Here is a 144,179-nt window from a genome sequence, read left to right on the forward strand (position 1 = left end):
CCTGAACCCCAGGCCTAGGCCCGGCACCTAGGTGAGATATCCCCCACTTCCTGGGCTTTTCTGTGGCTGGGCCCTCACTCCCCACTCCTTTCAAGACCCCAAGGGGGAAAGCCATTTGTTCCACACCCTCTTGTGAACCAATAGCAAAGCTGGGGCCTTGAACCTGGGGTGTTATCTCAGTCATAATTCTTGCAGGAGCCCCAGTGGAGGGGGGCGGGCAGCCTGCATTTTTGGAGACTGAGTAGGGCCCACAGCTGTTCTGCCTCAAGGAGGAGCTAAGGTTAACAAAAGGCAAAGGCTTGGGAGAAAGAGGAAATGTTTTCTGGATGCCTGGGGTGTGTGTGTGTGTGTGTGTGTGTGTGTGTGTGTGTGTGTGTGTGTGTGTGTCTGGATGCCTGGGGGAGGGGTGTGTGTGTGTGTGTGTGTGTGTGTGTGTGTGTGTGTGTGCCTGCATGCTTTAGGGAGGCCTCTGATGTGTCTAAGGAAAGGTTGAGGTACATGAGAAAGACTTGGATGGAGCAAATCTAAGATGGAGCCAGGCATGCCATCATACAGCTGCCCAGGATAGAGGGGACACTGTGGGACCAGTCAGTTGTGTGGAAAGAAGGCCCCCCCAGGCTGAGGACCTGGATCTGGAGCCCCTGGGAAAGGGCCTGGGATGTGTGAAGCATCTGGAACCAGCTGAGGGAAGCCAGGCCAAATCTGGCATCAGAGCTGTAACAGCCAGGAGCTTGGCTCTGAGTAACAGGAAGCAATTCTGGTTTATTTAAGCCGAAAAGACTATTATCAGAAGGATCTTGGGGAGTTCATGAAATAACCAGGCAGGCTGGGGAATTGGGTTCGGAAAGCAGGCCAAACAAAGGAAGCGGCAGGGCTATCAGGAAGATGGCCCGAGTCAGGCCCATGCAGTGAGAATCTCACTGCCAAGTTCAGGGTGCCCTGGCGGCCATAGCCTCTGCTACTGCTGCTGCTGCTGTTGCTGCTGCTGCTGCTGCTGCTGCTGCTGCTGCTGCTGCTGCTGCTTCTTTTTGGTAAATAAGATACTTTATATAATCACTGTGGTTTACAAAGTTGCTCATAACACAGTTCTTGCGGGCTTTCAATGTTTGAACACCAATCCCACCACCAAAGTAACCTTTCTTCCACTACTGTCCCCATTTATCAAACCACCCTCCAAGCCTGCCCCCTTAGCAGGCACACAAGAATTTATCTTATATTGCTTGTTGTAACTAAATGGCTAAAGGAATTACCAAAAATACTTCAGTAAAAGAAACTAAGTGAAAATTGTTATTATCTCACCATGGGGATATACTAAGCTGTTTGTTGCTACTTGAGCCTTCTGTGTTATTGTTTTTGTCTGTTGCATTTCTTTGGCGTCTATGTTACCTTCCCATGTAATTTGGTGTGTTCCTACTAGAATTTCAGTATTGTGGAAATTCAGTATTGCAGTATTGTAGCTGCATATGCGGTCGCATGGTCCAGACATTTTAGGATCTATCGTCTGGGCCAATGAGTTGAAAAGACCCCAAGGTTCTCAGCTTGGACACCGGGAGTACCTGAATATTTTCATGATTTGGTGTCTCTGCAGAGAGTGTTAACGAAATGGTGAACTTGAGCCATTGGTGTGGCTGTAATGATGGGTGTGAGTGTGGCTTCCAGGGTTTCTGCAGTTCCGAGGATGCTCCGGAGTTCTCAGCTGGGGGACCTGTGAACAAGTTTGTAAACCACAGTGTTTAAATTCCATGAATTTTAGCTGCTTGTCTTGCATCTCCCAGGAAATTTAGTCATAAATTGGTAGAGTAGGGCCAGGTGTTCTCCTATCATTCCTGGAATGCTATGTCAATGCCATGGGGATGGTCATCCTGGACCCCAAGGGATCTGTGTGTTCCCTGGCTCTCAGCTTCCCCACCTCTGGACACTGGGTCCTGGATGAGGTGTTGGTTGAACCAGAGTTGAATCCCTGCCAAACACAGTGGCTGCTGGGAGAGTGTCTAAGGGTGTTTGTTGTTGTTGTTGTTGTTGTTGTTGGTTTCTTTTTCTTTGCTTCACTGGCAAGAGACAAGTAGAAAGAGAGAGAATTTCTCAAACATGATGGTGGAGGTTGGGCCTGGGTCATTGGTCCACCTACCTAACCTAGAAAAATGCAGGGCAGCTGTTCTCAGGGAGTGCTAGAGACTTGGAGACCTCCAGAGAAAACCTGACCCTATCTTCCTTTCACCAGGATGATGGTATGATGATGGTGTGTGTGTGTGTGTGTGTGTGTGTGTGTGTGTGTGTGTGTACAGACACAAGTTATAGATGTGACATTAGAAACTCTGGGTTCAACTCCAAGTCCCCTCTGCCTGTTCTTTCTTTCTTTCTTTCTTTCTTTTTTTTTTTGCTTTTTGGTTCACACCCAGTGATGCTCAGGGGTTACTCCTAGCTCAGCACTCAGGAATTACTCCTCGTGGTGCTTGGGGGACCATATGGGATGCTGGGGATTGAACCCAGGTCGGCCGTGTGCAAGGCAAATGCCCTACAAGCTGTGTCCAACCCCTGTTCTCTATTTTGGAGCCTCAGAACCTTCTGCCCAACCTTTCAACATAAAGAGCCGTCATCCATGGTAGTTTCTGTGTAGTCTGGGCTGTCTGTCCAAAAGAGTCCCCAAGACTGCCAAAGCCCCAAATGCGATTGGCCTATGGTTCCATGTAATGGATAAGAGAGCAGGTTTGGGAGTTAGAGGTCAGGGTTGACCAGCACACATGTTGAAAGAAAATAAGGAATTGAGAGAAATTAAGGAACGTATGTGCAAGGTCAACTTCGGCCAGTTAGTGGGTTGACCTTGTATACATGTTCCTTAATTTCTCTCAGATTTAGTTTCCTTATGTGTGAGACAGAGCTGTGTAGCAGCAGGCGCCCATCCAAGGCCTATTGTACCTCTATGTTCCCAGATACCTTTGCAGCTCGGGCAGAGAAATGAATTTCATCAGTGAGATGCACTTGTGTGAGGTAGCAGTGAGGAACAGACTATGTGTCTGACACTCTGGCTGTAGCTGCTGAAGACATGCGGGCGTATGGGTGTGAGGGACAGAGACAGAGAGATGAAGAGACACACAGAGGGAACATTTTAGTGCCTGATTGGTCACTAGCTTTGGTGGCATTGAGAGGGACTGTGGTAGCAGTGGACAGCAGCTATACTATTGGACTTATGAAATCAACATTTCTCCCCTTCCGGGAATTCCTGTTGGTGGCAGAAATGGCAGCAATCTTGGCAGGCCAGCCTGGCAGCGATATAAGACTGTAAAGCCTGCTCCTCCTGGCCTTCCAATGATTCTGTAAGCACCTCATTTCCTGTGTTCAATCTGCACCCCTTTCCCCTCTCTTTTGTTGCTGTGGCTGAGTGATGACTGAAAGTTGTTTATGATGCTTCCCTGGGGTTCCATGCTTCAGTTGACGGTACTCACATATGCCTCTCACATTCCATGTCAGGGCCGGGGTTCCAGAGGGTAGAGCTGCCAGGATGGCGCTAGGCCCCCATGTTGTCACTGGGGCTTGAACTCATGGCTTCAGGCTTGCAAGATAGGCGGAGTCAGCCCCTGGGGCCCTGCGCTCAATCTCTTCTTGCTGAATCCAGACGGAGAGGATTTTATTTTTTTTTCTACAACCAAACTCTCACTGGTATAGAGGGAACATCTGTTGCTCTCACAGTCAGAATGGGAAGAAACAGTGTATAATCTCATCAACCCCTTTATGTAGAGTGGATGTCTTGTAAGAGGAGCACTATTGTTAGGGAGTACTGACATGAGAGGTGGAGCAGAGGAGGTAGCTCAGCCTTAGAGCACTTTTTGTTTTGCTTTTGGGCCATACCCAGTGATTCTTAGGGGTCATTCCTAGCTCTGCACTCAGGAATGACTCCTGGCAGTGCCCGGGAGGCCATATAGGATGCCAGGTTTCGATCCTGGGCTGGCCATGTGCAAGGCAAATGGCGTGTCTGCTGTCCTATTGCTCTGGGCCCTAGAACACTTTTTGGTGTGAGGCCGTGAGTTGATCTCCGGCACCACCAAAAGCCGAAAACAAAAGATCTTAAACGTTATACCAACCCTTGTAACTTGCCCCCTTCAATGTTGATATCTTCCTAGTCAGTTCTTGTTCAAGGAACTGCCAGGCAGAAAATCAGCCCCAAAGAAGTCAGGCGGCTTGGGAAGATTTCAGGTTGTAGGTATTAGGGTAGACTGGAGCGATAGCACAGTGGGTAGTGTGTTTGCCTTGCATGTGGCTGACCTGGGTTCGATTCCTTCCGTCCCTCTCGGAGAACCTGGCAAGCTACCGAGAGTATCCCGCTCACACGGCAGAGCCTGGCAAGCTCCCCGTGGCGTATTTGATATGCCAAAAACAGTAACGACAAGTCTCACCATGGAGGCGTTACTGGTGCCCGCTCGAGCTAATCAATGAACAACGGGACGACAGTGCTACAGTGCTACAGGTCTTAGGGTGGAATGGAGCTGCAGAACAAGGAATAACACTGCTCTAGGTGGCTACCACAGCATTCTCCCCTCCCTGTGAGAGTTCCCGCCACCAGCAGCCCCTAGTTCATGAAACCCCCATTCCCCCCAACCCCTCCCAGTTCACCCTTATCACAAAGTCCGTATCTCCCTTCCCACTGTCTACTGTCTCAGCGCTGCCTTTGTGTGGTGAATAACATTCTCCAAGCTCTGGCCTTGGCCTGAATCCTGCCAAAGAGCTGAGAAGACGCAAGTGCTTCGAATTATTTGGGAAGCTCAAAACACACGGAACTGGCAACTCGAAGGCACTGGGCGCAGGAGAACATGGAATGAAAGGGTCTGCAGGGGCGATCTTGGAGGTGCGGGCGGGGGTGGGGACTCTGATTGTTTTTCTTTTTTCAGTTTGATTTTGGGCAACTCTCCACGGTGCTCGGGGATTACTCCTGGCTCTGCACTCAGGAATCACTGGGGGGGCAGGGGGGCCCCCATGGGGTGCCAGAGATCAAACCCATCTGCTATATGCAAGGTAAGTACCTTACCCACTGTCCTATCATCTCTCTGATCCCCCAATTGCTTTTCTACCTTCCTTGATTCAATCCCCCCTCACCGAGTGCTCCCTCCCATCTTCTTTCCCGCTACAAAGCGGGGACTCTCTGTAGTCTGAGGGCCCAGGCAGGTGGCCCTTGGGGTGATGACTGGACTTGAGCTTGGGCTGGGGCTTGGCTGCCTGAACAATCCAGGCTGTCCTCCAGCCCATCAGGGGGCTGGAGGCTGAGTGGGCAAGATAAAGTGTTTCAGTGGTTTGCAGGAGCCCTAATCAATTGTAAGGCAGGGCGAAGCCCTCGGGGACAGATAAAGGCAGCCGGCTCTCCGAGCCTAGTTGGAGCCAACGTCTGTGTGGTTTGAACTTTTGTGTGGTTTCGACAAGTTGGCCCAGCTTTGCCTGGGCGGTTTACAATTTCCAAACTGCGATACTGAGGCGAACGGCCGTGCACTTGGACCCCGCAAGGCACCCCTGAAGTAAAATAGGTGGCCTGTCCCCTCAGCCCATGCCGTCCTCCAGGCTAAGGGAAGAGACGTGGCAAATCCAGGCCATCCCTGGTTCTCTCTGCTAGAGACTCTAATTTTTTTTTTTTTTTTGTCTAGGCATATTGAAAAGTATTTTTGTGTTTTTGTAAGACAGTGGAGACGGTTTGGCCAATTGCTCCCTCGCCTCCAAGACAGGGGGTACCAAGACAGGAGGTACCTTTGGTCAGGGAGTGCAAGCAGGCTCGGTTCTCTGCTCTGGGTTGCCAAGTCGAAAGCCAAATGCCCACTTTCAGATTCCCTAAGCAGTCAGGGAAGTCACTGGGCCAGGCAGTCACCGGGCACAAAGGCAGCCCGGGACACTGGGGACACCGCCTGGAGCTTGGCTGCATTGCGCCGGGAGTGTTTTTTTCCCCCCTCCCCCACCCTCTTCCAGCTCTGAGGTTTCTGGTTTAACCTCTGAAGCGCTGGAGGATTTGGAATGCTTGCCACCACCAAAGCTTTGGGTTGACTTCAGGCGAGACTGAGCCCCCCATCTGTGCACCACCTGTGGGCACAGCGTGTGTCAAGGTCTGTTGCACTTGAGCACAGGAGAACAAGACTGTCAGACAAGGTGAAGGGATGCAGGGCCGGCAGGACCCAGCTGACAATGCTCAGTCCTCTGGAAGCCAGTGCCAGCCTGCAGGGGTGGGTGTGGGGTAGCCAGACCCAACCGGAAACACGTTCCTCTCCGGAGGGGTAACTTGGCTGCCTGGTATCTCTCAGCTATGCCTGCACCCTCCAGGGACCTGTCTGCCTCCACAGAAGGTGGGGACAGAGGGAGAGGCGAGTGTGGAGCGAGAGAAAGGGAAGTGGGAAGAAATTGGTCACGGAAGAGGCTATTTTTATTCTTCGCTACAGCTGCGTGCATTTCTCTGACCAACTAGGCAGCGAAAATTAAGCTGGCGACCGCTGAAAACAGGCCTGAAACTTGTGGTGTGGGGGGTGCCGGGGGTGGGGGCGTGGGAGGTTCATAGGAAAGGGGTAGAGGGGGGAAATCCCTGGGGATTGGGCCAACCTCGGCTTCTAGAAGCCTTCAATATGCAGAACCACCCCTACTGCCACCCAGAAGCTGCCATCTAGGCTTTCAGAAAGGGGCCTTTCCTTTCTGTCTGACATTTGGGGGCACTTTCCAGCTAAATCAGGGGACTTTCATCAATTGTCTTCATGGTCAGGCCTCAGAGGAGAGCCTTATCTTTCCCATCAGGAGACAGGTCCTTCTAGGTGGTGTCAGTGTCCATGGCCACTTCAGCACCTGGAGAAACTGGCAGATGTCCCAAACAGGAAACTGAGATTGGGGGCGCTGGAGCCCAAGAGTGAGAATTCTTGAAGGTTGTGATGTTCTGGATTCACAGTTTCCAAAGTGTGGTCTGGGGATCCCTGCCTATCTTCAGACTGTTCATTTCTTTCTTTTGTGGTGCCAGGGATGGAACCCAGAGCTTCACACATGGGAGGTGGGCCATGTGTTCTACCACTGAGCCCCAGCTCAGGCCCCAGATTGTCTTTTCTAACTGCAAAGCACTATGAGACTGGATTTCCATATACTTCAACCAAAACAACCTATCACAACAGATTGGCTGCTGAAACAGCAATAAGAAAGCAACTGTCTTCCTTTACGCCTGATAGTTGGGAGGTCTGCAAAACTGTAAAATGATGCCACTTTCTTTCCTAAATTTCTTCTTCTTTTTTCCTTCATAATATCATGCTGTTGATGTTCGTATGGGTACTCATTATCAATTGCCATAGAACCAACAACCCCAAACTTTCATGGCGGAGAACCATAAACATTGATTGTCTTTCCATCTCTGTGGCTTGGGAGTCTGGGAGCAGCTAACTTGGCTGCGTGGTACTGGCTCAGTGATGCTCATGAGGTTGGGATCCAAGCATAGTCCAGGGCTGTAGTCAATTCAAAGTCCAAGGTGGAAGGAAGGACCCACCTCTGGGCTTCCTCACGTGGCTGATGGCAGGCCTCAGATTTTTGCTTCCCGGGCTTTTCTACTAGGTTTACTCCACACAGAGAGAAAGGCAGCACCTACAGTAGAAGCCTTCTGAAAATCTTATTTTGGAAGTGACTTCCCATTACTTCTGTTCTGTCTACATGAGGTGAGTCAGTAAGTCCAGGTCACATTCAGTAGGAGGGGATTACTCAAGAGTGGATGAGGTCAGGCAGTGATAACTGGGTATCATCTTACAAGCTCCCTGCCATGCCTATAATGAGTTTATTAATGTTGATTTTATATCAAGTAGTAAAGATATACTTTAAAATTTTCTCGATTTTCATTTTAATAAAAATGTTGTTAGATATGGCCAATATTAACAAAAGCTTTTAGGAGTCCTTGGTAATAAATTACTAAGTAAAGGGACCCCAATATCTAAAGGTTTGAGGTCCTCTAGGTGTTGTGGTATCTATGGAAGAAGCACCTTGGGAAACACATGGAAGTCAGTCCACCTAGTTATCCATCCATCCACCCACCCATTCATCCACCCATCCATCCATCCATCCATCCATCCATCCATCCATCCATCCATCTATCCTTCCACCATCCATACTCATCTGCCCATCTATGCCTCCATCCACCCACCCATTTCCACACATCCATCCACCCATCTCTCCTGTCCATTTACTCATCTATCCTTCCACCTATCAAAGCTTTGGGCAACTTTGCCCCTTCTCTTTTGCTGTAAAAACTTAGGACCTTGCTAGGATTAGGAAAACTTGAAATGGACTGACTTGAGGCTTGTGGTTTGGAGGGTGTGACTATGTCTCTGTAGGAGAAGCTTTCCTGTTAGATTCTATTATTTCTGATTGGCTCTGGTTGGGCCAAAGCCCAATGTTAAGCACTTTTTTTGCACTGAAAGAACCCCAGGTTCCTGGCCGGACAGTTGGCCAGTGCAGTCTGAACAATAGAATTCATTCCAGTCTTTAGCATACTTGGTCTTCATTACCTTACTAAAGCACACACACACACACACACACACACACACACACACACACACACACACACACACCCATGACATTTCTCTGCTATTTTCTGTATATGTGATGTATATTATTTGTATGTTCCTCATACAAACATGCTTGCTGTTCTCCCTATGACTATGTGAAATTTCCTGAAAACAAACAAACAAACAAACAAACAAACAAACAAACAAACAAACTACTAGAATATATGTGAACGGTTAGATCACTTTACCTCTGCTGGGCATAAAACCAGATCCCAGGGGCTGGAGCGATAACACAGCAGGTCGGGTGTTTGCCTAGCACATGGCCGAGCCGGGTTCGATTCCCAGCATCCCATATGGTCCCCTGAGCACCACCAGGAGTAATTCCTGAGTGCAGAGCCAGGAATAACCCCTGTGCATCGCCAGATGTGACCCAAAAATGCAAAAAACCAAACCAAACCAAAACAAAAAACAAACCCAGATCCCTTAGTTCTTCTATTTGAAGTTATTTTCCAGCTGTGTTAGTGGCCATCCTTCACAATAGAAGTGGTTTCATTGCCAGTAAAGTTCCTTTTATATTATTGCCCTTATGTTTTTTTTATTAGTTTATTTGTTTTGTTTTGGTTTTGGGTCACACCCAGTGATGCTCAGAGGTTACTCCTGACTCTTCACTCAGGAATCAGTCCTGGCAGTGCTTGGGGAACCATGTGGGATGCCTGGGGTAGAACCCAGGTTCGCTGCATGCAAGGCAAGTGCTCTACCTGCTGTACTATCTCTCTAGCCCTGTTCCTGTGCTTTTTCTAGAATGACAAACCTGTCCATATTCATCCACCCACCCATACCTCCATTCGCTCACCTGCTATCTATCCATCCATCCATCTACCTATCCACCCACCCGTCCATCTTGCCTCTACCCACCTCACCACTGATCCAATCAAAATCTTTCAACCACAGGCCGAGGATTGGTGCTTTAAGAATGAGTGAGACTGCTTCTGACTACCTTATGGCACTTAAAAGAATTAACAGATGTTTTAGTTAAGTTTAAGTGTTAAGTTTGACACTTAGCAAGTAAATATGATGAATTTTAAAATAATAATTTAAGTTTGTGATGATTTGGGATTCCAATGCCTGAAGCACCCAAAAGTCAGACTCTCCAATGGGCCCCATTTTGGGGGGCAAAACACTATAGTCAGCCCAGACTGGGGGTGGGTTTCAGGGCCTAGGAGCAGGGATTGTGTTTTGACTGTGCTCAGATGGCATGGAGTCTTGGTAGGCCAGAATTATTTAGAGTAATGTGTCTCAACTGGGGACTGATGGCCACCCTGTAGACCCCCAGAACAACCCAATGGGAGCCACAGGTGAAAATTGGACAATGACGGGAGGACTGGCATGAGACTAAGGAGCTGACTGCTAGGATAGGAGGCACGGACAGAAACAAATTTCAAACGGGGCTGGTGGGGGAAAGGTTGAGAACCATTGCTTTAGTGTATCTCGGGTTGTTTGAACTGATTGAAGGTAATGCCTTGCATCAAACTCCAGGCTTCCTACATGCAAAGCCTCCGTTCTACCCCCGAGCTACATCCCTGGGCCATCTTTCATTAAAAAAAAATTCTTGTTGGTGTTTGGGCCATACCCAGGGATGCTTAGGGCTTATTCCTGGCTCCATGCTCAGGAATCACTCCTGGCAAGCTTGGGGAACCATATGGGGTACTGGGCATTTAACTTGGGTCAGCTATATGCAAGGCAAGAACATTATCCCCTGTACTATTTCTCTGGTTCTCCTCATTCAATTTTGGTCCTTCTCTCCCCAAGTTTTTCGTTAAAGCACAGCCTCCTTTTGGAGTTTAGGGCCATTGTGAGGGAGAAGTCATTCAGCCTTGGCCTGAAGACCAGGGACTTGAGTGCTGCAGGACTTGGGATCTGAAAGGCTTTTGCAGCCAAGTTCTGATTTCTCAGTTCAGTTGCCCTATTCTTAGAGCCGGGACTCCAGGAGCTGAACTGCCATGCTCTGACTTTTATCTCAATACTGGAGGAGCCTCCTGTGCGACTGGCAGTGTCCCTGTGGGTCCTGGTGCCAGGCATCCTTAGGAAAGGCTGGTTCGGGGGCAGAAAGAAGGTTCCCAGGGCTGAAGCACAAGCTTGGCATGCAGGAACTCTGGTTCTATTCCCAACACCACATGATTGTCCAACACTGTGGGGAGATTGTCCAACACCCCCTCCTCTAGTTCCCAAACTATTCAGAGAGCACTTCCAAATATGTGCCAATCTCCTTCCTTCCTTCCTTCCTTCCTTCCTTCCTTCCTTCCTTCCTTCCTTCCTTCCTTCCTTCCTTCCTTCCTTCCTTCCTTCCTTCCTTCCTTCCTTCTTTCCTTCCTTCCTGTTTGTTTTTGGGCGATGCTCAGGGTTGACTCCTGGCTCTATGCTCAGGAATCACTTCTGCTGGGGCTCAGGGGACCATATGGGGTGCCGGGGATCAAACCCCAGGTGGCCACTACAAGGGCCTACTCACTGTATCATCACTCCGGTCCCTGACTGGGTTCTTTGAGCAGCTTGTCAAACACCTTAAGTTTGAGCTGTAGAGGAAGATGAGGACAGAGAGAGGTGGCTTATGAGGATGCAGGAGGCTGGCTTGGGGATGGAAGGAGTACCGAGTCCTCTTACTTCTGGCCAGTTAAGAGAGGAGCCCCCGAGCTCCTCTTCCAGCTCCTGAAAGTCATAGAGAAGTGGGGTTTCTTCTGGCGCTGTAAACCAGGCCGACTTGCAGCAGCTCCCAGTCCTCCTAAGCCAGACCTCTCTGGGATAAGATGAGGCAGAGACAATTTATTTTTAGTTTAGGGTCACATCCGGCGGTGGTCAGGACTTTTTCTTGGGCTCTGGGCTCATCACTGCTAGTATGTGGTGCCAGGAATCCAACCTGGGTCAGTGTGTTCAAGGCAAACAGCTGGAGCCCTGTGCTAGCTCTCTGGCAAGGGGGTGCTTTTTCAGGGGAGAAGTGTTGCTTCAAATGGCACAATTCCCACGCTCCACTGTGTTCCGAGCTTGGCTCTAGGTCCTAGGTGTGACTGTGGATGGGATCTTAGCCCCATGCTGGGACAGCTTCAACCCCTCGTTTGGCTCTTCCGGGGGAGAACCAGTACTTCTTTGTTTGGGCTTCAGACATCATGGTGGAAGAAATCTGTGAACTAGCACTAACCAGCTTATTTGCCTGTGACCTCTGAAAGCGTCGTCCTGACCTGTAGCGTCAGACTCACCAAGGAAGTCATCAGAAATGTGATTTCAAAAAAACTTTTGTGGTTTGGCGGCCACTCCCTGTGGCACGGTTCAGGAGCTATTCCTGGTTCTGTGCCCAGGGGTCACTCCTGGCATCACTGGGGGGGGGACTATATGTAGTACCAAAAATCGAACACACTGTTCTGTCCTGCTCACCCCTACACCTTTTTGACTGGAGAGATAGTTCAATGGGCTGAGCATAGACTTTGTCTAAAGGTGGCCCAGTTCTGTTCCTGGCATCTCATGGTCTTCTGAGTATCTCTGGGAGTGACACCCTCTATCCCTTGCAAACATAGAGCCAGGAGTACTGCTGGGTGTGCACCTTCCCCCAAAAAAGCAAATTTTCTGGAGCTACCACAAAGGTATCAAGTCTAACTCTTTGAGGTAAAGTTGCAAGAGGGGGTGGGGCCTGAGAATCTGTATTTATTCATTGAGTTAGTGGTTTTGGGGCCATACCTGGTGATGCTCAGGGGTTCGTCCTGGCTCTTTGCTCAGGAATCAGTCCTGGTGATGCTCAGGGGACTATACGGGATGCCAGGGATTGAACCAGGGTCAGCCGTGTGCAAGGCAAGTGCCCTACCTGCTGTATTATCACTCCAGCCCCACTGTTTCTTATATTTTAAAATTCCAATTTAAGAGGGGATACGAAGGGCTAGGGAGATAGTGTGTGCCTTGTGTATACAAGAACCTGACTTCTATCCCCAAGGCTGCATAGTTCCCTGCACATTATAGGGTATAGCCTTAGAGCCTCCCAACATTGAACCTCCTGGCCTGATTTGCTAAGAAACTCTGGGAGGGGACCCTGGGCCATTTGAGCACTGCTTTGAAGTCCTCTTAATAAAAAGCAAAGAAACAAAAGGAAAAATGAACTTTAGAAGGGCTAAGGAACTCTACTAGGATTGTAAAACCAGTGAGGGCCCAGAACTCGAGTATTTGATCAGAGGAATCATGTTTTCTCTTGTCTCTCCTCCCTCCACCCCAATCCTTACTCTTCCATCCTTCAGTCTAGCTTCCGTCTCAGAAGCTAGCAGATTTAGCCACAGAGGGATATTAGCTGTGGAGTCTGCAAAGAGAGTATTGCTGTTTGGACTCCACTTTCCTGAGGAAACAGAACCTCAGGAGGTATGACTCCCACATCTGTATTTTTTCTTTATTTAAACCCCATGGTTTACACAGTGGTTCACGATGATTTGTTACAGGCATTCAATATTCCAACACCAATCCCACCACCACTATAACTGTTCTGCCACCATTGTCTCCATTTTTCCTAACCACCTCTTCAAGCCTGTCCCCATAGCGGGCCCACAATAATTTATTTTATGTTGCTTGTTATCATTAAATGCCTAATGGAATGATCCAAAAATACTTCATTGAGAGAAAATTTGCGAAAGTTGTTGGGTCTTACCATGAGGACATTAAGTCCTTGTCTGAGGGTTTGCTAGTCCAGTCTCACTCTCTCTCTCTCTCTTTTTTTTTTTTTTGCTTTTGGGTCACATCTGGCGATGCACATGGGTCACTCCTGGCTCTGCATTCAGGAATTACCCCTGGCAGTGCTCAGGGGACCAAATGGGATGCTGGGAATTGAGCTTGGGTTGGCCGAGTGCAAGGCAAACGCCCTACCCACTGTGCTATCGCTCCAGTTCAAGTTGAGTCTTTTTTGTTAATGTTTTTGTTAGTTGACCTTAGTTGACTTCTATGTTACATTTCTATCCAATCTGGTGTGCTTCTACTGGGATATTAGTATTGTAAAGTTTGGAGACGTTGCTCCAGAAAATTCAGGATATTTAATTGGGCAGTGAACGTACATGGCAGTGGCTATGGGATGTGGGTGCAGCTGCCAGGGGTTCCGAAAATACAGGGAGGTGTGAGGAGGTTGCTCCACCCTGACTCTGAGAGGGCCCAGAGTAGCACTGTAGCACCATCGTCCCATTGTCCATAGATTTTGCTCAAGTGGGCACCAATAACGTCTCCATTGTGAGACTTGTTGTTACTATTTTGGCATATCAAATACGCCACGGGTAGCAGGCTCTGCTGTGCGGGCGGGATACTCTTGGTAGCTCGCTGGGCTCTCCGAGAGGGACAGAGGAATCAAACCCGGGTCGGTCGTGTGCAAGGCAAACGCCCTATGTGCTGTGCTATCGTTCCAGTCCAGAGTAATCAGCAAAAAAAACCCTGTATACCTGAAATTTTCAGCATTTTGGCATGTCTGTGGGGCTCAGTTGTGAGGTAGTGGAGTTTGGCTGTAGGCATGGTGGCAGTTGTTGCCGTGTGAGTATGGCCGCTGGTGGCTTTGGTAAGGCAGGGAAGTTGCCCTTTTCCCCTCCCAAGATCACCTCGGAGGTCTCAGTTGGGATTGGTGTATCTGCGAAATCTTCTGCATCTGTACTTTCTAGTATTCTACTATTCAAAATGTTTCTGCCCAATGCATTTGCATGAAGGTGTTAGTAATGGGACGTGTTACCTTTCTCAGGCTCTTTGCATTTGCAGAAAGAACCAAGGGCATAAAGCAGTGAATTGCAGGAGATTCTAGCAAGTGGGAGCCCAGCTTTTGATCTCCTTTCTCCCACCTGCAGCAGATTTATGGCTCTCACACATCCTGCTAGGAATCTACCCAGCAGTCTGGCTGGTGTTTCTGAATGGGCTATGTCTGTTTAAAGGGATTAAGGGGCAAATGTGTGTGTGTGTGTGGGGGGGGTGGTTGTGTGTTTGTGTGTGCGTGTGCCTGCGTGCCTCTGTGTGTGAAGGCCTAGAAGAACCTGAGTGAATCATTTTTTCATGCTTTTAAGCCATCAATCTTGCCCACAGATGGCTAACTTTCTGAAACCAGTAATCACCATAAAGTTCCATTTTAATAAGCTAGAAAAACCCAAATTCTTCAAAGAAATTTTTTTTAAAAATTTTAAGCATTCAAGAATAAGGGGGCAGGGCTGGAGTATTAGTACAGTGAGTAGGACGTTTGCCTTGCATGTGGCTGACTCGGGTTCGAGCCCCAGTACCCATATGGTCCTCCAAGCACCACCAGGAGTAATTCCTAAGCATCACTGGGTGTGGTCCCCAAACAAAAAAACAGCCAAATAAAAAAGAATAAGGACCCGGGGCTGTGGCTCAACAATAAAGCACATGCCTTGCATGGTTGAGACTTGTGTTTTGTCTCCAGCACAGCCAAAAAAGGAAAAAAAAAAAAAAGGCAAAGGCTCTCCTCTATCCTCAACCCTTTCCCATCCATGTCATATGCAGCCACAAAAATTAAGGTGGGGAGGCTGGAGCGATAGCACAGTGGGTAGGGCCGTTTGCCTTGCAGGCAGCTGACCCGGGTTTGATTCCCAGCATCCCATATGTTTCCCTAAGCACCACCAGGAGTAATTCCTGAGTCCAGAGCCAGGAGTAACCCCTGAGCATTGCCAGGTGTGACCCCCTCAAAAAAAATTAAGGTGAGCCAAGGAGAGAGCTCAAAGGGCTAGTGGGCACATGTTGCATGCTAGAGGCCTGGGGTCCATCCCCAGGCACCTCATGGTTCTCAGAGCTCAGCCATAAGTTACAGATATAAAACATTTCCCGGGAAATCATTTCCCAGGAGCCGGAGAGTTAGTACAGCAGGAAAGGCACTTACTGTGTCACTGGCCAACCCAGGTTTGATCCCCGGCACCCCCTAGAGTCCCCCGAGTAACACCAGGAGTGTGATCCCTGAGCACAGATGTAAGCCCTGAGCACTTCCGGGTGTGGCCTCCTCCACAAAAGAGAAAAAAAAATCGTAATTGAAATAGTCTGTGAGAACCCACAACATCTAGGACGTGAAAAGATTTAGATGGTGACCTAGGGGACAGCTGCTTCCCCCCATTGTGACAATTGACTCTTTCTTTATTTTTTGGTCCCAGGGCTGCATCCATGCCAAGCACACACTCTCCAACAGAGTGACACCCGGCCCTTAGTGGAGAAAAACACAAGGTCTCCCTATAATGCTGTTTTATAAATGACAGGTGTGCCTGTCCCTTGCTTCCTGTCCCTGCTGAGGGCCACAGTGTGTCTCAACCCTTTAGGAAGTGGCATACTTATGGGCAGTGGGCTTCCAGGAACAAAGGTGACCCTGACACATTCCACAGATCCTCTATTTACACCCCAAACCCAGTATAATTGGACCTGGACACTTTTGAAGTTCCTAGAGCCAAGTGGCAGTAGTTTGAAAAGTCCTCGATTTGCATGATGAGGACCTGGTTGGAGGTGACCTTTTTCCTTCCCCTGGGTCCTTAGTTTGAAAAGACAAATTCTTTTCAGTGCCATCCCCAGCCAGGAAGACCAACTCACAAAGTCAGAAAAGCAGAAAAGGCCCATGAAGTCCCAGAATGATTGGATTCATCTGTCAGGCACCCTTCGGCCCAGGAGTTTTGTTCTGCAAAGGCCAAATAGGTGGCTCTTCTTTCCTCTCAAGCTTTCCCCCAGGTTCCTGACCTGGGGCATGTCAAAGAGCCAGGAGGCTTGGCTAGGAGCTTAGGAAGGCCAGGAGACAGCCAGCGGACTCGAAGCCAGAAAATGAGCTGAGCTGCGCTGTGGGCCTGTGCGCGGGGCAGGGAGGCTGTGTTGATTGCCGCTCGTCTATCTTTCTTCCCAGCTGAGCCGCAGCAGCTCTGCAGAAATCATGCACATTCCCAGAAATAAGTAGACCTGTGTGCACGGCGGATCTAAAGCTTGATGATTTCCTGCAGCCTGCAGAGGGGCCCCAGGCCTGTGGCCTGTGCGCGTGGATTTGTCCAGCCCACAAGGAGCCGGCTTGGCGGTCAGCTTGGCTCTGGGCAGTAGTCTTGTTCCTCCCCGATGCACCGCCATTGCCCGGCCCATCCCCACCCCCACCCTGCTTTGCAGTTACCTGCCTTCCGTCCTTCAACAACTCACCTGCTTCTGTGAGCTTCCTCAGGCTTAGCCATCCTCGAAAGCAAAGCACCCGCTTTCCTTGAGAGCAACACCACCCGAGAACTTTCTGGAAGGAAATGTTCTGTGTTGTCCCATGAGTACTTCCAAGGTGGTTAGGGCAACCGAGGAAGTGTATTTCCGGCTTTACTTAATTATTTTTCATTGCAATAACCACGTGTAACTAGAGGCTGCCACATTGGGCAGCTGAGGGGCAGACGATTCAAATCAAGTGCAAGAGCTTGGGAAGGCCAGCAGCCACCCAGCAGCTGGTTAAGTCAAGTGCAGAGACCCTGGTTTGGAAGGTGTCTTTCATTGATCATAAACACCCCCAAAATGCTGATCAGAAAAACCTTTTGCCCAAGCAAAACTAAATCAATGGATTAGACCCTTGAGAGAATGTCAGTAGTATCCCAAGAGGGCACTTTTAAGTCTGGAATGGGTGATTTTGTTTGTTTGGGGGCCACAATCAGCCATGCTCAGGGCTAAGGGATCAACCCTGGTGTTGCTCAGGAGACCATATGGGGTGACAGGAATTGCACCTGAGTTGGCCATGAGCAAGGCAAGCACTCTCCCCACTGGACTATTGCTCCAGCCCCTGCACTGGATAATTTTGAAATGGGGTCCTTCAGGCATGAAACTAGGATAGGGAAGAGTTCATGATCAAATACTTATGGATTGTGACCACGAAGAGGCGAAGGTCTTCTAGGAAATATTGATGAACTTTCTGTGGGTCCTGCCAGCAAGCTATTTTAGTTGGTTCACTCTTTAGTTTAGTTGTTCCAGGAGCAAGTATTTTTTAACGGCAAATAGCTTATTTTTGCTTGCCCTCAGTATTATTTTAACATGGGGACAGCAATAGTATGCCTGGTTGCAATATTGTTTAGGGATAAGGAGTAACAAATGACTCACAAAACTGAGTCTTACGACCACAGACATTTATGATCACACAGCTTCTGAGGGGCAGGAGTTTGGGAAGAACCATGCTGGGTGGTCCTGGCTGGGGAGCCTCTCATGAGACTGTAGCTCTGACACGTTGAGGGGGTTTCTAACATTCATCTTGGAGCTTTACCTGGGAGGGGGCACCTGCTTTCAAGAGGGCTCGCTGACATGGCTGGTGACATGACAGTGACTGTTGGCACAAGGGTTCAGCTCCTTACCTAGTGGGCTCCTCCAATGGGGTTGCTTGAGCATTTGTCTGGGCACGACAGTCAATGTCCACCAGAAGCAAGTGTTTGTGACTCACAGTGTCTGTGACTTAAGTCTTGGAAGTCTCACTTTACCATTCCCAGGATATCCTATAGGTTCCATAGCTCCACGTGATTTAGGGTTGGCGATGACTATCTGGAGGGAGCTGATGTCCGAGAGCAAGAGTGGGTGGGGACCAGAGCAATAGCACAGTGGGTAGGGCGTTTGCCTTGCACGCAGCTGACCCAGGCTCGATCTCCGACATCCCATATGGTTCCCTGAGCACCTCCAGGAGTAATTCCTGAATGCAGAGCCAGGAGTAAACCCTGAGCATTGCAGAGTGTGGCCCCAAAAAGCCAACAAATAAAACAAAGGAAAGAAAGAAAGAAAAAGACTCCATTGAAGAGACTCACTTGTAGAGTGCTCTGGTGAAGAGACCCTTGGGGCTGAGTCAACTGCTGCTTCTGTGTCTGATGCCTGCGTTGGAAGAACTCCAGAACTTGGTGGGCTGGAGAGTCTCTGCATAGACCTTGCACCTCCCTATAGCATGGTGACCTCAGCATAGTAGGTCCTCACCATGGCTTGGGGGTTCAAGTCTGATTTTTTCCAAAAGAGATGGAAGCAATATGGACTTGGATGACCCATCTGGGGGAGTCAGCCAGCATCGATTCTACTCTGTATTTATCTTGGAGGGAGCAAGATTTGGGGTCCTACCTGGCAGTGCTCAGGGGTCATTCCTGGGAGTCCTCAGGGGACTTACTTTACCTGCTGTACTATTTCCACTCCACTCTATGAATCAAAGTGTCCCCAGCCTACCCGACTGGCTCAGATCCGGTCTTTAAATAGGGAACATCAATGTCACATTATAACAGAGCCATGGGCTGGAGGATAGTGTTAAGGCCCATTTTTAAAAAATTGAATCACCATGAGCTACACTAACAAAGCTTTCATGTTCGAGTTTCAGTCATGCAATGATCGAACTCTTGTCCCTCTACCGGTGTACATTTTTTACCACCAATGTCCCCAGTATCCCTCCTGCCATCCCCACCTCACCCTTCCCCCTGCCTCTACGGCAGACAGTTACCCTCTTACTCTCTCTTTACTTATGGGCATTATGGTTTGCAATACAGATAATGAGAGACCATCATGTTTGGTCCTTTATCTACTTTCAGCACACATCTCCCATTCCAGCAATCCCTCCAACCCATCATTGACTAAGTGATCCCTTCTCTATCCCAGCTGGTTAAGGTCATTTTTGGAGAAAAATACAGCCTTGCTTCACACCTGTTTCCCTTGGCTTTGGTCTTTGGTGGGTGGAAGTCAGTGGGGTCAGGGAAATTTGGGCCCCGGGCACACCAAGTCTTCACATTGTTGGACAGTTCCAGTTGAACTTATTAGCTAGTTTCTGTTGGCTTGTTTTTGCCCTATCATAGGTCACTGGCTCAAGTACAAGTTGATTGAGACTCATAAGGAAGATGAGGTGAAGGGGCTCCCAGTATCTCAGAGATGGGCTCAGAAGCCTTACTTCCTGTGTGACATTGGGCAAACCCTGTCACAGTGGGCCCTGGGAAATGGGAGTCATTGTAGTAGCGATCATTGCCTTCCCTGCTTCTTGTCCAACTTGACTTCAGGCATCGATGCCACTGTCTTCCTTATACCCAGTAATGAATTTCCCCCCAGCTAAGTGGCCTAGAGTGACAAGTCTCTTTCTTTTTCCTTTCTTTCCCTTTTCCTGGTTTCTCTGGCTCAGAAAGTTTGAGCTTGAGCTGGGAAGTTGCGGCTCAGGCCCTTCAAGAAGTAGCCACCAGGTACGGGCTGGTGGAGCTGGAGCGATTGTACAGAGGGTAAAGAAGGCGCTTGCCTTGCACACGGTTGACCCAGATTCGATCCCTGGCATCTCCTAGGGTCCCCTGAGCGTCACCAGGAGTGATTCCTGTCTGCCAAGCTAGGAGTAACCCCTGAGCATTGCCTAGTGTGGCCCCCAAACCCAAACCCAACCAAACCACAACAAAAATTAGTGATGGACCCTGAGGCTACACTTACAGGAAATGCTGGGGGTCGGGGGAGGCCTAGCTCTGAGTGTCTTCCCAGCACGGTGGCTGGCAGCACCTATGGCAGGTTGATGGAAGGGAGAATCCGGGTCTGCCCTGGGCCTGGCTCGCTGGCTAAAGCCTCGTGTGTGGCGCAGAGCTATCTCGGAGGGGTTCAAAGACTGCCGCTTTGGTGCTTCTGCCCTCGCTCCTTTGCATTTCTCTGCAAGGTCTTTTGATGTCTGTGTCTATGTCAACATCAGGCTCAGGGTTTCAAAGAGGACCCCAAGGTTGTGGGAAGGAGAAAAATAAAGAGAAAAATCAGAGAGAGAGAGAGAGAGAGAGAGAGAGAGAGAGAGAGAGAGCCAGCTGCCCAGGCTCGGGGCCCAGCTGCCCCTCCTGACTGGAAATGCTGCTTCTAAAGCTTGACCTTGAGTTTCTGGTGCCTTCTGGGAGGGTGGTAGTGGGAGGTGACATTCAGGGAAACCCAGACAACTGTCCTCCAAGGCAGAGGGCAGGAACCAAATGCTGGGAGTCGGTCACATTCCATGGAGAGAAGCCAAGGGGCCCAGGACTCAGACTGAGCTGAAAAGACCAGATCAAAGTTGGTGTTCTCGATTAGGGAGCAAACGGCAGAGGCTTGAAGGTGGAGAGGTGGGAAAGTGGGGAACACCCCCCCAAGAAGACAGGGAGAAACAGAGGCAGCTGGGAGAAGGAGGAGTGGGCCTGGGGTGGGGAAGATAAAACTGGAGGCCTGGCAGGTGCCTGGCAAAAAGTCATGAGGGATGGTGGCGCTGGGCAGGGCTTTCAGGCTAGGGTGGATTTTCCTGACTCTGTGTTGGAAAGAATCTGAGACCAGACTCTGAGATCGGATCACACAGCCAGATTCCGTGAGAGGGGAGGAGGCAGATGAGCGCCTTTCCTCTGGCTCAGGGATGCAGCAGAGCTGTAAGGAGGATTAAAGCATTTGCTCTGTGTCCTGGGGCCAGAGAAAGGGGCAGAAAGCCTCGGAGGGGGTGTCTTCAAATGCAGCCTATCTGGGGATGGAGAGGGGACCCCACCGCCTGCAGCTTCCGGTAGTCTGCTCTGCAGAAAATTATGCAGCGGTGCGTGTTTGTGGGCCTTTGCACAGAGACCAGCACCCAGGCTCCAGGTTCAGGGAAATGTAGCAGCAGCTTTTCTATGAGATCCTGTCGATGGCAACATCAGGCCCGGGACCTCGTGCTCCAAAGTGCCCATCAGACTCCTGTCTCCATCCCACTTCCCTGCTCCACCCTCTTAATAAGCTGCTTCCATGCAGGCAAGTTCTTCCGGTTTTGTGGGGTTGTCCAGGGCCTCTGGGAGGAGGCTGGGAGTAGTAGCAAGTTTGGGTAGGTCTGTGAGCAGCTGGTTTTTCGGAAGGTGGGGTAGGCGGGTCCTCAGAATGTTCAAAGTGGCAGGGGCTGGAGCGATAGCACAGTGGGTAGGGCATTTGCCTTGCATGCGGCCGACCCGGGTTCAATTCCCAGCATCCCATATGGTCCCCTGAGTATCGCCAGGGATGATTCCTGAGTGAAGATCCAGGAGTGACCCCTGTGCATCTCTGGGTGTGACCCAAAAAGAAAAAAAAAGTGTTCAAGGCGGGGGTATATGGGGAGGTGGGCAAGAGACAGGGAGATCAGAGGTTTGGATCAGGGCACTGGAGAGATAATAGTTTTATAGGGTCCTTGCCTTGCATGCTGCTCACCCTTGTTTGATCCCTGGCACCACCTGGAGTCCCCCAAGCCCTACCAGGAGTGACCCCTGAATACAGAGCAAGGAATAAGTCTTGAGTAAGGTGGTGGGTCCTCCCTCTTCTCCCCACACTCAGAGCTTTCTATCTGAAAAGGGTTCACTGAGCACCAGAGTGATCACTCAACCTCATACTTTGCATGTGAGTGCCCTGGGATTGATCCTTAGCACCACATGGTCCCCCAAGTAAGGCCGGGAGAAAAGTCGTTAACCCTGTTAGGTATGGCCCCCAAACGAAAGGAAACAAAGCCAAGGGTCTGTGGGGCACAGAGATGGCACAAAGGGCTGGATCACAGGCTTTCCAGTCAGATCCCTGGGGTCCATCCCTTGCACCATACAGTCCCTGCAAACAGAAAGCATCCCTGAAGACACGCTGAGGAGGACGATGATGCTCCTTGGCAAAGGCCCCTCCACACAGGTGCCAAGTCAGGGGAGATTTGCCAGTAGGCCTCGGCTCTCTCCCTGTCCTGCTGCCAGGTGTTGAGGAGCTCGGCCCCCCTTCCCTAGGTTTGTCTTATTCACTGACACCCCCCTCTCGCCCCCCATCCATCAGCCCCCGGAGTGCCCCACCCGCGCCCAATGTCTTTGCTGCCTCCCTCTTCCTGCAGAGGGGGAGCAGCCCCCAGAAGGGAATCACGCCATTGGAGGCCCCTGAATTCCTTCCTCAGCGGCTCCCCCCCAACCCCCACCCTGCCACAGCCGCAGCCGGAACACCAAAATGCTTTCTGCGACAAGCTCTCTAAATGATTGGAACTTTCTCCCAAATCAGCACTTTTTCATGCTACATTAGCATTTATGGGTTTGATATTTACATTGGGCAAAGGAGCACCCAGTCCCCGGGTCCCTGCAAGCACGCACTGTCAACTGAAACCCCAGTCGCTGCTCACCATCCCCCTTCCCGCCCGCCACCTGCCCGTACTCCCCCAGCCCCCAGCCCTTGAGGAATGGTTCATGTGGTGGGGCTATCGTCACAGATCTATGGGTCTGCTGATAAACGGGGTCCTTCCCCAGCGGGGAGAGGGGCTCCCCAGACAAAGCCTGGCAGGGATACTCTGAGTCGGCGCTACAGTCTACTGCCTGCATAGCTTCGCCTTGGGACCGGAAACTCAAGAGCACTGGTTAGTGGTTTCAGTGTCTCCTTGTTCTCTCAACCCCTCCAGGCCCAGAGGCTCGAGAAAGAGGTGTCCACTCTGGAGCTCAGCACCCCATTTCCCATCCACCCCCGCCCCAGCTGCAGTAGGAAGTGTGGCTTGTAGTGGCCTAATCAGAAATACAAGTGTGTGTGTGTGTGTGTGTGTGTGTGTGTGATAGTACAGTGGGTAGGGCTTGCACATGGCCAACCCAGATTTGATGCCCGGCATCCTATATGGTCCCCTGAGCACCGCCAGGAGTAATTCCTGAATGCAGAGTCAAGAGTAACCCCTGAGCATCACTGGGTGTGACCCTCCTCTCCAAAAAAAGAAATATAATGGGGAACACTCTCTCGTTCCCATTCATTTGGGGTGGGGGTTGGAGCGGGTATCATATCTGGCAGTACCTGGGGCTACTCCCTGCTTGGTACTTGGGTATCCTTGGGATGCCTGCGATCAAACCTTGGTCTTTAGTTCTATGAGCTAGCTCTCTGGCCTCCATAGAAATGGTCTTCTCAAAAATGTTTTTGGGAGGGGCTGGAGTGATAGCACAGTGGGTAGGGCATTTGCCTTGCACGCAGCTGACCCGGGTTCGATTCCCAGCATCCCATATGGTCCCCTGAGTACCGCCAGGGGTAATTCCTGAGTGCAGAGCCAGGAGTAACCCCTGTGCATTGCCGGGTGGCACCCAAAAAACAAAAAAAAATGTTTTTGGGAGATTGGAGAGATAGTACAGCAGGCAGGGTGTTAGTCCTTCATGAGGTTGACCTGGGTTCAATCCTTGGCATCTCCAATGGTCCCCTGAGTCTGCCAGGAGTGATTCCTGAGTGGAGATCCACGAGTAACCCCCCAAGCCCCGTTGGGTGTGGCCCCAAAACAAAAAGCATGTTTTGGAGGGACCAGAGTGATAATACAGTGGATATATAGCCAACTTGGGTTTGATCTCCAGCACCATAGATGGTTTCCCAAGCACTATCAGGAGTGATCCCTGTGCACAAAGTCAGGAGTAAGCCCTGAGCACTGTGGGATGTGGTCCCAAATCAACAACAGTTATTTTTTTAAAATCCCCAGTGCTTAGTACATGTGGGACCATGTGATGCTAGGGACTCTCGGTGAGCAGGGTGGGGGGACTCGGGGACTCTTGCATAAAAAACCTGCACTTCAGCCTTTTGAACCCTCAAACAGGCTTCTGTGATGATTGAGTATTCTTTTTTTTTTTTTGGGGGGGGTGAGCTTTCCAATCCTGACAATCCTCAGCCAAACAGGCTGGCAGTTCAATGATCTGGCCCAGGGATGCAGTGTCCCTCCAGCCATTCTGATGTACTGGGGCAAGTGTTGGGGTGGGGTTATTGGGCTTCACCTGGTGATGTTCAGAAGACCATGTGGGGCTGGGACCAAACCCAGGTGGAGTGCATGCACCCTCACCTCTATACTGTTCCTGATCCCCAGATAGACATTGTTTGTTTGTTTTGGGGGCCACACCTAAGGGTGCTCAGGGCTTACTCCTGGTAGGGCTCAGGGACCATCACATGGTACCAGGAATTAAACCCTGTGGACTGCAAACACCCTACCTACTGTACTATCTATCACTCTGGCCCCCTAAATAGATTTTCTCACTATGAATGATGGTTTTCATTTCTGAATTATTTACTTATTTATAGAGGTCTTACTCCTGGCGGGGTTTGGGGGAACCCCATGGAGTGTCTGGGATTAAATTTGAGTCTGCCTCATGCAAAGCAAGCACCTTACCCGCTGTACCATCTCTGGCCCCAAGCTTTCCTTGGTTAAGAATTTTCTTTCTTTTTTTCTTTTGGTTTTTGGGTCACACCCGGGTATGTTCAGGGGTTACTTTTGGCACTCAGAAATTACTCCTGTCAGTGCTCTGCGGACCATATGAGATGCTGGGAATCGAACCTAGGTCGGCCGCATGCAAGGCAAACACCCTACCCACCACTGTACTATCACCTGGCCCCTGGTTAAGAATTTTCTTTTTTTTTTGACACAAAATTTTAATTTTTATTATACTTATCACCAAATTTTCTTTCTTTTTATTTATTTATTTATTTTATTATTTAAATTTATTTATTTTTGAATTAGTGAGTCACAGTGAGGGTACAATTACAGATTCACACATTTTCGTGCTTGTTTTTCCCTCATGCAATGTTTGAGAGCCCATCCCTCCACCAGTGTCCATTCTCCACCACCAATGAACCCAGTATCCCTCCCACCCCCCAAACCCGTCCCCCCCACCCCACCCCGCCTCTGTGGCAGAGCATTCCAATTTGATAACTCTCTTTCCTTTTGGGTGTTGTGGTTTGCAATAGGGGTATTGAGTGGTCATCCTGTTCAGTCTCTAGTCTACTTTCAGCGCGCATCTCCCTTCCCGTGCAGGATCTCCAATCACATATTACTTGGTGTTCCCCTCTCTATCTGGGATGACTTTCCCCCAGCGTGTGAGGCTAGCTTCCAAGCTATGGAGCCAACCTCCTGGTATTATATACTACTATTATTGGGTATTAGTCTCCTATTCTGTTGTTTTATATTCCGTAGATGAGTGCAATCTTTCTATGTCTGTCCCTCTCTTTCTGGCTCATTTCACTTAGCATGATACTTTCCATGTTGATCCACTTATATGCAAAGTTCATGACTTCATCCTTTCTAACAGCTGCATAGTATTCCATTGTATAGATGTACCAAAGTTTCTTTACCTGGTTAAGAATTTTCAAGGGGGCCAAGGAGATAGTTCAAAGGTCCTGAGTACAGGCTTTGTATGTGGCAAGTCTAGGATTTGATCCCCAGCATCTTGATCATCACCAGGAGTACCCCCCGACCCCATAGAACCTCCCCAAACTTTCAAGTAGAATTTTCTTTTTTTTTTTAAATTTTTTTTTTTTTTTGCTTTTTGGGTCACACCTGGCGATGCACAGGGGTTACTCCTGGCTCTGCACTCAGGAATTACCCCTGGCCATGCTCAGGGGACCAATTGGGATGCTGGGATTTGAACCCGGGTCGGCCGCGTGCAAGGCAAATGCCCTACCCGCTGTGCTATCTCTCCAGCCCCATCAAGTAGAATTTTCTAAAGAATTCCAATTTCTTTTTTTTGTTTGTTTGTTGGGGGCCACACCCAGAAATACTCAGAGGTTACTCCTGACTCTTCACTCAGGAATCACTCTTGGCATTGCTTGGGGGACCATATGGGGTGCCGGGGATTGAACCCAGGTCGGCCATGTGTAAGGCAAGCACCCTGTGTGCTGTACTATCTCTCCGGCCCTAGAATTCCAATGCTTGACTTTCACACAGCCCTCTCATGACCACATGGCCAGAATTTGATCGAACTCATTCACTCATGAGGGTACCTCTAAGAGGCGGGAACCTGGTGCCAATGCAAACGTTACGAGTGGCGGTATTTGCGGGCAACTGAATGGAAGAATGTTAGGAGGGGATGGCTAGGTTAGAAATGATTTGCATCTCTACCAGACAAAAATCTGAAAGTTAACCAACCTCTGCTCCTCCGGGATTGTAAAAGAGCCCCGTCAATAGGAAATCAATCAGAGGTGCAAGCCCAGGACAGCCCCGAAAGAACACCCAATAAGCCTTTGTGCCTATTTCCAATTTGGGATAATTTTTTCTGACACTACCCTCAGTTAGTCCTTGAGAATCCGGAAATAGCTGTTGCCTGAGAATTACGCTCCGGATGGAATGTGGGTTTTGGAAGGGAAGGAGAAGAATCAGATGAACAAGCCCGGCTTCCACCCGTTAGGGCGTGGGGCTCGCCTGCTCTGCTCCCCCTCTTTCCATCCAAGAGCTCGCCCAGGGCGTGACTTGGCATGGCGTAGGAGGAAAGGACGCTTTGCAGGAGGGAGCTGTGGCCGACTCCTGACTCCTATTTGCTTTAACCTTGGCCACTGCGCAGAGGGAGATGATGTATCTGCAAACATACGCCGCCTTGTCCAAAATATTTCCCCCTCCTGTCGAGCGCTTGCCAATATTGTTAATCTGTCCGTTGACTTCAGACCAAAATAAATCTCCCAGCCCCAGCCACCAGCTAGCTAATTTTACTTTGTAACCAGGGAATAGAAAGTGTGGGCCCTCCACAGACCATTTTGTTTATTTTGTTTTCTCTCTGCTGTGGCTTAGGGGGGCGGGGGGAATCACATTTGGAAAAGGAGACCCTCTGTGCCAAAAAAAAAACAAAAAAACGAACCAGTATAGGGAGAACCACAATAGACCCGAGTGATTGCAAAAGGCCAGCTCTGTGCCCACCCTCCCCCAGGGCAGCCCTGCTTTCTTGCCTTGGCCCATGTGTCTAGAGTTGTAAAATGGGCCGAAAAGAGGCAGCAGTCATAGCCCTGGGGAGCATTTCCTTCGGGACTTGAAGAAATTTCCCTTGAAATGTCAGTAGATGGATGGGCTGCCACTCTTTGGCTCTGAGGGCCACTCCTGTCCCGAGCCAAGCAACGTTTCAAAGCCGTTAACCCTTGCTCCGCCTCCACCTAGCTGAGAGGCGGCGAGTGGGTAGAGCTCTAATGTGGGAACGCTGACAAGTCAGTGAGAGGCCATCTTATCCGGCCCAGCCCAGAGGAAGGTGGGACCACCTTGGTGGTGAAGCCAGAGAGCTGCCCACTTTGAACCTGACCTTCCCCTTGCCTAGCCGGCTGACATCCTCCTCGTGAATTTACTTCAGCCTCAGTTTCCTTCTCTGCAAAATGGGGATAATGCTCATTGCATGTCCACCCTCCAGATTCTACGCCGAGATGGAATAAATAAACATAGATGTAATGATGTGTGAATGGACCAATTTTGGGTTTTTTTTGGGGGGAGGGGCACATCTGGCAGTGCTGGGGGCTACTGTGGGTCCATCCTGGTGGTGCCCTTAAGCCATGTGAGGATCGAACTGGGACCAGCATTTTACCTCTGTACTATCTCTCCTCCTCCTCCTGGGTGAACAGCTAGAGACAGAGTGGGAGGCCCAGTACCAAGCACACAGCCAGGACTCCATTTGGTCAGGGAATGAGTCTCAGAGATGCAGAGAAGCAACTTCAAGGTCACCCAGAGAGTTGCCAAGCGAAAGTGGAGAGGTTACTGCCTCTTGGAAATTCTGACTAACGGCTGTTTTCGTTGCCTGTGTTACTTAACGCACATTCAAGTCTTAGAGAGAGCCCTAGCGGGGAAGACAGGACCATGCATTCAACTTCTGGTGTGCCTAGAGTTGATGGTGGGTCCCTTGGTCAACTCTCAGGGGTTCCTCCTGGCACTGACACCTTATTAAAGAAACTGAGCAGTCACTGGACTCTGCTTGAATCAAGTCTCCTGCAGTACTCTTTTAAAAAATGGTTTGGAGGGGCTGGAGCGATAGCACAGTGGGTAGGGCGTTTGCCTTGCACGAGGCCGACCCGGGTTCTAATCCCAGCATCCCATATGGTCCCCTGAGCAACGCCAGGGGTAATTCCTGAGTGAAGAGCCAGGAGTAACCCCTGTGCACTGCCGGGTGTGACCCAAAAACCAAAAAAAAAAAAAAATGGTTTGGAGTGGCTGGAGAGATAGCACAGTGGGTAGGGCGTTTGCTTTGCACGCGGCTGACCCGGGTTCGATTCTCAGCATCCCATATGGTCCCCTGAGCACCACCAGGAGTAATTCCTGAGTGCAGAGCCAGGAGTAACCCCTGTGCATCACCAGGTGTGACCCAAAAAGGAAAAAAAATGGTTTGGAGGCCACACCGGGCAGTGCTCGGGGTTTTCTTCTGACTCTGCTCTCAGGGATCACTCCTGGCAGTGCTGGCAGTTAAATCCGGGTCAGCCACATGCAAGGCCAGCGCCTCACCCACTGTACTGTTGTTCCACCTCCCTAGGCCCAAGGTTCTCTCTGAAATTTTGCCCAACCGTATGCTGTGGGCATCGTGCACCAGCTTCCCTTGGAGGCTCTCAGCTGTCTCTCCCCCTTTCCTCCTGAGCCCTGCAAGGCCCAGCATTAGTTTCAACAGCCCCACTCGGTCAATCTTCTAGACATCTGTTTTATTTTCTTTTTGGGTCACACCTGGCGATACTTCTGATTCTGCATTCAGGAATTCCTCCTGGCGGTGTTAGGGGGACCATGAGTGATGCTGGGGATCGAACCCGGGCCTGCTGCGTGCAAGGCAAACACCCTACCTGCTGTATTGTCGCTCTGGCCCATTTTCTAGACATCTTGAAAATTACCAGGTGCCATGGAAGTAAGCATTTAAAGACCTACCAACTTGCCCTTGGCACAGTGGCTTATACGTTATAATTTGTTGACTGACTCCAAAGTGAGTCGAGGTATTGGTATATGTGCTGCTGAAGCGAGCACATGAGTTGAGGTATTGGATGACAGGGTCCATTATCCAGGCTTCTTCTCGTGCATTCAATACAGCTGTCATAGATGCCCTTTGTTTGCAAGGAAACTATTACCAAACTTCAAAAGGGTATTTGAGAACAATTAAAATGTCAAACTTGAAAATTTCAGGCCAGCCTTCAATTTCAGGCCAAACTTCAGACAATGCAAGTAGATGTTAGCTACTTGCATTGTCATATTCTTTTCTCCTTATTTCTACCCTACACGCCCCTTCTTCCAAACAGAGAGAGCCTAATCTAATGTTAGATTGCCCCCTATTGGTGAAATGAAACATTTCAGCTCAGCTCTACAAGACCTAGTCAATGCCTGGAGGGAAGTGAGTACAAATTGAAATGTTTGGACAGGAGAATGCAAAAACCAGAGAACTATTGGGCTGGAGCGATAGCACAGCGGGTAGGGCGTTTGCCTTGCATGCGGCTGACCCGGGTTCGAATCCCAGCATCCCATATGGTCCCCTGAGCACCGCCAGGGGTAATTCCTGAGTGCATGTGCCAGGAATGACCCCTGTGCATTGCCAGGTGTGACCCAAAAAGAAAAAACAAACAAACAAACAAACAAAAAACCAGAGAACTATGTCTATGTCTTAGATTAGGTTGATATTGAGATGAGGGAAAGGCGAGGGTAATAGCAGAGAGGCATTCACAGTGAAAGCACTACGAAGTGCTTTAAGGGGTGCAGAGGAAAAGCAAACAGTTATTTTGGGAAAATGACTTCTGTAGTGCCTAAGATTGCTCTTGTATTTATAAATTCTCTGCACACCACTGTAATGACCATTCAGGTAATTTTATTTTTCTCACTGCTTTGTCCTTAGTCAAAACTCCCTGGAACCTAGCTTAAAGCTCTGTATTGGGGGCTGGAGCGATAGCACAGTGGGTAGGGCATTTGCCTTGCACGCGGTTGCCCTGGGTTCGGTTCCTCCATCCCTCTCAGAGAGCCCGGCAAGCTACCGAGAGTATCCCGGCCGCACGGCAGAGCCTGGCAAGCTCCCCATGGCGTATACTATACCAAAAACAGTAACAACAAGTTTCACAATGGAGACATTACTGGTGCCCGCTCGAGCAAATCGAGCAACGGGATGACAGTGACAGTGATACAGTGATTGGGGGGTGGGGCATGGAGAGATAGTACAGTGCATAAGGCACTCGGGCTTGCACATGCAAAACCCCGGTTTGATCCTTGGCACTCCATATAGCCCCCTCCCCAAACCCTGCCAGGAGTGATCCCTGAGTACAGAGCCAGGAGTAAGCCCTGAGCACTGTCAGGTGTGGCCAAAACAAAATAAAAATATATAATGATGAGCAAAGTAAAGACTGCTGTCTTTGTATAGTTGATAGATGTCACATTTTCAAGAGGTGACTGCAATATTGTCTCACATACTTTGCTGCAGTGTCTCCTGCCACTGCTCTGTCAAAGAGAAGGGATGATTTCCCCACTCCTTCAAACCCATGTGGGCCCTGTGACCACTTGGACTGATAGAATGAGGCAGAAGTGATTGCTGTGTGATCTTTCAGGATGAGGTCACACAAAGGCTGACCTAGACAATACCTAGAATAAAGGCTTGTGGGGACACAGCTCCTTGGAACCCAGCCACTATGCTGTGAGAAGGCTGAAATACTCTAACACTGACGGGACACCATCGACGTATTCGAGCTGAAGCCCCAGTGAGTTTTCCAGGCAGCAGCCAACATTGCCTGCCACCCTTTGGTGGCCCATCTTGATTACATGGACAAAAACCTCTAGCCACATTGGACCCGGTGAGGCCAATCAAGTCCCAGGACTGCCTGAGGCAGAAATCAATTATTTTACTCATGTGCGAAGTTGAGGACACCACAGAGCCACAGGTCATCAGGACTAGAGCAACTCTGGCTAGTCATGGAATCCATAGGGGGGAATGTCATTAGGTCTATTTTTAAAATCGTAGACTCAGCTTCAAGGCAAGGAGCCTCTACAGCACAGGGTGGTACTATTTCCGTTCACACCTGCTGCCTCTGATCAAAACATGATCTTGTGCTTCCTGAGACAGAGAGAGAGAGAGAGCTCGAACACACTTCCTGACAGGTGCCTCACAAGTCCTCAGTGGCGGGACTGTGGCATTAGGTGTCTCTTACACATTCTCACCCGGCATTTGGTGTCCTATTCTCAGGCCATGAGGGAAGAAACCAGCTATGGTTCCCAAAGGGTTTGAGACATGGGATTATACCATATAGAGCAGGCATCGACCCATTCATTTCCATTAGGCTTGGTTTGAGGTGTTTTAGTTGCTTTTTGGGGGGCTATACGTGGCGGTGCTCAGGAATCACTCCTGACAGGGCTTGGGGACCATGTGTGGTTTTGGGGATTGAACTGTAGTTGGTGGAGTGCCTCACAGCACTCAGGGGCCACCCAGACCATAACTCATGGTGCTTGGGAGGTCCATGTGGTGTCAGGGATAGAATCTAGGCCTCTGGATCTGGCCCTTTCAGCTATTTTGCTGGCTGTCAGCATCATATTTTTGAGGTTCATCTTTATTGTGTACTGATTGTCAAGACCCTTTTATTGCTGAGTAGTATCTCATTGTGTGGCTATATCACCAGTTGTCTATTCACTTTCCTGATGATGGACATATCAAGTTCAGCGCTATTGGAATCCAACTGATCCGAACGTTCATGTACAAGATTTGGTGGCCCTTTGCTTTAATTTTTCATGAATAAGTACACAAAAGTGCTCTGATTGGGGGGAAAGGGTAAGTATGTATTTAACTTTACAGGAAACCAATACATTCTTTCTTCCTGGCCCACCAGCAAAAGAAGAGCATTCTGGCTGCTCCATATTCTCATTAGCACTTGACATTGTCAGGTTTATTTTTGCCCCCTTGAATGTCTCTAGTGGGTGTAATGGTATTTCAGTGACCCGTGGGTTTTTGCCTTTCTTCTCCCTAATTACGGTGTGGCCAGCGCTTGTTTATTCATAGCTCCAGCCATAGCACTTGAAGCTGTGCCAACACCTGGAATGGCCCCCAGCACCTGGAACTGTCGGCAATAAATATTTTTGGAATAAATGAGTTCCTGTCTCCCTGAGCTCTGGTGTGAGTTTCTGTAACATTGATTTCTGTAGGGGGTATTGAGCATTGAGGATTTGTACGCTTACAACCATGAGAGATATTGCTGAATTGCATTTCCAAATATGCTGAATTCTTTTACCCTCCCCCAAATGCTAGCTGTTATCAGCTGTTTAAATGTTGCTGCCGACGGAACAAGTTAAAAATGGTCTTTCTGTATTACTCATCACTGGGGGAGATCGAGCCTCTTTTCTTAGGTCTATGGGTCTTTTAAATTTTTTCATCTGGGATTTATGTTTCTCTATTTTTATTCTTTCTGATTGGACTCCCCCCAACAAATTTATAGAAATGTTTTACTCATCATAGATGTTAACATTTGGGAGAGAGTTGGGTTACACCTAGCCTTGCGCAGGGGCTAGTCCTGGCTCTGTGTTCAGGGATCACTACTGGCTTTGTTTGAAGGACCATATGTGGTGCTGGGGATCCAACTGGGGTGGACTTCGTGCCAGGCAAGCACCTCACCCCTGCACTATCATCTCTTTGGTACAGATGTTAGCATTTTGTCTGTCTTGCATGTTGCAAATGTTTTGTGGTGTGACAAGCAGAATGGAGTGACCCAAGAGCCCTTCTCTTCTGACCTGCTTGGTCTAAGGACCCCTGCATTCCCCCTAGTGGGAGAGGCTGTAACTGAATCTAAGTTTGCTGTAGGCTATTGGATCCCCTCCTCCAACACCTTTGCCCCCAAGTCTTATTCCTTGGATGTTTAGTCACTCCCAGCATATAGACTTTGAAGGGAGCATAGAGCCATGGAGATAGGACAGTGGGTAAGGCGCTTGCCTCGCATACAGCTGATCTAGGTTCAGTTCCCAGCACTGCATATGGCTCCCCAATCCCTGCCAGGAGTGATCCCTGTGCACAGAGCTAGGAGTAAGCTCTGAGAACCACTGGCTGTGGCCCCAAACCAAACCAACAAACAATAAAAGGGAGTGTATGGTGATGGGAACAGGGTCCGTCCTCTGGATCAAAACCCACCCCGTGCCCACTCCTCTCTGTGGGCTGACAAAAGAGCAGCGTGCATGTACCATGTTTTTCTGAGCATCAGCTTGAATAGTTTCCCGTTAAAAGCTGTGGAGGCCGGAGTGATAGCACAGCAGGTATGGCATTTGCCTTGCATGTGGCTGACCTGGGTTCCCATATCGTTGCACGTGCACCACCAGGAGTGATTCCTGAATGCAGTCAGGAGTAAGCTTTGAGCATTACCGGGTGTGGCCTCCAGACAAAACCCAAACCAAAAACAATCAATAAAAGCTGTGCCCTGTATTTGTGCTGGACGGCCTTGTGGTGTCCACCTTCATTTCCCTGCGCCTCCTTTCTCCCAATCTGTCATTTCTCTTAGAAATCGGCTATGACAGATTATTTTTCCCCTTTCATATATAAGGATTGACTTTCCCACAGATCTGCCTGTTTTCTGCATGAGTCCTGTTTTTTGTGGCTTTCCAGACCCACTCATAAAAAATGAGTTGCGGTTCCATGGTAGTGTTGCCTGTGCGAGGCCCAAAGTTCAATCCCTAACACCTCCCCTCGTGCCACATGTGATTCCAGCAGTGTAGCCATTGTGAGGCTTGGTAGCTACAGCAAAGAAGTGGTCTCTGGTGTATGGCAACCAAGCAAGTGTGGCAGCATCACAATCAAGTGTGTGACACCCCCCCTCCCAAACAACATAACAGTGACAGCAATGACAAAGGGGAGATTAAAAAAATTGTGTTTTCTTCTGGTAGTTAAGGTTTCAATGTTTGACTCCTGATCTCCCTAGAACATACTTTTGGATAGAGGGATGCTCACTTCCCAGGGGCCAACAGCCGTGTTTCTATTCTTGAAGCTGCAGTCAGAGCATATATGGTGTTACCTGTCTGTATTAGTCATCTATTGCTGCATAACAAGTAACACCAACTGTGTCCCTGTATCACTGTCATCCTGTTGTTTGTTGATTTACTCGAGCGGGCACCAGTAACGGCTCTATTCCTCCTAGCCCTGAGATTTTAGCAGCTTCTCCTTACTCTCCTTACTTGTCTTTCCCAACAATTGGAGGCTCTTTCAGGGTCAGGGGAATGAGACCTATCGTTACTGCTTTTGGCATATCAAATACGTCATGGGTAGCTTGCCAGGCTCTGCCCATGCGGGCGGGATACTCTTGGTATCTTGCTGGGCTCTCCAAGATATATATATATATATATGTATATATATACACATATATGTGTATATATACACACATATATACATATATATATTACTCTCTATGATTTGTTGCCTACTGTCTGAACTCCATCAAATATGGTGTGGTAATTATGGAAAATGGGTAGAGCCTGACAAGCTACCCGTGACATATTCGATATGCCAAAAACAGTAACAACAAGTCTCACAATGGAGATGTTACTGGTGCCCACTCGAGCAAATCGATGAGCTACGGGATGACAGTGACAGTGACAGTGGGTAGGAAGTGTCTTATAATGTGTCACATGGCCACAAAGTGGCCGCACAGTCTGGAAAGTGACCTGGAGCGTGGTGGCGGTTGGGTAGTGGAGATTGGCTGCCAGGGCTGGGTCACTTGGGGCAGGGAGGTTTCTCACCCGCCCCCCTCTGGGGCACCCCGAGTGAAAACAGCATGGCTCAGAGTCCCAAGTAACACCAACACCAACACTTAGGTAAAATAGTAACAAACCTTTATTACTTCACAACAAGAAAGTAAGGGACAATGAATGCCTTTGCTGGGCAGACCTAGAGCAGTGGCTAGTCTGCTGACCAGTTTCTATTATAGATGCCACAAAAAAAGTTTCCTTGTATTCTCTTAGTCTGACAGTTCAGATTGAATGGGAATGCAGGAGGAAAAAAAATAATTCAGTAACAGCTGAGCTGACGGATATGCTTCCGTACTTTTCATGAGGTTGTAGTCAAGAATTTGGTTGGGGGGCTGGAGTGATAACACAGCGGGTAGGGCATTTGCCTTGCACGTGGCTGACCTGGGTTGGATTCCCAGTATCTCATATTGTCCCCTGAGCACCTCCAGGGGTTAATTCCTGAGTGCATGAGCCAGGAGTAACCCCTGTGCATCGCTGGGTGTGACCCAAAAACTAAAAAAAAAAAAGAATTTGGTTGGGGGGTTGGAGTGATAGCACAGTAGGTAGGGAGTTTGCCTTGCACGCAGCTGACCCAGGTTTGATTCCCAGCATCCCATAGGGTCCCCCGAGCACCGCCAGGAGTAATTCCTGAGTGCATGAGCCAGGAGTGACCCCTGAGCATTGCTTGGTGTGACCCAAAAAGCAAAAAAAAAAGAAAGAATTTGGTTGGGGCTACCAACATCTGTAGGCTTGCCTTTTTTGAAGGATGCCCTTTTGAGATGGCTAAGTAGCATGGCTATCGGCACTGGGCTTCAGCTCCTTACCTTATGGACCTCTTCAGAGGGTTCTCCACAGTGGCTTTCCAGCTTGGCAATGGGCTTCCCAGATAGGCTGAGCCAACAGAAAGAACTTGCTTGCACTCTCTCATTCCCACAACACCCTGTTCTCCAGGGAAGGGTTGCCCAAACCTATGAATAACAGGAGCTGATACTCGCTGGAGGCCATCTTGGAGGCGCTCTACTATCAACATCGTTTGGCCAATGTTGCTGGCTCTGTGGCTCTTGACTGAAGATGACGTCCTGTCTGCCCAAAGAACACTCAAGAAAGTGCAAAGCTATCAATCAGAAAACTCATCACAATGAAAATAAAATGGGATATTCTGGCTATATACCTATGGGTCACAAAGACTGCTTTTATGTTGCTGTTTTTGAAGATAAAAGGAAGATCACCCCATCCCCCACTTTTTTTTTTAACCAAAGTGAGTCAAATTGAGTGACAGATGGAGCCCAGACTCGATTCCAGGTTTTCTTTTTGTTTGTTTGTTTGTTTTTTGTTTCTGTTTTTGGGCCACACCCAGTGGCACTCAGGGCTTACTCCTGGCTCTGTTCTGAGGTCCCACAGGCTCCGGACAGGGGACCCTTTTGGGTGCACGGGATCAAACCCGGGCCAGCTGCATGCAAGGCAAGCCCCTGACCTGCTGGACTATCCCTCCGGCCCCAGATTCCTGGGTTTCTGACACAAACTCAACGTCCTTCTCTGTTCTCCAGGGAGCATAAGAATAGTCCTCGCTAGTTGTATTGGTTGAAGTCCAGTCAAGAAAACAGGAACCACTCAAGGGGTTTCAAGCAGATGGAACTTAATGCTCTAAATTGTTTACACATGTGATGGAAAAACAGAGCCGCCAAACATGAGAAGGTGAGGCAACCCTGAGATAACTAAGAGCAGGAAGCCTCTATCGCCCCTAAAGTTGAGGGGATGTTGGGAGGAGCAGGGTCACTGCAGCCCGGAAGTGGGGTCAGCAGGCGGAAGCCAGGGCTGCACTGTTCTAGTCCTTCGGGATGCGCATCCACAGAGGAGTTCCAGCTGCTGAGACGAAGAGTGAGGAAGAGCAAAGCCTCAGCGTTCCTCTTCCTCTTGCTCTCCCGTCTCCTTCCAGTACCTTCCACGGATGCCAGGAAACAGCCAAGACAAAGCCGAGCAGAGGAAGGGGAAAGAGGAGGGGTCGAGTCTGTTGGGTGTGTGGCGGCCTGTGTTTTCCCCAAACGACCACACAATATTTCTGGTCCTACATAGAGAAGCATGACACCCTCCCCTTGACAGGTGGCATCTGACAGGTGGCATTTCACCATCCCGGGTGAAACATTGTAATGGCCTCCATGAGGAGACAGGCCAGAATTGTTTCCATCCCACACATCTCTCGTAAGTGGCTCCTGAGATGGGTCCTAAAAGGGCCCCCAGTTTCCTCCCCCCAGCTGGCTCTTGCTCTCAGTAAGCTTTTGCTAAGGACTCAGACCAGTTCACAGCAGCCTGATGGAAGAGTCCACACACTGAAGCTCATGCAGAGAGCAACGGAGTTGCCAGGCCTTGAGAGACTGGTCCCCCAGCCTATCACAGCCCAGAGGGACTGGTCCCCCAGCCTATCATGGCCAGAGACAAGCTGTTCCCACCCAGACTCCTCACTGGTCCACCCTGCAAGTTCTGTTACTTGGTTTTATTCCCAGGTAGCTACTATAGCAGGGATGGCTGGGATGACGGATAGGGAGAGTTTGAGTGCATATTTGGGGTGCAGGACAATATCAACCTCCTCCCACCTCTTCTCTACGGGGCATACATGGTCCCCTAGCATCTTAAGGTATAGCCCTGTAAGCCATTGAGTACCACTGGGTATGATCTCAGAAGTCCCCACGCACCACTGAGGTGCCTGAGTCCCCTGTACCACACAGAGTTCAGAGGGTTCAAGCAGCACCACATCTTCAGGTGCTGGCATCAAAATGCCGACTGGTTGGCCAAGAATACCCAGTGGGGGTCGCGGACCTCCTGAGAAGCGCTATGTCAATATTTTAACAACAGTGAGTGTGCATCCATAAATAACTCTTTATTCTCCCGTCTTCCTGGAGTTTTTTTTATTAGGGTCAGCATTGTGCCCAGCTAAAAGACCTCAGCTCTGCTGGACCCTTAGAGGTGGCTGATAAAAGAGAAAGAGCAAAAAACTCTTTCAGCTGGACAGAAACCCCTATCCTCCATGCCCTTATCCTTCCTAAACCCATCATGGAATGATGATGGCTGGAGCTCCAGCAGCCATCTTGTGATTGGAAGGCAACAGCAAATCCCCCCCCCCCCAACCCAGCTCCTCTATGAAAGAAAGTAAAGCAAGAATATAGAAGGTGCCCGAGAAGGGATGAACGTAGAGCAGCAGCACCAGTCCAAAACAGCTAACTTCTGGACTCTCCATGAAGGTCGACTTTAGATCTATGTGGGCCTCTGAACTTGATTGCTAACTTATCTCAGTTCCCATCCCCTTAGGCCTGGTCCAAGGGCAGGATGTCGATGGGAAAAGAAACTTCATTGGGTGTGTGCTTACCATGTGCCGAAAGTTTCTGTGGCTAAGCCTGAAAGCCTTTCTGGTTACTAGTGTTACTGTCTTCATTTCGATAGAGGGACAACTGTGCTGAGAGGTTATGTCACTGGTGGAAGAACTGGGGCCAAGATCTGTGTATGTAGTTAAGGTAACATGTTTACAAGAGTGTTAATATTAATCATCTTGATGCTATGGTTACCTTACCTCGCCACCACCCAAGTACTCATCGAGTTCCATCAATGTCTCTATGTCACTTACAGGCCATCTTTTCATTCTCCCCAATCTGCTCACTGTTTGGTCATCGCAGTTCTATTATCCAGGGCCAAGGGATTGTCATCATTTGATACAATGATGCACTCCCTTGCTTTGTTTCTTTCTATAACACAGTTGACTGAGATCATCTGGCATTTGTCCTTCTGACTTATTTTGCTTGACACAATGTCCTCTGGTTCTATCCAAGTTGTAGCAAACTGTAAGATTGCATATTTTATAGCTGCATAATACTCCACTGTATATACACACTAGACCTTCTTTATCCATTCATCTGTCACTGGCCATTTGGGTTGTTTCTATATCCTGGCTATTGTACTCTGCACTGCAATGGACATAGGCATCTCTCTATCTTTTTGGATTAGTATTTTTGTGTCATTGGGATAGATAAGGCCTGTGCCTTGCCAGCCCCAGAGCCCACATCTGCTCCCGACACGGCTCCATCTGTGTAGGCAGGACTGGAGTTTAATTTCTGCTTAGCTCTGCGGGAAGGCTCCAGGAGGCTGGGCCCGGATGGCACAGACCGCAGCCTCTATGGGTCCCTAACACCTCCCAGGCACCCGGGTAGTCCTCTTGTTGTCTGGACAAGTGGGATGTGTGTCAAATTTGTAAAGAAGCCTGGACAAATCACCTGTTTTCCTCCCAGGTGACTCGCATAAGGAAAAGCCATCTGTGAGGCGAGGCCTCCAAGGGCCCGATGAAGCGTTTGTTTGGGTCTCGGGGCCATTGTGTTCTCAGCCCAGCGCGCTTGAGTACGCTTGTTACCTGAGTACTGAGAACGGCCGCCACAGAACCAGGGACTGAAGCCACTTTTCTGTCTCCCAGGTTTGCCAGTGGGTGCTAGTTTCTAGAACCTACTTGTCACTCCTTTTGGACCTCTCTGCCTCACTCCCTTCTTTAGGGGAGAGAGAGTCCGTCGGGGATTCCCAAGTCCTTCACTTCCTCAGCTCTCCTTCATTTCTCCACGATCTATTTTCCTCTTCAGGGACCGAGTGCCTCTCAGACAGGCCTCCTTCCCTCTGTCCCCTCGGGGACGGGCACAGGAGGGAGGACACTTCCGCCTCCCAGCGCCGTCGGGGGCACCCACTCCGCACAAAATGCTTTCCGAGCCCGAGCGAGCTGGGAGCCTAGCGAGCGAGGGTCGGGGCTGCAGGCTCCGAAGGCCTCCCCCAGGGTGCCCTCCGCTCCTCAGCCACCCTCACGGCCCCTCCCCAGCTGGGACTCCCGTGCGGAAAACGTGACCCAGCGGGCCCTCCTGACGAGCCCCCCCCAGCTCCCCAGCGGAGATGGAAAGCAGACCCTCCCGCGTGTTTAACTTCAGCCGAGATGATAATAACTTTCCCATGGACGCAACTGGATCCTTTCCCTCTGCTCCTTCGGGGGATGCCGAGCCGCCAGCCGGTTCTCATTTGCAGCTCGTTCCTGAGGAGGCCTCATTTCCTCGCCACACACCCCTGATGTGGTCAGGGTCTCCCTCCCACAGCCCAGGCGGGGTGGGGGTGGGGGCTTCCCTGAGCTGGACTCTAATAACTAACCCCCTCCCTCTCTTTGGCCTGTGCTGGCCTCCCGAGACCCCTCTCTTGGCCTCTGCCCTTTCCCTCACCCCTGCCCCCTCAACGCCTCAGGCCTTTCAATCCTTGCTCCCGTCCGCCCAGGGCCTGTCGTCTGGGCTGCGGCTGTTCCCTAGGCAGCAATGCCCCTTTCTAGAAGCTTCTTCCACGCAGCTTGCTAGGCTTGTTGACAGACTCCCAGGAATGGTGGTGGTGGTGGTGCTTGGGGGTGCCTGGGGGTGGGGCGGGGTGGGGAGTGACGGTCGCATGTCTCCTATGTGAATGGCGCCTCCTGCAGTGAGAAGAGGACTCTGCTGGCAAGCCAGGAAGAGACTGCCAGTGGCTTTGCTTTCTACCCCCCAGTCACCTCTTGCCAGTCAGCGCTGCTCCTAGAATTGTTTCCACCCCACACCTCTCAGGGCGGCGGTGTTGTTAGAAACCTAGAAGACCTGGGAAGAGAAACGAGAATGATAGACGCCCCGTGGCACGCTACTGTCATGTTCTCCTTGTTTTTTAACATGTCCCCATTCTTGGCATCTTCTCAAGCGTCAGAGCACCTAGTGGGGTTACAAGCCAGGGGGGCTGTGACCGAAGTTGACCAAAGAGATGAGGAGAAAGGTGGACATGGTGAGCCAGCGTGGCGTGTTAGAACCCCTAAGGGTCACTTGGGTCCCCAAGGTGCCTGGAGGTGCCTGAATCCTGTTTCAGGGTTAGGAGGGCATGCAGCCCAGGCTGCGAAGGGTGACGGTGGGGGAGTCCTGGACTTAGTGGTGAAGCTGGTGGATGAGAAAACAGGGTGCCTTGGGCTGGGCGGGGGGAGGTAGATGGGGGGTGGGGGGGTGGTCTGTGTGTGCACGTGTGTGTGCATGTGCATGTGTGTGTGCATGTGTGCGTGCATATGAAGTCTCCCGCTCTACCACTTGCAAACTTGGGAACCTCATGCAAGTTGTTTCATCTTTCGGACCTCAGTTTCCTCCTCTGTAAAATGGGCTTGACGACCATCCAGCTCTGGGTGCAGTGGTAGCAGTGCCGGTCCTGAAGCTGTTATTTGATGGGAGAGAGTGGCAGGGAAAGTCTTTGCCAACTTCACCCCTGCTTCCCTCGGGCCCAGCTGCGCCCACCGCACATACCCGGAGAAGGCCCCCCGCGGCTGCCTCCCAGCTCCCAGCTCTGTGTCTGCTTGCTGCTTCCGGTCTGGCTACAATGCTTTGGTATTCTGAGGCCACAAAACAAAGCTGCTGTCCCCGTCTCCCTGTTGGCAGTTCTGTGGGACCCGGTTCATCAGCAGGGCTCCATTCTTTGGGGCTTAGAGATGGCCCGGTCCTGGTTGCCCCAAGTGCCCAGGAAAAGAAAGACCTGGGAGTGCCCGCTGAGAAACAAGCCAGTCAGAGAGGCCATGGGGAGCCGGCTGGCCCTCAAAGGCTGATCCCTGGGGCGGTTCTTTTGTCTCAGGCTGGACCCAAGATAAATAGATGTGATTAGGAGATCAAAGCCCTTTCCACAGGTTTGGCCTGAGGGGACCCTTTGATCTGCCACCATCCCTTCAGCCTCCCTGCCCCCCTCCCCCACCACCCGGGAGTCCTCTCAACTCAGAAATGTCTCTCTGCTTTCATTCCTCTTCTTATCAGACTGCGGCCTCCACGCCAGGTGCTCCACTAAATCACCCGCCAGCACGCTGGAGCAGGTCTTAGCAACGGTTTCATTTGGAGCCTTTGCTTGCCAAACCTGAAATCTTGATATGCTTGTAAATGAGGGGCGGGGTGAATCACGCCTGCCTCTTGGGGTATCTAATTAGATACAGGGCCCGACTAGTCTCCCCAGAACTTGGCCCCGTGCAGGGGAGTCATCGGGATTTTCTTTCTTTCTTTCTTTTTTTTCCCTAGGAAAAAAGGACATTCCTGTAAGCCGCGGTGGAAGTTTGAAAACTTGAGAGATGGCTTCAAACAACTGTATGGAAACTGTATGGAAACTGTACCCGCCCTCATCCCCATTTGAGCCGCCTCGCGGTTCCCTGCCCCTCCCCTCCCCCAAGAAGGGTGGCGTACGTTCTGAGGAAACCAGGCCTCGCCCTGTCTTCTGGGCATATTCCAGGACAGGTGACCTGTGACCGGATTTTTCTTTTTCTTTTTTTTCTTTTGGTTTTTTGAACCACACCTGACAATGTGTTCAGGAATGACTTTTGTGGTGCTGGGGGAAACTGTATGGGATGCTGGGAATTGAACCCAGGTCCGCATGCAAAGCCAAATGCCCTATCCACTGTACTATTGCTGTGGCCCGTGTGACCAGATTTCTATGTCACCCGTAGGGACCTGGGAGCTCTGCTGGCCTGCTCTAGCCCAGTGTCTCGGGTCCAACCCTCCACCTGGATGGAGGGCAGGACAGCTGGGTCCCTGGGAACAGACCTTGGGCACAATTCTTTTTTGTTTCTGTTTTTGTTTTGCTTTTTGGGTCACACCCAGCAATGCACAGGGGTTCCTCCTGGTTCTGCACTCAGGAATGACTCCTGGCGGTGCTCAGGGGGACCCTGTGGGATGTTGGGAATTGAACCTGGGTTGGCCCTTGTGCAAGGCAAATGCCCTCCCCGCTGTGCTATCGCTCCAGCCCCTTGGGGGGCCATTCTTTTCTTCAGGAGGCGAGATGGGCAAGACAGACAAGCTGCAGAGGGTGAGTGAGTAAGCAGAGGGAAAGAAACTTCCAGCCGGCCGGGGCCTCTGGGAGCGAGTGCACTGGGCTGTGAGATTCTTCACGCCAGTTTCATCAGTCATTCATGGAGGGTGGTCACTTCTTGGTCCCGCCAGCCTCCCCTGTGGCCAGAGGAAACCCCAAGAGCCAAGAAAGGGGGCAGGGGTGGGGTGTGTGTTTCTGTGCACGGGAAGCATGAGGCCAAGTTACAGGCGTTTCACCACTGTGCTCGCGAACCCCGGAACCCACCGGTGGCCAGTGAGAACGGACCTGTGGAGAGGAAGTAGTGAAGTCAGAAAATCCAGACCCACACCCGTTCCATTTGCTGTGTTTGGGGCCCCATCTTCCCTGAAGCTCGGAGGCCAGAGTTGAGAGAGCTAGACGGGATACTGGCTCTGGGATCGATTGTCGTAGAACTGGTAGAGGGAGGCTTGTCTCACATTCTCGCCACCATCCTATATACATTTGTGGTACTGGGGCTAGAACTCTGGGTCTTATACCTGCAACGCACTTGCCTGCCCACTGAGCTATAGCTCCAACCTTCACTCTTTTTTTCATTTTTGGTTTTGGGCCACACATGGCAATGCACGGGGCTTATTCCTAACTCTGCACTCAGGGATCACTCCTGGCAGGGTTGATGGGACCCAATGGCATGCCAGGAATCAAACCCGGGTCCATTGTGTGCAAGGCAAACAAACGTGCTATCATCTGTGCTATTGCTCCACCCTCCTTGCCTTTCCTCTTTTAAAAGAGTGTAACAATGCACAAAAGCTCCCATTTAAAGCATTTTAAAGTCTACCATTCTGTGGCATTAAGTGCAGTCGTGACGTGGTAGAACCATGACACTATTTCCAAAACTCGTTCATCATTCCCAATATAAATTCCCTCCCTCCTCTCCACAGCCTCGAGGACCTCCAATGGCTTTCTATGAATTGACCTGCTCAGCACAGCAGGTAGGGTGTTTGATTGGGTTTCGCCAACCCAGGTTTGATTCCTCTGTCTCTCTCGGAGAGCCCAGCAAGCCAGCGAGAGTATCCCACCCGCATGGCAGAGCCTGGCAAGCTACTTGTGGCGTATCTGATATGCCAAAAATAGTAACGACAAGTCTCATGATGGAGACGTTACTGGTGCCCGCTCGAGCAAATGGATGAACAATGGGACGACAGTGCTACAGGTAGTTCACATAAGTAGAATCATTCTAGGTTTGTCTCTTCATGCCTGGCTTCTCTCACACGGTATAATGTCCTTTGGGTTCATCCCTAGGTACGAGGTGTTAGTATCTCATTCCTTTTATTTTTTGGGAGGTCACATTTGACGATGCTTAGGGGTTACTCCAGACTCTGTGCTCAGGAATGACTCCTGGTGGGGCTCAGGAGCCCTTTTGGGGTACCGGGGATCCAACCTAGATCAGTTGCAAGGCAAGTGCCCTGTCCTCTGTACTATCTCTCCAGCCGCCTCATTCCTTTATATGGCTGAATAATTTTCCCTGTAGGGCTAGACCACATTTTTTTAATGGATACTTGGGTTACCTCTAGCCTTTGGCTATATTGTAAAAAGCTTCTGGGGATATAGGGTGCAAGTATCTGTTCCAGTGTCCGCTTTCACTTTGGGGTCTTTTCCTAGGAGTGAAATTGCAATATCCTATTGTGATTCTGTGTTTAACTTGCTGAGAAACTACCAAACTTAGCTCGTAGAGGCTGTACCATCTTTCAGTACCTCCAGAAATACATGAAAGCTTCTTTTAAAAAAGACACCTTGGGGGCTGGAGCGATAGCACAGCGGGTAGGGTATTTGTCTTGCATGCGGCCAACCCGGGTTTGATTTCCAGCATCCCATATGGTCCTCTGAGCACCACCAGGAGTAATTCCTGAGTGCATGAGGCAGGAGTAACCCCTGTGCAACGCCAGGTGTGAGCCAAAAAAGTAAAAAAAAAAAAAAAAAGGACACTCTGGGGTGGAGAGATAATAGATAATACTAAGCTTAAGGTGCTTGCTTTGCACATAGCTGACCCAGGTTCAATCCCTGATACCACACGTGGTCCCCTGAGCACTTCTAGGAGTGATCCTTGAGCACAGAACCAGGACTAATCCCTGAGCATCGTGGGGTGTGGCCTCACCACACAATGAACAAGCAAGATACTCGAGTGCACTGGAAAGATAACTCGATGGGCTGTGCCCTCGCTTTGTATGCAGGAGACCCAGGTTCAGTCCCTGGCACCGTGTGGCTCCCTGGCACTGCTGGAGGCGTTCCTCTTCTCTCCAGAAGACACTTTGCAATAGTTCTTCAAACCAGTTTGTGATGTGCAGATGAGATTACCTCCCCTCCCCATACACACATGGGTCATGATAGGCTCAAGTGCGGACACACCCAAGCTTAAATGGTGCAGAGGTTTGGTGACAGTGGAGGGACGGCAGCTCATGCTACCCCCAGCTCTTGCTCTGCCACTTCAGTGGGACTATGTCACAGTGTGGACAGCTTAAAGAACATGGCTTTTACCTTGGCTATGTGGCCTCAGACGGCTTCACTCTCAGAGCCTTCGTTTCCTTTTCTGTGTCAACAAATGGGCTGAGGAGAAGACAGACATGCCGCAAAGTTATGCAGTTAGAGTGCTCAGGACGGGTCTGACTGATGGTCTCTGCCCCATTCACGGGCACCATCATCGTTAGGATCCAATTCGGGGGATGACCCTTGAGGGAGAGTCTTGAGGTAATAACAGATTCAACCGCAAGTCAAGATGAAGAGTCTGTTCAGGGCCCGGCTGGTTATTGGGTGGTATGCTACACTTTTCAGGTTCTCCTTCAAGCAAGAACCTGCAGCCCAAGTTTGGGGTACAACCAGGCATACTCTCCAGCTTCCAGCACCTATAGGGGCTCAGACCAGGGCATGAAGTGATGGGCCCTCTGGATTATTCCTGGGCAAACTTCAAGGTTCCTGAGTTAGGTCCTTTGGCTCAGTGTGGGCTGGGATGAGTGTTTTCTCATCAATGTTCTAACGTAATGATGTTGAGTGAAATGTTGGTCTGAGAGCCCGCTGCTAGATTTTAATAGGGTTCCACCTGATCCAACATGACTCCGTTAACATTAATAGAATGAGGAAGCAGGTGACAGGGGAAGGCACCATGGTGAGTAGCACTTGATTTGGGGGAACCAGGGCCTGCTCTCATATTTCAGTCTTTTTGTATTTCTAAGGTCTCCCAAACCTCCCAGTGCAGAAACACAGACAGAGATGGTACATGGTGCAGTCCTTGAAAATTGAGACTTTAGGGGCCAGAGCAATAGTAGAGCAGGTAGGGCGTGTTTGCCTTGCATGCTGCCAACCCGGGTTCAATCCCCAGCATCCCATATGGTCCCCCAAGCACCACCAGGAGTAATTCCTGAGTGCAGAGCCAAGAGTAAGCCCTGAGCATTGCTGGCTGTGACCCAAAAAGAAAAAGAAAAAAAAAAAAGAAAGAAAATTGAGACTTTAAGCGAAACCAGGGCCTCATGTTAGGGCCTCTTGTTAGCTCAGTGTGGGCTGGGATGAGTTTTTTCTCATCAACATTCTAACGTAATGATGTTGAGCAAAATGTTGGTCTGAGAGCCCGCTGCTAGATTTTAATAGGTTTCCACCTGTTCCAACATGACTCCGTTAACGTTAGCAGAATGAGAATAACGCCAGGCTCTGGGCTGAGCACTTGACATAGGTTGTCTCGTGAACCTCTGTGGGAGGCAAATATTTTTCTTGGTTGTTTCTAGGGATGGGGGCGTCCGGCCCTCAACAGACATACTATTTTGGAGGCCACCATTCAACTCACCATGCAGAAAAGGGGGGCAAGGGATCTGAATCCCAGAAAAAAAAAATCTGCCATTCCTGGAATGTGAAGCCAAAAAGACTTTGACCACTGGAACCCCTTGAATGAGCTTTCCCAAATTACAGTTTTATGCCACAGCCACAAATTCTTTGATGTGCCACCATCCAAGATGGCCTCTTGATTCTCTAGTTGTGTCTGGATGGGTCAGTGATTGCCTTGTCCCCACAAGAACGTGTTGAAAGTGATGCTGTATGACTTCCAAGGGGGCACCAGAAAAAGGCAAAAGGCAGCATCGGCCTTTTGGGGCTGAAACATCTGCCTGGAGGCCACCGTGTTGGGAGGAAGCCCAGGCCTCACGGAGGGGTCCCAGGTACGCGCTGTGACCAGTGTGTTAGAGCATCAGCCAGTGACCCTTCCAGACTTGGCAGATGAGCCTAGCTGCCAGCTTTCCATCACCCCTAGCCATTCTTGTCTTTCCAGCCTGGCCCCAGAAATTGTCGCACAGAGACAAGTGTCCCTGCTGTCCCACCAGAGCTTCTGACCCACAGAATCGGTGAGGAGAATAAAATGGCTGGCTTTGGGGATGGCCTGTCATACCACATGCCCCTCTCCTTGTCTAGAGAAACCTAAAGACCCAAATAGAGGCAGAGGGCTCTCTGATTCAGAAAGACAAAGTGTTGGCATTTCCAGGGCTGGAGCTGTAGTACAGTGGGCAGGATGGCTGCCTTGCACGCAGCAGACCTGGGCTGGGTCTCTGGCACCCCAGAGAGTCCTCTGAGTCTGCCGGAGTGACCCCTGAACTCAGCCAGGAGTAAGCCCTGAGCACAACCAGTGTGCACCTCCCCTCTAGAAAAAAGCATTTGCATTTTGTCTGGACAAGGCTCCCCCCCCCCCCTGCCATCACCACTGGCCCACATCCACTTCCCAGGGATTCTGTGACGAGGCATGAGGAGAGGCCATGGCTAAAGGTGGGGGCTGAGGGGGGCACAGAGCATGGAAATGATTTCCCTCAGAGCGCGCTGAAGGTTTGCACACAGACAGAGCCTTGGAGCCTGTGGGCTTTGGGGGCTGGGGGGAGGCAACCCCCCACACAGCTGCCACCTCTCTCCCCCAGCCCTGGCCACCTATGGTCACATGTGGCCCTGGAGCCCAGCCTCCCCGACTCCACAGTGGGGGCTGCTCCCCCCCACCCTCCCCTTTTGTAGGTACCCCAGGCTGCCAGTTAGAGCCGACCATTCATCGCAGCCGGGGCTGGTTGGAGTTTGTCATTTGCTATGCGGAGGTTTTCTTTCTGACTAATTTGTTTACCAGGTTTAATTCTTCAATCATGTTTTCATTTTAAGAGATTTCAGGGTAATTATGAACTTTGAATAAATCCATCTGAGGCACCGAAGAAGTGCTCTCGGCTCGGCTCGGCTCGGCCGCCTTTCCGCGGCCACGCTGGAAAATGTGTGCGCCCGTCCTTCCCGGCCCACCCCCCCACACCCCAACTCTGGCAATTGGAAACAGCTGGGCCTCTAGGAGCCAAGGTCAGGAGTCGAGAAAAAGCCAGAAAAAGCCACAACTGCAAACCACACCGGGAGGGGGAGAGATAGAATCAGGCTGGTGTGTAAGCCAGGCGGTGGAACTTGCGAGAAGCCTGTCCCTCTCCACCTACCTCGCCTGGGCGGCGCGGCCCCCCCTTCCCCCCCATGGAGGGGCATGCTGCTGAGACCCAGCCCCCCTCCCCCCCGGGCCAGGGTTGCCCCCCACGCATTGCCAGCTTAGTTCTCGTAGAAGTGGGGTGCGGGCAGACCCGGGGGAGGAGCAGACGCAGGAGCAGAAGCTGGGGTGCTCTGCCCCTCCCCGCTGCACGCTGCTTGGAGCGCCGTGGCCGTAGGCAGTTTCCGAGCTCTTAGGAGTAAAGTAGAAATAGATTGAGGAGGATGATGTTAATTCCTGTTCCCTCTGCTTGGCAGGCGCCGCTGGGAGCTGATGGGGGAGGAGGCATTTAGTAAACTGTCTTCTCATGGCACGGTCGTGAGGTAGCTGGTGTTGTGAAACAGTTTCTCTCGGTCCTATCAGCCGGGTCATACTGGCAGTCGGAGGGGGATGTGACACCCAAACAACGGCAAGAGTCAAGAAATGCCAACAGGCCCCGCCGTGCCTTGACCCCATCACCATTTGTCAACTGAAGCGTCCGGTGTCGGGGCTCCCGGGCTGGGATGATCTTTATGGGGTGTGTGAGCATATGAATTGTGACTCGGAATCTTCGGGCTTCAGCACCTTATCAACAGCACACAGGAGGGCTGCCTGTGTCCCGAATCTTATCAGCATCCACAAATTAGGGTTGCTAATTTGCATATCCATATCAAACCTCCAGCCAGCGGGGCAGGCGGGCAGGACAGCCTGGCTAATCGGAACTAGGATCAATGGATTAGGCTTCGCTAATTTACATGCAGCCAATCACGGCCCAGCAACGCGCAGCCGCGCTGCCCCGGGAGCCAATCACTTGAAGGAACCTCTCCACCCCGCAGCCTAAGTCCCCCGGTGTCCCCAGCCTGATGGAGCTGGCTCTGGCCCTCCCTGGGGAGAGGCCGCGTGCGGGCACTGGGACTTGCTGGGACAAGAAGTCTGGTGCTGGATGCCATCTACCACGACTGCCTAGCAGCCAGGGAGTAGCCATACTGTCGTGGCAGCTTGGCTTCTCCCCCCAAAGCAAGTCACAGAGATTCAGGAGGACCTGGCACCGGGAAGGGACCAGACAGGGGCGGCAGTGTGTCCTGGCCAAATTCATAAGTTGAATGCCTAACTCCCGGGGCCTCAGAATCCGATTGTATTTGAAGATAAGTTCTTTTAAAAAGCGATTAAGATACAATGAGGTCATTAGGGTGGGCCCGAATCCAATCTGACTGGAATCCCTGAAAGACGAGATTAGACCAGAGATGTGCGCAGAGCGAAACTGAGGTGAAGACACGAGGCAAAGCTGGCCCAGGCCAGGAGCGGGGCCTGGAGCCACTCCACCCGCACTGTCGTCAGTGGGAACCAGCCTTGCCGCCACCTTCATCTTGGACTTCCGGCCTCCAGTGTCGTGGAACAATAAAGATCTCTGGGTCTAAACCACCCAGTCCCGCGCCACTGTGTTAGGGCAGCTGCAGCAAATGAATACGGCAACCAAGAGTCATTTCCATGGGAGGAGACAGTGTGGCACACAGCCTTCTAAGTTACCCCACTTGAGAGAGGAGAATGGGCGTGGCTATCCCATCACTACTTGGGGGCTGTGTCGAAGGGAGCATTATCCCCACCCTTCCTATCTGCTGCTGGGGTACCCATGCTGCTTTGGGACCAAATGTAGCCCCCTGCGGGGGTGGGGATGGGGGGAATGGGTGAGGGTACTTGGGAAGGGAACAATAACGGTATCTGCCATATAGGCTTATGAGATAAATCAGGGACTATCTATCTTAGCTGCCTTTTGGCCCTGGTACTATGGTGGGACCCTCTTCCCCAAAGGCATGCATGTGTTAGGGCTGGCGGAATAGGACAGCGGGATAGTACAACAGCTATAGTCTTGCATATAGCGGACAGGGTTCGATTTCTAGCATCTCCAGGAGTGATTCCTGAGTGCAGAGCCGGGAGTAAGCTCTCAGCAATGGTGGGTACTCCACCCAAGCCCCATAAAAAAATAAAAAGAAAAACCCAAAGGAGTATGTGTGCTGTGTGGATTACTAGGAAGTCTGCCTGGAAAACACTTCTGTATGGGATAACCCTATGTCGTGGTAGACGACTCAATGAGAAATAGTATTTGCAAAGGTAACCTTGGGGATGTTCTCATCCGAAAACCAGCTGGATGCGTGAAACATGGAACGGAGTTCTCTGTAGCCTGGGATCCCTGAAACTGTAGCTCAGGAGGACTGGACCACTTAGAGCCTCTTGCTCATTTGATTTTAAGTTAATTTGAATTTTACCTCTTTTCTCTTCCTTTTGTTGTTACTATTGTGGCAGTGAGCAGGAGTTGCAACTTTTAGTTGTGGTGCTTGTACACAGTTAGTTGTGGGACTCCCTTCAGCATGTAGAGTGATGTCAGGAATCGAACTTGCAGCCTCACAACTGTAAGGCAAGTGCTTATTAGCAACTTGATTTATCCTTGCCCCCTATCTTGCTTACTTTTTTTTAGGGGGGGGACACCTAGTGGTGCTCAGAGCTTATTCCTGGCTCTTTGATCAGGGATCACTTCTGGTGGGGATTGGGGTACCATATGGGATGCCAGGGATTGAACCGGGATCAGACACTTACAGGGCAAGCATTCTATGGCCTGTGCTATCCCTCTGGCCCTATCCCTTAAAAAAATTTTTTATGGGGGGTGACCCCGCACAGGGATCACCCATCGGGAGCTTGGTGGACCATAAGGGGTGCCAGGGATCAAACCCAGGTTGACCACGTGCAAAGTATCACTGTCACTGTCATCCCGTTGCTCATCGATTTGTTCGAGCGGGCACCAGTAACGTCTCTCATTGAGAGACTTATTGTTACTGTTTTTGGCATATCCAATACTCACGGGTAGCTTGCCAGGCCCTGACGTGCGGGCTCCATACTCTCAGTAGCTTGCCGGGCTCTCCGAGAGGGGCGGAGGAATCAAACACGGGTCGGCCGCGTGAAAGGCGAAAGCCCAACCGCTGTGCTATCGCCCCAGCCCGTGCAAAGTATATGTATGTATGTGTATATATATGTATGTATTGGATTGAACTGGAGCGATAGCACAGCGGGTAGGGCGTTTGCCTAGCACACAGCTGACCCAGGCTCGATTCCTCTGTCCCTTTCTGAGAGCCCGGCAAGCTACCGAGAGTATCTCGCCCGCATGGCAGAGCCTGGCAAGCTACCCATGGCATATTCAATATGCCAAAAAACAGTAACAACAAGTCTCACAATGGAGACATTACTGGTGCCCGCTCGAGCAAATCAATGAACAACAGGACAACAGTACTACAGTGATATATATATATAGATATAGATATATATATATATAAATTTTCTACTTCTCTCCTCCTGTTCTTCATTGTTTATGTTGTTGTGGTGATGACAGGGGTCACACACACCCTCATTATGCTGCTCTCACAGTTTCAGCTGTGGTGCTCCCCAGAGCGTGGTACTCACACACTTATCTACCACGCACACTGGGGTTGTGCTCCTCTAGCTGTGGTGCTTGCATGCATGTTCGGAGTCCCTCCAGGACTCACACAGGTGTCCTGCAGAAGCTGCTTGGCACATCTTTTTAGTTGTGGTGTTCGCCACAGACCACACTCCTTCTAGTGTGCTCCTCCCTCCCCCCTCCCCCCTATAGTGTAGGTAGAAATCAGTTGCAGTCCCGGGGATGGCAGACATTAGGTGCCAGGCTCAAAGGGCAGAGCTGCCAAGATCACACTCTGTGCCTGGGGCAAGTCCCCAGATATTTGAACTCGTGGCCATGTGCTCGCAAGGCGGGCAAGGCCCTGCACTGTTCCTCCAGATCCTTCTTGCTGAGTTTAGACTCTTCTACTGGACAGAGCTAGGATGTGTGGAGTTAGACTTCTTGGTTTCAGGTGACTGAAACCAAATGCTGACCAACCTTGGCGGGGGGGGGGGGGGGGCGGGGCTGAGGGGCTAGGGGGGTGGTGAGGTTGGTGGGAGGAAAACTGGAGACATTGGTGGTGGGAAATGGACAGTGGTGAAGGGATGGGTGTTGGAACATTGTATGATTGTATGCCTGAAACCCAATCATAACAACTTTGTAACTGTGTATTTCATGGTGATTCAATTAAAAAAGCGGGGGGCGGGGGAGGGGAATAAATGACTACTCCCAAACTTCCAACTGAAAAAAAAAATTAGAGATTTCTGGAAGGTGTTAGGTAGACCACAGACTTGAAAGAAGGTACCAGGATTTATAGGCAAGATCTTTCTAGTGCTAGTAAGTTATTCCCACCACAGCTTTGTTAGATAATGCCACTGTTGGATCCTTGAGGTTGCTGTCATGGCTTCATTTTCCCTGCCTCTTTATGTCACTCTGTCAAGATTAAAAGTCTTGGGGTGCCTGGGCTACTGGAGTTGAGGAGTTCTAAGGGTTTTAACAAGAGTTGCCCGATTATGAGCTTCTATAAATGAGAAGCAGGCCAACTACTTCCCAGTATTAACTAAACCCGGAGATGATCTCATCAATGGGGGAGACATGGGACTGGAGCGATAGTACAGAAGTAGGCAAGGTGCTTGCCTTACATGTGCCCAACCTGGGTTTAATCTCCCGCACCCCATAGCATTCCCTGAGAACCACCAGGAATCAACCCTGAGTACTGCTGGGTATGGCTCCCAAACCAAAGCAATTAAAATAAATGGGAGAGACACTTGACCTAGAAACATGGACAGATGGAAATTCTAGAAAATGTGCGAAGGAGGGGGAGAAAGTAAGGAGCATGGATTTGTTCCTGTGAGTCCTTTGCTCAGTTTTTGACTAAATTCATCACGATATTGCATAGTAGATGTCTGGTTGGGTGTGGGGTGTCTTTAACTAGGGAATCTTCGTGGTCCCCAAGAGGCACCAAGGAGAAGATTGAGGGACTTGAGTGTTCTGTTATCTGTTGTTATATATATATATATATATATAAACCCCACAACAATAGTCGTGTAATCTTTCTTCTTTTGGGGGTTACACGTGGCTGTGCACAGGCCTTATTCCTGGCGCTGTGCTCAGGGATCACTCCTGGCAGTATCAGGGACTGTACTGGGTGCTGGGGATTGAGCCTGGGTTGGCTGTGTGCAAGGCAAGAGCCCTACTTGCTGTATTATGGCTCCAGCCCTTTGAATAGTGGTTTTTTCTTTTCTTTTTTGATTCTTTTTGGGTCACACCTGGCGATGCTCAGTGGTTACTCCTGGCTCTGCACTCAGGAATTACTCCTGGCGATGCTCGGGGGACCATATGGGATGCCGGGGATCTCAGGTCAGCCACATACAAGGCAAATGCCCCACCCACTGTGCTATGGCTCCGACCCCTGAATAGTGGTTTTAAACCCTAACAATCACACTGCTCACGAAACTGAAGTTTGATTGGGCTCAGTCAGGTGGTTCTTTATTAGGTTCTTTTAGGTTAGGGACATGGTACTCAGGGCTGAAATCATCTTAAAAGTTTCCTCACTCACAGATCACAGGTCTGGGTCCTGAATCGAGAAGACCTCCCGCCCCCTACACACACACACACACACACACACACACACACACACACACACACCAATAACTGGCAAAGAAACCAACTGGAATCCTCCCTCTTGATCTGTGTGAACTCTCCACAGAGCCTTTCCAACTGGTTTAGGATGATGCGGCTTCTTATGCATCAGCTGAGGGGTTCTAAGAAAGAACCAGACAGCAGACAGCAGCCATACTGATTTTAGAAATCACGCTTTATCACTTTCAGTGGATTTTGTTGGTCTTAGAAATCACGCTTTATCAGACTGGAGTGATAGCACAGCAGGGAGGGCATTTGCCTTGCACTCGGCCGACCCGGGTTCAATTCCCAGCATCCCATATGGTCCCCTGAGGACCGCCAGGAGTAATTCCTGAGTGAAGAGCCAAGAGTGACCTCTGTGCATTGCCAGGTGTGACCCAAAAAGTTAAAAAAAATATATCACACTTATCACTTTCAGTGTATTTTGTACATTCAACTTGAACCAGTGCGCACAGCCCGCGTGCCTGAGGAGAGAAGGGTTGCTGCCTTCCCTTTGATGGGAGAACGGTCCAAGAATTGGGGAATGAGTTTAAAAGCTACCCAAGTGGGCAAGGAGATGACAAACAGTTGCGTGCTTGGCTGGTCTGACTGAAACAACACATTTCTGGGTCTTGATTTTTTTTTTTTTTAACTTGGTTGCTGGTTTCCCATGATGCAGCAAGATCAGTTAGTAACACACTGGCACCTCGTGGGCGGGACCCACCGGCTCCAGTTAATCCGGCTTTATCATTATGCCAGAAGAGCTCATTCCAACTGAAATTTGACTATTGGTTTTTAATTTTGGTGCCATTTTTCACGCTGATGGCTCTTCTGGCTGACAGGGAATTACCCAGGGTGCAAATTAAATACAATAGAATTGCTAATCAGGCCATTAGAATCCGCTGACAGGGGGAAACCTACAAGTTGTCAGACGTGGGTGGGCTGTCCCCTGGCCTTTGGGACAGAATTCGCCCGACTTCAAATGGACCGGTGCATGGGACCGCTTCCAATCGGAGCCGCTCACCCCTCTAGGTAAGCTGCAGAGACGGATCCACAAGGCTTGTGATTCTTCCTGGGGTTCTCGTTGCAGGAAAAAAAATCTTGTCCTGTAAGTACACATGTCCCTGCGGAATCACTGCTCTAATGTTCCATACACTCTTCTCATGCAAGAAAGTGTTGAGATTTAATTCTCAACCTCCAGGCCCACAAGGAAGGCATCAACTATCTGGCATAATGAACAATGTTTTTGGATTTCTAAATTTAGAGGGAAGGTGAGAACACAGCAGCGTTTTTGTTTGTTTGTTTGTTTCTTTCTTTTTTTTTGTCTCTGATGTCTAATTCTGAGCAAAGATAGAAAGCCTCTTATCTGCTGAAGACTGCATGTTGTATATTCAGCCACTGTTTCTTTGTGATTTTTGTTTTTCAGTCCTCACTAAACGGGACAGAGAGGAAGTTGCAGCAGAGATGTTCACTCGGGGTGCAAGGCTGGACTCCCACCAGTGAGCTCCAAAAATGTGGGGGTGTTAGACCTTCAATAAAAGGCAGACTACTGTCCTCAAAGGGGGAGAGGGAGGGTTGCGGACGTGGCCAGGGGTGTTTGCAGGAACTCATGGAATCAATACCGTTCGACTTTCTCGAACCGGCCAGCAGTGCCTGGTTACTGGCAATGTGGGCTACCTTGAATCTTCACTACAGCTTTCCGCTGGCTGCTTGCCACCATCACCCTGACTTAATGGAGGTCAATCCAGGGAGTAAAAACTTTCCTGGTCCATCCAACCAGTTAAGGCTAGGGCAAATGTTAGTCAATTGAGTTTGACTTCCACACACAGTGGGTTAAATACTGCTTGAAACAATAGTCTTCATTCTTATTAAAACAAAGTTTGAGAGTGTGAAACTTTTTTTTTTTTATAACAACTTTGCCCCTTCAATTTCCCTCTGAAAATGTAGAAGGACTCTCTGGGGTTAGGAAAAGCTAAAACAGACTGGCTTGAGACTTGTAGTTTGCAGGATGGGACCACCCCTTCCTGGGAGAAACTGTCCCATTGCATTCTCTTGGGTCTGATAGGGTCAAGGAGGAACTCTGGGAACTTCTGCACTGATAAGGCCTCCTGGGCCCCGGGCCAGACAGAGCTTGTTGATGGAGACTGCGCAGTAGAGCCCTCTCCCCATGTCTCATTGCTTTATTTATTACCATATTGAACACACCCCCACAGCATTCCACCCAATTGCGCATGCTCCCCAATCTCCCTTCCCAATATGTATGAGTTTCCAGAAAGGAAAAAAGAAAAAGAATGTATATACGCTAACTAGCTGGTCATAATACAACACCACTCTCTATCCCTGTCTTTGGAGCTGTTCTCCAGTCAGGACTGGTGGACGTCCTTGCCAACTGAAGTTGTTTTCAAGCCAGTAAACCTCGTCTCTTCTAGTCAGTTGTTCCTGTACCTTTTGAGGATAATAGAAGGAAGCTGTTTAACTGGTGCAGTGGATCCAGAATAATCAGCTACCGAAGCTCCTTCTATCTTGTTACTTCCACTGTCTCCCGTTCTATGGGCCGCACTTTGCATTGCCAGATGAAGTACAGGATTCCCCGTGAAACTGGAGTTTCAGATTTCAAAAAGTGTTTTTATTTTTAGCTCAACTGTATCCGGTGCAATATCCAATAAAATTAACTTTTTTTTTTTTGCTTTTTTGGGTCACACTGGCGATGCACAAGGGTTACTCCTGGCTCTGCACTCAGGAATCATGCCTGGCGGTGCTCAGGGGACCATATGGGATGCTGGGAATCGAATCTGGGTTGGCCGCATGCAAGGCAGACGCCCTACCTGCTGTGCTATCGCTCCAGCCCCTAAAATAAACTTTTAAAAATATTTAAAGATTTTTGGGCCTGGAGCAATAGCACAGCGGGTAGGGCATTTGCCTTGCACGCGGCCAACCCGGGTTCAAATCCCAGCATCCCATATGGTCCCCTGAGCACGGCGAGGGGTAATTCCTGAGTGCAGAGCCAGGAGTAACCCCTATGCATCGCCAGGTGTGACCCAAAAAGAAAAAAAAAAGTATTTAAAGATTTTTAATGAGACCACAAGCAAAATAATTAGTTTTGTTTGCTCCATCTGACAAACTCTTGGCACAAGGTGGTTGCTTGTGCTCCAGCCTTCAGGCAGTAGGCCAGAAGAGGGTTAAAGAAGGACCCACTCCCTCAGAAGATGCTTTGAAAAAATCATAATTCCAACTACTGCTCATGTTGCGTTGGCCACACCTGGCTTTTAGGGAGGCTGGGAAGTTCAGCTATGACTCCAAGCAACCACGGGTTCTACCGATGATCCAGAGCTTCTGTCTAAAGGGAAATGTTCATCTGGGGTCAATCTTAGTGTTTATCGGGGGCTAATTCCCTGCGTTGTGTCTGAAAGTTACTCCCAGGAGAGCTCAGGGAACCATGTGGTTCCAGGGATGAAACCCTGGACTCCAGCACACAAAGCCTGGGCTCAAGATTGGTGAACTCCCTCTCCTGTGCTCCACAGCTGGGATTTTACCCCCCCGTGAGCATGGTTTTTAAGTCTTGAGGTTTAATCACTTGGCTGTGTTGCTCATGAAAGAAAAGGGGAGGAGAGATGCCGTGTGTGAGCCACCCAGCCCTCCTGGGGTTGCTTCTCCAGTGATCTGGGGGCCTCTTCCTGGACTTTGCCAAAGATTTGCTAGCAACAGCCTTCACAGGAGACAGCCACCAAGGCCTTCCTACCCCTGCCGCTGGAGGCCTCCCCCTACCCTGGAGAATTGGGATGGCTCCTGGCCAATGACTCACCGGGCCTGCCCTTGGCAGGGAGTCAAGACACCAGCTCAAGGATGATTGACACTCCTGTCCCCCTGTAGGTAGGGTCAGGTCCGGGCTAGGTGTGCGGGCCTGGCTGGGCAGCTCCTTTCTCGTCTCGCTCTCCCTACTCCCTTAACTGCGGCCTCCTGGAAGCATTTCCTTCATAAATCACTCATGCACAAATCCTTGTCGCCATGTCTTGGTGGCCTCTGATAAGGGTTTACCCTGGAAAATAAAAATAGGAAATGGGACAGCACTTTTGAAGACAAAGTGGTTCTGTGGTCTTGTGTCCCTCCAGGGTGAAGAAGTTCCGTGTGTGCGGGCCCACCCTTCGCAGCAAGGCCAGAGCTGTGTTCTGAACCGCCCTATTCACTGTTGATTCCAGTCCTCTAAGCTGTAGGGTTTTGCTTTAGACAATGGCTCTTAGGGTCTGGACAGAAAAACGAACAGCTCTGGGTTTCCAATAGGAAGCGACAGAATAGGAGAGAGGAGGATTTTAGGAGATCGGAGAGCTGGGAGGGAGGGGGGTTGGGAAGATGACAGCAGCTCTCAGGTTTCCTCCCCAGAGCAGCAGAAAGGCCAGCTGCCAGTTGCTCGCTGGCCCTGGGGGTCAAGGTCAGGCTGCTCAGGGAAGCTTTCGGAGGATGCTGGGTAAAGTTCCACGGCTGTCTGCATTATGTCAGCCCTCGCTCCTAGGGAACCCTCCATCCAGTTTCTGGCCTCCCTTCTGCGTTCCAAATCACGGACAAGAACTAGAGCGCCTTATTCTTTGTGGGGTTTGTATCTGCACATTTGCCAATGAGATAAAACGTAGTTACAGGGGCTGGAGTGATAGCACAGCGGGTAGGGCGTTTGCCTTGCATACAGCCAACTGGGGTTCGATTCCCAGCATCCCATATGGTCCACCCCCCCCCCCCCGCCAGCACTGCCAGGGATAATTCCTGAGTGCAGAGTCAGGAGTAACCCCTGTGCATTGCCGGGTGTGACCCAAAAAAACAAAACAAAACAAAAAACCCATAGTTGCAACACCCAAATCAGTAGCTAACACATTTTGGGTCCTTCATGGGCTTCTGCAGAATGGTAAAAAAAAAAAAAAAAAAGAGGGTTAAAAAAAAAAAAAAGAGAGTCCCTCGATGCCAGCTGAAGAAGGCCAGAGTGCCACTGTGCATTCGCTTCCCTGCTTGTCCCACAAACAAGGGTCCTCTTTGGTGGTCTATTTCGTGCCATGATTTTCATATTTTTGTACGTGCGGTGGACAACTGTTTCAGAGGGCCCCCAAGTATAGAGCTGGAGTGTGGAGGGTCTTCCCAAGTATGAGAAGTCTAGGATGTACTTTCTCATTTATATAACTTTTGTGAGATAAGTTCTATTTAGGCATAGCTTACACGGCTGTTGTTCCATGTTAAGGACTTAACAACGTGCATGGAAAGAGTGTCTTGAAAGAGAAACACGTAAACCAGGCTGTGAATTCATTAGCACACACAAAGGTGATCAGAGGCTCCTAGGAACAGAATCTTGTATTTCTGCTAGGAGCAGTGGTTTCATGTCACTTATTCAGGGTTCACAGGGCATAACTGGATGGTAACAATCACAAATAACAGAAATCAACGCTGCTTTCCATTGGTAGACTAATTAGTAGCCTATTTGGCAAGGAAAGCTGGAAAATGGAGTTTCCAAGCTTCCAGATGCCGTGATACTTGGCAGAACATGGAAGAGGGAATGGTGCTAAGTTGTTGAGAGAGGATCCAGCAGGTATGTTAAAACACTCAATGCTTGAAAAATTTTAATGCTTGCCTCAGAGTGTACCGTATTCACCAGTGCTCACCTTCAAATAACGTACTTTTTCACACGTAGCGCAAAGACCATATAAGATACTTCCTCCTTCTGTATTTTGTTTAGGCTATATTGTATTTGCTTATTTATTCCATCTATATCTTTTTTTTGCTTTTTGGGTCCACCTGGCGATGCACAGGGGTTACTCCTGGCTCTGCACTTAGGAATTACCCCTGGTGGTGCTAGGGGACCATATGGGATGCTGGGAATCGAACCCAGGTTGGCCGCGTGCAAGGCAAACGCCCTACCCGCTGTGCTATTGCCCCAGCCCCATTCCATCTGTATCTTATCTATATTTTACTCAGTCTATTTTTTAGTCTATATTTTGTTTGTTTTTTTAGTTTTTTGTATGTAATGCCAGAGTTTAGACCCAGACTTCACATGTATAAGGTGCTTTAACTCTGACTTATATCCCAGCCTTCATTCTATGTTTAATATAGATAGATGCTATATATGTATTTGATTTAAAAAAACAATATATTGCTATTATGTTGACTTAATCTTTTAGAGTGACTTAAGAAAAAGAATGAGTTTGTTTTTCTGTAAACCCCCTTTATTTGTGTAGGATCAAGTAACTATCTGGCATCACATTCTTTCTATCCTTAGCATTTCTTGTGTATTTTTTCTGCAATGAATTGTTTTCTTTAGTCTAAGTTAGAATTTCTCTTTATTACTTATTTGCTTTGTATGGGCCACACCTACTGTTCAGAGGGCTTACTCCTGGCTCTGTGCTCAGGGATCTGTCTTTGGGATGCTCAGGGGACCATATGGGGTACAGGGGATTAAATGGAGGTCAGCCATATGAAAGGCAAGTGCCTTACACTCTTTCTATTTCTCAGGCCCCATTTAAAGAATATATTTCTGTAGAGAAAGCACAAAAATTAATTTTGTGTGTAATTCCTGTTTTTTTCTGCCCCCTGAGATGTGTATTATAACCAAACCAAGAGACCAGTATTTACTTGGAATTCGTGAAGAAATTCTCAGTCTGTTCATAAGATTAGCAGTAGCAAGTGGTGGAAATGACTGATCAAACTTTTTTGCATTACCCGCTGTTATTAACTGAATTGTTTCTTCCCAAAATTTGCATGTTGAAAGTCTAACCCTCAAAGTGATTGTGTCTGGAGATAGGATTTTTAAAGAGGAAATTGTGTTTAAATGAGATACAGGGGAGGAGCCCCAGGCAATTTGACTGTGGTCCTTCTAAGAAGAGGAAACAAGGGGCAGAGAGACAGAGACCGAGGGGTTGAGCTCATGCTTTGCATGTGGGAGGTCTGGGCTCTATCTCTGGCACCATGCGCTCCCCCTGAGCAACTCAGGGAACAACGCCTGAGCACTGGCGAGCGTGGCTCCCAACCCCCTCTCTCTACAAGAAAAAGAAATGGAATAGACACACCCCAGGGGTGTATGTGCCTATAGGAAACACGGAGTAAACAGAGTGAGAAAATGACCATGTGCAAGTCAACAAGAGAAAGTCTCAGGAGCACCAGCTCTGCAACCCCTCGATCTTGAACTTCAGCCTCAAGAATATAAAGGGACAAGGGAGACAGTGCAAGGGATAGGATACATGGCTAGCATTGGTCAACTCGGGTTCAATCCCTGGTACCACATGACATTCTGAGAATGACTGGGGTGGCCCTGGTTGTGCCCGATACACAGGGCGCACAGGGCCTGTTTGGCATGTTGTCTTCAGACCCTCATGTTGTACCCCCATCAGTCCATTTGCTACTTGACTGATTATCCCTGGGAATGGCTCCCGGGCCCTTTGAGCCTGCTTGAGACGTGTCCCCTCCCCACCCCTAAATCCCAGAAATGTAGAAGAAACCTCATGGCACATCATGAGGAGCAGAGGTGAATCATGCATCTCCCCTTGGTTCCAAATTCCTGACCCACATAACTGTAAGAAAGAAATGGTTGTTGTTTTAGGCTACTAAGCTCTGGGATGCTTTATAAGGCAGCGATAGCTAACGAGTGCAGCAGAGACTTGCAGACATTCTAGAATTCCCCTCTTCATTATCCCTTCTCTCTTTCTCTCATTTGGCTAGTGGTACTTGAGAGCTTCTTCTGGCTTTGTGTGCAGATCGTTCCTGGTGATGCTCTGGGGATCATGCAGAACCAGGAATCAAACCCGGCTCTCCTAGATGCAAGATAAGTCTTTTAACACTGAGCCACACCCCTGACCCTCCTGGTTGTTCTCTTTGCAAGCTTGTACATATGAGCTGATCCAGCTAGCTACATGGCCACCCCAAATCATATTTACCTCTCCCAGCATTTTTTTTTTTTGCAGTTAGATATAGCCCTGTGATGACATTCTGGCCAGTCAGATATAAGGAGAAGGGACATCTCCAACTTCTAGGGCAGTAATTATTTTTCTTTTTTTGGTCTTTGGGCCACATCCACGATGCTTAGGGGCTACTCTTAGCTCTGTTCTCACAGGTCATTTCTGAGAGTTCTTGGGGAAATATGCTATGCAGGGATTGCACCTGGGCTACTCTGCATGTAAAATCTGTGATCAGTCCACTGGGCTCTCTCCTTGGGCCAGCAGTAGTTACTTTGGAGGACTTTATCATGTATATATCGTATATGTATATTATATCTATCTATCTATCTATCTATCTATCTATCTATCTATCTATCTATCTATCTATCTACATCTGTTGGAGACCTCAGTGTAATCAGAGAGTTAAGAACATTCTGTACTATGATCATCTTGACTTCTTAGGTTGACTGAATGAGATATGGGTTGTTCTTGTGTCTACTGGCAAGCAAAGGAGTGTAGCAGAACAATAACAATAAAAAAATAACAATCAAAAGAGAGTAGGTAAGCCAAGATGTAGCACCATCGCACTGTCGTGGCACTGTCGTCCCGTTGTTCATCTATTTGCTCGAACTGAGCAGGCACTAGTAACATCTCCATTGTGAGACTTGTTACTGTTTTTGTTTGTTTGGTTTTTTTTTTTAAGCTTTTTTGGGTCACACCCGGCGATGCACAAGTGTTACTCCTGGCTCTTCACTCAGGAATTACTCCTGGCATGCTCAGGGGGACTATATGGGAATCTGGGAATCGAACTTGGGTCCGCCGCATGCAAGGCAAATAAATGCCCTACCTGCTGTAATATCACTCCAGCCCCTTGTTACTGTTTTTGGCATATTGAATAAGCCCCGGGTAGCTTGCCAGGCTCTGCCGTGTGGGCAGGATGCTCTTGGTAGCTTTCCAGGTTCTCCGAGAGGGGCCAAGGAATCAAACCTGGGTTGGCTGCGTGCAAGGCAAACGCCCTACCCGCTGTGCTATCACTCCAGTCCTGACAAGGTGTAAAGATCAAAATACTAACGGAGAAGAAAGTTGCTAAAAATAACATGGTTGTCTCCAATGAGAAAGGCTGCCTTTGTATTGCTAGCAATTTTCTGACATTGTGACTACCTTAAAGAATAAGTTGGGGTTGAATCTTTGTATTGATATTGGATTTAGAGCTGGAGAGAGAGGATACAGGGATTAAGGTGCTTGCCTTGCATCCTGCTGACCCTGCTTCAAATATCTCAGGCACCACATAAGCTTCCCTGAGCACTGCCAGGGGTCACTCCCGAGCACAGGGCTAGCAGTAGCCCCTGAGCACAAGGCGTGGCCCCAAACTGCTTCTCTAAAATTGTATTTAATTTTGCTGCATTTACTGGCGGAGGGGGATTGGGCCACACCCAGTGCTAAGGGCTTACTCCTGGCTCCATGCTCAGGGGACCATATCATGAGATCAAACCTGGGTCAGCCACATGCAAAATAAACACCCTACCCACTCTAGGATCTCTCCACAGACCCCCGTCACACATTTTAAAAATCGGGAAAGAAGCTTTAAAAACATACATAAAAGAAAATGTATTTAAATCAAGACGTTGGGCATGGAACGTTCCTAGGTTTATAATATGGGCTTGGTCTGTGCACCTTAACTACCCAGTGATGGTGCTTGTGATCTTGCCCTTGCAGAACTTACCCATGGCTTCTGGTGACAGGTAAATAGCCCTGGTGTGGTAGGAAGTTGAGAAGTAGGGTGGAGAGTCTGGAAGGGATCCCAGAGCTGGCCTTGAAGCTTTCTAAGGGCTCCTCATCCTGTTAGCTATGAGGCCCTGTGCATTCTTAATCTCGGATTCGGTCACCTTCTCGCTCTCTCTGGCTGCTTGCCTGTGGCCAGCCGTTATCATTTCTCTCTCCGGTTCCTGCCTCAGTCCTATCCCTTTAAATTTATACTCAGCTCTGCTGCCAGTGTTTGCTCTAGAAAGTGAAGCAGATTCACAGCATCCCCGGCTGAAAATCCTAGCAAGACTCCCCGCTCTGAGCAGAGGAAAGAGACCGCCTCATTGCGACTCTGGGCTTTTGCTAATGTAGCTGCCTGCTGCATCTCTGTTCCTCTTCTATCAAGGCTGGCCCTGCTCCAGCCAGCCTGGGGGACTGAAAACTCCGGAAGCAGCCCAGTTGGCAAAGCCTCGTAGGTTCTTTCTGGTCTGCTTTCTTCAGCCAAACCTTGGCTTCATTCATTCATTCATTCATTCAATATTTTTTATTGAGGCCATAGCCAGTAGCACTGGTGGGTAGGTGGGGTGAGGGGCTGCCCAGGAGTGCATGGCCTGGAGATACGAGCCTGATCTTTTCATGCTCAGACCTGCCATAGTGCTGAAGGGTCACCACTGAGTGCTTTCTTTTTCTGTCCTTTTCCTCCCTATTCTCTGAAGTCAGGGGTGATCTAGGTACCCTCCCCCCTTTATTACATGGCATTTCATTCTCCAGTTATGTCTCACATATACCACAGATATGTGAGATAATTATTCCCTCCCCCCATCAGCTGATGACAGGTCCCAACAGGCTTTGCATGTCCCCGAAGGGGTAAGGCTGACTCCCGCTATGGTAGAACGAAGGGGAACATCCCCCACAGCTTACCAGGGGATCACTATCCTGGGATGCACGAACATATTCTCCAAACGGTCTTCTTTCTGTGCTACCTTTCTGAGTAAACCTCTTTTGTTGCTGGAATGAGCTAGTGCTTTTTGCTTGAGGTTGACAGACACCCAGGAGCCATTTATGACAATGAAATAATTGTCCGGAAAGGTCTACGAGAGGTCCAGAACAGAGGGCTAGGGCAAAAGGCAGTTGGTGGAGCGCCCCCTACTGGTTGTGGATGAGAGTGGCTTCTGAATGGGTGTAGTCTGGGTGCAGAAAATCCCACAGTCCGTTGATACTTGGAGCCTGTCGTAGAAGTGAGTCCAGGCGCTTTAGGTGCTGAAAACTCATTTGGAGGTGCCACACCTGTTGGTGCTCAGAGGCTCCTCCTGACTTTGTGCTAGGACATCGCTCAGGAGTTCCTGGAGTTCCTGCATGCAAAGCTTGCACCCAGTAGTTGAGCTAGCTTTCTAGCGCCTGAACTGAATACGATTGCCTTGCAAGTGAGCACAAAGGCTGATCAGGTCTTCTGGCTAATGCTGTGCCAAGGCAGCCAATGGTCCCTGGTCCTTCAGTACCTGGGTGCCTTAAGTTGGGTAGAAGCTGCACCAGGGTTATACCTCAGTCTCAGCTACAGCCTGGTGGGGGCGGGGGGTGGGGGTGGGGGCGGAGCTTTTTGGCATGAACCCCTCTCAGGATTGTCTCACCTGATGCAGGGGAGCTGGGCTTGCATCATGCCGTGCTCCGAAGTCACAGGCTAAGGCAACATTTCCCAAAGTGGGTGATACCCACCCTCCCCCCACCCCCTGGGTGGAAGGATGGAATGATAGGGGTATAGTGGTGTTAGCCTCAGATACCATTGTGGAGTGCCTTTTGTTTGCTTAGAGAAGGTAGATTAGGGGGCCAGAGAAATAGTACAGCAAGTGGCGGGCTTGCCTCGCCTGCCACCGACTCAGGTTCAGTTGGTCCCGTGTGCTGACAAGGAGTGATCCCTGAGTATAGAGCCAGAAGTAAGGCCTGAGCACTGCCGGGTGTGGCTCTCAAGCAAGAAAACAAACAAAGCATATAAAGCAGGTAGGTTGGGGGGTGCCCTGAGTGGTGTGTCTTCTGGAAAGGGGGCAGGAGGCCACACCAACTTAGGAACCTCGAGCTAAAGGGCTGCCCTGGCCTTAGGGAGAGAATTTCTAGTCTTTTTAGTACTCCCTAGCTCTTTTATTTATTTATTTATTTTTTTTGGGGACACCCAGTGGTGTTCTGGGCTTACTCCTGGCTTTTGCACTCAGAGATGACTCCTGGAAAGCTCAGGCCACCATATGGGATGCTGGGGATCAAATGCAGGTCAGCCGTGTGCAAGGTAAACACCCTACCCGCTGTACTATCTCTCCGGCCCCTCTTAATTCATTTTAGATCTGATTATTGCTCTCCTTCAGAAGCACGAGGGCTCTGGAGACAGAGTCGCCATAATTAAAGTCACAGGAGATTGGTATTTAAAAAAAAATCCCTAGAAAGTTATTATTAATTTGCAGTGAGAATTCTAGTCATTTGTTCACTTATTTATTCCATGAATATTTATTGAGCTCTGACCTCGGCCAGGTTAGTGACACGTAACCCTCGTGTTCTTCTGGAAGGTAACGAAAATTTCCGGCAGGAGGCCCAAACCACATCAGCTATTTTAGTAGAGAAAATGGAATATAGAGAATATATAGTTACGAAGAAGGAATTGTTAGCAAGTCACCAAAAAAAAAAAAAAACCTAACAGAGCAGAAAGATCTCGCTCAGGCAGCGACAAGGTCGTTGCATCACCAAGCCTGAGGCAATGATGGGGTGGGGGGGGGGGAGTTGCCTTGATTAAAAACCTGGATATTTGAAAGAGGGCTCACAGGGCTGAGACTCAGAAGCCTGTTGAAGGGGCATCTGCTGCCTGGTGCTGGGGTCTGAGTTCTGAGGAGCTTGCTCTCAAATTGGGACCTCTTGTGCCGGAGGATTGGGTACTTGGATCTCTGGGCTGGGAGGCCAGGAGGCTGGTTCTGTGAATGTCAAGAAAAATCGCAAAGTGAAGTTCAGTTGCTCTGACAGGAAGGAACTGCTGTGACTTCAGTGAAGAAACAGGGAGGTGGGGGTGGTGGGGGGTATCGGTTCTGGGTTCAGGAAGCCGACCGGAAGCTAACAGGAAGCCAACCGATGCCCAAGGGAAGAAACGAGTCCTTTCTTCTTCCGCTTGCCTCGGGACTCTCTCTAGCACCTCCTGTGGTTCAGAGCCTTGACAGGGAGCAGCTGGCCGACCAGAAATGTGGTCTGTCGAATCTCAGCCCCGGAGTCAAGAAGGGGCTTTTATTGGAAGTTTCTTCAAAAAATGTTCATTTGGGGCTGGAGGCGATATAGCACAGCGGGTAGGGCGTTTGCCTTGCACGTGGCCAAACCAGGTTCGATTCCCAGCATCCCATAGGGTCCCCTGAGCACCGCCAGGAGTAATTCCTGAGTGCAGAGCCAGGAGTGACCCCTGTGCATTGCCAGGTGTGACCCAAAAAACATCTTACTGCGGTCCTCTCTCTCTGGCCCCGTATTCTATTTTTTTAAATTAAAATATATACTTTATTAAGGCACCCTGGTTTAAAAAGTTGTTCATGGGGCTGGAGTGATAGCACAGCTGGTAGGATGTTTACCTTGCATGTGGCCATCCCGAGTCGATTCCCAGCATCCCATGTGGTCCCTCCCCCAGCACCACCAGGGGTAATTCCTGAGTGCAGAGCTAGGAGTAACCCATGTGTAATGCCGGGTGTGACCCCCCCCCAAAAAAAAAAGTTGTTCATAATAGTTTCAGGCATACCCATACCATATTCCGGCACGAATCCCACCACCAGTGCCACTGTCCCTCCACCCGTGTCCCCAAGGTCCCTTCCAACCAACCTCCAGCATACCTCCTTGACAGGTACATTATCAAGTTTGGTTGTTGTAATTTGGGTGTCCTGCTTTCAGTGTTGTATATGCCTATACAACGCCTCAACACCACTCATGTGCCTGAGGCCCCTGGCCCCTACCCCTGTTACTTCCAGTCCGCCTCTTCTTCCTTCCTTGATTTCTTTCCTTCCCTGTCCTCATTTCTATAATCTAGAGTCAAGGGTAATCTAGGTACCACCCCCTTTGGTACTTGTATTCCCTTGTCTTGCTATTCTCTATATCACAGTAAGTGAAATCATCTGGCATTTGTCCTTTTCCTGACTGACATCATAGTGTGAGATCCTTCAGTTCCAATCAGGTTGCAGAGAATTGCATGATTTCACATTCCTGGAGACATATTCCATTGTTGATCCCATAGCCTAGCTAGTGAATGCCCTGCCACAGAGGCGGGGTGGGGTGGGGCGGAAGAGATGGGAGTGGTGGGAGGGATACTGGGATCATTGGTCGGGGAGAATGGGCACTGGTGGAGGGATGGTACTTGATCATTTTAGGATTGAAAGGTAAGCACAAAAGTTTGTAAGTCTGTAACTGTGCCTCAAGGTGATTCTTGTAACACTGTAACACTATCATCCCATTGTTCATTGATTTGCTCTAGTGGGCACCAGTAACTTCTCCATTGTGAGACTAGTTGTTACTGTTTGCCTTGCACGCAGGCTGACCCAGGTTCCTGTTCCTCCGACCCAAGTTCAATTCCTCCGTCCCTCTCAGAGAGCCTGGCAAGCTACCCATGGAGTATTTGATATGCCAAAAACAGTAACAACTAGGTGATTCATGTAATAATTTTTAAAATTTTAAGAAGTTTTAAAAAACATTTTATTAAAAAATTTTTTTTAAAGAGCTGCAATGAATAACGATGTGCACATGTCCTTTTGATGAATGTTTTTGTCACTTGTGGTAGATACCAAGAAGTGGAATTCCTTGATCATTGACAGCTCTATATTTTCTTTCTTTTTTTTTCTTTTTGGGTCACATGGGCAATGCACAGGGGTTACTCCTGGCTTTGCACTTAGGAATTACTCCTGGAGGTGCTCAGGGGACCAAATGGGATGCTGGGAATCGAACCTGGGTCAGCCGAGTGCAAGACAAACGTCTTACCCACTGTGCTATCGCTCCAGCCCCAGCTCTATATTTTCTGAGAAATCTCTATATTATTTTCCACAGAGGTGGAACCAGACAGCGTTCCCACCAGCAGTTGATGAGAGTTAGTTCCTTTTTCACTACATCCCTGCCAACAGATTATTTCCAATTTTTTGGATATATTCCATTCTGGCTGGTGGAAGATGATATCTCATTGTCATCTTGATTTGGATTTACCTGATAGTAAGTGAGGATGAGCACTTTTTCATGGGCCTATTGGCCATCTGTCTGTCTGCTTCAGAAAAGTGTCTGTTCATTTCCTCTATTTTTTTTGCTGTTGATCTTTGAATACTTTATATATCTTGGATATTAACCATCTATCTGATGTAGTGAGTGCAAATATTTTCTCCCATTCAGTTGGGGGTCTTTAGTTTTAGACTGTGTTTATTTTGCGATGCAGAAACTCTTTAATTTGATGTAGTCTTATTTGTTTATTTTTGTTTCTGTTGCCTTTGCCAAAGGAATCATATTGAAAACACCTTTGGGGTCCAAATCTTGGAGTGTTATCCCTATATTTTCCTTAATGCATTTTATAGATTCAGGTCTGATCTCAAGGCCTTTGATTCACTTTGAATTGACTTTTGTGTAAGACGTGAGATATGGATCCAGCCTCTTTTTTTTTTTTCACATACAGTTATCCAGTTTTTCCCAACAGGGGCTTTTTTATTTCATAGCTGTCACATTGGTCCACAACATTATATCGTTTCAGTATTACAAATCAGTACCTGTATAAACGACATCAACAAAAATTTAGTTCCATCTTTCAAGAAACAATTGATCCCTTTACTTAATATACACACCAACCTTCCTTTCTGGTAACCACTGTTTTGTTTTTAGAGTCTAAGAGCTTGTTTTGTTTTGCTGTGTTTGTTCATTAGCTTGTTTTATCTTCCACATATGAGTGAAATCAGAGAGTCCTTCTTTGTCTGACTTCTTTCACTGAGCGTAATCACCTCTAGGCCCAGCTGCATTGCTGCAAATGGCAGGGTTTCATCTGTTTTTTGTTTGTTTGTTTTGTTTTGTTTTTCTGTTGTTTGTGGTTTTTACTGTGAAGTATGACATTGTATATATGTACCACAGCTTTATCTAATCATCTGTCTGGACACAAGGATTGTTTCCAATTCTTGGCTGTTCTGAGTTAGCCCTTTGAATTCATGGTTTTGTATTTTTAGGGTGAATATCTGCAGCTGGGCTAACTGGAATGTATGGGCTTTGTTTTCTTAATTTTTGAAGAATTTCTGTTTTCCATAATGGTTGCACCAACTGCTATCCCCACTACGGTTTGCAAGATGAAGAATGGTGGACTTGGACCCGAGAAACAATATTTTACTTTTTAAAAGAAAATACCAGGAATCAAACCTAGAACTTCACTCGTGCAAGGCAAGAGCTTTTCTGCTGGGCTACAACCCAGAGAAGCGATATTTTAATAACTTACACACTTCCAGAGAAGTTGAGGTGAGCAAGGATGTACAACCCCGCCCTGCTAACCTTACTGCTGGTTGACAGCCAAGTAAGTTTTTGGCCAAAGTCTGTTATACACAGAGATGTTATTAGACGTGTACTCATTAGCAGACAAACACAAATGCATTTCTGCTATGTGTGCTCTTGGTTTGAGGAAATCCCAGCTGCTAGCCTACCCTTGCTCGAAAGGCCCTCTGAAAGCAGATAGAACATTCCGGAAGTATCAGGAATGCAGAAATCTTAAACCAAAATCTTGGACCAAGTCTTGGGTGCTAACAGGCTCAGCTAGCTTTTGAGGACCTTTTTATGTACAGTGGAGAGAATATCTGGAACATTCTCGAAGCTAATCCATAGATCCAGAAATACTTTTAATTTCACCAAAAGCCTGTCTAACATTTGCCATGCTAACTAACAAGTCACCAGTTTCATCATCAATGAAAACCTATTTTTGACTTTAACTTTGCTAGTTAGCAAAGCCGGGAGGAATCGATGAAACCTTTGTAATCTTGCCTGGGGATGTGACTTTTTGGATACACAATCCTTGAGCTAGAGAAGGGATTTTCTATGAGGACAAAAGACTACCCCCCTAGGGTGAAACGAACTCTGATTATTCCGTTCAAGTGGAAGTCGTCAGCAATTCAGATGTATGGGACTGCGGAGATAGTACAGTGGGTAGGGTTCTCACCTTGCAGACAGCTGACCAGGGTTTGATCATACCATATGGTTCTCCAAGCCTGCCAGGAGTAATCCCTGAGCTCAAAGCCAGGAGTAAGCCCTGAGCACAGCTGGCCATGGCCCCACAAAACAAAATAAAACACAACAAACATAAAGCAGATGTAAATGCAGGCGTTATGACAAATTCTGTTTGTATCAGATTTGTATTGTGTGCCACCGGAATTTGATGAGAGAACAGACTCATTGCTCCAGAGGAATGAACGGTCTGGAGATCAGTGACCAGCTGGCTATGACGTTACTCAGGCCCTTGAAGGTCAGCCTGCACAGGCTGGGCACTTTCATGAAAAAAAAAAAAAGGAAAAAAGAAACAGGAGGTTTGACCATTCAATTGCTGGAAAAACTTCTCTGCAGATTGACTTGCCAGCTAACTCAAGAAGGCACCCAGTTCAATTTGCATTTCACAATGGATCATTTCAGAATAAGCGCTTGAATTTTACAGACTACATCTAGCAGCCACACTTCTAGGAGTCATTTGAGAAAAAGTCCAGGATCCATCGAGCAGAAGAGCACTTGATGGGCACGAAACCACTTTTGTGTATGTTGGATAACATTGGATTGTTCTTGCTCCTCCCACAGGGAGTTTAGGCTTATTGAGTTACTCCCACAACAGTGCTCCTGAGGCACACCCAATTTCATCGGGCACTAATAATCCTATACATTACTTTTCTCTTTCCTTTATGTCATTTGCATGGTTTATTTAGAAATGTCCTTTTTGCGTAGACACAGAAAGACAGGTGATACTATGATTTCGCAACATGGGAGTTAATTGACTCCAAATAATATTTACTCCTGAGCATCCAACATATTTACCTGACTTAAGTTAGGAAGTCAAGTTGCCCTTACTTCCTAACACCCCACAAAGGAGGGTCCCAGAGAGGGACAAGGATGGACCCAGGGTAAGCTGTATGCTACCCTGGCATCGAAAAGTGACAAGCTAAGTGCCATAAGAAGTATTATAAGTTAAGAGCACGGTCGTGGGACAAACTTTGTCATGGCCCCCAAAAATAACTTAATAAGGACCCTACTGGGGTTAGGAAAGACTAACCTGACCTGAGGACTTTAGTCTGGGATATATAGTGAGATGTCCTCAGGAAGAGCCAACCTCTAAGCTTAATATATCTCTGACTGTGTTTATACAAAATGATTAGAAATATTAGTAAGAAGTAAATTTACTATGATTGGTTAGATGGACTACTAGCTGAGGAAAGGAGAAAGCAATACACCCGGATCTCCCAGTAATCTAGAGTCCTGAACCCTCAGATGAGAGTTTGTCCTTGAGTTAACCTCCTAGAACTTCCCCTGATGATGGGGCTTTACATCTCTGTGTTGTTATGACAATGTTCAACCCCACCTCTGTGTACCCCCCACCCTTTATGATTTCTATAGAATTGTGCTGCAAGGGAAGAGGTCAAACCAGCCTAGGGCAAAGGGAAGAGGTCGAACTACGCTGGGGAGAAAGGAGGAGAAGTTACTATGCTGTCAGGGGAGAGATCGAACTACGTTGGGGAGGAGATAGAAATAAACTATCTACCAACCAGCCTGGGGCCCTGTTTCTGCAGTTCCCCATGCCGTCATTCAATTGTCGCCATTGACCGGCCTGGGGAGGTGGCTCTCGGTCACCGAATGCTCACGTCCCTCGCACCCATGCTTCCTTGAAACTCACACGCGGAGAAGGATGTCCAGCAGCCCGGGGTTGGAGAAAACTTCAAAGACAGGTTTGATTCTCCCAGAGCTAGAGTGACGTCACAGCTGATACAGATTCTAGTAGTTTTCAGGAAACTCATGCATATTCATTAGGAGAATGACAAGTGTGGACAAAAGAGGAACATACAAGGCACATACATGGCATGCCCCGAAAATGGCAGGGACACGCCTGGGGGGTGTGTTTAGTACGGTCATGAAGCACTAGGAGACTAGGGGCGGGCAAGTCTCCACAGGCCGGTCCCGTCCGGCCAGGGGCCCGGGGACCTCGTCAGTGCAGGAGCCCCCGAGTTCCGCTTTGGGCCCATCAGAGCCAAGACTGAACCCGGACAGCTTGTCCCAGGGGGAGGTGGTCCCACCCTTCAGCCACAAGCCTCAGGCCAGTCTGTTCCAGCTTATCCTAGCCCCAGAGCGTCCTTCTAAATGTTCAGGGGGGAAAGAGAAGGGGTGATGTGGCAATAACGCTCTGACACAGGGCAAGCCAAGAGAAAAGTGAAGCGGGGTGGGCAGTCCTGGTGGGGGGTAGAGGCACGTGGAGGTTACCTCCCAGGCCACCTGCCTCCCTGTCTTGGAGGTCAAAGGAGTCCCTGCCCTGAGCATTGCTGGTCCCATGCTATTTGTGGCATCTCTGAACTCCCTTTGAATGTATGTTGGAGCAACCCTCCGCTTTCTGCCTGCACATTCTTTTTCAAACAGGGCCCTCAAGAGTTAACCATGCTTAAGCTTCCATAAGGGCAATACAACCTTGTTGCCTTCTTCTAAATCAGTCCCCTGAAAATGGTTTGTTTGCTCACAGCCTTTAATTTCCTTTTCCCGCTAACGACTGATCTCATTTTCTCCTTAACACAGTGAAGTTAAGGAACAGCACAGGCGAGCCTGCCACAGTTTTGTCTCACCTCTGGCTGCAGGGCGGGCGTCTCTTCTGCTGCGTGCTGCCTGTCTGCGGCGGGGAAATAGGCTTGGTTCCTCATCCCAACAGAGTTGTTGGGTAAGATGGAGAATGCTGAGCTTGGCCTTTGAGGTTGTGGGTCTCGTTCAGAAATGAAAACATCATGGGGCCCGGGGCGATAGCACCGTGGGTAGGGTGCTTGCCTTGCACGCAGTTGACCTGGGTTCGATCCCCAGATCCCTGGCTCCCCATATGCTCCCTCTGGGCCTGCCAGGAGTGATCTCTGAGTGCAGAGCCAGAAGTAAGTCTTGAGCACTGCTGGGTGTGTGGAAAGAAAGAAAGAAAGAAAGAAAGAAAGAAAGAAAGAAAGAAAGAAAGAAAGAAAGAAAGAAAGAAAGAAAGAAAGAAAGAAAGAAAGAAAGAAAGGAAGGAAGGAAGGAAGGAAGGAAGGAAGGAAGGAAGGAAGGAAGGAAGGAAGGAAGGAAGGAAGGAAGAAAGAAAGAAAGAGAAAGAAAACGAGAGAGAAAGAAAGGAAGAAAGAAAGAAACAAACAAAGAAACAAAGAAAGGAAGGAAGGAAGGAAGGAAGGAAGGAAGGAAGGAAGGAAGGAAGGAAGGAAGGAAGGAAGGAAGGAAGGGAGGGAGGGAGGGAGGGAGGGAGGGAGGAAGGAAATTAAAACATCATAGATGAGGTGTGCAGCCTCGGGAGGGCTCAGAGGATCACAAGCTCCCAGGCCTTGGCAGCTCTCATGGGAGGATGCACCTATAGCTCTTGAGAAATCCTAACTGTGGGCTCTGTTAGTGGCAGCCCAGCCCTTAGTGGCATCGTCATGAAAGGAGGAGCTTTGGAGATCAAAGAAAGAAGGTCCTGCAGGTGGGAGCTCAGGGTAGGGAGGGGAAGGGGGGGAAGGAGAATGGGACTATCACCTTTTATTAGAACCCAGCAATGCTTATGCTCATCCAGAAGAGCCAGTAGGTGTACAGAGAGAGAGAGAGAGAGAAAGAGAGAGAGAGAGAGAGAGAGAGAGAGAGAGAGAGACAGAGACAGAGACAGAGACAGAGACAGAGAGAGATAGAAACAGAGACAGACAGACAGACAGAGACAGAGACAGAGAGATTAATAACTACAAAGGCTATGGGACTGTTTTGAGAGAGGTTGATAACACAGGGGGAAAACAGTGAAAATTTGATGGTGGGGAGGGGAGGGCTTAGATTGGGGCTCGAAAGACACTTAGACTGAGTGCAGGCTTTGAATGCAGGAGGTCCAGGTTCAACCCCTGGCACCACAACTTTCTCTGAGCACTGCTGGAAGTGACCCCCAAGCACAAGCCAGGAGTAGCTCCTGAGCACTGTAAAAAACTAAACTAAACTAAACTAAAAGCTAAGAGTAAAACCCGCAGAGGCTCTTAATAAGGCTAATGAAGTGATAATAATGCAAATATTAAATCCATACAAATGAAGTCACAAAAAGGAAGAAAAGAAAATATAGAACTTGCAGGACAAAGAGACTATCTTTAGCGAGATGATAGATTTAGAAGTAAATGTACATTTCATGAATTCTTTTTTTTGGGGGGTGACACATCCAACAATGCTCAGGGATTACTCCTGGCGGTGCTCAGGGGATCATATGGGATGCCAGGGATCTAACCCAGGTTGGCTGTGTGCCAAACAAACACCCTACCCGCTGTACTATTGCTCCAGCCCTTCAGAAATTCTTATATGTAATATTTAACATAAAGCATCTTTAAAAAGCTAAAGTGATTACATTCTCAGAGAAAATAAGGTTCATTGGGTCTGGGAATGTGGCTCAGTGGCAGAGTGCTTGCTTTGCAGGTATGAGGCCGTGAGCTGGGTCCTTAGCAGCATTCCACATCACTTAGTGTGAACCTGAATGTGATCCACAGAACCATTGGGTGCATTCAGTACCTGGTGCTACAAGAAGAATGTGACAACTGGGACCACACAATAAGGGAAAGAAAGGAAGGAAGGAAGGAAGGAAGGAAGGAAGGAAGGAAGGAAGGAAGGAAGGAAGGAAGGAAGGAAGGAAGGAAGAAAGGAAGGAAGGAAGAAAAGAAGGAAGCAGAAAGAAAGGAAGCAGAAAGGAATGAAGGAAGGAGGAAGAAAGAAAACAAGTTCTTTGGCAAAATGCATTACTACAGATAAAAATGACTTCAAAATATAAAAAACTAATGATCCATCAAGAAGATGCAATAATTATAAATGTGCATGCTTCTAATAAGAAAGCACCCAAATATACTCGATCATTGTACGACTGAAATGCAAGCACGAAAGTTTGTAAGTCTGTAACTGTACCCCACGGTGATTCACTAATAAAAATTTTAAAAAAATTTATTATGTGAAAAAAAAAAAGAAAGCACCCAAACAAAAGGAAGTGTAATTACAAGGGAAAACCCATTCCTTGATCTTAATGGGAGATTTAGATGCATCATTCTCAGGAACAATCCCCGAGCACAGAATCAGGAGTAGTCCTCAAGCATTGCTGCCCGTGGCCCCAAAAGCAAACAGCCTCCCCCAAACATTATAAAAGCAGAGTATGACAAAATAGGTACACAACGAAAAATATAGCTCCAAATTGTAGGAAAGATCTTCTTTAATAATTCTAATGAAACTGATATAAAAGCAAACTAGAGAGGCTGGAAAGATAGTACAGTGGGTAGGGCACTTGCCTTGCATGTGGCTGACCTGCGTTAATCCCCTGTACTGCCAGGAGTGATCCCTGAGCACAGAGCCAGGAGTAAATCCTGAGTACTATCAGTTGTGGCCCCAAAACAACAAATGTACAGAAAACAACAAAAACAAACTAGACCAAGACATATGGCAAGTTTTTTTTTCTTTTTGGGTCACACCCCTCAATGCACAGGGGTCACTCCTGGCTCTGCACTCAGGAATTACCCCTGGCGGTGCTCAGGGGACCATATGGGATGCTGGGAATCGAACCTGGGTTGGCTGCGTGCAAGGCAAACGCCCTACCCGCTGTGCTATCACTCTAGCCCCCAACATATGGCAAGTTTTAACACATTTAAACTGGAAACAGTTTTGCTGAACACAATGCTTATAAGCTAGAACTCAATATAAAGAATTCAGCTTAAAAATTCTCACCTAGGGCTGGGGAGATAAGTCAATGGGCTGGGGAGATAAGTCAAACATGCTTTTCTTGGGGGTGAGGAGGCCGAGGATCATTCACCAGCACTGAGCACCACCAAGAGTGATGCCCAAGCACTGAGTTGGGAGTAACCCCTGAGCACCATGGGACATGGCTCCTCAAACAGAACATTTTAAAAATGTATAAAACAAAATTACTTCAAAAATCCTGGGTTTAGTTAGATTGAGAGACAAACTTTCAAATGGTCAAATAAAGTAAAAAAAAAAAAATTGTAGGGAGCCGCTTTACAAGTCTGGCTCTTATTTCCTAGTCAGAGAGCCTGGCTCTTCTGATTCAAACAGAGGCTTATAGCAAGGGTGCCACTATGGTCGCCATTTGTTTCTCAATAGCCTATGCCTGTAACAAAAGGACACGTCAATCTGCATTTGTATGTGGGTCCAGACACCATTTCCTCCCAGCAGAGAGGTATAAGTATTGTAACTGCCAGTAGAATAAACTCTCTCTTCTTCCTCCTTCTTGCTTTCTGGCTCTGTGTCTGTTCATTCGGTCCCCTCCTCAGCCCCACATGGGGTCCTCCCTGCTGGACAGGATGGGACCCCACAAAAAATCACAATAAAAATGAATATTTTGAATGCAATGATTACAAAATGCTACATAACAACACTTGCAAATGATAGCCAACACTGTGCTTGCTAAGAAATTTAGGACCTTAAATAATGGAGAAATAGTATAGGAATTAAGGAGCTTGTCTTGCTTGTGGCCGACCTTGGTTCAATTCCTGGCACCATATATGGTCCCTTGAGCACTGCCAGGAATGATCCCTGACCACAAAGCCAGAAGTAAGCCCTGAACATTGCTAGGTATGGCATGAAAACAGAAACAAATACAAAATGTGTTAGAAAAGACAAAAGACTGAAAATGAATTAACCAAAAATCCATATCAAGAAGATAGTAGAACAGTATATTTCATTCAAAAAAACCCTAAAAACAAAACAAAACAAAAAACAAAATAATAAAGGTAAGAGCAGAAATCAATAAAGTGAAATGCAAAGACTCAACTGAGAGGCTTAACAAAAGCAAAGGCTGATTCATGGAAAAGACTAATGAAGCCAACCAAACCATGTTAAAACTGGGAAAAATGGGAACAAACACAAGTGATCAGTATCCAGAATGAAAAAGGATATGACTTGTGGTCCTGTAGATATTATAAAGATAATAGAAGGATATTGTAAACTATTTTATGGAACAGAATAGAAAACTTTCAATAAAATGGGTAATTTCCTAGAAAAAAAAGTAAAAAGGATACAAGAAGAAACAGAGGGGCTGGAGCAATAGCACAGCGGGTAGGGTGTTTGCCTTGCACTCGGCCAACCCGGGTTCGATTCCCAGCATCCCATATGGTCCCCTGAGCACTGCCAGGAGTAATTCCTGAGTGCAGAGCCAGGAGTATCCCCTGTGCATCGCCAGGTGTGACCCAAAAAGGGGAAAAAAATAAACCAGCAAATAAAAAAAAAAAAAAAGAAGAAGAAACAGAAACCCCAAATAGTTCTATGAATATTAAATAGAATTATTTCAAAACATTTCTGTTCTTAACTTTTTTTGCGGGGTTTGTCTTTGGGCCACATGCGGAGGTGTTTAGGGTTTATTCTCGGCTCTGCACTCAGGGATCACTCCTGACTGGTCTCAGGGGACCCTATGGGGTGCCGAGAATCAAACCTGGGTTGGCTGCATGAAAGGCAAGTGCTCTCTCTGCTGCCTTATTTCTGGGATGGTAAACCATTTCTACATCCCGTTCCTCAATTACACACATACAAGCTCCAGACCAAACTTGAGGCCAGGCCTAGGTGACAGAGAATTCTTGGGTCAGGGATGTGACTCAGCAAGAGAGGGCATGTGTGAAGCCCTGGGTTTGATTCTTGGTGCTAAAAATAAAAATTCTACCCAAACCTGTAGGAATAGGGCTTGGTGCGCCGCTTCACAAGCATATGGTCACAAATTCAAATCCTTTGTATCTTTTTTTTTTTTTGCTTTTTGGGTCACACCCAGCAATGCACAAAGGTTACTCCTGGCTCTGCACTCAGGAATTACTCCTGGCAGTGCTCAGGGGACCATATGGGATGCTGGGAATCGAACCCGGGTCGGCCGTGTGCAAGGCAAACGCCCTACCTGCTGTGCTATTGCTCCAGCCCCCTCAAATCCTTTGTATCTTACATGCCTCAGCACAATCCAAGAAGTTGAGCTGATTGAGACTGACAGATCTGTCTGCGGTCCCAGGTATCAAGTGATTTCCAGTTGTGCTGCATTTTAGTGTGTGTTGGCACCACAAAAGTAGGTACTCCCTGAGTGCCAGCACCATGATCAGAAAGTGCAACCTCCAGCAAGCAAATGTGTGAGCACTGTAGTAAACGGTGGCGAGCACCAGAGCACCAGAGACCTGTGTGTCTCAACTGAGTATTCACCTGTGAGCATGTGTGCAAGCACCATAACTAAAGGAGCGTAACCCCCAGTGAGCATTGTAACGGAGTGTGCGAGCACTACACCCTGATGTGATGAGCACTCCCTGGTCATCCCAAGGAGAACAACAAAGAAGGGAAGAGGAAGTGGGTAATTTGCATGTGTGGGGGCTGGGCAGGGTTGAGTCACATCCTGCTTTGCTCAGTGGTTATTCCTGGCCCCTGTGATCCGGAGTGACCCCTGGCAATGCTTTGGGGACCGTATGTGGTGCTGGGACTTTAACCCAGTCTGAGGCTGCAAGGTAAGAGCCGTACCCTCTGGACCATTTTTCTGGCTAGAGGGCAACTTAAAACAACAATTCCACCAAACACTTTGAGAAAAACAATGATATTAAAATGATGAAAATTTTGCAGTTACTAGAAAAAGAGGAACTACTCCTGGAGTTCTCTGGTGAGGTCCCTTCTACTTAGGTAATAAAACATAACAAGAACATTATAAAAAAACAACACGTACAGGCCTCTTTCTAAAGAACAGGTGCAAACTATCCTAAGCAAATATTAGCACATTGAACCCAGCAATAAAGCATAAGGGGGAAATAAAAGGACAGAACCCCTTTACTATTTAAGATTTAATCCAGAATTGCAGGGTTATTTTGATAATAGAAAGTCAAATAGTAGACTTTGCCACGTTAGCCAAAGGAAGGAAAATCACTCAGTCTATTTCAGAAAAGCAGAGACCAATGTTCTTTAAATGTACCATTCACTTATTGATAGGAACTCTCAGCAAGTTTCTTTATTCAGAGGAAAGATAGCAATAAAAGCGACAGAAATTATGGTTAGTGGAAAAATGTAGAAAGCTTTAATTTGAGATCTGGAAAAAGATAAGGTCTACTCAGTGGTTTCAGTTATTGTAGCAAAGCAAGAAAAAAGAAATAAAATATATACAACCCAGAAAACAAGAGATAAAATGGTGGCTATTTGTAGTAGTGTTAGCCTACTAAAATAAAATAAGAAATCCAAATTATTTCACAGGAAAATTATTATTATTATTACTATTATTATTACTATTATTATTATTATTATTATTTGGGGGAGAGACATCTGACAGTGTTCAGGGCTTATTTCCGGCTCAGGGATCACTCCTGGTGGGTTTTCGGGGAACCCAGAGGGGTTATTGGAGATCAAACCTGGGCAGCTATGTGCAAGCCTACTAGCTGTATTATTGCTCCAGCCCTCATAGGAAAATTATTACGATGAATAATTAACAAGTTACTACATGCAGGGCCAATATAAAAAGTCAAGTGAAAGGGTTGAAGAGATAGTACAGGGATAAGGTCCTGGCTTTGCAGCAGCTGACCCTGGTTTGATCCGACACCACATATGGTCCCTGAGCCCCACCAAGAGTGATCCCTGAGCACAGAGCCAGGAGTAAGCCCTGAGTACCACCAAGTTGTGGTTCAGCCCGCTCTTCCCCCCCTAGTCAAGATTTTTGGCATTTATAATAACATTTAAAAATATTGAGTACCCAATAATAAACAATTTAAACAGTAGGCTAGGATGTCCTATAGAAAATTATTAAATAATACTGAAGGAAGAAAAAAATTTACAAAATATGATACCAGATTCCATATATGATAGGTTCAATACTATAGAGATGTATAATACCCTAAACTGAGCTTTATTTTTATGTTTTTATTTTATTTTATTCTTGCTTTTTGGGTCACACCTGACGATGCCCAGGGGTTATTCCTGGCTCTGCACTCAGGTATTACTCCTGGTGGTGCTCAGGGGACCATATGGGATGCTGGGAATCGAACCCAGGTTGGCTGCGTGCAAGGCAAAAGCCCTACCCACTGTGCTATCGCTCCAGCCCCCAGCCGAACTGAGCTTTAATGATTCAATGCAACCCTCATCAAAATTTCAAGTTTTTTTGTCTGTTTGGGGGAACTTGACAAGTTGTATTTCACATTAAACTTATCATAAATGGACATAACTGAGACTGTATGTTGTTATGTAGAAAGTGAGCAGAGAGGGACCAGAAAGAGAAGGCTAAGGGAGCATATTACACACCCTAATTTGCATATGCAACCCAATTGGTTATTTTGTAGAATTTATTTGCACTGGAACAGATGAGATCATCTTATACCCCATAGAAGGGCATGTGCAGCCCAGTTGATAAACCTCAGACCTTATTTGCACGAGAGATGACATTACCTCATATACCCACATAAGGACATGTATGATCTGATTGGCTGTACCACAATCTCTCCTACCCTCATATGCAACCAGATTGGTTGTTCCAATCCGTGATCTTATATGATGTTACCAATCAGACACAAAACAATTCAGTCATCCACTGGTTTCTGATTTTCCTTTCTGCCCTCCTTGTTGCCTTACCTGTACCCATTTTAGCTGTTAAATAAAAGAAGTGCAAAATAGCCTTAAAAGAAGTTTTCTTGCTTGCATGGTTTGATCCCCAACACTGCATATGGTCCCTTGAGCACTGTCAGTAGTGCACTAGAGCACTACTAGAGCACCACTAGATGTGGCAACCCCCACCCCCAAAGTTGTAAACCAGAAGACCCATCTATGTGCTAATCTTACATTGCTGTCCACAAGATCCCAAAGCACAAGAACCTGGAGCAAATTGGTATCTGCTGTAGCAATGTGATTTGTAACAAGAGAAAATAAAACAATATGCCATAATAGGACTCAGGAACATACTTTTGTATGTAGACAACTTGATTTATGACAAAGGCAACATCTCAAGATAATGGGAAAAGGAGGATGTTTTCAATAAACAGTGCAGGATCAAATGGGCAACTACATTTACAAAAAATGGAACTGATCCCTACCTCACACTATATACACCAGTCAATTCCAGGCAGATTTTTATATCTGAATATAAAAATCTAAACAATGACATTTTAGAAGATGACATGACAGTGTTATCTTGGGGGATATTAGTATATAAAAATTACTAATCATAAAAGGAAGAAGTTGATATATGTGACCACATTAAATCTAAGATTTCCCAGGAAATTACTTCACATACAGAGTGCATACTTTGCATTTGGGAGGCTCATGTTTGATCCCCAGCACTGCATGTTTCCTCAAGTACCACTGGGAGTGTCCACAAGCACAGAATCAGGAATAGATCTCAAGCACTGTTGAGTGTGGCCCCCCAAACAAAACAAATAAAATCAAGATTATTCTCATCATTATGACACCATACAAGAATGAATAAGCAAGCCACAGGGTGGGGGAGGATATTTGCAATTCATATGTTTGACTAAGAGTTCCTATTAAAAGAACTACAAATCAGTAAGCAAAAGACAATGGCAAGTAGAAAAGTAGGCAAAAGATTTCAGCAATCATTTCAGAAAAGAGTGCAAATAAATGTATGAGAAGGAACTTAATATTATTTGAAATCATGGAAATGGAAATTAAAACCACAAGGAGACCTCATTACACACCCACCAGAATATTTAAAATTTACGAGTGACAATACGAACTCTTTACAAGGCTATGAACAATAGGGATTTTTATACACCATGAGTGGGAATGTAAAATATAACATTTTCAAAAATAACAGCATTATCTACCAAAGATGAAGACTCACATACATGATGCACTTTGTGTCATTCCACTTTCTTTTTGTGATTAGTACACAGCAGATAGGCATGCACATGCACAAGAATACTGAGAGCAACAAATGTTCATCTTTGTAGCATTATACCGAGTATTTTTCATGCCCTAAAAATCCTCTGTGCTCTGTCTATTCATCTTCACCTCCATTCTGTACAACGTTGCATCTTTTTTTATAGTCTTCACAGTTTTGTCTTTTTCAGCATGTGAAAGAATTGGAAGCCAATAGTATGTAGATCATTGTTTCAGATTGGTTTCTTTCCCTTAGTCATATTCATTGAAGGCTCCTCCCTATCTTTGCAAGGCCTGATGGCTTGTGTCCTTTTGGTGCTGACTTGAGTTTTGTCCTTTGGATGGCCAACCATTTATTGATCCAATAACCTGCTGAAGGACAATCTGGTTGCTTCTAATTTGAGCAATTATGACTCAAACTGCTAGTAACATCCACTTAAATGTTTTAGTGTGGACCAAAAATTTCCACTCCTTTGGGTAAACATGGAGGAGTGAGATTGTCCAATCAGATGATAAATGTAGATTTTGTTTTGTTAGAGACAGCAAAACCATGTTACAAAGTTGTTTTTCCACCAGCCACAAATGAGAATTCCAATTGCTCTATATCCTAGTCAGCACTTGATGTTGTCAGGGGTCTGGATTGTGACCATTCTGCCATTCTGTGTACAGTGTTACCTCATTCTTTTTTAAATTTGCATTTCCTGATTACATGTAATACAAAGAATCTTTTCTCTTTAAAAAAATTTTATTAGTGAATTACTGTGAGGTACAGTTACAGACTTACATACTTTCATGCTTGTGTTTCAGTCATACAATGATCGAGTACCCATCCTCCACCAGTGCCCATTTTCTACCACCAATGGTCCCAACATCCCTCCCACCACCCCCACCCCCACCCCGTCCCCTCCACCCCACCCCACCTCTGTGGCAGGGCATACCCTTTTGTGCTCTCTCTCTCTCTCTCTCTCTCTCTCTCTCTCTCTCTCTCTCTCTCTCTCTCTCTCCTTTTGGTGTTGTGGTTTGCAATATAGGTATCATGTTTGGTCTATAGTCTACTTTCAGCCCGTGTCTCTCATCCTGAGCTGGCCCTCCTAGCACCCTTTACTTGGTGGTCCCTTCTCTATCTGAGCTGCCTTTCCCCCACAGCATGCGAGGCCGGCAAAGAATCTTTTCTCTTATTATTTTTTTGGTTCACCCATTTTCTTTGGTGACAAGGTCTGTTCAGATGTTTGGCACATTTTGAAATCTGGTTGCTTTTTGTTGAGTTTAAGATTTCTTTGCATATTTTGAATAAGTCTTTTATCAGGATTGTTTTTTGCAAATGTTTTCTCTCAGTCTGTGTCTTGCCTTCTTTATTCTTTTCACACTGTCTTTTGCAGAGCAGACTCTGTGTGTGTGTGTGTGTGTGTGTGTGTGTGTCTGTCTGTCTGTCTGTCTGTCTGTCTGTCTGTCTGTGTCTGTGTGGTGCTGGGGTTTAAGCCTGGGCAAAACCTGTGTTCCAGCCCTTTGAGCCATCTCTTCAGAAGAACAGAAGTTTTAAATTTCAGTGAAGGCCAACTTGTCAATTATATCTTTCATGGGTTGTGCCTTATGTCCAAGGTCATCACATATATTTTAGCACCCCTAAATAGAAACTCATTACTTATTAAGCACTTACTACCCATTCTCCTCTCCCTTTCCTTCATTTTTTTATAGTAATAATAATCTCCATTCTATTTTCTGTTTCTATGAATTTGCCTATTCCAGAGGATGTCCTATAAGTAGAGTCATATAATATTTGTTCTTTTGTGTGTCTGGTTCATTTCACTTAGCATTGTTTTACCTTGTGGTAGCAGGCATTAGAATTTCATTACTTTGTATAGCTGAGTAATATTCCACTGTGTAATAATACCAGGATGGACTAATCACATACGCTTTATCCATTCATTTGTCAGCCAACATCCAGGTGGTTTCCATCATCTCTAGCAGTTTTCAGGGTTAATTCCCAGTTCTATACTCCAGGGTCATACCTGTTGGTGCTTAGGAGACCACACACAGTGCAAGGTGATTGAACCAGGTTCATATACAGACAAGGCCAGTACCTTAACCTTGTACTATCTCTTAAGCATTTCCAGCCTTGGGTTACTGTGAACATGTAACTATGAACATGATTACACCATATTGACATACCCTATTTTAGTTCCTGCTTTTAATTCCTGTACATATAGACTCAGGTGTGGAATTGTTGGGGCATATGGATGTATTAAGGAGGAGGGAAGCTAGCAGGGAAGGTGAGAAATTCACCTAGGGAAGTGGAAGGAGGAATGTATGGTGCAAACGCGGCATGATGGTTGGGTCATGCGTAGGGCATGAAAGAAGTCGTGGTCATGAACTTAACCGTGGGCCCAGGCAGCATGGTGGGGTTTTTCCCCAGCGTGCAACCAGAGCTGGGGCTTTGTGTTGAGAGCCCAAAGAGGTGGGAGAGACATAAGGGTGTTGCCCAGGACTGATCAGAATCATCAGTCCTGGCAGAGAAGTGACCCGAGGAGGAGACAGAGCACATCAAGCACAAGAGGGACAGTGAAAAAGGTAGCTAGAGGGTCAATCCCGGCAGCCCAGAGGATCTTAGGGGAGTTTTTTTTCTTCTTTGCTAGGAACCTCAGACAAGGGATGAAGCTTGGGCCCCCTTGCTTGCCCTAAGTGCTTTCTAAGCACAGAGCTGTCTCCCAGGCCCTTTCTTGCTGGGCACCCCTAGCAGCAGGACTGGTAGGATCGGCATGCAGGCAGCACTGGGGCTAGAACTCTGTATCTTGTGCTTGTCAGGCAAGTGCCTTGTGGCAATGAACTCTATTCCAGGCTCTGAAGAATGAGTACTGAGGCCTGATCAGGAATGTCAGAAGGCCAAAATTAGGAAATAGGATGATGCTTTTGATCTGCCTAAAGATTTGCCGGGGCTGTAAGTGGCTGAAGACAGACACTGGGTGATGAGGAGGTCAGGGTGTGAACTGGCAGGCTAGGCTGGTGGAAGGTGCATGTCCTGGTAGGAGTTAGTTCCTCATGACTTGAAACACCCACTTTCTGGCATCCTGTAGGTGAATGTCAGCCATCAACAAAGGTGAAAGGGAGTCCTGAGTATGCTCCCAGCAGGAAATGAGAGGAGGAGATGGATCTGTAGAGAGGAAGAGAAATACTATCTCCAAACCTTCTACTCCTCTCCATCAGGGATTACAGGAGATCATCAGGGTCATGGATTTACTAAGCACCTGCTACTTGCCAGGCATCAAAATTAACATCTACTCTTAGCTTACCTTGTGGAGTCCTGTACACTTAACTTGTTAAACTTTTTCAATACTGCTGCAGCCGAGCTGACTAACTTGGGGTTCTTGTGAATGGCTTGTAAGATTAGCACTCAAGGCCGCAAGGTGTCTTCAGTGTTGCAGCTCCTTATTTTTAAGGTTTAATTATTATTTTGTAGCACAGTGGATAGGGCATTTGCCTTGCACGCGGCCGACCTGGGTTTGATTCCTCTGTCCCTCTGAGAAAGCCTGGCAGCTACCGAGAGTATCCTGCCTGCACGGCAGAGCCTGGCAAGCTACCCGTGGCTTATTCGATATGCCAAAAAGAGTAATAAGAAGTCTCACAATGGAGACGTTACTGATTCCCTATTCATTCATTCATTCATTCATTCATCAAATATTTGTCAGACCCCTATCGTGTACTGAGGTCATTTCCAGGAAGCAGTGGACAAACTAGGTGGGGTCTCTGACTCATATTTCTTTGTTTCCCAAAGCATCTATCTCCCTGTCTCCTCTGAAAAGGGAAAATGAAAAGGTGTCAGATTCTTCATGTGCATCCATTCCCAACTCCCAGTGTGGGACTGTTACACAGAGAACACTGGGTTAGTATTAACCAAAAAACCTGTTTGAAAAAAAAAACAACAACAACCAAAAATCTGGTGAAGGGGCTGGAGTGATAGCACAGCGGGGAGGGCCTTTGCCTTGCACGCGGCCGACCCAGGTTCGATTCCCAGCATCCCATATGGTCCCCTGTGCACCGCCAGGAGTAATTACTGAGTGCATGAGCCAGGAGTAACCCCTGTGCATTGCTGAGTGTGACCCAAAAAGCAAAAAAAAAAAAAGCTGGTGAAATGAGTGGGGTAAGCTTCAGATATTCATGTCTTAAGTCCCATCCGGTGGGCCTCTCACCTGAGACGGTCTTCCATATTGGAGACAGGTGTTCCCAGAAGAGGCTGCATCCCACTCAGCTTGAGAAGTACGGAGAGTCCATGTTGGACTGCGGGTCTCCAGGGGGTGGGGTGTCAAGTCCTGGATATCACCTCAAATCATCAGGACAGCTGGGAGAGATCTTGGAAGAAGGTGGACACTATTAAAGAAAGCAGGTGTTTGTTTTGGAGGTACCTGGGCATTGTGGATAACACCCAGCGATTACTTTGTGCATCTCACCCAGAATTGTGTTTTGGGAGCACCTACCTGGCACCTATGACTAAGCGATGTCATTTTTATGGCACTTGTTAAAATGCTAAGCTGGAACTAGAGCGATGTCTAAGGTGAGGCACTTGCCTTTGTACACAGTCAACCTTGGTTCTATCCCAGGCACGACATAGGAGTGATTCCTGAGCACAGTGCCAGGAGTTAGCTCACCCCCAATTATTGTGACCCACCCCCAATTATGAAATAAAAAAAATGGTAAGCAGGTTGAATTTAGTACTCAGTTTGTGCGGGGACCCCAGATGGATGGGTGTTTTGCAGTTTAGGAGAGATGGGCTTGTTTCTGAATAAATAAACAAATATTTCTGGTTGTCCAGACAAGCGATAATGAATAGCCAAGGAGTGGGGTAGAAGTCACTGAAAAGGAAGTTTCTAAGAGAGAACACGAAGCGTTAAGGGGATTCTCTCTAAAGAATTCAACAGGATGCTGGCTGGAGGCTGGCCAGTGGGGATAAGGGGGGATAAGACCCTGGTGTCATTTGATCAGATATCAACGGTGGGGATTTGGGCCAAAGGGTGTCTTGAGCAGGATCCTTGCTAAATTTGCCAAAACTGGCTTCAGAGGGCAGGGCCTTAGGACCAAGGACAGAGCCCACGGAGGGGTGAGGGACCAGGCAGGAAGATCTTTGGATGAGCAGAATGAACCACGAGACTTAGTCCCCACCCAGAGCTGCCACCCACTGCTGGCCGTGGAGCGGGCGAATGGCAGGAAGGTTCGGGCAGGGAAAGGAGCTCAGAATGTCTTCTGAGCAAATCCTGCGGGAGATGCGCGTGCTCACTTGCCCCGCACGTCGGAGGCCCGGGGTGCATCCCAGTCACCACCAGAGAAGAAAAGACAACAGATCCTCATCTCCACGGAGCGGTTGGGCCCCCGGAAAACACTGCAGCCTCTGGCGTGGACAGGTCCCTGTCTCAGCCGCCCCAGCACAGACCCGGCCGCCGCAGCCACTCCAAGCACCAACTCCGCGTTTGCCCCTGGAGGGGAACACGCTGCAGGCCAGAGAGGAAGTCAGTAGGATCCCTTGGGGGTGTGGTTCTTCTAGAGCGTCCCTGCCAACCTCACCCCCCCCACCCCCGCCCTCCCCCATCTGCTGCTTCCCGGGGGAACTCATTAGAAATGCAAAGTGCTGAATCCCAAACCCTGTGCTTGAACTGCCCTCTGGGGGATTCCCGAGGCGCACACGCGTCTGAGCAGGGTCCCCCACCCCCACCCCCGCAGATCACGAGAATGGCCCTTCTGCACGAGGATGGCAGAAGCCAGGGGAGGGCCGCGGTTCAGACGTTGCCCTGGGGTGCAGAGTCGAACGGCCAGCCCGGAGCCCGCCACCAGAGTCCCAGCGGGAGGGGAGGGGTGTAGCCGGCCGCTCTGCAAGCTCCCCGAGCGATTCCCAGTGCTGCCAGCTAGCAGGTAGCAGAATGCCCTGGAGGGCTCGTTAAAGCGCAGAGAGCCCGCCCCGCCCTCCCGCCCAGCGCCCGGAGACGCCCTTGGGTGCAGGGCGGGGCCTGGGAACGGGTCTTTCCAGCCGGCGGCCGGCAGCTGCCGCAGTACTACGCCGAGGACCCCCGAGGCTGCCGGGCGGCCGGGTGGGATGGGAGCGGGGATGGGGCGGTTGGATCAGACGGTGGGAGGTGGCGGGGCTTGGGGAGAAATGTGAGCCTCCCCCCTGCCCCCCGCGCTGAGGGAAGCCGGAATTGCAGGGTCTGAACTTTGCAGCCACGTGCACTGTTTTCATTACGCCGTCTGCGGGGCACGCGAGCGATGGGGGCTCTTGACATTTGTGGAGAAGCCGAGCTGCGGCTGGGGCCTCCCTGCGAGAGAGCAGGGATTACCTCCACCAGCTTGGCAGATCCCCGGGAAAATCAATCACGAGGAGCAGCTCCATGGGGGTCCCCCGGGCCTTCTGTGGGACAGTGTCGGATCCACGCCCCGGCCCTGACCGCGTTTCTTTCTTTTTTTTTCTTTAAGGAACAGACGCTTGGTTTTATGATTTTCTCCCACATTAGACAGGGGGAAGGGAAGCGGGTGCCAGGAGACATGTTTTTCTTTTTTTTTTCCCCCTTGCGGACTCAGTTTTGCTTAGATTTCATTCATTCATTCATTCATTCATCACTCATTTCATTCAGCAGATAGATGTGTCGGCTGTAGGAAGGGAGCATTTCTCTCTTTTTTCATTTTTGCTTTTGGGGTCACACCCAGCGATGCTCAGGGGTTACTGCTGGCTCTGCACTCAGGAATCACTCCTGACTGTGGTTGGGGGACCATATGGGATGCGGATATATAACCCAGGTCGGCCCGAGGCAACCACCCGCTGTGCTATTGCTCAGAGCCAATATTTCTCTCTTAAAGCCATCACAGCCCCTGGAGCTGGAGGGAGGGTGGTGGTGGTGGTGCAGGCCTGACGAATCAATGGTTCAGCCCCACAGTGCCGTGTTTGTGTGCAGGGGTGCTGTGGGGGGTAGGGGTGGGGTCACCAGGGTCACACCCATAGGTGCTTGGGGGCTGTGCAAGTGTTGTGGATGGAGCCCCGGGTCTCTCCCATGCTAGGCTGGTGCCCTGCCGCTGAGAGTCACATAACCGGCCTTTTGGGCAGTTTTGCTGGCGCCAGGCAGCTCTGGTGGATCCCTGCGGGAATGAGACGCTTGAGCGCTCAGACTGACTCACCCACCAGTAGAACTTGGGGCCCCTGGTCTCCTGACTCGCCTTTCTATGTTGGAAAGCGCTGGGTATGGCCATGTAAAAGGGAAGCAGGGGCAGCCCGAGAACCTTGGGGTCTTCCTGTTTTCCTGCTTTTTCGATGGGTTGTGTGGGTCTGTGGGCTGGAGCGATAGCACAGCAGTAGGGCGTTCGCCTTTCACGCGGCCGACCCGTGTTCGATTCCTCCGCCCCTCTCGGAGAGCCCGGCAAGCTACCGAGAGTATCGAGCCCACACGGCAGAGCCTGGCAAGCTACCTGTGGCGTATTGGATATGCCAAAAACAGTAACAACGAGTCTCTCAATGAGAGATGTTACTGGTGCCCTCTCAAACAAATTGATGAGCAACGGGATGACAGTGACAGTGTGTGTCTGTGGGATTGGTCCAGGTGGGGGAAGGGGCCCCCACAGTTTCTGTGCTGTTTGCATTGCCCTATACAGGTGACCCCGAGGTCTGAAATCGTCCGAGTCTCTGCTCACTCATTGCTGTTTCTTGCGCCGTGTCACCCTGTGAGGTGACAACTACAAAGTGTCATCCCCCGCCAACGCACCTTCCTGAACCCCCCTCCCCGCCACACACACACCTCCCCCCACACCGAGCAGGGGTCACCTCTGGGAACCATCCCGAGTCTGACCTTGGAGGTGCGTCAGATATAGCCACGGAAAAGAAGGGGGCGAGTGAGATTCTACGGATGTTAGGGCGCATGCCTCATAGTGCTCTGCTGCCGGCACCACGGGGTGACCCAAGTACCCCCTGCACTGCAGAGCCTGGGCAGTGCCACATGCTTCGACCCTGGCACTGAATGGCCACCTGACTGGGGGAGAACTCCTGGTGGCTCCATGGGCCTCCTGAGCACGGTTTGGGAAGTCCCGAGAGACAGCGGGTCCCTGGAGGCGTCGCCTGCGCTGTCTAGGTCTGCAGACTTGGTGATAGTTGCACCACAACGCAATCGCCTGGCCACAGCTTTCTGGGAATGTATCCCTAGCTCGATTATTACTCGGGCTGGGGACCCTAGGATTCCACCCAGAGATGCTTGGGGACCAAACCTGGCTCTGTGTATCCCAGGCATGTGTGCATACATGTAAGGCCTCTGCCCAATCCCCTTCCCTTCCCCCTTCCACCCATTTCCTCCTTTCCCTTTCCTTCCTGTCCCTTCCCTCCCCTCCTTCCCCTCCCCTTTCCTTCCTTTCCCTCCCCTTCCTTTCCCTTCTCTTCCCTCCCCTCGTTCCCCTCCTCTTCCCTTTCCTTTCCTTCCCTCCCCTTCTTTCCCTTCTCTTCCCTTCCATCCCCCTCTCTCCCTCCCTTCCTCTTGCCCCACCCCTCCCCTTTCCTTCTATTCCCTTCCCTCTCCTTCCCTTCTCTTTTTTCCCTCCTTTCTCTTCCCTTTCCCCCACCATATCCCTCCCCTCTCCTTCCTGCTCCTCACCTTCCCTTCCCTGACCCCTTCCCTTTCCTTCCCTCCCTATTCCCACCCCTCCTATCCCCTTCCTTTTTTCTTCCCTCCCCCATTACCACCCTCCACTCCCTTCCCCCTCCCTCCCTCCACTCCCTTCCCCCTCCCTCCCCTCTCCCTCCTTCCCCTCCCCTTCCCTTCCTTTCCCTTCTCTCCCCTCCTTCCCCTTCTCTTCCCTTCCCTCCACTTCCCTTCCTCCCCTTTCCTTTCCTTCCCTTCCTTTCTCTTCCCTTCCCTCCCCTTCCCTTCCTTCCTTTCCCTTCCCCCTCCCCATTCCCCCTCCCTTTCCCTTCCTTCCCCTCCCCTCCCCTTACTTCCCTTCTCTTCCCTTCCCTCCCTTCTCTTCCCTTCCCTCCCCTCTCTTCCCTTCCCTTCCCTTCCATACCCTTCCTTTCCATACCCTTCCTTTCTCTTCCCTCCCTTCCCTTCCCCCCTCCCCACCCCTCACTGTCCTTTTCTTCTCTCCTTTTCCCTCCCCATTCCCTCCCCTCCCCCTCCCTCCCCATTCCCTCCCCATTCCCTCCCCTCCCCCTCCCTCCCCATTCCCTCCCCCCCCCCTCCCCTCCCCTCCCCTCCCCTCACCTCACCTCACCTCCCCTTCCCTTCCCTTCCCTTCCCTTCCCTTCCCTTCCCTTCCCTTCCCTTCCCTTCCCTTCCCTTCCCTTCCCTTCCCTTCCCTTCCCTTCCCTTCCCTTCCCTTCCCTCCCCTTCCCTTCCCTCCCCTCCCCTCCCCTCCCCTCCCCTCCCCTTGTTGCACGAGATCCCGCCTCAGTGCCCGCTGGGGGTCGCACTCCTTTAGTGGTGGGGCTTCTGCACATTCTGCTCTCGGTACTTGTCAGGGTCTGTGGTATGCTCACTCATGTTCTCTGCAGCTCGCGCTTCCTGACCATGGTGCTAGCACATCTGTTTGTTTGGGCGGGGGGAGGGTCATGCCCCTTTTAGGGACAGGACTGCTCCTACTCATCTGGCTGTGGTGCGGCAGGACAGTGCTCGTGACTGACAGCGAGAACTGCAGACCCTTTAGGGACCCCATTCCACCGTGTGGTGGCACTGGGGATGGAACCCGTAAGCCTCATGCCTGGAGCACTCTTAAGTCACCGAGCCTTCTCCCAGGCCCCATGGATTCAGGGTGATTTCAATTTTGCTGTCAACCCCCATATCTTCACAGCACTGCATAGATCAAATAAATTAAAATCATCAAATAAATAAAAAATCAGAAAATAAATCATCAAATCCCCTACCTTCCTAGAATCACAGCCAGGAATCCATCTAGTGTATGCTGTTTTCCTCTCTGATCAGGGGTTGGCCTCGGCCATGTTGAGGCCACAGAGTCCCTTTGATGTCGGTGGGACCCACGGGTGGCTCATGTGAAGCGGGGAGGAGAAAGATGCTCACTTTCTCCCGATCCGCCTCTGCCACTCGGGGCCGGGGTTACTGGGTTCTTGTCTCGCCCCACAGAAAAAAAATTCATGAGTAGACAAGCAGTGAAGTAAAAGGGATTTTATTTGACGGGTTTGAAGGAATGGAAGAAGAGAAAAGTCGGGGAGGGGGGAGAGAGAGAGAGAGAGAGAGTGAGAGAGAGAGAGAATGTAACGCACTCAAGAGAGAGCATGGGCTTCCCCAAAGGCAGAGAGAACCCCTACACACATCCCAGGGTTAGATAGGAAAGTCCACATCACAAGAGGAGAGATTCGGGTGCCACATGTGCTCGGCCACGTGGGCACAAGCAGCACATGGGCTCGGGCAGTATATGCACGCACTTCCTTTGTTCAAGGTGGCTTTTATAAGGGTTCTCCAACCTGCCCTTACGTAGCTTCTACCTAGGTAAAAGTCCCTTGCTAAGGAGGTTGCCAAGGTGGGTAGGGTTGGGAGTGGTGATGGTCTTCTTTGAAATTCTTTTCCTAGCTTTTTGTTTCTGCTGGGCTGGAGCTGAGCGATAGCACAGCACGTAGGGCATTTGCTTGCATGCAGCTGGCCCAGGTTTGATTCCTCCATCCCTCTCAGAGAGCCCGGCAAACTACCGAGAGTATCCTGCCCACACGATAGAGCCTGGCAAGCTCCCCGAGGCGTATTCGATATGCCAAAAACAGTAACAACAAGTCTCACCATGGAGATGTTACTGGTGCCCGCTCGAGCAAAGCGATGGACAACAGGACGACAGTGCGACAGTGCTACAGTGCTTTGTTTCTGCTGGAGCTTCTCTGGGTCTGTTGCTAGTGCCAAGTGAGGGTCTTATCAGGCCTTAGTTCCTGTTTTCTGCAAGGTTGGCTTTCAAAACTTCAGGGCTATCACTTCCCAATAAATTTTCCGCCATTTCCTTGGGAGGGGGCCTTCCCTAGCTGCCTGCCTGCCTATATCACCTTTTCCACCCTATTTGATCTGCTGCATTTGGCCTTGATATCCATGACGATGTCCCAAAGGCTCTGTTTGCTTGAGGAGCTGGTCTGGTGAGTTGGTGATGGCGAAGTGGCCAAGCTGCTTCCCCTCCAGGGGGTGGGGTGGGGGCACTCATCAGAAGATGTCTGGGCTGCCTTGGAGCTGCAATGTCTTCGATCATTGAAAGTGGATGATATGCCGCTTTTTTGCAAAGAACTATGAACCCCTTTCTTTTCTTTCTTTCTTTGGATTTCTCTGTTTCTTTCTTTTTTTTTTTTTTTTGCTTTTTGGGGCACACCCGGCAATGCACAGGGGTTATTCCTGGTTCATGCACTCAGGAATTACTCCTGGTGGTGCTCAGGGGACCATATGGGATGCTGGGAATCGAACCCGGGTCGGCATCATGCAAGGCAAACGCCCTACCCGCTGTGCTATCACTCCAGTCCTCTCTGTGTTTTTTTTTTTAAATTGAATCATCATGAGATAAACAGTTACAGAGTTGTTCGTGATTGGGTTTTAGTCATACAATATTCCATTACTTGTCCCTTCACCAGTGTACATTTCGCACCACCAATGTCCCCAGTTTCTCTCCCCCACCAACCTTCCTCTATGGCAGACATGCCCCATCTCTCCTGTTAGGCACTGTGGTTTGTGTTTGCAATACTGTTACTGAAACGGCATCATGTATACCACTTTTTCTCCTTTTAGCACTCAGTTCTTGTCCAGAGTGATCATTTCCAATTATCATTGTCATTGTCATAGTGGTCCCTTCTCTGTTGTAACTGCACTCACCCACAACTCGTAGCAAGCTTTCTACCATGGATCAGTCCTCCTGACCCTCATTTCCACTATCTTTGGTTATTATTCTTGCACTATGTTTTTTTTTTTTTAACATCCAGCAAATGCGTGTAATCATTCTACGTCTGTCCCTCTCCCTCTGACTCATCTCACTTAGCATGATACTGTCCATGTCCATCCATGTATAATCAAATTCCATGATTTCATTTTTCCCTAACAGCTGTATAGTATTCCACTCTGGAGATGTGCCGTAGCTTCTTTATCCACTCACTTGTTCTCTGGCGCTTGGGTTGTTTCCAGATTCCGGTTGTCGTGAATAGTGCTGCAATAAACACAGGAGTGCGGATGGCTTTTCTGCATTGTGTTATTTGGGCCCCTGGGGTATATTCCCAGGAGCGGTATTGCTGGATATGGACCCCTTGCTAAACAGTTTTTACGCCCTCCAAACCTTTGGCTTCGATGCTGGGAGCCGCAGGGGCTTCTGTGTCGCTCTCAGCACCATCTTGGTGAAAAAGTTCCTTGCTTTTGAGGCTCATGGTTGGCTACAAGAGTCTTGATGAGTCACTGGGCTTTAGTTGCCATGAAAGGAGGCTGTACCATGGGCAGTGACACGCAGACAGATAGATCCCTGGCCTGTGCTGACCACCAGACCTCTGCTTGGCTGGACGGAGTGAGGGGATGGCTCCAGGCCTGGGCAAAGTGGCTTGCCTTATGGAGAGGGGGCTGGAATCACCCACTAGTCCTGCCTTGCACTCCTGAGATCATGAGTTTGATCCCTGGTGCTGCCCACATGTGCCACGGCCCCATAGACTCTGCTGTCTGGAGTCTCTGGGGCCACAGCAGAATGTGGCGTCTCTGACATACAGCCCTGCGTGGGAGCACCCCTGAAGATGGGAGAGAAGCGTGCCAGAACGGCGACACCTCTCCGAGCTCCATGAACACGTGGGAGCCCCACAGTGCCCCCTAGTGAGCACAACAGCTGAATTCCTGCTGGTTTCCTGCAGGACAGCCCCAGTACTCCGTAACCCACGGCCGCATCCTCGTTCATGCCCTCTGCCTGGATGGAGCTGGCACTCAGTGGCGAGCTGAAAGACAAAGTATTGCTTTTGCTTTTCTGTCCTTGGGCTACACCTGGTGGTGTCCAGCACTGCTCTCGGCCCTGAGCCTGGGGGGTCGCTTCTCACAGTGCTCAGTGCTCACCAGGGATGACTCAGGGCCTTCTGCAGATGAGGCCTGTGTCCAGCTCAGTGAGCTTTCTCCCCAGTCCCAAAAAGGTTTACTTTTACTTTTTTTGTTGTTTTCATTTTGGAGTATCTCCCAACTATGCTCACGGCTTACTCCTCAGTCTGTGCTCAGGGATCACTCTGGGGAGGACTCTGGGAACCATAGGCAGTGCTGGGGATCGAACCCAGATGGGCTGCATGCAAGGCAGGTGCCACTGTCCCATCTCTCTGGCCTGTGAGTGATTTTTCTTAAACAACAGTCTTTGGGAAGTAGGAACCGCAGTTCCCTTTGCAGACCAAGAAAGGGGGAGCTTAGGGGGCGCCTACCCTGAGCCTTCCGAGGAGGGCTTCTGAAGAGTGCCACAGTAACCTTTGTCCATGAGTGCCAATGGCATTTGGGTAGCATTTGCCCATGTCGCTGATAACTATGCGAGGGGGAGGGAGGGAAGAATATATACACATGTGGTAGTATGTCTATGCGTGTGGCATGTCTATGTCTGCTGTGCACATGCACATGTAATATGCATATTGTGCATATGCATGTATGTGAGTGGTATGTGTATGGATATGGAAGTGTTTTGGAGTCTTGCAGGGCTGAGGCATGAAACCCAGGGCATTACACATGAATCATGTTTTCTAAGCACTGAGCCACATCTCTAGTCCCTGTGCCTGGGTGTGCATATGTGCTATATGTATATACGTGAGTGATATACCTGTGTCATGTGTAAATGTGTGTGTGGTGTGCATATATTCGTTGTATGTGTATGCTATAGTGTGTGGTATGTATGGTAAGTGAGCATGTGATATGTGTATGTGTAGTGTGTGGTATATGTATATGGCATGTGTATGACATGCACATGTACGTAGTATGTTTATGTGTGGTATGTATGTATGTGGTGTGTATATGTGTGTGGTATGTGTGCCAAATGTATGTGTGTGGTATGTATATGTATGGCATGTATATATTGTAGCATGTGGATGTGTGGATGCGGGGTGTGTGTGATTTGCATGGTGTGTGTTCCCTCCTAAGCTTCCTCCTTGCCCTCCAAACCTCCTACTTCCTGGTCTCTGAGGATAGTGATGGAGTCTGTGAAGCAATTCTCAGAGCCCTGAAGGGATACACTGGAGAAGCCAGTGGAGGGGTGAGGCCTGGGGTCAAGGGGAAGGAGAGAGATTTCCCCTCTGTGCCCAGTGGGCATTTAGGGAGATGAAGGAAAGAGCAAATGTCCTGGAGTTGTCAGACCAGACCTGTGAGATGGCTCATCTGAGGGGTCAGCTTGGATGGGCCAGCAGGGGCCTGACGGTCTGGAGAGCACAGACATCTGTCCTATGCAGAGCGACAGGGATCTCCAGCTGACAGCCTTTGGGTTAGGCCTCACTGCTTCAGCATTCAACAGCCCTGGGCCTGCAGTCTAGGATGGCGCAGCCTCTTGCTGGCCCTTCCTGCCGGCTGCTTGCTGGTCTCCTTAATCCCAGAGGCCTTTCTTGATACTAAATCTCTGTCTCTTGTCTCTGTCTTTCTGTCTCTCTCTCTCTCCCCCTCAATTTGATTTTGTTTTCCTGAGGAAGTCTATTAGTAACGGCTTCCTTCCCGCTGCTCCGGCCCCCCTGCCCCTAGGGCTGGAGGGAGGCCTTGGACTCAGAATAGCAGGAAGGAATTTCAAACCCTGTTCGGAGCCATCCCCCACCCTGTCCCCCCATTATCAGAGACCTCGGAACTGAGCTACCCTTGGCCCATGGACAAGAGAGGGTCTTTTCTGAGCTCTCCTTATCTCTCCCTACATCTCTTGTGGAAAGAGCCCAGGTCTTCAGTCCTGCCTGGCCAGATGTCAGTAGGAGGTGCGGGGCTGCCCGGGGGTTGGCGCTTTCCTGTCGCCAGGGAGCCCTGGAGGACATTGCTTTCAACCAGTCAGGGCCCAGTCACCCTGGCTCTCACTCAGCCACAGTTGAAGTGCTGAGGGCCGCACGGGAGGGACCGGAACATCAGGGGCTAGCATGGCGGGCCCAGTTCTGGTGAGAACTCTTCCTACCTTCCGGCTGTGGTAGGACCAGGGTCTGGGAGGTTGCATAAAGGCACTAATTTATGCTGAGCGTCCCTGCCCTCAGGACTTTATGTAAGCTTTCTGGCCACCTCCCGGGCCCTGTCTCCAAGTAGAGTCAGTTTGAGGGGACACAGTTCAGCCCACAGCACCCTTGCAGATGTGTTCCTTCCTTCACAGGCGTTGTCTGCTCACTGACTCACTCAGGGTGCCAGGGCCCCTGCCTGGCAGAACAGGAAGTGCCTTTACAAGCCAGCCGGGAGGCAGGGGGGAATGGGGAAGCCGTTTCAAAGACCTCAGTGCAGGATTTGCAGGCCTGGTGTTCCACTCAGCATTGCAGGGCCCTCCCCAAGCCTCATGGGATATGGTCCCCAAACCTAACCGAGCCCAAACCTTATCCTATGACATCAGCTCATGGAGTCCCAGGAGCCCAGTCACCCACGCTCCCGGGCTTCACCCTGACAGCAGTATTGGGCGCCTGTTGGACAAACTGAGGCTGGATGAAGGACGGGGGTTCAGGGAAATTCTGCCCTCAGGTACTCTCAGCCCTTATTGAGCCTCACTCTCCCCTTGAAGATACAAGGAGCACTCTCACAGGAGTCCTCACTGAGCAGCAAGACTACAGTGGGTGGCCACCAAGAGGTGGCATACTGTGACAGAGAGATACAAAGACCCAAGGGATGGAGAGAGAGAGAGAGAGAGAGAGAGAGAGAGAGAGAGAGAGAGAGAGAGAGAGAGAGAGAATGTCCATAGTGTTGGAGTGGACTGGCTACCACTGTCCCCTACCCTCTCTGCTTCTGCTTTTGGGCATTACTGCAATGACCCAGTGTTATCTCCATGATTGGTTGTAGTGCTCGCGGGGGTTGCACATACGATCATGGACCTCGCACACAGCTAGCTGTGTTCACAGGTCCTGGAGCTCACACAGAGAGCCCAGAGAGCAGAGCCCCAGAACCTGTACTTTGCACATATGCGTGGCCTCGAGCACTCAACTCAGAGCCTGGCATTTGCCAGGTAGACCTTTCATTGCTGAGTCGTCCCTGGATCCTCAGGCTCCCTTGACGGTTTAGTGTAGTTTGGGGCCCACACTAAGAAGTGCTGGGGAGGGGACTGGAGCCATAGTACAGCAGGGAGGGTGTTTGCCTTGCACATGGCTGACCCTGGTTCGATTCCCAGCACCCCATATAGTCCCCCGAGCACTGCCAGGAGTAACTCCTGAGTGCAGAGCCAGGAGTAACCCCTGTGCATCACCGAGTGTGACCCCAAAAAACAAAAAACAAAAAAAGTAAAAAGAAAAGAAAAGAAAAAGAAGTGCTTGGGAGATTTACTCTTAGTTCAGTGCTAGCTGTGCTAGCAGGTTCAATCCCGGGTCTCCTCCTGTAACTACGTTTTTTTTTGTTGTCGTGGAGCGATAGCACAGCAGGTAGGGCATTTGTCTTGCATGTGGCTGTCCCGGGTTCGATTCTTCCATTCCTCTCCGAGAGCCCGGCAAGCTACCGAGAGTATCCCACCCGCACGGTAGAACCTGGCAAGCTACCTGTGGCTATTCGATATGCCAAAACCAGTCACAACAAGTCCCACAATGGAGACATTACTGGTACCCGCTCGAGCCAGTCGATGAACAGCAGGACGACAGTGCTACAGTATGACAGCAGTGTTGTTGAATCTCAGAATTTCCTTTGTCACATTCAGGAGGCTAGAAGTCCCAGATCCGGGGACTGTTTCTTCTGAGCCGCTGCTACCTTTTCAAAAGTGTTTGGGGACGGCTCTTTATCCAGGCTGTATCCTTCTTCCTATAGGTTTGGGCAGGCAGCCTGAAACGGCTGGCAGATAAAAATGCAGATGCCCGGCGAGACTGGAATTTCACATCATCCACGAAGCATATTCTCAGTGTAAGTACGTCCCCCTGCACTATTTGGGGGCATACTGACGCCGAAAAAGTATTCACTGTGGATCTGAAATTCAAATGTAACTGGCACCCTGTCTTTTTATTTGCTAAATCTGGCAGCCCTACTTAGGAAGGATGGCGGGTTACACACAGGGATGCAAATCAGAGAGTATTAATAGATAACCCGGCCTGTGTCTCTGCTTCTGCAAGTCAGCAAGCCAGCCCTGTGCAGTGGGAGGGCCAGGCTGTGGGCAGAGACCCCTGAGAGAGAGATAAGCACCCATCTCCACCAGTGGAGATCAGGGGTTCGGGATGCAGGGGGAGGCTGGACACAGAACCTTCCAGTAGTTCTTATTCCTGAGATGGGCATTTAGGAAGCTCAAATCTTACGTGACCTCCAGTCAGCCAGTAGCCGAGGGCTTCCAGCTTGGGCAACTCTGTTTAGCATCTAGATCTGTAGCACTGTCGTCCCATTGTTCATCGATTTGCTCGAGTGGGCACCAGTAATGTCTCCATGGTGAGACTTGTTGTTACTGTTTTCGGCATATGAATACGCCACGGGTTGTTTGCCAGGCTCTGCTGTGCGGGTGGGATACTCTCGGTAGCTTGCCGGGCTCTCTGAGAGGGATGGAGGAATCGAACCCGGGTTGGCCGTGTGCAAGGCAAATGCCCTACCCGCTGTGCTATTGCTCCAGCCCTCCAGGATACATTGTTTTGTGGAAAGGTGAAGGCAGTGTTGGAACGGAGGTCTGGGGGGGGAGGGGGTGCGAGTGGCATACTTTAGCTCATGGTATCTCTTACATGACTCATGATGGGGTTAAGAAACCCCTTGGATCAAAGGGTACAGGGTATGGCTTTCAAATGGCAAGAGAAAGCTTGGGCTGAGATTTTGGTGAGCAAGAGATGAAACTGCTGCTCTGAATTTCAGCCTCCCCTTTTGGGAAGAGAGGATGCTAACTCTTCCCTTGGCAAGGCTCGGAAGACTCCTGTGCCCAGGATACAGAAGCCAAGCTCAGCAGCCTCAACTGGCTACTGGAGCCGAGGGATGGTGAGCGAGGGCCGCGAAGCATTGTCTTGGTTGGTTTGAGGCTATTGTTGCACAAGAAACAGCAGAGCGCGTGGCTTTAACCTAGAGCATTTGGGGCTCTGAGTTCTGCAGGCCGGAAGTTCAGTATCAAGGCGCTGGCTGATTTTTCAGTTCCTGCTGAAGAGTCTGGTGTACAGATGGTTGCCACTTTGCTTTTTCTACATCTTCTTGGGAGAGGGGAAAGGTGAGAAGTAGAGGGAGAGGAAGGAGAAGTGGGGGAAGAGTGAGTGAGAGAGAGAGAGAAAGAGAGAGAGAGCGAGCGAGCTGGAGCTGAAGCTAGAGCAATAGGGTGGTTGTCTGGCATGTGGGCTACTGGGGTTCGATCCTCAACATCCCATAATATTCTCTGAGCATGGCCAGGAGTGATCCCTGAGCTCAGAACCAGGAGTAAGCCTTGAGCACTGGTGCGTGTGGCCCCAAAACTAAGAAAGAGAGACAGACTCTTGTTTCTTTTTATAGGCACAAATCTGATCACTGGGATGAGGTAGGTGGGCTAGGTCCCACCTTCACAACCTCATCTAAACCTAGTCACCACATTGGGAATTTGAATTTTAACATAGCAATCTTTTGGGGGGAGTGGGGACACATTCTGTCCATCACAACACTCTTCCAGGTAGTATGCAATTCGTGGCTCTGAGGGCAGGACTAAAGTGGACAATGTTTCGTTCATGTGTCCAGAAGTAACCCGGCCCAGAACATTCCGAAGACATCAGGCTACATGCAGGCATGCACATAGGTGGGAGATCATTCAATAAACAGCTGTCAAGGAACAAAAAACATCAGAGGAGCTTTAAGAGATGAGCTACAGTCCTGGCCCACAGAACTTAGAGCCCAAAATGCCCCATGTTAAAGCTACCCGCGGGGCTGGAGTGATAGCACAGCGGGTAGGGCATTTGCCTTGCACTCGGCCAACCCAGGTTCGATTCCCAACATCCCATATGGTTCCCCGAGCACCGCCAAGAATAATTCCTGAATGCAGATCCAGGAGGAACCCCTGAGCATCGCCGGGTGTGACCCAAAAAGCAAAAAAAAAAAAAAAAAAAAAAAAAAAAAGCGACCTGCTCTGCTCTTTCTTGCACAGTAATAGCCTCAAACCCCAACCCGAGGAGTTACAGAAGCGAGAAAAACCTTCTAGGTGATCTGGAATCAGGGTTATTTGGCGGGTGGAGGGTTGTTGTAAGATGATTGGGTGGCAGCTGGCCAGCATCAGTCCAGGTTGTCTGCACTCAAGCCGGCCAAGAAGGTAAGTAAAAAAACAAAACAAGACCAAACAATCCCTGCTGCTGATGTGATCTTGGGAAAGCCTGGAGGTTTAGCCGTTGTTGTAGGTGGACTTGGAAGAGGACTCAGCATTCCCGTCTGCTGGGCATACCTGAAGGAATTCTCCCTTCTTCAGTCTAAATGGGTTTGGAGGTAGAGGGGTGGAATGGCGAGAAATCATAGCGCATGGCAGAAGGGATGCTGCAGGTGCAAGTGTAATTAAGGTCCCTAATCAGTTGATTCGGAGTAATGTAAAGGAAAAGTTTCCCTTTCTCTTTTTAATTGAATCACTGTGAGAGACACAGTTACAAAGTTGTTGATGATTGAGTCTCAGTCATGCAATGTTCCAACACCTGTCCCTTCACAAGTGCACATTTCCCACCACCAATGTCCCCAATTTCCTTCCTGCCTGCCTCCCCCTGGCCTGCCTCTGTGCTGACACTTCCCTCTCTCTCTCATTTTCCTTGTAGGCAGTGCAGTTTACAATACAGGTACTGAAAAAATATCCTGCATATCACTTTACCTTCTTTCAGCACTCAGTTTGTGTCCAGAGTAATCATTTCCAACTATCATTGTCATAGTGATCCCTTCTCTGTTCTAACTGCACCCCTCCCCCTCAGTGGCAAGCTTCCTTCCATGGACCAGTTCTCCTAGCCTCTAAAGGGAGATTATCCTGGAAGGACCTCAGTCAATGAAACGAACTCTTTTTTGTTGTCGTTGCTTTTTGGGTCACACCCAGCGATGCACACGGGTTACTCCTGGCTCTGCACTCAGGAATTACCTCTGGTGGTGCTCAGGGGACCATATGGGATGCTGGGAATCGAACCCAGGTTGGCCTCGTGCAAGGCAAACTCCCTACCTGCTGTGTATTGCTTCAGCCCTGAAATGAACTCTTAAAAAGATAAAAACATCCATGGGCTGGAGAGATACCACAAGGGGTTGAGGCACTTGCCTTTTGTGTGACGAGCTGGCTTTGATCTCCAGCACTGCATAGGGTCCCCTGAGCCCTGAACACAGAGCCAGAAGTAAGCTCTGAGCACCTCTAGGTGTGGCCCCTAACCCCCAAAAAAGTACAACATCTACAGACCTCTCCTGATGACCGTGAGGGAGAAAGGACATAGCCGTAAGGACAACTGTGTTCGGAGGGACAAGGAAGGACCTGAACGTGGCCTTCTCCGTGGCTGATGGCTGTCCAGAGAAGGAGGGTGACTGGGAGACAGTTCAGTGATTAGAGCATTTTTGCCTTGCAAGCTTGAGACTAGGATATGATCCACAGAGCAACCCCACGATTGTGGCCCAAGCCTGTCTGTGCCTAGCAGTTCCACACCAGGACTGGAATGTGTGTGAGCACGATGAATAAAGAGTGTGAGCCCATGTGCCAGCACTGCCACAAAAGGAGGAGGATTCGCACATAGCACCACGGCTGAGTGTGCAAATACCACCAGTGAGAGTGTGTGTGACCCCAGGCCATTGTAGCAGCATCAATAGAGGGAGGGAAAGGCAGGCATTACAATGTATCTTAAAAAAGAAAGAAAATGGGGCTTCAATCCTACAGCCACAAGCAGCTGAATTCTGTCCAAAACTGATGAGCTTGGAAGAGGCGCTCCGGTAGGGAAGATATGGGCCAGACACTTAAGTAGAGACTTTTGGGAGTCCAAATAGATGGGCCTAGATTTCCCACTGAGATAAATTGAGATGTCTTGTGTTGTTTCCATTTGTTAAGTTTTTGGTACTGGAATACACAGCACTAGAAAAGGAATACAGTTCTGGAGGTGGAGTGTAGATTTTTAAGACCACTTTTTTGGGGGGCTACACTTGGAGGTGCTCAGAACTCACTCCTGGCTCTGTGCTCAGGGACATATGTGGTGCCAGGCATCAAATCTGGGTTAGCTGAGTGCAAGGCAAGTGCTTCAAGCCCTGTATTATCTCTACTTGACATTCAAGTAGGCCTGACTGGCTAAAGCCATCAGCATAGTCTTATCCCTGTCTCCATTGTGACTGTTTCAAGGCTAGGCAAGAGAAGATGAAAGGAAACCAGCTCTTTGGTGGTATCATTAAGCTCCTGGATCAAACTCATCCTGAAGCCTATACTGATGATGAACTTGCCAGTTCCATGAGTCAGTACATCACTTCAAAGACAACAGTCGCCCTTTCTTTTGCATGATAGGTCCTCAAAGACACATTTCTATGCAGCATTTATTTATTTAAATTTTATTTAAAATTTTTTTAATGAATCACCATGAGGTACAGTTACAGACTTACAAACTTTTGTGCTTAGGTTTCAAGTCATACAATGATTGAGTACCCATCCCTCCACCAGTGCCCATTCTCCACCACCAATGATCCCAGTATCCCTTCCCCCACCCCCAGCCTCACCCCTCACCCCTGCTTCTGTGGCAGGCACATTCTCTTTTACTCTCTCTCTCTCTCTCTCTCTCTCTCTCTCTCTCTCTCCTTTAGGGTGTTGTGGCTTGCAATGCAGGTATTATGTGCCCATCATGTTCGGTCTATAGTCTTTCAGCAAACATCTCCCATCCCAAGTGGGCCCTCATAGCACCCTTTACTTGGTGTTCCCTTTTCTATCTGAGCTGCCTTTTCCCCGAGCATGTGAGGCTGGCTTCCAATGGAGCAATCCTCCTGGCCCTTACCTCTACTGTTCTTGGGTGTTAGTCTCCCATTCTGTTACTTTATATTTCGCAAATGAGTTCAGTCCTTCTATGTCTGTTCCTCTATTTCTGACTCATTCCACTGAGCATGATACTCTCCATGTTGATCCACTTATATCTGCAGCATTTAATACTGGTGACAAGTTTCTGTATGAGTAGCAGAAAAGCCCGATAATCATGTTAGACAAATTTTGTTTATTTCCTTATCTGTCACATAAGAAGTCTGAGGGGTCTTGGTTGCTAATATTGAACTCATATCGGAAGTGCCGTGAAGTCAGAGCCAATCCCGCGGTGTTTCCCCCATCATCCCAAGATGGCGACCTGCAGGGGCAGTGGTCGTAGTCTGGACAGAATGGAGGGGCAGGCAGAAGAGGTACCTTCTACCATGTCTCAGTGGCCAGCGCTGGGTTGCGTGGCCGCCACTCACTGCTCCACTGCTACAGAGTGTGCCGAGGCTTGATTTCCGCTTTCTGGACTCCACAGTAGAGGTAAGGGAGTCAAGGCGGTGGATGGAGGAGTCAGCCTGAGTGTCCCCCTCAGCCAGCACTGTCTCGCTTTAGCCCTGTCCTCTTCCTCTTCTTTCAGCTTCAGTGCTGGGTTTTCAGGCATCTTTTCTCCACCAGGGTTATGGGCACAGTGAACAACTGCAGGCTTCCAGATGTCTCGCCCTGGGCCCCCCCTCTGTCCTGTTTGCTCAGCTGTCAGCACATTCCCTTCACCTGAGCTGCCCCAGGCACCTGGCCCATTGCGCCTCCTCCCCTCTCACAGTTTAGTCAAAAGTCCGAGTCACCTCTCAGACTCCCATCACACCGCCCCCGAGCAGTTACACTGGGTCCCACTTGTGGTTCGGGAAAACAGAAGACTACCTTTGGGAACCTCGCAGTTGAGGGGGCTGGGGTGGGCCATTGGTAGCATCTGGAGAATCTTGGAAGAAAGACAACACTGTTTACATTCATTCAATTTACATTTAATTCATTGAATGTTTACATTCATTTAAAATGATTCATTTCCCGTCTTGACTGAGCTCTTGACTGAGTCCACAATGTGCCTTTTGGTTGCTGTTAATCCACCTACCCTCTAGGCTCTTTAACGATCTTGGAAACAGGCCTGTGATGACCCAAGACCTGGCCTGATCTTGTGGTGTCAGATGGCCCTCAACCTCCAGAGGGTATGAGTATAGTCACAACAGTCTATTCCTGGCCTGACTCAGAAAGTAGCGCGAAGGAGCATCCAGATATGTTGAAAGAGGGGCAGGTAAGTGGCACCGGGAGGGAGAGGAAGAAAGGAGAGAGGGAAAGAAGGAAATGAAAAGGAAAGGACAAGAAAGGAAAGGAGTAAGGAAAGAAATAAGGAAAGAAGAAAGGGAAGGAGGGAGAGAGGGAGGGAGGAAGGAAGGAAGAAAGGAAGGAAGGAAGGAAGGAGGGAGGGAGGGAGGGAAGGAAGGAAGGAAGGAAAGAAAGAAGAAAGGAAGGAAAGGAAGAAGTGAGGGAGGGAGGAAGGGAAAGAGGGAAGAAGGAAGTAAGGAAGGAAGGAATGAAGGAAAGAAGGAAGGGAGGAAGGAAGGAATAGAAGAAGGAAGGGAGGGAGGAAGGGAAAGAGGGAGGGAGGAAGTAAGGAAGGAAGGAATGAAGGAAAGGAGGGAGGGAGGAAGGAAGGAAGGCAGGGAGGGAGGGAAGGAGGAAGGAAGGAGGGAAGGAGGGAAGGGAAGGAAGGAATAGAAGGGAGGGAGGAAGAAAGAAAGGAAGGAAGGAAGGGAAAGAAGGAATGGAAGGGAGGAAGAAAGGAAGGAAGGAAGGAAGGAAGGAAGGAAGGAAGAAAGGAAGGAAGAAGGGAAGGAAGGAAGGAAGGGAAAGAAGTAAGGAAGGAAGGAAGGGAAAGAAGGAATGGAAGGGAGGAAGGAAGGAAGGAAGGAAGGAAGGAAGAAGGGAAGGAAGGAAGGAAGAAGGGAAGGAAGGAAGGAAGGGAGGAAGGAAGGAAGGAAGGAAGGAAGGAAGGGAAAGAAGTAAGGAAGGAAGGAAGGGAAAGAAGTAAGGAAGGAAGGAAGGGAAAGAAGGAATGGAAGGGAGGAAGGAAGGAAGGAAGGAAGGAAGGAAGGAAGGAAGAAGGGAAGGAAGGAAGGAAGGAAGGAGGGAAGGAAAGAAGGAAGGAAGGGAGGGAGGAAGGAAGGAAGGAAGGAAGGAAGGAAGGAAGAAGGGAAGGAAGGAAGGAAGAAGGGAAGGAAGGAAGGAAGGAAGGAAGGAAGGAAGGAAGGAAGGAAGGAAGGAAGGAAGGAAGGAAGGAAGGGAAAGAAGTAAGGAAGGAAGGAAGGGAAAGAAGGAATGGAAGGGAGGAAGGAAGGAAGGAAGGAAGGAAGGAAGGAAGGAAGGAAGGAAGGAAGGGAGGATGGAGGGAGGAAGGGAGGGAGGAAGGGAGGGAGGGAGGGAGGGAGGAGAGGAGATGGGGATTGAGAAGAGACACACAGAGAGAGACCCATGTCTAGAGGTGTCAGACCTGGCCCCCTTCGCCTCTTTCTCTGTCTATAAGCACAGGTCACCTCCCTCTGTGGGCCTCAATTTCCACTTCTGCAAAAAGAAGGCCTGGATTAGATCACTCCCCAGGCCTCTTCTAGCCCTGACATTCTGTGATTTTCTAATTTCCTTCAGACTCCAGGGGCTTGCAGACCCCATGCTAATATTTATGAATAAAACATAGGAATCCTAAAGCTCTAAATATCGCCAAGTATTTGCTTTGGATTTGTTCTCACTTAGCTGTGTGGCCAGCAGTGGCCAGCTGGGGCCCCACAGCCTCTTGTTTGGATTGTTCGAGTGTGGCCATAGCCCCCCCAAAGAGGGTGAGTATGTGTGCATCCTCCCAAGCTGAGCCTAAGGGAGGGAACTTCACTCTTGGGCCACCACCCCTAACGCAGCACACTAATTCCCCTGTCACCCAGGTTCCCTACTCCTCCCAGTTCCAGACATTTGCCTTGGGAATCCACCTAGATCCATACTGAGGGACAGTGTGTCACCTTTGCTCTGTGACTGTCCTTTCAGATGCTGTCTATCCATTTTTCTTCTGTGGGAGCTCAGCAGACTGAATTTTAAAATCTGAATTTTAATTAAAAAAGTGACTTTCTGAAAGAAGTTTTAGGTTTATAGAACAAATGCTTGGGACCGGAGAGATAGCACAGTGGGTAGAGTGCTTGCCTTGCATGCAGCCAACCCAGGTTCAACCCCTAGCATCCATATGGTCCACCAAGCCCTGCCAGGAGTGATTCCTGAATGCAGAGCCCAGGAATGAGTCCTGAGCATCGGATGGGTATTCCCACCCACCCACCCCCACCAGAAAAAAAGAGAAAAAAATTGCACAAAAACTGCAGTCTTCATTCCCTCTCTTTCCCTGCCTCTGAATCTCTCTTGTAATGATTATTTATTGCAAATGTGGCACATTGGCTGCAATATTGGTATTTCATTTTTTTTACAGACAATACTGGTACCTTTTTATTTACTACAGCATGTGGTTTTCATTCAGGCCCGCCCTTTGTGAAGTACAGCTCTATGGGTTTTGTCAAATGTTGATGTCACAGATCGACCACGACAGTATTACCTGGGTAATTTCACTGCCCAGAACATCCACCTACTCATCCCACCCTTCCTCTCTCTACTCCCTAGAAGTAGCAATCACTGATTCTTTAAGGGATCTACAGTTCTGCCCTTCCCAGATTGATCTAGACTCATACTGCATCTACAGTTTTAAGTTGGGAATTCTTTCATGTAATAAGTGAATTTAAGCTTTTTCTGTATCTTATTTTGGTGTGAATGAGTATCAGTTTTTTTGAGGGGTGGGGGAACTCTTGGCAACGCTCAGGGATTGCTCCTGGCTCTGCACTCAGGAATCACTCCTATTGGGGCTGTGGGATCCTATGGGATGCCCGGGATTGAATATGGGTTGGCTGCGAGCAGAGCAAGTGCCTTACTGCTATACTATCTCTCTGGCCCCTCAGTATCACATTTAAAAAAATCACTCAGTAATAGTTCATTGTGTGCCTAGACAGCTCAATAGATAGAATTTTTGATTGATTGGTAGAAAAGACCGAAAGAATATAGGAACAACAGTCCTCTAAACCAATGTTTCTCAACAGGGGCCCATAGTGCCTCCCCAAGGGCCCCCAGTATATGCCAAGAGGACCACAGGTGAAAATCCTATAAATGGGAGGACACAGCACAAGACTAGGGGACCAACTAGTAGGATGGGGAGGAAGGGGGACACAGGAAGGAAAAAAGTTGGAAGGAGGCCAAGTCAACAAAGGCTGAGAAACACTGCTCTAAATATAAAATCTGTAGAGACGCGGGGGGCGTGGAGATGGTTCCATGGTTGAAGTGCCAGCCTTGTAAGCATGAGGCCAGTGGTTCGATCTCCAGTGCCATCCTCTGTACTGGGATTAAACCAAGCCACTCTGCTGTCTGAGACCTCAGATGGCATCGTGATATCTGTGCATGAGCCTCACAACCAAAGAGTGTGATGTCTGGTCATTGCAACAACAGCAACAACAACAACAACAACAGTGAAAAAGAAATAAATTTTTGAACAACTCAATTTCGGATGGCTCTAATCCATGTACACAATGTGTCCAACAGTGTAAGCCCAACATCCTGATAGTTGAATTTATAGTATTAGCTACAAGACAATTTACTTTTGTGACAGGAAGTTTCTTTCTTAAATGATTTAATTTAAAATAGAATTCAGCTAACAAATTTTCAAGCACATTTTAGGCAAGCATTCACACTAGAAATTATCTATGACTATATTAGATATGTGAACAGGGACACTTTGGAGTCTAAAAGGGGTGCTATTAATAATTATACCCAGACAACAGGTGTAAACCCGGACTATCCCAGATAATAGAAATATAGTCTTTCTATTTATAACTTCTGTCTGTCTTCTGAAAATAGCTGAGGGAACACAGGATACTGGTTTCTCCCAAAATATTACCTAGTGTTGTGGTTAAAGTTGCCCTGGCAGTGGTAAAATACAGAGGAGCAAAGCTCAGTTTATTTTTCACCCACTAAAGTTCAAATCATTTAGTGTGATGGGCAGGGGAAGAAGGGGAGACAAAGGGGCATCCTTTACTCCATGCACTTATTCAGATTGTAGCAGCTTCTGCCATCTTGCACATGCGCCTTTCAAATAGGATGACTAATCACCCCTGTCTGTCTGGGAGTCAGAAATTTCTTGAAGGTACAGACTGTCAGTGGTAAAAGTGGGACAGTTTCTGGCAAAGCCGGACAGTTGTTCACTTATTTTCAAGGTTTCCCTAGAGATTGACAGGCAGCTATGTTGAGGGGTGGAGAGACAGAAAGACATTGAGAGTTCATCACTTCTATTTTCTAGACGCTAGAACATAAGCATATGGCCACACATAGCTGCAAGGGAGCCGGAGAAACACAGTCTAGCTGTTTGCCCCAAAGAAAAGGGACGTGGGTTTGGTGATGACCCAGCTGTCTCTGCCACAGAAGGGGAATTCCTAGTCTGGTTTTGCTACTGGGCTCTCAGACTGAGATTGATTTTTCTTAGCTGGCATGTGCCTGGGAGGGACTGGTGTTCTGTGCTTTTGTACATCTAAGTCTTGTATCCCCAACAGTCAACAGTATCTACTCAGAGTATCCACAAGTATCCACAAGAGTATATAAAAGGGAAGTGTAGAAAACTCTGGGCATTCCAGGAAGGCCAGGCTCATGGAATTGTGGAGGTTACTCCTGGCAGCCACTAAAGTCCACAGAAAGGGTTGCAAGTGGGGAGGTGTGATGTTGGAGGGTCTGGTTGTGTTGAAAACGGAAATCTGTGGCCTGTGAAGCCACTAGACACTTTCTAGCAACCCTAAAATTAGTCTTCAACATGACTGCTTTTTTAAAAAAAAATTTATTGAATCACCATGTGGAAAGTTACAAAGTTCTCAGGTTTATGTCTCAGTTATACAATATTCAAACACCCATCCATTCACCAGTGCCCATATTCCACCACCAAAACCCCAGTATACCCCCGCCCCCACCCCAACTGTATAACTAATGAATTTCACTTCATTTTCCCTTTACCTTGATTACGTTCCATATTTCAACATAAAACTCACTATTGTTGTTGGAGTTTCCCCCCAAGAAAGACAGCCCTACTACCAAGGAAGCATTTGATAATTAGTTTTCCATTAAAAGATTGTATTCCAGGGGGCTGGCGCGATAGCACAGTGGGTAGGGCGTTTGCCTTGCACGCGGCCAACCCGGGTTCGATCCCCAGCATCCCATATGGTTCCCTGAGCACTGCCAGGGGTAATTCCTGAGTGCAGAACCAGGAGTAACCTCTGAGCATCGATGGGTGTGACCCAAAAAGCAAAAAAAAAAAAAAAAAAAAGATTGTATTCCATTAAAAGAGCTGTCCCAGTCCCGCATCCTGGAGCCATGTTAGTTGCTGCTCATTGTTGCCGGGGCTCCATCTAGAGAAGATGTACCGGCTGTACCTCCTTCGTCTGGATCCCCGGTGTTTCTGGCCTGGTCTCGGGTCCGGAGCATTCTCCAGCCACGTTGCTCACCAGAACGCCCGGCTTCTTCTCTGTTGAATGTGGCAAGATCCATGACTGCTTTCTTTCAGGCCCCAAATATCAAAGGGTTACTTGCTGTAGCTAAGCATGTCCTTGGCAGTGGGCATATTTTATGATCCTTTGCTCTTCTGGCATTAGTGAAGAGTCGATAGGGACTATTAGCCCTGGGCTGGGTGGGAGAAACAAGGCAACACTACCTGCCTGACTTGTGTGGGTTCTTCCATCAATGGGGTACCCTTGATACAGTAGGCACCAGGTCTGGAAGGAGGCTTTCAGGCACTTCACTCCAGGGCCCCAAACAGAGGCTATCCCTGCCTTGCCTGGGAAGCAGGACTTGGCGCCAGAAGTGGAGAAGGAATGGGTGCTAATTTCACTTTTTTCTCTGCTTGGAGACAAGGCTGGAGAAGCCAGTGGGACTGGGTATCAAAAGACCACGCAGGCCAATCCTACTTAAAGAAAACTAGATTTCTGCAGTCCCAACCCAAGACACCTTCAAAATGTGGGATTGGATCCCAGTCTTTCCTAACTCTCTTTAATTGTGAGTTTGTGTGTGGGTATGGGTGTCCCAGACTAAGTTGGCTACTGTATCAGTTTCCTGTGGATGCTATAATAAAGAATCATACATTTGATAGTGTTTTTTTTTTTTTTTGCTTTTTGGGTCACACCCAGCAATGCACAGGGGTCACTCCTGGCTCATGCATTCAGGAATCACCCCTGGCTGTGCTCAGGGGACCATATGGGATGCTGGGATTTGAACCCGGGTCGGCTGCGTGCAAGGCAAACGTCCTATCGCTCCAGCCCCCCCCACACATTTGATAGTTTAAACCAATTTCTCCAAAATGTAGCAGTTCATGGTTCTAGAGTTCAAAAGTCCAAATACGTATCTGTGGGCTGAAATCAAGGTGTCAACAGGGTTATACTTCCTTTGGAGGCTCCAGGGGAGAATAAATTCTTTACTTTTACCTGCTTTTGGTGGCTGCCAACTTCCCTTGGCCAGTGGGCACATCACTCTCTGCCTCTGTGATCACATCTTTCTGCCTTCCTCTCATAAGGATACTTCAGAGTGTTTCTGGCCTATCTAAGTAATCCGAAATAATTGCCCCCGTATTAGGATCCATAACCTAATCCCACCCCAAATTCCTTTTTGTCATAGAAGGTAATATTACAGGGATTAAGATATGAACTTTGGGGGGCAGGCATTATTCCATTTCCCACTACTACTGTAGCACCAAATTCTTCAAAGGACATGAGACCCCCTTTCTGGATAGACATGGCAGAAGGAGGAGGGGGACAAGGAGATTATTTACTTAATTCCAAATGCTTATGATACCATTTTATTCTTCCAGCATCCTCTGAGTGGGGATTATTATTTTCATTTGGCATTATAAGGCCAAGAGAGGTCAAGGGACTTGTTGAATGTCACATAACATGTAAGACATGAAGCTGAGAAGTCACAATGGTCTGACTCGAGTCAATGTTCTTTCCTCCAATACACAGAAACTTTTGGGGTATCTGAACGGCACCAGAATGCAAATGAGCAAACATATTTGTATGTGTCAGGCGGATCCATGTTCTCCAGAGTGTAGGAGCATTTGGCTTTTTTGTTGTTGTTCTCTGTGTCTGGAACAACCCCTTTGCTTTGAACTAATGTGGTGGCACTCTAGGTAGACACAGCTGACACTGAGTCCAGAGTCAACCCCGTCCCTTTTTTTTTTTGGTTTTTGGGTCACACCCAGCGATGCACAGGGGTTACTCCTGGCTCTTCACTCAGGAATTACCCCGGGTGGTGCTCAGGGGACCATATGGGATGCTGGGATTAGAACCCAGGTCGGCCGCGTGCAAGGCAAACGCCCTACCCACTGTGCTATCGCTCCAGCCCCCCTTTTTTTGAGAGCTTCTATTTACTAACATTGCTTCTACTCATTCAAAACCTCATTTCCAGTTCCTCCCTTCATCTCCAACCTGGAAGAAACCAGGGTCTTGTTGTATCCGTAGTGTTCTGGAAAATTCTTTCTTTACTGCTCTTTGCTTGGTAACTTCTTCATATACAAGAAAATGGGCCCAAGACCATCCCATCTCATATTGTTGAGTGGATGCATGTGGAGGGGTCTTCTCCTTTCCTGAAGCAGATCCACTTCGGGGCCACCTTGGCTCCACTGCTGCTTCAGAGGCGAGACCTGTGAGAGTGAGAGATGAAGATTTTATATTTATTTCTTTATTTTGGGGGGCCACATATGGCAGTGCTCAGGGGATCATATGGGTTGTAGGGAATTGAACCCGGCTCGGCTGTGTACCAGGCAAACATCCTCCTCACTGTACTATCATTCCAGATCAGGATGACAATTTTAGCTTGTGGGGTTTCCCTCTGTGTTTCTTGTAGTCCAATCAGCCTTCCTGGGTTTCCCTCTATTTTCAGTCCATGAATAACAAAAATATAAACCATCTACCACTCCTCTTTCATTGATGAGAGATGGGGACGGAAGTAAGCAAGCTATATTTTAGCACTGATGACCTCATGTATCTGTGGCCAATTGGTTAGCAGTTCTTAGAGCATGTGAGTAGTTAAATCTATGCATGTGCACACACACATGCACACACACTCATCCACCTTGACTGGCTAGACTATCCAATCCAGCAGAAATTGGAAAATTTGTGAAGCTGCACAGGAAGGCCCCTGTCGAAACTTATTTTTAGCCCTGAAAGACAAGGTTTGGCTGCCACAAAAATCCAACCCCAGTGTTTCAGTGGCAGATGCAATAGGTCACATTGATAAGAACCAGTCTTTTGCGCATACAAAGTCTGACATAGGTTGTCAAATCTTTTCTCTTTCCAGGGACCCTTTACTTGAGGACGTAGTCACGTTGGCACAAGACCTCCATGTTAGCCACTTGAAGGAGAGAGAGGTTAGAGAGCTGGCTCTAGAGAGCGTTGGTCTCCTACTTGCATTTCATTGGCAAGAACCAATCAGCCTGCCCCACCCAACTGCAAGGGGTCTGGGTAGTGTAAGTAGCCTCTGCACTGGGAAAGAAGAGAAGCAAATAGAGGTATTTACTTATTAATGCGAGTAGTTGGTTCACATTAGTTTTTCACAGTAGTTATGTTTTAAATTGGTCTCCTTGAACATTGAGTGAATGAATACAAAACTATGGTTCCCAGTGGGTACATAAGGCCAGCATTCTGCAAGGTTCTGGTCACAGTTGTGTCAATTAAACCACAGCGAGCCTTGTGTTTGGTGTATGTTTCTCTCTAAAGACTGTCACTGTCACTGTCACTGTCATCCAGTTGCTCATGGGTTTGCTTGAGCGGGCACCAGTAATGTCTCCATTGTGAGACTTGTTTGTTACTGTTTTTGGCATGTTGAATATGCCACGGGTAGCTTGTCAGGCTCTGCCGTGCGGGAGAGATACTCTCGGTAGCTTGCTGGGCTCTCCGAGAGGGGCGGAGGAATCAAACACATGCAAGGAAAACACCCTACCACTGTGCTCTCTAAAGACACCGATTTTAATTAATTATTTTGTTTGGGGGCCTCATCTGGCGGTGCTTGGGTGCTACTACTAGCTCTGTGCTTGGGGGTCATTCCTGGCAGTGCTCAGATCTTGTGGTGCCAGGAATTGAATCCAGGCCTTCTTCATGCAAAGCCTGTGCCCAGCCTGTCAAGCTCTCTTTCTGGCATCTTCTTTAATTTAGATTGTGCACTCACTGAGCTCATGCCAACAGAATACAACTCATCTTTTCTTTTTTTAAACAATAGGGACCGGTACAGTCCCTGGTATTTCAGTGCTAGGAACAGATAATGGCATGATAATCACTTTGGCCCAGGTTGTTCATTTTCCTGCTCAAGGAAGCTCCAAAATCAGACCCTGCATTCAAGGTGTCACGTGGTGCCAGAGGTGGAACACAGGGCCTTCTCCTTTACTCCTTGAGTCACATCAACAGCAGCTCTGATACTTTCATTTTCTCTGTAAAGCACAGCAGGAACATGCCATAGCACCCAGAAGCACTAAGCTCGGGGGCCATTTCAAACAATGAAATCACCAACAAAGAGCACCAAAATTGCCAAGAAAGTGACACCAGTAGGATGCTATTACTCAGTCAAACATGAGAACATTAATATTAATAGTCAAATAACAGAACACTAACAGAATGTTTCTTTCAAGTGTGAGAGCCGAAATAAGAAGGCAGCATGGTGCCTTTTTCAACCTCGGAAATGTATTCATCAGGTGACTTAGCGTTCAAACTCAATACATCAGGATCCTCCATGAGCTGTATTACAGATTTATCACCAGGATCTCACCATTCTACAAGGAAGTGATCATTGACGTAAAGAGAGGGGTTTGGCAGGGTGATACCATTTCACCGAAACTCTTCAGTGCCACCCTCGAGAACATCATGGGAAGGAATGGGAGTGAAGATAGATGGTCGGCAACTACACCACCTCCGCTTCGCTGATGACATTGTTCTAATAGTACCAAACATTAGCCAAGTGGCACAAATGCTGGCCGACTTCCACCGCGAGTGTGGAAAGGTCAGACTGCAGCTGATTCTCACCAAGACAATGTTCATGAAAAATGAACTACTCCCTGATGTTCCATTTGCTCTCAATGGAACGAACATCTCCAAATGCAGCAGCTATGTGTCCCTGGGTTGAGAACTCAACATGAGGAACGACTTGGCACCAGAACTGCGCAGGAGGAAGAGAGCAGTGTGGAACACCTTCAAGAGCATCAAAGAAGTTGTTAAGAGGACGAAGAACCTCTGGCTCTGGGCACATCTTTTCGACTCCATCATTCTTCCTGTTCTAACATACGCCTCAGAGACCTGGGCCCTATGAAAACAGGACGAGAACATTATTCAGGTATCCCAAAGAGGAATCGAAAGAGCTATGCTTGGAATATCACATTTCACTCAAGTGGGAGAAGGAATTTGGAATTCTGACCTTCGTCGATGATTAAGAATCAGGGACGCTGTCTCGTTTGCCAACGTGTTGAAAATCAGATGGGCCGGACACGTAATGTGATTTAGAGACGACTGCTGGACTAGAGCTGTTACTGACTGGATTCCATGGGATGTCAAAAGACCGCATGGCCGCCCATCTACGAGATGGTCAGACTTCTTCATCAAAACCCTGAATGAGTGGTTTGAGGCTCTTCGTGTTTCTGGAGCGAGCAGATATCATTGGGCTACACTAGCACACGACAGAGACAAATGGAGACATTACTGGTGACCGCTTGAGCAAATTGAACGGGATGACAAGTGATACAAGTGATACAAGTGACTTGGCCTCTTGACCTTTCTGAGCCTGTCCAGGAAAAACTCCCAAAGCATTATGGATATTGATGTGAGGATTCCAGATATATTTTACTGAGCATTCATATGCGCAGATAAGGACTCCACAATAATGAGGTTTGACTGATATTCATTATCTATGGCTGTAGACAAACCATCTCAATATTGAGTGGCTCACACCAACCATATAGGCTTCTTTTGCTCTACAATTGGGCAGGGCCAGCTCATCTCTACTCTGTTTGACATCATCTAGGGCACCTCAAGAGTTGGCTGTTGAAATCAGACAAAGCTTGCTCAATGACAACCTGGCCTGGGAATGTCCCAAATGACTGAAGAATGGAACCACCGAGCTCCTCATGATAGTCATTGTCTATCATGAGGATTGTCATGTCTAGTCATTACCTGATCTCTCCAAGGTGGATCTTCCATAGAAGCAAAGGTCCTGGTTCCTGAGCTAGAATAAGGTGGAAGCTATCTCTATGACTGGATTTCATAATGTTAGTTTTGCCAGGCTCTAATGGTTAAAGCAATAAACAAGATGTACTGAGAATCAGGGAGTGGTGACATAAATGCCATATCATGGCAGGGTCACATGAAGAGTATGTGAGATGGGAGATATTGGGACAATTTGGAAATTAAAATTTGCCACAGTGGGTGAGTACTCATAAGGCACCACTATCAGCCCTCTGGTTACCAAATATTTGGTGCACATTTAATATAAACAATGAGAAAGCTAATGGTGTATTGTGCATTCACAAAATAAGTGTGCTTTCACTCACTACATGCATTCTGTGGCCACGAGCTGCTTCCCCATCCCAGCCTTCAGTCACTTCCAACAGACACATGAAGGAGGGAACAGGGCCACCAGCCTTGTTGGTCATCAGTCACCATTTATTCCAATCTTGGTCCAGCCATTTTTCCCATTCTCCCCAAGTGCCTATTCCAATCGCATTGAGCACTCCATTCCAGTCTCACATTGCCCTTCATTCCTGTCTCCTTCTGTCCCTCATGCTACTTTCCCAGTGCCCAGTCTTAGTCTAGAGCCCATCCATGCCCCAAAGATTGGGGGAACAACTACACCTACTTCAGATAGCACAATCAACATATGTAAACATACCTTCTTTCCCAGGAAGCTCTTCTAAGACAAAGATCTGCTTGGAGATACACTCAAGGGCAGAATTTCATTTAAGAACATACTTCTCCTTTCCTTAGTCCATAAACAATCATATTAGATTTACTTACTTCTTAATCTTTCTAGTCATTTTGCATGGACACAGTAAGAGATATTAATCTTATAGGGTGGCTCTCCTGGGGACATCTTGCTATAGATCCCAGACCATAGTTCTCAGGCCAGATTAGTCCTTCTTAACCCTGGCAGGGTGGAGGGATGGATAACTGATCATTATATGACTGAAACGCAAGCACTCAGGAATTACCCCTGGCGGTGCTCAGGGGACCATATGGGATGCATATGGGATGCTGGGAACCAAACCCGGGTCGGCCACGAACAAGGCAAACGCTCTACCCACTGTGCTATCACTCCAGTCCTGAGATCTCTACTTTTTTTGGGGGGGTGGGGGGGTGGGCGGCGGAGGTGCAGGCTGCGGAGAGAGAAGGGACAAAGTTATAAAGAGTTTTGATACCTTGAATAATTTTACCACACAAAAGTTTCCTTATAATCTCTTCAAATGCAACTTAGACCCTATTTTTCAGTGTGTGACCTGTATCTGTGTTTTACCAACCTCTGACTCTAATTTCCTCACTTCTCGCTGCCTGAACTCAGAGTTTAGATTTGATTACAGCAGAACCTCACCCCCGCTGACTAGTTTCTGTCTTAGTCAAGAGACACTAACAAGTTACAAGGAACAACTTACCTCCAAAATCTCAGTGGCTTGAGAAAACAGAGGTTTCTCCCACCCATGAAGTTCAACATGTGTCGGGCCAGTTTCATGTACTCTCAGTCCGGTAGCAAGTCTGGGATTCTAGGTACTTCTAACTCACTCTCCCCACACATGGTTGGTCTCTGTGGTTGTTGCTGAAAGTGACAGGAGCTTTGAAGATGTTTTTATTTTTTTTGGTTTGGGGGCAATCCCAGGCAGTACTCACAGTCTGCTCCCAGTACCGTGCTTGGGGGTTATGGTCTGGGATCAAACCCAGGTCTCCTCACATGCAAAGTCTGTGCCTAGTCCGTTGAGCTCTCTCTCTGGCCCTGCAGATGTTTTTAAAGGTAAAGCTTGTAGAAGTGGTTGATGTTTATTTCCACTTAGTTCCCGTTGGCCAAAATCCCATCACATACTAGGAAAGTCTAGGAAAGGTGGGAAATATAGTCTTTCTGTGAATACGGAAGGAAAAAAAAAAGAAACAGGATTTGGCACCCATTGGCTGGGTGAACTGGCACCCATAGTGGCACCACCCCTCTTTCTTTCACTCTCCTTTCCAGGGTTTTCTGCTTTTGTTGATCTGTCCCGATCCAGTGTCTAATATGCTGTCACTGATCCCCCGTGTTACCTACATCTCTAGATTTCATTTGCACTAAGAAATTCAAATGACTGATAAATCATGACCCCCTCTTAGAGACAAGCTGCATGGGAGAGCGAATTCCAGCTATGGTTAGTGTGTTAAGCTTGGTAATATGGGGCATGAGTCAGCCAGTAGAGCAAGTATTAGGCAGGCAGGTCCCGTGGGCAGTCTTTGGTGCCATTTTCACAGTGTCCAGGGACGTTCAGTGGAGAAACTGGTGGCGAGAACCGTCAGGCTAACAGAATGAGTGGTCTCTGGCTTAGGGGTGCCTGGATCACTGAAAGTGAGCTTTTCACCTGCCTAGAGGCATCGTCATGAAGTGCGGGGGTGGGGGGAGGGGCAGAATTTATTATTCATTTTAGCTGATTTGGAACTACTGTTCAAATCATCCATCATCCTCCCTCCACCCACCAGCCCTAAGGCATGACGGCATGAAGGAGGTTTTCTCTTGACAAAGCTTTTTGCAACTTTGCCCCTTTGTTCCCCCACCGTCCCTAATTCTGTAGTCCCCTAAACTCTCTCTGGGTTTAGGTCAAGGTGGAACAGATTGGCTTGAGGTGTGCAGGGTACGACACTCTCTTTGTGGGAAAGGCAGGCCCATTGCACTATCCTGGTTCTTATGGGGTCAGAGCAGAACTCTGGGAACTTTTGCACTGATGAGGACCCGAGGTCCCTGATTGGACAGGACTCCCCTGTGGAGACTGCGCAGTAGAGCCCTTACCCACCTCTAGTCTCCTTGCTCTTCATGACTGTATTAAACATGCCCCCAAAGCATGTTTCCACTATTTTCTGCTCATTCCATGCATGTGCCTTGTATGCTCCTCAATTGCACATACTTGCTATCTTCCTCATAAATATGCATGCATTTCCTGAAAAACTACTAGAATATGTATCAGCTGTTATATCACTCTAACTCTGCTGAGCATAAAACCAGACTGCTCTCTGCCCCAACACCCCTGCCTCCCCTTCTTGAAGTCCATACTAGTGGACATTCTTTCCAACTGAAGTTGTTTCCTTGCCTTGCATGCAGCCCACCCTGGTCCAATCCCTAGCACCTCAAACCGTGCTTTGCACAGGAGAGCCTGGACTTGACAAGCACCCTCTTCGGGTCCCCTGAGCATCTCCAGGAGTGATTCCTGAGTGCAGGACCAGGAGTAACTGAGCACAGCCAAGTATGGCTCCAAACCAAGCAATTACAACAACAACAAAAAGGGTACCAAGCCTCAGTAGGAACACCAAGTACTCCGTTTCCTCCTTGGTTGAGGGTAGAGTTGTGTTAGATGGACTCCAGAGGCTTTGTGTAGGGTTCTTGGGTTGGGGTGTCTGGAAACAAGCTCAGAGCTGAAGATTTGTGTGCAGTTGTTTCTGGCCACTTGGATCAACAGTTGGAAGAGAAACGAAGTAGAATTGGGCCAATGAGGAGCGGAACTGTGTTGCTGTCCTTGCAGAGCTCGCCCAAGATCTCTGGAGACACTTGGAACTGGGAGGGCTCTCAGAGTTGCCTGGAGATGAGGCGGGCTAAGCTGTTGTACCCCCTAACTGGCCAATCATTTGCTGTACTCCCCTCCCCCAAGGAGGCCATGTTCCTGGGAAGGCAGCTTCCTTGGCCTGAGGACAACTCACACAGAGGAATGAAGCCCCGGGTCTTGCAGGGGTAGTGGTGGGAGCTGAGCAATGCAGCACCCCCATGGAGAGGCTGCCCTTCTAGTTCAAAGAGTTCATGGTTAGAGCTCCAGCCTCAGGACTGCCCTGTGACTAGGCATGACACCAGACAGCCCAAGAGCAGAGCAGGAAGATTCCAGGAGACCACAGTCTTGATGAGCGCACAACTCTCCTTCCGGCTTGCCCAGCCTTAGCTAGCAAAGGGAGTCAAGGGGAGGTGTGAAGACAACTTGCTCTGAAGAAGCAAGCAGGGTATGGCAATGAAAAAGTCAACCCTAGGGGAAAGGCGGGGCTTCTAAAAGGATTAGTTCCCAGGTTTAGCACTCAGTTCTTGGTGCCCTGAAGATAACAGAGCGGTCAGGGGCTGTGGTCGCCATGGTAATGGTATATTGGAATCTAAAGGAAGGAAAGCCCTCACCAGCCGGCCTGGCAGTCACACATTCACTGCACTTTCAGTGGGAGCTGGGGTTGCCTGCTGAAGGATGGGGAGGAGATACCTCAAGTGGTTTGTGTGAGCCCTCAGGCTCAGGCATATGGGTTTGCATAGATGACCCTTGATAAGGGCATCTGCGAAGTGCTTGGAATCATTCTCATGGAAAACTGGGACCATTTGTGGATGGGGTTGGGTGTGTGTGTGTGTTGGGGTGTCTATAGACACTGCCCTTCCAGTGGGTGGAGGGGCTGGGTCCCTCGAAGATGCCTGCTTCTTAGACATATTCTTTCAACAAAATCAGCAACTGCAAAATAGCAACCACTGCCAGGGGCCACTCCTCAAAAGTCATTCCCAAGAAGAGTTTCTACTTCCTATAGCCACTTTCCGAATAATGGTTGGTTCTTAACACACTCAGAATGACAGTGGGGGTGGGAGTTTCCTCAAGACAAACTGGACCTCACTTAGTGCTTCTCACTGAATAGTTGCCCCCTAGTTTGGATGTGTTGGTGAAAGTACAATGGAGGAATAAATGGGGTGCCTGGGAAGGAAGTGAGAAGGTCTGATGGGAGAGTAGAAGGATGCCGAGCACCTGCCTTCATCCTGGCATTGACTTGTGAGAGTGGAAGATGGGTGGAGGAGGCTAGATTGGGGTCCTGCCCTCTGGAAGCTCCTGGTCTCTGGGGCTAGGGGACAGCTTCAGGGACTTCCTTGATGCTGGTCAAAACTGTAGGTCTTCCAGACAACTGGGTCACAGGGCTGAGCTCAGGATTCAATCCTAGCCACCTTGGGAGCCATGAAAGTGGACTTTCCTGTGCTGTTGGTCCTTGAAAATTGCGTACAAAACTCGGAAGGTTTAGAAGTTCAAGTTTATTGTAAAGTTGACATAGATAGGTTCTGGTCCCTCCCCAATACACAGTCCTCTCCTTTTTACCAGTGTATAAGATAAACACTGGTAAACTGTCTGTCAGTTTATCTGTCTGTCTGTAAATCTGACTGTCTATCTGTCTCTCCCCACTTTGTCTGTTTGGTTTGGATCTTGGCTGTCTTCAGCCCATGATGGTCTGTCCCTACACTGTTGTGCTCATCTCCACTGTATGATGGCCTGATCATGTCCCGATGCCATTTTCAATCTACCATACCTTTACCTAGTCTGAAATCTTGTCACTGGGCCTCTTTAGCTTTGTTTGTTTGCTTTGGGGTCACCCTGGCTGTGCTTAGGGCTTACTCCTGCCTCTATATTCTAGGATCACTCTTGTTGGGCTCAGAGGACCATTTGGGGTGCTGGGGATCAAACCTGGGTAGGTCACATGTAAGGCAAGCACCTTACCTGCTCTACAATCGCTCCACTGGGCCTCTTTAGGACTATACCCCAGAAATTCTCTATTGTTCCTCCTTTTCTTAATCTCTGGCCACAGCCACATGTGTGGGGGTGATACTCCTGTGCTCCGTACCTTGTCACTGTCTCCTTCTGTGTCTGTCCAGGTGTTTGAGTCCTCCATGATTCTGCTGTGTGTCTGGGTGTTCAAGCCCTGCCTGATTCTACAGCCTGTCTGGGTGTGGGTGAGTATGCAAAGAGGGAGCAAGCCAGTCTGGTTGGGGGCTTCTTTTTATCTGCTATCATCTCCCGCCCCCAGCCATCCCATTATCTATTTTGGTTGGATACCTTTTCAATGCATGAGATTTAAACTGACCAACTGAATTAACTGATTCACCCGAAGCTCTGTCCTTCCAGTCCCACTGTATCATCAATCCCTTGAGCACCTGTGGGAGCTACCCATGAGTGTAGGAGTAGCCCCTCAGCACCACTGGGCCCCCAAATCAAAGCCATGCAAAATTCTTGCTGAAGGCTGGGAATTACCTATGCCCCCTTTCCAGGTGGACCAGAGATCAGCTGTCCCTGTAAGGACCCCCATCTGAGCCTGTCCCAGAGTTTCAGACACCACAAGTTACTGTACCCATGTCTCAGGTTGGCTGCCTTGAGAAGCAGAGTCCAGCACAAGGACTGAGCACAGACAGGTCCTGCATGTGACTGATCCTGCCTAACCCCGTTCTGGCCTGGGGAAGCTAGTCAAGGAAGAGGAAGAAGCAATAAAGTGGGTTGCACTGCACATAACTGGGCTTTGGCTGCCCACTGGGGACATCAGTTCTCCCCAGGCCTGCGTGTTCTGGGCTGAGGGCTACTTGTGAGGGACTCATCTTCTTGCACTTGCAGTCGGCCTCCTTCATCAAAGCAAGCCTGGCCAGGTGGGTGGTTTGTGGTTGTGGGTGTGTCCCAGAATGATTGATGGTGACAGGTGAGGGTGGGGCACCATCAATGGTATCTGTTTCACCTGGAAAACACCTTCCACATGGGACATGCTAGCTGTAGTTTAGCAGGTCCCTAGGTGACTAACTTCAGGCCTTAGCCCTGCGCTGCATAGGAGCCAGAGAAGTGGGGCTTCTGAGTCGTTGGCTGCATGGCCAGTGTCAGCCATTGATCACCCAATGGGAAAGGAGGGATGTAACACAACAAAAGACATCTGCAGGGGGTGCTCAGCTCTGAACACCACCCCCCTTTTATGCTTCTGATCTCATCTCAGGCCAGGAGCCCATCCTGGTCCCTGACACTTCACTCTGTTGCAGACGCTTTCTCCTGAAGCGTGCTCGGTCTCTCCACCTCAAAGCCTCATGAAATATGGGGTTGTGGGGGGGGGGGCGAGGGAATCTCTAGCCGGTGGCCTCCCTGTTCTGAATTTAGACATTTGCCTCCTAGATTGGAATCAGTTGCCCTCCCCAACCCTGCCATTCTCTGCTTGGTGGAGTAAGGATAGGAACTCGGCATCATCCTAAGTTTCTGCCTTCCCTACTCCATTCTGCTAGGATGTTCACTTCCTTTATGATCCCTGGATCTTTAATTGCACCCAACAGCTGCCAGAGGTCTTCCATAAAACAGGGTGGAGAGAAACATCACGCTGAGACCAGGGCTTTCTGGGATGGAGGCTGGGATATTATTTCAGTGCTCAGCATCCCTTTAGGTGACACATCTCCTTTTGTATCTAGGCTGATGTACAAAGAACCCTTTTGACTTGGAGTGTTCTGGGTCTTTGAAAATCAGAAATGGGCTCCAACTCAAATGAATTGGAAGGAGAAGAGCTTGAACTTCCCAGAAGTGACCCATCTGGAGAAGGGTTTGTGACAAGGAGCACCATTCAGGGTAGAAAAAAGAGCGCCAGTCTCTGCCAAGGTGAACGGGGAATTTCTTCTATTCCACTATTGGTGGCATTGGGGTGTTGTCCCTCTGGTCAGTGTGTACTTTTTTCCGGACCACCTTAAATTTTAAATTTTTATTTACTTTTGTTTTGGGGCTGTAAAAAATACAAACATGCGCGAGGAAGGATGTGATGATGGGTTCGCAGGCTCTCGGGGCGGTGCTCTCTCTCTCTCTCTCTCTCTCGCTGCTCATGTTCGGTGCTCTTGAGCCACTGTGTATGGACCGGATTGGGATGGCTTCTCCTTGTGCTCTGTTTCTGTGTGTGCTGTTGTGCTCTCTTCTGTCTGTCTATCTCTGACTCTGTCTCTGTAGTCTCTCCTCTGGTCTCTTCTGATCTCTCTCTCCAGAGCCCGTCTGCTTCTCTCCGAAGCCCCACTCGCTCTCAATTCTGACTCTGACTCTGACTCTGATTCTCACTCCTTTGCTCATACAGTCTTAGTTTATACGACAATCACATAGGGTGATGACACAAAGGTGGGTTGAACATTAACAAATCAACAAAGAGGTGTAAGACCACTCCTCCAGGAGATTAACTCAAGGACCAAATCTCATCTAAGGAGATTACTCCAGATTACTGGTAGATCCGCTTAAGGGAGGGATTCCATCCAGGGTGTGTTGCTTTCTTCTTTCCTCAGCTAGTAATCCACTTAATTAGTTGTAGTAAATCTACTTCTAATATTTCTAGCAATGTCATTCTGTATGAGCACAGTAAGAGATATATCAAACTTAAAGTTTGGTTCTTCCTAAGGACATCTCACTATAGATTCCAGACCACAGTCCTCAGGCCAGGTTAGTCTTCCTAACCCCAGCAGGGTCCTAGGCTCGTCGTTACTTTTGGATCATGACAGCATTTGTCTATGACCATGCTCTCAACTTATAGTTGAGTACTGTGAGGCTTTGGCCTGGCCTATTTTGATGCCAGGGTAGCTCACAGCTTGCCCTGGGTCCATTCCATCCCTGTCAGGACGTTGCTTTTGGGGTGCTAGGAACTAAGGGCAATTGAGTCGAGAAAGCACATGCCCAAGAGTAAATATTACTGGAGTCAATCAGCTCCCAAGTTACAAAGTATAATATTAACTGTCTTCCTGTGTCCATACAGAGAGAACATTGCTTTAAGGTAAACTGAGTTCCCTGCAGCGAGGCTAAAAGGACAAACCCAGTGTTATCCTACAGGGGCCACACCCAGTTGTGCTCAGGGTTTACACCTTACTTTGCACTCTGGGATCACTCTTGAAGGTACACAGGGAACCATATTCGGTACCTGGGATTGAGTCAGGGTTTGCTGCCTGCAAGGCAAGTGAACTAACTTCTGTATTGTCTCCCCAGCCCTGTGCTGACTACCTTAGATTTCACTTTATTGATTTGGGAGGGGCATACCCAGCAGTGCTCAGGGGTTACTTTGGCCAGTGCTCAGGGAACAAGGCAGTGCCAGGGATTGAACTTGGGCCTCCTGCATGCAAAGCATGCGTTATTACCCACTGAGCTCTCCAGTCCTGCTTTGCTCTTGTTTTTCTATTTCTTTTTCAAATTTGCATCATAAATCTTAATCCTCATGCTGGAGACAGATTACTTTCCATCCCCAAAATGAATCACCTCCTGCCCTGAAGAGATTTAGGGAGCTTCCCTTCTCCAGGGAAAGAAAGAGAAGGGCACCAGCTGGGGCCAGGGCAGGCACTGCAGTGCCCCCCCAGCCCAAGTCTATGGATCTATTCTCCCCTTCTCAAGAGAGGATGGTTACCCCCCCCACACACACACATTATTATTTCTTTCATCTATTCATTCCCTAAAAAATTCTAGCGGAACATGAGGGTAGAGGATGGGGGAGGAGGGATCATCACTATTTCTGCTTGCAGGGCCTCCTTCTTTCTACATTTTGTAGCAACTGTGTGTCAACCTCATCTGCTGGCAACTGTGTATAGAGACTGAAGATAATTGTGGCTTAAACAAAAGGAAATATTTCTTTCCAATTAAAGTCTGGGGGAAGGTTACTCTTTTCCACAAAATTATTGTCCTGCCAACCCTAGATGTAACCTTCATCTTCACTATTCAAAATGGCAGCCAGTTGCCCCCACACCCCAAAGTCGCCGCCTCCCCTCTGGCTGACTCCTTTACCTGGAATTGAGTTCACCACATAATTAATCTGCAAAAAATTTAGGTATGCAGGTCTTTCTGACTGCAACCACCGGGCTTTCTTGAAGTCAGGATGGGCTATCTCACCCCACTTCCCTGTACTTCCCAGAGTCCCAGCAGTCATGCCCATGAACCACCACTGGAGCCATGTATGCTCAGCTGCATAATAAACCTGCCAGAAAGTTAGACTACTGGCTCAAGAAGTAAATAAAACCTCTGAACAAGAACTGAATGTTGAAGATAGGTAGAGGGACAAACATGATAACCTTTCAGGACCTATATTGCAAACCATGGTGTCCAAGAAGAGAGAGAGACAGAGACAGAGAGACAGGGAGACAGAGACACAGACACAGACACAGAGAGAGAGAGAGGAGAAAGTGAGAAAGAAAGAGAAAGAGAAGTATCTACCATTGGTGATGGGAAATGTACACTGGTGAAGGATGGGTGTGGAACATTGTATTACTGAAACCCAATCATGAACAACTTTGTAACTGTGCTTCTAATAGTGATTTAATAATTTTTTTTTAAAAAAATGGCAGCCTGAGCTCCAACCTTCATTTTTGCCAATAGCAGAATTTCACATAATAGCAGAATTGGAAGAATGGGGGAAGAATAAAAGGGGGAAGTAAAAGTATGTAATACTTAATAGCAGAATTGGAAGAATGGGGGAAGAATAAAAGGGGGAAGTAAAAGTATGTGCAGTTTCTTAAGGATACTTTTCAAAAATTACACTCAAGGGGCTGGAGTGATAGCACAGTGGGTAGGGCGTTTGCCTTGCACACGGCCGACTCGGGTTCAAATCCCAGCATCCCATATGGTCCCCTGAGCACCGCCAGGAGTAATTCCTGAGTGCAGAACCAGGAGTAACCCCTGTGCATCGCCAGGTGTGACCCAAAAACCAAAAAAATAAAAAATAAATAAAAACAAAAATTACACTCAATACTTTTGCTTCACTATAGAACTTAGTCACATGGCCATGTGTAATTGCAAGGAAGGCTGGGAAATACAATCTTGATTCAGATAACCATGTGTACAAGTGAAAATAATATAGGAGATGCATGGCTTTGGAAATAAAGTAAAACATAGCGAGGGAGCATTCATTTCTGTTTTAGTGACTTTACATCCAGAAGAGAAATCAGCTTTTACATCTAGTTTTTCTGACTCCAGATCTTGCCTTTGACATGTCCTCTATGACTTGTGATATCTTTTACATGTAGTTTGATTCACAGAGCCACTGAATTCCTCATTGGGAAGGACTCTGGGGTTTCTTCTGTTTTCCCCTCGTTGATGCTTGAATTAATTCTAGACAGGCATTTTACCATTGAGATATCCCTTGGCTCTTGAGTTAATTCTAAAACCTGCTAAATTAATTGCCAACCCCTCTCTCAAACATCTCATAGGTCAGCCCATTTGGAAGTTAACTCTGATTATTAACAAAGATCTTTCTTCCTTTTTTTTTGACGGGGGTTGAGGGGAGACACATGGCAGTGCTCAGGGCTTATTCCTGGCTCTGTGCTCAGGGATTACTCCTAGTAGGCTCAGGGGACTAGATGGGGTGCTGGAGTTTGATATCAAGCGCTATACCTGCATTTCTTCAGTCCCTAAGAAAGATATTTCTGTGATTAAAAACTCAAACCAGGTTGTGTATTCAATAAAGTGTGTGTGCTCTCTCACCACAGGTGTTTGATGGCCATGAACCGTTTCCCCATCCCGGCCTGAAGCCACTGCCAACAGACACATGAAGGAGGGAACAGGGCTGCCAGCCTGGTTGGTTATCAGTCGCCATTTATTCCAATCTTGGTCCCGTCGCTTATCCCATTCTCCCCATGCACCTGTTCCAGTCTCACTGAGCGCCCCATCCCAGTCTCACACTGCCCCTCATTCCTGTCTCCCCCTGTCCCTCATGCTACTCTCCCCATGCCAGTCTTGAAACCTTATTCTAGAACCCAACCCCCAAAGGTTAGGTGAGCACTACACCTAGGTCAGATTGCACAATCAACATATGTAGAGCCCTTCCTTTCTTTCCCAGGAAGCTCTTCTAAGACAAAAATCTCCTGCTAGGAGATCCCTTCAAGGGTAGAATTTCATTTAAGGACATACTTCTCCTTTTCTTAGTTCATAAACAGTCATATTAGATTTACTTATTTTTAAAAAATTTTTTTAATTGAATCACCATGTGAAAAGTTACAAAAATTTCAGGCTTAAGTCTTATTGATACAATGCTCAAACACCCATCCCTTCACCGTGCCCATGTTCCACCACCAAGAACCCCAGTATACTTCCCCACTGCCGCCTGTGTAGCAGATAATTTTCACTTTACTTTCTCTTTACTTTGATTACATTCAATATTTCAACATAAAATTCACTATTATTATTTGGAATTCCCCCCCCAAAATGGAACCTGCTGAAAAGGCAGCATTTGATAATTTATTTTTCCTTGCTGAGAATGAAGAGATATGAGGTCTCGCGGCCGTGATTGTGGCTGCACGGTTTTGGATTTCTGAATTTTAGTAGCTAAGTCCAGGGAAATTTCTGCCAAAAATTGCATCATTGCAAGCTCGAACCTCTGTCTAGTGGGCCTTATAAGATGGCGATCGCTACACCGCGCCGCCCCCCACGCCTCCGGAAAGGAAAAGCCGAGAGAGAGAGAGAAACCTTTCCCCTCCCCGGGTGGCATGGGGCTGTGGCTTAGTTCACAGTCTGGAGGCATTTCTGCAAGAAGCTGCTGGTGCCCAGAGTAGTTAGATGACCTCTGGGATCATGGGTGTTCAGCAACAGAGGGGCCGCACATATGTGGCCTCTTGGATCACATCTGGGCGGAGAGTGGCGAGATTTACTTATTTTGTAATAATCTTTCTAGTCATTTTGTATGGACACAGTAAGAGACATATTAATCTTATAGGGTGGCTCTCCTGGTGACATCTCAATAATAGATCCCAGACCATAGTTCTCAGGTCAGATTAGATTAGTCCTTCCTAACCCTAGCAGGGTCCTTGTCCAGTCACTTTTCTTTGGGACATGACAGAATTTGTCTACAACCGTGCTCTTAAATATAAGTTTTGTGGCACTTTGTCTGTCCTGTTTAGATGCCAGGGTAGCTTGCAGCTTGCCCTGGGTCTATCCAGTCCCTTCATCAGGACCCTGCTTTTCTGATGCTAGGAACTAAGGGCAACTGAGGCTTAAGTGGAGTAAATATGACATATGCTTAGGAATAAATATTATACAGAGTCAATTAATTCCCAAGTTACAGAAGCATAGCATTAACTGTCTTCTTGTGTCTATACAAAATGGACATTGCTCTAAAGTAAACTATGCAAAGGACATAAGAGAAAGAGAAAAGCAATATTTCACTTACAAATACAAAATTCAGAGTCCTTAGAAGGATCTGGCCTTACAAGCCACAGGTTCTGGCTAGGGGAAATCAGTGATTATCAGAGAAAGCAGAGCACAGAGAAGTTAAAAATGAATACTGAGGAAATGGGAGTGCTTTGGGAGCATTGTGATGGGTATAACCCAATAAACCTAAGCTCCTTGTGGCAGAGGAGAAAGGACAAATCAATGTTATCTTACACCAGTTCCCTAGTCTCTGTTAGTCCTCATACTGTCCATTAGTGCTTCTCAGGACAGAAGGCATCTGCTCTTCCTTTCCTTTTTCTGAAGAGAAGCCCTTCAGATGTTTGAAAAAGACCATGCTGACCACCCTCCCACCCCAGTTCTCTTTCGTGTTGGTATTCTGGTGCTGAAGTTCTTCAAGTTTTGGTCTTCTTCTCCTGCATATCATACTCTTCCAGTATGATTTTCACACTAGGAAACCTTTACTGGGAGGGGGATCTCCCTGAAGACTAGAGCACAGAGTGTTCAACACTTAATTCTTCAGCAATAGGACTTTCATGGAGAAAATGTGATTACTTGAGGTTTCTACTTAAAATCAAAGGGCCAGAATAGAGGTTACCAATTCTCTGATGTCTAAGATATTTGTTGGGACTTCTTTAGTCTCTGGGTCTCTAAGTGTTACAGGCCCCATGTTTATGTGTCTTATCCATCCCAATCATATGTTAAAACCCTAATCTTTAATGTGATGGTGTTAGAAGGTAGGACTGTTGGAAAGTAGTCATGAGGATGGAATCCCCATGATAGGAGTATTGTCCTTAGAAGATATATGAGCTCTCTATTCTCTCTTTCTCTTTCTCTCACTCTCTTTCAGCAGAAAATGGCACCTCATCAGAATCCAATCATGTGGATACCCTGATCTCAGACCTCTAGTCTCAACAACGATGATAAAGAAATGTCTGTTGTTTAACATCTAGCCAATGGTATTTGATTATAGCATCCTGAAATAAGAGAGAGTAACAGTTGACTTCATATCAGAAACCATGGAAGTCAGAAGACATATTTTAAATGCTAAAAGGAAAATGGCCCCTATCAACCAAGAATTCTATACCCAGAAAATCTTTCCTTGTGAAAAGAGCCCAAGCACAAAGATGACATCAGGATATATAAGTTAGCATATGCAGATATCAGAAAACCCAACTAACAGTGGCTCACACAGCAATAAGAAATTCAATAAGAAATTCTGTGTAATGCCTCAATCATGTTAACAAGGAGCCTATCTCCTATTTTCTTGATCTTTCGTCTTTGGCATAGGGCTTTTATCCTCATGGTTGCAAGATGACTTCTGCAGAGGTTGCAACTGTGTTTCAGACAGGAGAGAGGAACCATTAAAAGACAGACTTTTTTGAAATGGAAATACATTGTTTCCCCTAAAAGTACCAATTTATGAGCTGCGTTTCTTTGTCAGAAGCTGAACATATGGCATCTGTCCATCTGTGGGGGGTTCTCGTGAAAGGAGCATTTTAGTTTTCCAGTTGTTGTGATATAAGATAATAGGGGGAAAAAGGACTGGGAATGATTTTGGGGTAGCCATTTCAGTGTGTGCCATAATGTGCTCCCACAAAATAAAAGAAAATTGGGATCAACAGCTTTTCAACTTATTTTGAGCTGGTGTTGTATAGGAATAAACTGGTGAGAGGCTGCATAAATTAATGGGAAAAAACTTCAAGGATTTTGTGATCATAAAGTTGGGAGTTTGAATCCTTAGCTTTACCGTAATAAGCTGTGTAGTAACCTCTGTCACCTGAGCCAGCTTGCGTACTTCTTAAGAGTACTGTGAGGGTCAGAATTACATGTTAAGTTTGTTCAACACAGATGAGCAGATACTCATCAAAATGGCAGCTGAGTGCCTGTGATGTCTGGTTCATTTTGGCTTTCCCTGGAGAGCCAGAGTCCTGCTTAACTTTCAACCAGGATCAGGAGCTGCTTCCTCTCTTCCTCTTCCCCCAGCACAGTCACTAATGATGACCAGTAATGAGCCAGATTTTATGGGGGCCCCTACGGTAGCAAAATAATTGGTCCTGATGTAGATAACCTGGACCACCCAGGTGGGTAGCTCAGCATGGATAAAGGCCACCCCAGTGGATATGAAGCACTTACTAAAGAGTAGAATAGAAAGGCTGGCAATGCTTTCATCAGATCTGGCCTGGAAGGTGCTAAAATCATGCAGATGAAATGCGGCTCTGAGCCTGAGGGGCTACTACTAAGGTTGTAGTACTTGAAGCCTACCCTGAGCCATGATACACCCCCCTAAGGGAAGGCTGGAATGTTCTCTCATGGGAGAGAGCCCCATGTGTAATGCTTTGAAGTTTCTTAAAATAGATCCGGAAGGGTTCTTATTGCCAGCACGGAGAAGCTTCGGGCTTTCCCTTCTGCTGCTGAAGGCGCTAGTTCTCCTACCATGGTTCTAGCTCCCCTTGCCAGGACTACTTAGCATTAATGGCTGACCCGAACACTTAGGACCTTACCTGATGACTCAGAGCTAAACATGGTTTGGAAGTGCTAATTGAGAAACTTGGTCAGGACAAGCTGGGACTCTTATCTACCTTCTGAGACTAGGATTTGAGCCCCATTAGGGGCTGAACTGTGTCCCTCATATAACGAAGTCCTACACCCCACGGCTCCCGTTACTGCAGAGTATGACTGGATTTGCAGATAGGATCTTAACAGGTAAATCAAAATGAAGTCATATTAAAGGGCTTGGATTCAATCTGACTGGAGCCCTCCTAAGGAAAGGAGAAAGGGGCATATAGACATACGAAGGAAGACCACAGGAAGGCAAAGGAGAAGGCAACCATCTACATACAGGTCAAGAAGAGAGGCCTCAGTGATGAGATACGCGGGGCCACACGGGATGGGGATGGAGCTGGCCCTTTCCTCCCCCGCCCCAATGAGACCCCGAGTCACCGCCTACCGCCCAATGGCCTCTGTGGCTCCTGATCAAGCTGCTTAACGGTCATGATCCCAGAGACTCAGAAACAAATCTTGGAACCCAGCGGCTTTGGGCAGAAATCCCTCCTGATTTAATTATTAAAATTTCAGATAGGCGATTATGTATCAGCAATAGAAAACAAACTGTCTAATGTTGCATTTTTGGCAGATCTGAGTCTTGGGGTAAAATCCCAAATAATAATAGTGGGTCTGGTGTCGAAATATTGAATGTAATTAAAGTAGAGAGAATGTAATCAAAGTGGAAATCATCTGCCACACAGGTAGGGGGAGGGTTTGGGATGGGGGGTATACTGGGGTTTATGGTGGTGGAAAATGTGCACTGGTGAAGGGATGGGTGTTTCATCATTGTATGACTGAGACTTAAACCTGAAAGCTTTGTAACTCCTTTCACAATGATTCAATAAATAAATTTATTAAAAAAAAGAAGAGAGGCCTCAGGAGAAATCAAATCAACCCTGCTGACATCTCCAGCTCCAATTTCTGGACATTGTTATATAGACACCCAGTCTGTGGGTCTTTGTTTTGGCAGCAAACCTGACTAAGATAAGTGCTTACCACTCTTTTATGGGCTTTCATCTTAAAAAAAAAAGGACAAAGACAAAAATGCAAATCAGGGGCTGGGGAAATAGTTCAAAGGGCTGGAGCACATGCATTGCATGTGAGGGCTTCATGTCTCTAACACCGCATGGTTCTATAAGTACTGCCAGGAGTGGCCCCCTCCCCAAGCACCATGCTTAGAGTAGCGCCTGAGCGCTGGCCTCAAATCAAAAGGACATCAATTTGAATTGATTGGCATTTATCATTCATATTCACACACCTATAAACTGTTACAGTGTGTGTGGCTATTTTTATTATCAGAAACCATTAAAGATGGGATCCAATTAATGTTAATAGTATTGTGGTCAGAAGAGTAAGCATTTTCTTAAATTTATTTTATTCTTTAATTAGTGAATCACCATGAGGGTACAGATACAGATTCACACATTTTCGAGCATGTTTTTCCCTCATACAATGTTCACAAACACATACCTCCACCAGTGCCCATTCTCCACCACCAATAAGCCCAGTATCCCTCCCACCCCCCAATCCCATCTACCCCCAACGCCATCTCCCCCCCACCCCACCCTGCCTCTGTGGCAGGGCATTCCCTTTTGTTCTCTCTCTCCAATTGGGTGTTGGGTTTGCAATAGGGGTATTGAGTGGCCATTGTGTTCAGTCTCTAGTCTACTTTCAGCACGAATCTCCCTTCCCAGGCGGGATCTCCAACCACATTTTACTTGGTGTTCCCTTTGAAGAGTAAGCATTTTGGGGAATTTTCCTTAACAAAAGGAGTTCAACATTTCAACCACATAACCTAGTTAGAAAGCTAGTGTTCAAATGAAAAGAGAAATAACAAATACAAAATTTATTTATTTATTAGTTTGGGTGCTATACCCAGCAGTTCTCAGGGCTTATTCCTGGCTCTGCACTCAGGGATCACTCTGGCAGGGCTCAGGGAACCATATGGGATTCTGGGGACTGAACTCAGGTAGGTTGCATGCAAGGCAAGCAACAAACTGATGATACTATGTCTCCTGCCCCACAATTATAAAATTTAAAGATATTACAATTAAAGACCAACTGGAGCTATAGCACAGCGGGTAGGGCAGCTGACCTGGGTTCGATTCCTCCATCCCTCTGGGAGAGCCCGGCAAGCTACCGAGAGTATCTCGCCCACATGGCAGAGTTTGGCAAGCTACCCGTGGTGTATTCGATATGCCAAAAACAGTAACATGTCTCACAATGGAGACGTTACTGGTGCCTGGTGCCCGCTTGAGCAAATCCATGAGCAATGGGTGACAGTGACAATTAAAGAAAATAGAAGACATCAAACATGCCAAAATTCATTTAAAATATAATATTTGTATTAATTGTTTAAAACATGCAGTTTTTTTGTTTGTTTGTTTGTTTTGGTTTTTGGGTCACACCTGGCAATGCACAGGGGTTACTCCTGGCTCATGCACTCAAAAATTACTGCTAGCAGTGCTCGGGGGACCATATGGGATGCTGGGAATCGAACCTGGGTCAGCCGTGTGCAAGGCAAAGGCCCTACCCACTGTGCTATTGCTCCAGCCCCTAAAACATGCAGTTTTTACTTTTGGGGGCTGCACAGCTCTGATAGCATTTTCACATGACAACAATTTTTTATTTATTTATTGTTTTTGGTCACACTGGGTCATCATTCTTGGGGGCTTCTCTGATCTCAGTGCTTGGGGTTGGCTCCCAGTGGTACTCAGGGGATCATGCAGTGGTAGGAATTGAACCCAGTGCTTCTGCACGCAAAAGTTTGGTCTCAGCCCTTTGAACCATCTCTCTGGCTTCCACATGATATCAAGTTTTTCATATTTTCTATAGAATAGTAATATCAATCAATCTTTCCTATAGTATGCCTGTTCTCCTGTTAATAAAATTATTGATGATGTTGTAAAATTTCTTTCGGGTTTACAAACTGTCACTGCTAAATTTTTTTAGTAAATTAACATTTATTTATGTATATATTTTGGTTTAATTCCATCATCTTTTTAAAAAATTTAAATTTTTTGTTATTGAATCACTGTGAGATAGTTACAGGCGTTCATATTTGAGTTTCAATCATACAATGATCAAACACTCATCCCTCCACTAGTGCACATTCTCCACCACCAGTGTCCCCATATACCTCCCCTTTCAGCCCTCTCCCTGCCTCCATAGCAGATGATTTCCCCCATACTCTCTCTCTCTACTTTTGGGCATTATGTTCTGCAATACAGATATGAGATGTTATCATGTTTGGTCCTTTATCTACTTTCTGTACACATCTCCCATCCCGAATGACTCCTTCAACCATCACTGATTTAGTGATCCCTTCTTTATTCCAGCTACCTTCTCCCCCAGCTCATGAGGCAGGCTTCCAACTATGGGGAAATATTCCTAGCCCTTGTGTCTACTGTCCTTGTGTGTCTGTCTTATATTGTGTTATTTTATAATCCACAAATGAGTGCAGTCCTCCTATGCCTGTCCCTCTCTTTCTGACTCATTTCACTTAACATGATACTCTCCATGTGCATCCACTTATAAGTAAATGTCATTACTTCATCTCTCCTAACAGCTGCATAGTATTCTATTGTGTAGATGTACCAAAGTTTCTTTAACCAGTTGTCTGTTCTCAGGCAGTCTGGTTGTTTCTAGATTCTGGCTATTGTGAACAGTGCTGTAATAAACATATAGGTGCAGATGTTTGCACCCTCAGGATATATTCCCAGAAGTGGTATTGCGGGGTTATATGGAAGCTAAATTTCTAATTTTTGAAGACTGTCCATATTGTTTTCCAGAAAGGCTGGACACTGGCATTTTTTTTCATTATGATATAACCACAGCACAATATTTTGGAGGCATCTATAAATCTCCTTTTAGTTTGTTTTGGGTTATTACCAAGATCCAGTAATACCTCATTTAATGACATTTTGGTTAATGACACATTAACCAAAATACAGGCCACATACGGGGAGGTGGTTCCAATAGACTACATAGTATAATGTAGGTGCGTCGTAGCTGTATTATTTAGGTTTATGGAATGAATCTCCATCACGTTTGCACAATGATACAATCACCTGATGGCGTGTTTTCCAGGATGTATCACCACTAAACAACACATGACTGACTATACTCTCCTTTCCTCTTTGAATTTTGGTGTGATCAGTCATCCCTCTCCCATCTTTTCCTTCCCTTTATTGCTGCCATGACATGATGTCCAGGGCTTACACACTTGATTTCAATATACCACGCCCTATACTTAACTTGTTACTAGGGACATTGAAGTCACTTCCACACAAACTTGATACTAAGTAAACATGACATGACAGTGAAGGAATGGCTTTTGGAAACACTCCTACTGCCTTTTGGGCAGACTTGCTTAGTTGTAACTTGAGAGCACACACTGATATTTCTGTATGTTTTCATAAAATAAATGTGTATGTCCTGTGCATCCATTACTAGAGAACAAATTACACCTAGAGAACAAAGTGCCACACTTGCTGCGGCACTTGTGATCAGAACTGCCAGTGCTGGGGATCACACTGGAAGTTGAGCTCAACCTGAGTTGTACAAGTGCTCTTCCTTTCCCTGGACCCAGATCAGTAATTCTTTAAAAGCAAACAAAAACACCCCAACGTTAATGTCAAATTAAGTGTATGTGTTGATCTTCATAGTTGCATAAGAAAATAAGATTACTTGCACTACATACATTGACATGTTGAGAGATTTGAGAGGTTGGCTTCTGCGTGTGTTTTTTGGGGGGTCATTTTGCTGCCTCTATAGCAATTTCGTGTGTTCTTTTTTTTTCTGTTTCCCCTCAGACTGCATAGGTCAAGATGTGTCAGATTCTCTCTGATGTGATCTGAAACATGCCTGAAAGTTACCGCTCTTCCAACAGACATACTTGCCTTTGAAGGACTGCTACCATTTTGTACCCAACCAACACACACATTCTGACAAATCCTATTTGGTGTAGGTCCCACTGGAAAAGAAATAAAACTATATGGTGCGTTATTAATTGCATATACTGCATTATTGAGCATATTCCTGACAGAAGCAAATTTCCATTTTGACTAGGCATCCATGAGAATGGGATTCATCATTTACAATTTTCCACATCTGATGATGAGAGGATTTTCCGCAGACTAGCTTCTGGCACCATACATTTTAAGCTCTATTTCTCTCTACTCCCTATGTACTTGACGGGGGGGTGGGGGGGTGGGAAGCTGGGAGCCCTAGGACACTGTGACAGATTGTATTTTCCAAAATGGTCACAACAAAATCTTTCATCTCACCCGCTCTTCTTGTAAGGGGATATTGCCATTTCTCTCATGACGTGTGGGGTGAGAGATTAACATTCCTCTTAAGAAGGTGTGGGGTTTGTTCTTCCCCACGATTCCTCATGGGTCTGTGATTATGGAAAAAGTAACTTAATGTGATGTGAAAGTTAGGTCATAGAACGCAAAGCAACTTCTGCCTAGCTCTCTGGAAACTCCTCCTTGTAGCCCATAGCTGCCCTATATCCCCCTAGTTGCCATTTTGTGTTGCAGTCCTGAACACAGAGAGAGGCCACAGCCAGCCAGCTGAGGTCTCAGGCACTAGCCAGCTTCAGTCAGTTGCCAAATACATGAGTTAGGAGTCTCCAGATGAGTCCGGCCCCTGTGTTAGGTCCACCAAAGCTGACACCACAGGAAACAGGAATAAACTGTCCCCGCTGACACTGGTCCAGTGCAGAGTTGTGAGTAAAATGAATGATTACTGTTGTTTTAAGCTCCCTGAGTTCGGGGGGTGATTTGTTCTCTAGTAATGGATGCACAGGACACACACATTTATTTTATGAAAACATACAAAAACAATGGTGTGTGCTTTCAAGTCACAACAAGCAAGTCCGCCCAAAAAGCCATAGGAGTGTTCCCAAAGGCCATTCCTTCACTGTCATGTAATGCTTACTTAGTATCAAGTTTTTGTGGAAATGACTGCAATGTCCCTAGTAACAAGCTAAGTGTAGGACCTGAGAAATCATGCAGTGGATAAGGCATTTGCCTTGCACATGACAGACCCTTGCTATCACATATGACTCCTGAGCACTGCCAGAAGTGACCCCTGAGCAGAGTTAGGAGGAAGACTTTAGCACTACCAGGAATTGCCCACAACCCTCAGCCTCCAAAGCACATCAAGGTATATCTTCACTTCAACTTCCCCTTAACCAGATTCCAAATATACTTAGTTACTCAGATACCACCTGATCAAGTGGGTGGTGCAATGGAGAGGAATTTATGTGGCCACTGGAAAAAGATAGTGGCCTGTATAAAAGAAGTGTCTTACTTCTCCTGAGCTAAGCTTGAAAAGGTCTGGTATAAATGAGGGGCTCTGGAACTTACGCTTTATTAAGTTTGCAATAAATCTACTTCTGTAGTCAATATTTATGGAACACTCATAAAGACAAGGTCCTGGGCTAAGCTTTTTACATGAATGATCCTGTGACCTTCAGTGATGGCCTTAAAGGTAGGTACTGAACTTATCATCTTAAAGATGAGAAGCCCAATATGAGTCAAATATGTTTAGCATATACTTATTAAGATCTTGATTTTATAACCAAGTTCTGTCTATTTTCTTATACCAAGAATCTGCACGTCAATTGTGGGTGTTAGACTTATAAGAAGTCTCCAGTCACATAATCATGTCCCTTTTATGGAAATGAACACTGAGATAGGGCATTCACCTGGGACTGCAGGGAATTTCAAGAAGTATAAGATGCATTCTCTGTCATCAAGAGGCTGTGTTTCTTGAAAACACCAGGATAGAATTTTAAGATGGAGAAAGAGAAAGGCACCAGGATTGCAAATGTTAAGTTCTGAAGCAAAGTGGATCATGGGAGGAGGCCTTCAAGTGAGGCTAAAAAGTGTTACCCATCTCACATGAAATGTGAAAATCAATTTGACATGCCATGAACCAAGGATGGATTTCCCCTTATGGTGGTCTAATATACCCTTTTTAGGAGAATCCATTGATTATTAACAAGTGTTTATTGAGAACTTTTCAGATAGAAGATCTTGAGCTAGATTCTAGTCTCATTTTTGAAGAGGCTCAATTCTCATTGAGAAGAAAGGTCAAATAATGTTAATACTAACAAGTGCTCAGGGTCTTTGAGAATCTCATACCCTGATAGTCACTTTTTCTTCTCTTTTGGAACAAACATAAGAGTCAATATGCTATTTGCCCAGCTTCACAGCAATTAAATGACAGGATAGGAACCGAAGCTTCCTGTTCACTTCCTTGCCACTTGGATCAATAGTACAGGACTCAAATCTAGAAAGGATCCAATGAGGTCTCCTGGGATGTTAAGGTGGAAAGGGTAGGAAAAAATCTTGTTGGAGGTCAGTTAGCTCTACAGAGAGGGTAGGACCTTAAATGCAGAGGATGGGTCCCTCTTATTCATGCAGGTAGATGCAGGGAGGACAGTAGGGGAGGACATGAACAAGACAGAGATTGACAGAGTATTGGGGGTATATATAGGAAGGGCTTGTCTGTCAGAGGCTATATAGAGACAAAGGGAGATTATTTATTTCTGCATATCTTATTTTGAAAAAACATAAAAGTATATATTATAGTAGCAAGGGAGATTGCACTAATATATAAGTACTAAGATGCTAATGTATATGCACCTTCTCTCTTAAAGTGCTAGCTTTGCATGTAACTTACTCTGGCTCTCTCCTTGGGAAAGAGATTTGGAAGAACACCTCTGGGAGTAATCTCTGAGCATAAACCCAAAAGTAGTCCTCAAGCACTTCCAGGTCTGAACCAAACTCCCCAATTATATATTATTTGATTTTCTATTTTTACTCCTAATATATAAAAACATAGTTGGTTTTTGATTATTCACCTTATTTTAATGATCTTGCTAAATTTCTTAGTGATAGTACTTTGTAGAGCTCTTTGAATTTTATGCAGTTATATAAGATGAGGAAACTGTTTTTCATCTTTCAAAGTTTTCATGTGTTTTCTTGCTTTATTGCACTGACTGGCATCTCTAATCTCTAATGAAAAAAAGTGATAAGACTGGACATCTTTGTCTTATTTTTGACTTTGAAGGGTAAGCAATTAGTCTTTCATGATGAAGTATGACATAAGCTGGAGATGCCCGTTCTCAAACTGGGAGCTTTCCACTCTTTTTTCAGTTTATAGAGATAATCATGAACCAATCAAATCTTTAGACACATAGCCAGATCTCTGGCCTATACTGGGGGAGATTAAAGAAGTCATGATCTATTGGTCACTCATTCTTTTGGGTCATAGAACATTGACATGGGTCACTGCTTTCAGGAGGTAGGAGAGACAGACAGGCTCTCCCAAAGTCTTCAACTAATAGGGAGAGTGAAGTGGTAATAGAAAAGGCAGAACAGAGGGACCAGAGAGACTCGTCCCAGGAAATGGGGGTTGAGGAGGCAGTGCCATGGTTTAGAAATGATTGAAGGGTCTTGGAAATAGGGGGAGGGTTAATTTCCTATGCAGTGTGACTAAATACCTTTCCCTGGGTCATACAATAGTTCATGGTGGAGCTGGGGTTTGAAACCAGGCTGTCTGCAGAGTCCACTACAACTCACTCTCTCTACTATAGAAACCTTTGCTACAGCGTTCTGTAAAAGGTGTATGGTGGTTTAGAGAGGAGACTGAAAGAGTAATGTAAATTCCTTGAGAACCATTAAAAGGAACGGGACTTTAGAACATGGAGGAAAAAATGACAGTGGGGAAGTTGGCAGGGGTGGTGGTTAGTCATTTTAGTGTGAATATAAAGCAAAGAATGTGGGTAGGGTTTCCTTTTCTTGATAAGGGGTGTGGAAGAAATATTGATATCACATCCAGAGAGTTTGTTTGGAATGAGGACAGAAGAGTCAACCAGTGCTGGGAAAGGACAGAATTGATAGGTGACTCTGCCCTGGTGGTGACAAATGTCTACTGATGTCACTCTGCAAGGGACAACTCCAGGTGCCCGCAGACTTCTGGCCTGAAAGAAACCCGAGATTGGCCTGGATCTAACAGAGTCCCTCTGCTGGTCTACTCAGGAATGTGCACACTGCAAGTGTGAGCAGGGTCTCAGTCTCCTGGGTGGGTTCAAGGTCAAAGGACACCAACATCAAACTTCCCGATGGGCCAGGTCTCTGCAGAGGGGAAGAGCAAAGTGTCGTCCCAGAGCTGGGCTTTAGCGAAGGGCCAGTAGCCCAGGTGTACATTTGATTATTCATTTTGTTACTTACATGCATTCATTTTGGGGGTGCAGGACCCACAGTTGTCGATGTTTGCTGCGGGTGCGTGTGTGTATACAAATCCAGGGCCTCCCAATGCAAGTGTTCTATGTGCTCTATATCTTGAGTCCTTGTGTTTTTTTTTGTTTTTTTGTTTTTTTTGTTTTGTTTTCGGTTTGGTTTGGGGGCCACACCTAGCAGTGCTCAGGGACCTGTGCTCTAGCTGTCTGTCTGAGCTACCTCCCAAGCCTGCATTTTATTTTGAAATTTTTCCTTGCGGACACCTATCAAAGGAAGATTTGCCACCGGTGGTTTTGCAAGGCGCTTGAAATCTTTCATTCCAAAAGGGGCCTTTCTTTTGTTCTAGAATTTCCTCTCCGTCCTGATGCCCTCTCCCTTCCCCTCATTGACATCTTTTAACTTAATAACAGGCAGTGGACACCCCAAAAACCCTCTCAGCAATGGCTCCGCTTGCTCCTCTCTGTCCAGGAATCTGAGATCAGAGAGCTGAAAATAGCACGTGTCCCTCCCTCACATTATATATGGAGATTGGCTCCAAACGGCAGCATTTCTGGCACTTAAATATTTATTATACTTCCTGCACCTCTTGTGAACAGGTTTACTTTTTTTTTTCTTATCAATTTGGGGAGAATTGATAGATAAAACTGAATTGACTTTTCCGAGTCAGAGATTTGCCTTTTCTCTCCTTTTATGCAGGTCTTCTTTTATCTCTCTGCTCTGTGCTTTTTTTAGCTGGTGGACTTCCTGGCAGTGCTTGGAGCTTCCCAGGCTCCTCTCCGTGATACTCAGAAGCGTAGCTTGTTGGTGTGGTGCTTTGGCTCAATGGTGCTGAGGGCCACCAGGCCCATATCTGGTGGTGCTGGGGCGGGGCGGGGGAGGGGAAGCCCATGTGGTGCCAGGGATCAAAAGTGGAGCCTAGTTGCATGCCAGGCTTCTGCTCCAGCCCTTTGAGTCATCTCCCCATCCCTCTCATTAGTACTTCAAATGCCTGTCATTTCTGTGCCGAGACCTTCCAAAGCCCATCAGATTTATTTCTAAATTGCCCATTATTTTTGATGCCATTGTGATAGCATTGTTTTTTTGTTTGTTTGTTTTTGGGCCACAACCAATGGTGCGCAGGGCTTACTCCTGGCTCTGTGCTCAGGAGCTTGGGGTGCTGGGGACTGAACTTGGTCGACCTAAACAAATGCCCTGCTCTCTATACTATCTCTCTGGTTCTCCTCCCCCCACTTTTTTAGCGAGCCTAAGTTTTCTCTTTTTACTTATTAGAGACTTTCTTTGGATAAGTATGTATGGAGGGAGGGGAGTTGAGTCACTACTGGCTCTTTAGTTAGGTCACTCACAGCACAGTGCTCAGGGGGCCATAAAGTACAGAGGATAAATCACAGGCCTCTCACATGCAATGCATGTGTATCAGCCCTTTGGACTATCTTTATGCCCTTGGGAGACTTTCTTTATTCTTTTCTTCTCTCTCTGTCTCTCTGTCTCTCTCTGTCTCTCTGTCTCTGTCTCTGTCTCTCTCTGTCTCTGTCTCTCTTAGCTACACCTGGCTGTACTTAGGGCCCACTCCTGGCTCTGTGCTCAGGGATAACTCCTGGCAGTGCTCGGGGAACCCTATGTAGTTCTGGGGATCAAACCAGAGTCAGCTGCATGATGCAAGGCAAGTGCCTTTGCTCAGTACTATCCCTCCGTTCCCTGTCGAGACGTAATTCAGTCAATGGGCCTGATGTCGGGTTGCCTTGCTCTTGCTCTGCACTTTCCCCAGCAGACGTGTGATTTGGGGGTGCCCAGTGGTTATCCAGAGATGGAGGTCAGGTGACGGACCTTTGCCTACTGGCTGAATAGCTGACCGACCACAGCGCGGTGGCCTGGATGGAAGGCAGGATGTTTGGAGCTGGTGTAATTGCTGATGTCATTTTAATTGCCCATTCATCATGCGAACAGGCTCAGAATCCTGATCATTTGCCATGTCCTCGGTAACTAAAAGACCAGAGGTGAGGTCTTTTAGGGTGATGAAGGGTGGGGCACATTGAAAAGAAGGAGAGGCAAAAGGCACAGCTCCAGAGGCAAATTGCAAGGGGCAAGCAACAGTGCGGGCTAGTGTCCTTTTTGACAAGAAGCAAGGCTGGGGGCGCTGGAGCGATAGCACAGCAGGTAGGGCGTTTGCCTTGCATGTGGCTGACCTGGGTTCGATTCCCAGCATCCCATATGGTCCCCTGAGCACCACCAGGAGTGATCCCTGAGTGCAGAGCCAGGAGTAACCCCTGAGCATTGCTGGGTGTGGCCCAAAAAGAAAAAAAAAGAAGCAAGGCTGGGTTTTGCCCTGGTCATTTCACCATTCTTGGTGGCAGCTACCCACAATCCTGCACTCTGTGCCTTGTATCGCCCTTTCCTGGGATGCAAAACATTTCCACCCTCTGGTCCCTGTTTCTCCCAGCTGGCTGTCACCAAATTTGGGCTCCTTGGCAGACAAGAGGTCTTGATCAGATCACAAGGAAATGTGACTTCCTTCAAAATCAGCTCTCCTGGAACCACTGCAAGTTGGCACCGCCCCCAGGGGTGTTCTTTGGGGATTCATTTTCCCTCCCCGTACCTTCTTCTACACAGAAAGGGGAAGATCCTAAGACCCTTAAAATCAAGGGAGACATAGCCACCCATACTGGCAAAGACAGCGGTGAAGAGGGATGGGAACCCCAAGTCTGCAATGTGCTCCATCCACTCCAACCACAGCTTAAGAATAGCATCTTCATTCCCGGTGGAAGACACAGACAAATACGGTGACAGGCACAGTCCCTCTGGAAAGCAAACTCAGGGTTATGACTGCCTCCCTGTTTGATGACTGTAATTCTACAGCGCGCTTTACTTCTTA

This window comes from Sorex araneus, chromosome X, assembly GCF_027595985.1.
Source record: "Sorex araneus isolate mSorAra2 chromosome X, mSorAra2.pri, whole genome shotgun sequence".
NCBI lineage: Eukaryota > Metazoa > Chordata > Mammalia > Eulipotyphla > Soricidae > Sorex > Sorex araneus.